Genomic DNA, 119463 nt, shown 5'->3' on the forward strand with positions numbered 1-119463 from the left:
CTGATGTGCCTTTGTCTTGGCCAAACCAAGTGCCCGATCTCATGCTTTGTGAGGCCGACTTGGCTATGAAAGCTTTACACAAGTTTAGCACAATTGTGTGGATTGCAAACACAGTTCACGAATAACTACATTATCAAGGTCAGGAGTAACGTATCTGCAAGACACAGGTTAGCAGATTTCCTTCATTAAAATTGCACGAGCAAACCTGAGGAGTTTCATGTTGCCATTATCTTATAGTTGTTGCTTATTTAATTGTCTGAATTCAATTTCCCTTATAGTTGTAATCTTTAATATCAGCCTTTGGATTAGCTATTCAGTAACTTCACTCCTACACTCCCAATCCTGAAAGCATATAAAAAGTTAAGGGCAACATAATAATTGAAGCAAATAAAAATATTAATTTGAAGGCTTTTCACCGGACCTAGTACACGTGACAATAAACAAAACTAAATTAAACTAATTTCTGAATCTGAAACAAAACATGTGAAATCTGCTGAGATAGTTGCAGAAAGGGAATGCAAAGTTGTTTATTATCATATATACAGCAAGCTGGGAATGTGTGTGGCAGTGAAGGGTGCTTGTGCTCATACCAAGATGTTCATTGAGCTCATATTGCCATTGTGAACTATGGTGGATGTGCTCCCATGTCTGTTTAGCCGTGTTGGCTTTATATTTCTCAACACATGTGGTTAGCTAATATCTATTAATCATTTTTTGTAGAATATATGTCTCTATCTCATTTTTTTGTGTGGGAGAGTGTTACACATTTCCACTATCATTGATGTGAAGCAGTATTTCCTGGTTTCACTCTGTTTTTCAGAGAATACTCCCTTGTTCCCACCAGCAGAAAAAAAAGATCTTTATCAAATACTGCGAGAAGCAAGAAGCTAACAGCAAAGACTGTGAGAGTAAACATTGAGCATCATCTCTGGTGCAGGATCTCTGATTTCCATCCTCCTCAGACACATTCATATTACAGTTCTTGTATGTTGAGGAATGACAGAGCTATGTTCTCCTGGAGTAGCTTCGTATGGGTGTCGTTAAATTATTTATTGTTAATTAGCCAGCTGTAAAGGTTAATCCTTTGATGCTGTGCAGCCGAGGTAGTGACAACAGAGAAGCTCTGAAAAACCTTGAAGCTGGGAATAGGATGGCTTTGTAGAATGATCCATATTTGAAGAAGTCCTATCTAGATTTTATCTACCTATCACTGGTAATTAAATACTAACCCTGTTCTCTATGTAATAATCTAGGTAACACCCATCCAGGGAAGCAAATTGCGACCACCCGGATATCTCTCTGGGAAGAGTTTTCATTCTGGAGATGACAGCAATTTAACGTCAACTCCTCCTTCTAGGGGAAGGTCTCATGTACCAGGTCAGTGTTTTATGGTGACTGTAATCTTGCTGCTTTCTGTACTTTCAGACCTTGAAGCTTGATCAAAGTTCGTATCAAGGAAATAGGGATTTTTTTAAAGTCTCCCAGGCTTCCTACAGCTGACTCTGCCTGCTGACAGCCATTGTAAAATATACATGGTTCAGAACACGATGGTGCCCAGCTAAAATAAAACTCAGTGTTGGAAGTAATAAAGAAGTCAGGCAACATTTGTGAGAAACAGACTTTCCAGAGTGATGACCATTCATCAGAACGGGTTGTGAGCAAATTCAGAAGCCGGGAAGAGTGCGAACACAAGGGAAGAGAGATGAGTGAGATTAAATGGGAAAGGAGATAACTGATCAAAATGAGATATGGGCCTGCCCATGGCCCAGTATTGAATCACTGGCCGACTGCTGTGCATGCATGGCAGCCCGTTACAAGCATCCTGCACCTGCGCACTAAAGTTTGGCCATTCACTTGGCCCCTGCACTCTCCATAGGGGAATCAGTAAGTGACTGAGCTGAGGATGTGGACACATTTTCTACCTGGCAGCCCCCACCACTGCAGCTTGTTCCTTTGATTCTTCATTAAAAAGGTGCTTAATTATGGCTTTTTTTTAAAATTCTCCAAATTTCTGTTTCTATCTAATTATTAAGTTGTTATTTTTATTTGATTTCAATTTAAATTGTTTGCCTTGTCATCAATTGTTTGCCAATGATCTTTTGAGCATCACAGAAATGTGAAAAAAATTTAGTGTTGGATTTGAGAATCAGAGATCATTGGGAAACAATTGAAGGCAATGCAAACAATTTTAAATGTAAGATCAAATAAAAATAATGACTTAATAATTTGCTGGAAATAGATATGTGGAGAACATATTTAGTGTTGGAATTGAGCATCATAGATCATTGGGAAGAACTGCATAGGCCTTCTGGATGCTTGGAGCCTCTGGACTGCCTGAGATCTGGTTGCCAGATGTGTACCATCAGGCTTTGCAGAACCCCTACCCGGTCAGGGCTCTGAGATCATTGGGGCCCATGTTCAGGGCAGACACAAAGTATGGGTCTGGTCCAGCTCAGTCTGGTCTAATATTGTAAAACAAAAGTGATTGGGAATTGGACAGGCTGTTATATAAATGAGCATATCTGAATCACAATGAGCAGCTGTTGTTTGAAGTAAATTAGAGTGGTAGCTATGAGCTACTCTTGATGAATTGTGAGTCTGGAAGATGTAATTGTAAACAGAGCTAATTTTCCTCGAGCTCTTGCTGAACTTTCTAAGGAGGCAAAGGACAAATAGATCATATTGGGAGTGAAAGGTGACCAGAGCTGAAGGAAGAGCAATGGGACCCCTGCAGTATTTTTGGGAAGCGTGGGTAGGGATGGGAATGATAAATGGGATTGATGTGTTCAGGGGCCCCTCTATCCCTCATAGAGGGGAATCATTGGTTCAGTGAAAATGAACATAATTTGGAAAAATGGAACAGAATCCTTAACCAGAACATGGTCAAGATGTCTGTGGGATTTAATTATCTTCTAGAGGGTTAAATGTTACTGCAAATCTCCTTAAATAGAAATAGAGAATTTGAGTTAAAAACCTGGGGCGTTAAAATATGGGCATTAGTAAGGGAGCAAAGAGTACAATGTGACACAAAGCTGCTGAAAGTTTGAAGAGCATGAGACAGTATAGGTGTAATAATTTATGTGTTGGAAAAGGGACTATGGAAGAGCACCTAAACAGGTCATGAATAAAGGTAGTCTGAAGAATGAACCTGATATGAAACATCACCCATCTTTTTTCTCCAGAGATGCTGTCTGACCCGCTGAGTTACTCCAGCAATTGGTGTCTATGTTGAATAAAGAATGTTCACCTCACAAAGTGCACATAGCCAGGATGCCCCTTCACCTGTGCAAAACCTGCAGAGAGGTGTTCAGTGTAAGGGCAAGTTTGAAGTGGATGAGGATTGATTAGACGATGATTTAATAAAAACATGGAGGGGGCTATTCTGGTGGAGAATGGAGCTGATCGGGTTTTGGATGTCCTCAGTGCAAAGTAGACTCTGAGGAACAGGAATTTGGAACTGCTGTACTAATATGTTACCCTCTCATTCTCACTCTCATCCCAAAGACAGTTCAGCATGGGAGGCTCTCTTTCTTGCTGCACATTTGAACAGTGGTCATTTGGCCAGACTAATGGAGGTCAAGTCAAGTCAAGTCAATTTTATTTGTATAGCACATTTTAAAACAACCCACGTTGACCAAAGTGCTGCACATCTGATTAGGAAAAAAAAAAAAGAAACATACAGTGGCAGGCAGCCAAACACAACGGCGCGGCCATCTTGAACAAAATGTGACTTGTGGTGTCAAAGGACTCGCCCCATAGAATTGCTTGACATGTTAAAATGCAGGAATGTGTATGGTGGGGGGGTAATGGGTGGTGGAGGTGGGGAGGGGGGTAAGGTTACACTCCTGAGCTATTGCCTGAAACTAGGTATGTTTAACTCTATATCTCTTGTGTTCCTGAATATTTAGAAACAAATTATGCAATTGTATTTATGTCGTTTGCATTAGTCATTTGATTGTACGATATGATACAATAGAACTTTATTTATCCCAGGAGGGAAATTGATCTGCCAACACTTATAAAACACAAGATGCCTGAAACATGAAATTAAAGTGATGAGTGGAGAGGATTGGGGATGTGCAAAGATTTGGGGAGGGGAGGAGGAGAGTTGGTCTACCCCACGACAGAAGGGGGAGGAGTTGTACAGTTTGATAGCCACCGAGAAGAAGGATCTCCTGTGGCGTTCTGTACTGCTTCTTGGTGGAACCAGCCTGTGGGATGTGAGATGAAAATGTAATCTGCATTTCATGTCGTCAACAATGGATTAACACATTTATTTAACCTACGATCTATGTGTATTTAATCCAGCCTTAGAGTCAAGAAAAGTCCCAAGTCGTCCCACAAGCCGCGCAGGAAGCAAGACTGGCAGTAGAGCAAGCAGTCGCCGGGGCAGCGATGCTTCCGATTTTGACATTTCAGATATCCAGTCTGTGTGCTCGGATGCTTCGGTTGCAGTGCCTGAAACTAGCAGATCAGGGTCACGAGCAGGATCTCGGCCATCTTCAGCGAAACTGTCAAAAATCCCGACACCATCAAGGAGGTCCCCAGCAACTAGCAAACTAAGTGCAGCCTCCAAAAGATAGTCTGATCTCAGCGACGACCTCCTAAGTAATACCATGATGCAGTCCTTGGGATGTAAAATATTCTGTAGAATCTGTTGTGAAATATTGCAAGAGGTGGACTTTTGATGCTGCAGAATGGCCTTATTTGTGCGTTTGTCTTGTAAGGTATATTATTTTATGTGAATAAATATTCTGTTACTTTTTTTTCCTTGATGCCATATCCTCTGGACGGAAAATTAAAAGAGCTTTTAAGAAAGATGTAAGTTAAACTAATATTTTTACATGTAATGTAGAATTGGGTAACTATTGCTGAAAGCGGTTTCTGAATGTACGACTGTAAAAACAAAATCCCAGGAACATGTCTTGTCAATTAGCAGGCAGGTTTGCCAACAACTCTGATTACCTCGTGCACAATTCCAATGAGGCAATGCTGAATATTATGAAATAACTTTATTTGCTCGGCCGGCGCTGATATTTTCTGAATTAAATACAAAGCAAATGTCTGTGTCCCAGGTGAAAAGGGATGTAAAATGCCTATCAGCATTACCATAATGTAGCAATTTAAATTTACTCTTAACCGTTCAGTTAACACATTCATGTCGGCTGTTAAGAAGACACTTTACAAACAAAGCCCTGCAGCATTTTTGTGCCATTTTATTTAGCTGAAATCAAACTGCCATTATTAAATCTCTCCTGCCCTCCCACAAGAAGTAATTTGTACTACTAATAATTAATATATTAAGTATGAAGTGTTAATGTCAATGTGAAAATTTCTTTTGCTTGAGTGGAAGATAATTGCATCATTGATCCCATTTTGTATTAAAGCAAAGTTGCTTGCAATGAGTCTAAAACTGAATCATCCATGTTTGTTCCTTTTATAGTAATAGTTTACAATGGACAGTTTTTAAAAATTAAAGCAAATGGCAATTTGCTGATGCCAGTAAAATGAGTAGGAATTCCCACTGGTACTGAAAACATTCTTTTCTAATTATGAACGCTTCGTTTGAGCTTCACGTTATAAATATCAAGATTGTAGATTTGCATCTCAGAATTAAGATGCACTAACACAATCTACATTTTACATCATCTTTCCATTAGAGAAACCCATGGGAAGCAGACTGGGCATCGAGCCTGAGGGAGATATTAAAAGAGAAATAATGTTTGACCAAACATTGAGATTTGAGGATCTTAAAGGAGATACATGAGATTCAGAATGGTTTCCCAAATGTGAGACCAAGCAACTGAAAGCACAATAGTAATACATGAGGTTAAAGAAAGATGCAGGAATCAAGAATGAAGACTTTGAGAAGAACTGGACGATGGTTATTTTATCCATTCATTGTGTGAGATTTGGACATGGCTGACTATTTTTTCCCATCCTCAAGAAGATGGGGATGAGCCTCTTCCCTGAACTGGTGAAGTACATCTGTATACATGTTTATATATTTCCAAAGATAGATACAAAAAGCTGGAGTAACTCAGCGGGTCAGACAGCATCTCTGGAGAAAACCAAAAGGTGACGTTTTGGGTCGAGACCCTTCTTCAGATTGAGAGTCAGGGGAAAGAGAAAAGAGAGATATAGATGGTGATATAGAGAGATATAAAACAAATGAATGATAGATATGCAAAAAAGTGACGATTATAAAGGAAACAGGCCATTGTTAGCTGTGGGTTTGGTGAAAACGAGTTACAGACAATGAGACTGAACAAGACAACTTTGAAATTAGTAATGACTTGGGTGGGGGAGGGACGGAGAGAGAGGGTTTGCAAGAGTTACTGGAAGTTGGAGAAATCAATCTTCATACCGCTGAGTTGTAAGCTGCCCATATTTCCTAGTTGGTATGATCAACAGATCCCAGCTCTTCAGCCCCAGTATAACTAGGTGGTAGTGGTCACCAGTTTGGAAAGTGAATAAGTTCAGTGGAATCTGTAAATTTAGAGATACAGTGCTAAAACAAGCCCTTCGGCCCCCGAATCCACGCCAACCAGCGATCCCCTTACACTAACACAATCCTACACACACTAGGGACAATTTAAAATCTATCAAGCCAATTAACCTACAAATCTGTACGTCTTTGGACTGTGGGAGGAAACCAGAGATCCCGGAGAAAACCCACGCAGGTCACGGGGAGAATGTACAAACTCCGTATAGACAGTGCCCACAGTCAGGATCAAACCCGGGTCTGTGACAAAGCCTCATGGGACTGATGTCCAAATTGGGAGAGCATTCCGATTTATTCACAAAATGCTGGAGTAACTCAGCAGGTCAGGCAGCATCTCGGGAGAGAAGGAATGGGTGACGTTTCGGGTAGAGACCCTTCTTCAGACTGATGTCAGGGGGGCGGGACAAAGGAAGGATATAGGTGGAGACAGGAAGATAGAGGGAGATCTGGGAAGGAGGAGGGGAAGGGAGGGACAGAGGAACTATCTAAAGTTGGAGAAGTCGATGTTCATACCACTAGGCTGCAAACTGCCCAGGCGAAATATGAGGTGCTGTTCCTCCAATTTCCGGTGGGCCTCACTATGGCACTGGAGGAGGCCCATGACAGAAAGGTCAGACTGGGAATGGGAGGGGGAGTTCAAGTGCTCGGCCACCGGGAGATCAGTTTGGTTAATGCGGACCGAGCGCAGGTGTTCAGCGAAGCAATCGCCGAGCCTGCGCTTGGTTTCGCCGATGTAAATAAGATGTAAATTGGGAGAGCATTCCCTCAGACTATTTAAGTAACAACCTTATTAGTATGGTTCCAAGATCATCCAACATACTTTACCACAATCCCTGATCCTATTTTGTTCTATTGGCAGAACAGAACTACCAGAGGTGACAGCATTGTGGGATACAGATGGGAGAAAGTGGGTTCAAAAAACATTGATTTAAACCCCTTGCAGTCTCATGACAAAGGATGGATGAAAAAAATGCCTTGACTACTACTTATTGTCCAACAGTTGATGAATCAGTGTTGCCTCAGACTGAAGTAAAAGTGAAAGTGAATTTAGCCTGAATGAGGAACTTCAATATTCTACATGAAGAGCACAGGTGCCAGGCTGGATTTGTAGAAGTCGTGAGTGAACTAATGAGAAACTTTTCTAATGGGTGAACTAATGAAGACTTGACCATGACTATACTGGTTGTTAGAGACCATTGCACAGTTCTTGTGGAAGCAAATATCACCTTTACACTGAGGACACCAACTTTTTAAATGAGCAGCCTCAGAGTTTCTGCAACTCAAAACCAGACATCCATGAGCTTCCATGGGCCATTAACAGCAGCAGAATTTTATTCCATCACAATTCATAACCTGTGATGGTTCCTGTACCATCCCATTATAATCAAGCCAAGAGCAGCACCAGACATACCTAAAAATGAGGGGCCAGCCTGGTGGGTAAACATTACCATATGCACGTGAAACAGCAAACACAGCATGCAATACATAGAATCAAACAATCTCACACCAAAGAACAAAAACAATCTTTCTACTCTCAATGATCAACAAAGTGAAGACTGTCACCAGATGGCACACACTGACCAATTCTCCACTTGGATCTCATCTGGACCTCGGCGGGCGCAGCAGTAGAGTTGCTGCCTTACAACGCCAGAGACCCAGGTTCGATCCCATCTGTGGGTGCTGCCTGTACGGAGTTTTTATGTTCTCCCCGTGACTGCATGGGTTTTCTCCAAGAGCTACGGTTTCCTCACACACTCCAAAGACATACAGGTTTGTAGGTTAATTGGTTTGGTATGAATGTACAAAGTTGTCCTTAGTGTGTGTAGGATAGTGTTACTGTGCGGGGATCGCTGGTCGGTGCTGACTCTGTGGGCCGAAGGACCTGTTTCCACGATGTATCTCTAGACTAAACTAAACTAAATTCTCATGATGACTGTTGTCTCAAAATACATCAAAGAATTGAATGTGTAGGAAAGAATTGCAGATGTTAGTTTGAACCATAGATAGACACAAAAAGCTGGAGTAACTCAGCGGATCAGACAGCATCTCTGGAGAAAAGGAATAGGTGACGTTTCGGGTCGAGACCCTTTTTCAGAATGCCAGGTGAGATTCACGAGCCTTCATAATATGTGGTTTAGTTTAGTATAGAGATACAGTGCAAAAACAGGCCTTTCAACCCACCTAATCATACCGTGAAATGCTTATAAGACAGTGCTTTGTCATTTAAAAATTTCAAAATTATTCTTGACAGTTAACTGATTAAAAGATCAGAGTGAAGCTCTGAGCTCATCTTGGTTTCTGTTATTGATTTGAGGAATTTCTATTTCTTGGAGGATCATTTGTTTTGTTTGGCTCCAACAGCTTGGAGATTGTTGGGAACTTTGTTTATTCATGGAGTCATTCAGCACTGAAATAGACCCTTCGATTCCATGTCAACCATCGGGCATCCATTTACACGAATCCTACACTCATTCCATTGCAATCACCCTGTAGTCCCATCAACTCCCCCCAGGTTCTACCACACCTACATTTTAAGGCAATTTATAGTGGCGAGTTGACCTATGAACTTGCTTGTTACTTTACTTTAGACTTTAGAGGTACAGCATGGAAACAGGCCCTTCGACCACTGAGCCTGTGCCAACCAGCGATCACCCTACACTAACACTATCCTACACACTAGGGACAATTTATAATTTTCACCAAAGCTAATTAACCCACAAACCTGTACATCTTTGGAGTGTGGGCGGTTAAACCCCACAGTCATGGGGCTAATGTACAAGCCCCACTGCTGCACCACTGTGGCAGCACACTTAAATTAAGTGTGAACTCTGCGCATCGAGGGGAAGCACTCCAATCATTGGAGTCATTCAATACACAAAAAGAAGATTGTGTGGTCCTTGATTGGTCATTCATCTCAGCTGCAGACAACACCATTGTGCTCATCGGGGCAGTCTTGTGTCCAACCATCATCTGCTATTTCTTCAATGACCTTTCCATCATAAGAGCAGAAGGGAGGGATTTTTGAGATTGTACAGTTTCAGTTCATTTGCAATTCCTCATCTATTTCAGCATGCAGCAAAACCTAGATAACTTAGGGATGCTGATAAATAGCTAGTACCATTCACACCACACAAAGGTCAAAAGATGAACAGCTCCAGCAGGAGAGAATTTAATTACCTAGTCTTAACATTCAATATATTATCATTTCTAGGTCCTCAATGGAGAACATTAGAGAGGTTACCATTGACTGGAAACTTAATTGGAACAGCCACATACATTCTGTGGTGCTACAAGAGGAGGGCAGAGGCTAGTTGGACATCCTGTAGCAAGTTCTAAAGCCAATGACAGAACAGAGAGAACCACATGTGTATGTGTATAAAACTTTGTGAGTGGCAACACAGTTTGTAAAAATATTTGAATAGGCCAAGATTCTGTGATCTTTCAATCAGATAGAATTATAAAAAGGAAATTACATTGAACACTTGGTTGACTGCAGCTGATGTATTATGTCCTATTCTGTTCCCCCACTCCCAAGTTTCAGCAAAGATTTAGTAAAATTTTCTGGTAGATTAGGCATTCTCTGGGCAGAATGGAGAAGCTGGGATTGTTTGAGGTAGGTTGGTAGAGATTTTCAAAGTCATGAAAGGTCTAAACAGAGTGTAAAAGGTATTCCCATTGGTGGAACAGTTGAGAAATAGAGGACATGCTATTTAACTTAACTGGGAAAGCAGAGTGATGTGAGGAAGAACTCCTTTTTCCCAGGATGGAAAAATCAAACATTAGAGGGCATTGCTTTAAGGTGAAAGGGGCAAAATTTAAAGGAGATAAGTGGGGCAAGGTTTTTTACACAGATGATGGTGAGTGCCTAAAACACATTGCCAGGGGTGGTGTTGGAGGCAGATATAACACTGGAAAGGCACATGGATGTGCAGGGAACGAGCGATATGGGTTATGTGCTGACAGATAAGAATTGATCACGGCATCATGATCAGCACAGACATTGTGGGCTGAAGTGCCTGTCCCTGTGCTACACCGTTCTACTGGAAACAGTCTGTTTCAAACATGTCCTATCTCTTCCTAATGATCAACATTCCTATCAAGTCTGTTTGTAACTTTCTCTCACTTAAAACCAATCCTAATTTTCACATTGAATGTATGGACATACAGTATGCCAAACATCCCAAGCTATTTTAATAGAGTGATTATCAGACAACACTTGACACTGAGCCACATAAAATTTTAGGACAGATGTGGTTGGAAAAGTGATAGGTTTCAAGGAACCTATTTATCGGGCAGAGGGATTATTGCATATCAACTTAAAGTGCATCACTGTGGAGCAGTGATTAAAACAGGCATGCAAAAGGTATAACAATTGGAAAAGTGTAGTGAAGTCAGGAGGCCGGTAGGATAGGAAGATGCAACAAAGATTTGTAGAGGGATGAAAAAACAAGTCACGGAAAGTTTGAAACTGCCAGAATCAAAATCAATGTAGTTCAGGAAGCCTGAGGGACCGAATACTTGACCATATCATTGTGTTTCAGGTATTTTGGCTTAATATCCTTAGTATATCGTGGGATTCAAAACCTGTGGCCTTATTGTCATTTTTTGGAAAATCAAGATTAAATCTTGATGATTCTTACAATAAAATCCAGCAAACTCTGTGGATTTTAGTGGACATCCACCTGAAATGCAGTCTTTAATGTCTTGTGAGCAAAACTCTCATTCATGCCATGCAACACATGATTCATGCAAATTTGCACTGGCCTGTGCTTACAAAGGATGTCCACACGCTTAAATTGTCTGAAGCAACTTCTTTCAACTAAAGTGCACATACAAAACTGAAATCTTTCCAATTAGAAGAAACCCATTTATTTTATAAATTGATGTAGGGCCTCAACCTGAAATGTAGACAATCCCTCCAGCAGAATTTCATTGCTCAAATTCCAGCATCTGCAGTCCCTTGTGTTTCTGTGACAACAATTTCAACAGAGTCAGCATCTTTCTACATTTGTAAAACATTGGCCAACAGCGCAATCTCACAGGATACAAGCAATGTAGTCCTGCTGTCATCAACATGTAACAAGCACGTTCTTGCATATGCTTAACAATAAATCTTGTCTTTTTTCAATAAATCAGTTGTGTAAATGAAAGACAGCAACCCATCTCACATTTCATTTGTTTCAAAACATTCATATTCAGACCATACACTGTTTAGTTTAGTTTATTGTCACGTGTAGTTTATTGTCACTTTTGTTGCGTGCTAACCAGTCAGTGGAAAGGCAATACATGATTACAATTGAGCCATCCACAGTGCACAGACATAATAAAGGCAATAACGTGTATAACATTTAGTGCAAGATAAAGCCAGTAAAGTCTGATCAGAGATCGTCTGAGGGTCTCCAATGAGGTAGATAGTAGTTCAGGACTCCTCTCTAGTTGCAGTAGGATGGTTCAGTTGCCTGATAACAGCTGGGAAGAAACTGTCCCTGAATCTGGGAGTGTATGTTTTCACACTTCTACACCTTTTACTGGATCGGAGAGGGGAGAGGAGTGGCTTGTCTTTGTGTGTACTGAGTGGTACACATAACCCTGCATCTGGAACACTCATACTTTACACATTCTCAAAAGGACAGAATGGATGTTGTGACTGGCCCCTGCTGCTCTGAGCCCTATCAGCGGCTGACCAGGAGAGGCCAGTCCCCAGCATCACTGCTGGCTCCAATTAGCTGACATTGCATTGGCCACCTGAACCTCGTCAGCCTACTCATTATAAAACCCAGGCATCCCAGCCAGAGGAAGAGAGCTGCCTCCTTGTTAGCTGTGTTCCCCTTGAATCACTGGGACAAATCTCAGACCATTAGTGTTAATGTGTGGTCAAGACTGGGCTGCTGGGAAGAAGTCCTAGATGGCCTGTGACTCTACTGAATCCATGACTGAGTGGCTGGGACAAGTCTGAGAGGTTAGTTCCTCTTCCACAGACAATGAGGGACTGCACCCACACACAGAGGCAAAGACTGAGCTGCCAGGATAAGCCAAAGACCACCAATGCTGCCTCTTCAAGCCCCAAAGCTGAGCCTCCAAGATGAGGCTGAGATTTGCCACATCTCCTTTGAGAACAGGACTGAATGGCAGGGGCAAGCCTGACAGCAGCACCACTGTATGTATGCCCTGATGTTGAGGGATAGTGCCCCCCATGTGGTCCTGGACATTCTTGTCACTGCAAATAAAACATCATGTGAGTTCACCCTACTGTGAGTATTGGTGTGGTGACTGCTGAACCTGGCTGCAACCCTGATGCCAGAGTCCACTCAAAGTTGTTCATGTTAGCCATAATCCACAGTAAACTTTGTTGCATGCTTGTCACCTTATGCCATTTTAGAATCAAGTATTCAATCTCTAATTATTGCAGATTGTTGTACTTCGTGGTCCGGTGCCTGTTGTGCCTTTGTTGAGACTCTGGACGGACCACAAGTACACGTGTGTAAAAGGTTACAATGCTGGAGCTTAACTCCAGGCTGTTTATTCCGTGGCCACCTGGAACCAGAGTGGCCACCTAATCACCTCATTACCTTATATACACATTACTACATAGGCAAACAAAGTAGTCCTTCTAATACAACAAAGTAGTACCTGCAATATCACAACATCCCCCTTGTCTTATATAAAATCTTTGTTTTGTCTCCTTTTGTTTGCTTGGGTTTTTCCTTTATCTTTCTAGGGCTAAAATATATTTATCAAACACAACTAAAACACAATTGCTTTTTTCGCCTTCATGGTGGTCACTCCTCAGCAGGAGTTCCTCATTGCCGGGTGGTCACTCATCTCCGTGTGGTCATTCATCTCCGTGTGGTCACTCATCTCCGTGTGGTCACTCACTACGTGTGGTCACTCCACAGATATATACATATATATATACCAGAGCATCAAATACAATACTTTAAGCTTTCAGTACACACAGATCACTACACAGATAATTAACACAAATTACTCATGTTTGTCCATATTTAGCCCAAATCTTCCCCTCAAGAAGACTTGCTGTGTAGATCAAACGTAGTGTAGGCTCTAGATGCACCACCACCATGATTTGGCTGGCACTGCTGGCTCCCACTGCTGGGCTGGCACTGTTGGGCTGACATTGTTGGGCCTGCACTGCTGGGCCTGCACTGTTGGGCTGGCACCGCTGGGCTGGCACCGCTGGGCTGGCACTGCTGGGCCTGCATCGCTGGGGTCCCACTATGCAGCTCCCAGCTGCTGTAACCGCGGTGCGATCGGGCCTCGCCTGCGGTGCTTGCTGGCCATGCCCACAGGTGTTCACTGTCGACAAGCGCTGCCTCGGCCCAGGGCCGTCCCGACTCTCCGGTCGTCGCGCCGGGGTGAGTACGCAATCCCTCGGCCTTACCGGTCGCCGCACCTCCGCGGATGGTCGGTCCCTCCAGTCGCCGACCCCCTCCGGTCGCCGCACACCTCCATGAGTGTCGATCTCCTCCGGGTCTCTCCCAGTCACCGCACACCTCCGTGGGTGTCGGTCTCCTCTGGGTCTCTCCCAGTCACCGCACACCTCCATGGGTGTCGGTCTCTCCCGGTCTCCTCCGGTCGCCGCACACCTCCGTCGGTGTCGGTCTCCCCCAGTCGCCGCACACCTCCGTGGGTGTCGGTCTCTCCCGGTCTCCCCCAGTCGCCGCACACCTCCGTGGGTGTCGGTCTCTTCCCCGCGAAGCAGTCGCAGGCTTCCAATCTCGGGCCTGCACAGTTGCTGGGGCGTGATGTGGGCCTACACGCACCTCCCCCAGCAGCTCGCAGCGTCCCGTCGGCAACTCGGCGCTGACTACTGAGCAAGTAATTATACCAACTTATACCGGCCCTGTCGGGTTGCACTCCTAGTGTCCCGTACCGAGCTGGAAACTTTTTTTAATTTTTGTTTCCCTTTAGGGTTCTTTTTTTTTTTTTTTTTTTTTTTTTTTTAACCTTTTCTGCTTGGGCATGTTTCTTTACCTTTTTAGGCTAAGCACCAAACCGCTGCCACCATGTTGTACTTCGTGGTCCGGTACCTGTTGTACCTTTGTTGAGACTCTGGACGGACCACAAGTACACGTGTGTAAAAGGTTACAATGCTGGAGCTTAACTCCAGGCTGTTTATTCCGTGGCCACCTGGAACCAGAGTGGCCACCTAATCACCTCATTACCTTATATACACATTACTACATAGGCAAACAAAGTAGTCCTTCTAATACAACAAAGTAGTACCTGCAATATCACAACACAGATTTTTATTGTGTGGGACATTTTATTAAGCTGATGTCAAATGCTGTGACCCATATTCTGGTCAGAATCCCATTACACCTGAAGGCATTGGTGCACCAGGTGTAAGATTGTAGAAACTAGGAACTGGTGCTGATTCAATGGTGCTTTTATTGGACACAAAGTGTTGGAGATAACTCAGTGGGTCAGCATCTCTGGAGAACATAGACAGGTGATATTTTGGGTTGGGACCCTTCTTCAGACTGCTATAAGATTGTTCTTTCCAACCAACCCAGACTTTCTAAAGTGGCAGCAAGCACTGGGCTTAGGAGCTTCTGCTAGTCAGCTCAGTATCCTTCTCGGTGAGGGTGAACTTTTAACACCCTAAGATAGCTAACTAAAGCACAACTGCTGCATTGGCAGTACAGGTTGGAAGCACTAAGACCATTGTGCTTTGTATATATAGTTGATCCAGTAGCTACGTCATATCTTTAGCTTGTCCTCCAAATAATTGAATGGAATTGGCAGTGATAGATTCATCACAAGATAGCACATGGGCTGTCAAGCAGAAGACCAGTATTTTTCTCAAGCTGAGAAGGAATTGTAGGGCTAATCAGCCCTCCCCTTATCAACCTCTCTCTAGACTGACACTACTGCAGGTTGGGAGAGGATCTCAGCTCATTCACTGTTTGCAGAGCACCTTTAGACTTTAGAGATACAGTGCGGAAACAGGCCATTCGGCCTACTGAGTCCATGCCGTCCAGCGATCACCCCGTACACTAACACTATGCTACACACTCGGGACAATTTACAATTTTACCAAAGCCAATTAACCTACAAACCTGTACTTCTTTAGATGTGGGGGTGGGGGGGGGGGGAACCGGAGCACCAAGAAAACCCATGCAGCCACAGTGGGAATGTGCAAACTCCGTGCAGACAGCACCATTAGTTGGGATCAAACCTCCTGAGTCTCTGGCACTGTGAGGCAGCAACTCTACCACTGTATTGACACACTCCACAGCATCTATTGCGTAGAGCCCCAAAAAATGGTCAGGCATTGCGAAATTCTAGCAGGGAAAAGAGTTGAAGAGTTAAGAAGGGTAAAGGAAAGACAACTATAGGTTGACAATGTATTATTGATTCCCCCTCTTCACCTATTCCCAAACTTGGGCAAGAGTGTCATGTCCCTAGCTGGCATGGGAGGGTTCTGAACATTGTGCTTTTCTTGGGAATCGAGCTGATGTACTATTGGGAATTGACATGGTGTAGAAGGTATGTATTAGTCATGATTACAGATAAGAAGTTCCTCCAACTGCTCTTGTAAAGTCTCCAAAAATCATTTGCAGTGTACCGCCAGGGAGGACTCCCAGTTTGTTTCTATAAAGAGAAGCCTCATTGGTTTGCAAAGTAAGCATCTAAAGTAAGCTGCTTCTGTACCTGCTCCTGCCAGTGGACTGCTGGGATAAGACATTTGATTTTAGTTTGTTGGAGCAATATTTACTGGTTCTAACCTCTTCAGTCAACCTAAATATAAACTTGCCAGATTGTTAGAAAAAAAAATGTATTTTACTATATAGTCTATTGGCTGTAACAAGTCTCCATCATATTAAACAGCTAGTCGTCGTCTTAGCCAGTCACTTAAAATTGAGGCTGACTTGCTCCGACTCCAGTTTTGTGTGCCCTGAGGTAACTAATGAGGCCAATGTGGGAACCACAGGCCCTTCTGCAGAGTGGTGCCTGACTTCGTGCATGAGGTCATGTACTCTTTCTGACACATGCAGGCCCTCTGCATGTGCCCGATGCATGGACTTGAGATTCTCAAAACCATCACAAATGCTCCTTTTCCACATTGTGCTGTCTTGTGCCAGGGATACCCAGCAATCAGAGGGAATGTTGCATTATTTTAAGGGGGTTTTGAGCTTTGGCTCTTTTCCTTTGTCCGTCTGGTTATCTCTTTCAGTGACAGAGAGTCTGCTGTCAGGCATGCAAATGATGCGACTGAACGTAACTAGCCTCAATACTGTGGAGGCTAGCCTGGGAGAGGATGTGTACAGCATGCCTCTGGAAGTTCAACTTTTCAGTAGTTTAACTTGGAAGTGTATCAAAATTACATTATCTTGTGCATTCATAGAGTTGAGTGGCGAAAGAAACAAACCAAACCTGAGCGTGGGATTGTTAGTGGAGATGGGGGATGTGGGAGGTATGATTTGGATGGAATGGCAGATTTACAATGATTTAATAATAGTTTAATTTCATTCATAAAGCAATTGATATTTAATTTGCTTACTGAATAAAAAGGTCCACACTTATGTTGAACCACCTGGACTGAAGAAGTCTGAAGATGATTGCAAGCAGACCATGCTGTCAAATGCAAAACATTTGAAAGTAAACCTTTATGGTTCTTTGTGGCGATAACAAAAATCAGACTTTAATAAATTCAAACATTTCTGTCTTGATGTAGTGACAAAAAATATCAGTGTAGTTAAAATGTTTCATGTCAGTAGAGACTGAAGTGAAATGGATTGTCAATCTCAATCTCCCTGAGAAAAGTGATGTACCACTACTTTAAGGATTTATCCTTCAGCACCTTTACTTCCTTGGTTAGCTCTTCTGGTCTACAACTTTGTTGTCAGGGTGATGTGATCAGCTTGGTCATATCAATTTTCATATATGGCGTATGGTTTATCAATAGGCTGTTCTGTTTGATAAAACAGTTCCATGTTCTTTGAAATTGTGATTGTTTTCTTATGTTAACCATGGCATCACTGTTGTTTAGCACTTATCTGCTTATCAACTGTATATCTGAGTTTTGTTAAGTCCATCCAGTTCCAAACCTTTTTCAGCCTTGGTCCAGTCAAATTTCAAAGGAGATTTAAGAACATTAAACTGAAATCCCCTTATTATACTTTCTGTACACAACTGTGCTGCCAAATTTCCTTTGCTGCGTTCCCTATGCACTCATAACTGTATAGCCAACTTTTGCCCTAACACTGTTTGCACATGACACCACCGTAGTGGGCTTGATCTTGGACAATAATAAATGATTTCTGTAGAAATTTGTTGGAATTTTCAATTACATACCAAATCTCTTTAAACTTCTATGAAAATATAAGTGATAGTGTGCTTTCTTCATGATTACATTTATGGACTAGGCCCAGATCATCCAAGATGTTAATTTGAAGCTGCCGATCTACTAATGAAAACTGGCAAACATTCTCCTGACTTACCTTTTCATAACTCAACAATTAGTTCCTTGGCTTTGTTGCCATTGAGCGAGAAGTCATTGTTGTGGGATGACTCGTGCAGGTGTTCTATCTCTTTCCTGCACACTCAACATCCATGATTCGGCCAAAAGCAGTGGTCAGGACATTGTTGCAAGAACTCATCAGGTCAGTGTCTTAAGGCCAGCCTGTAGCTGCGCCAACAACAAACTCTCCACATTCCCCCTCCATCAGAAAATCAGAAGTGGAGGTGCTTGCTGATGTTGACAGTGTTTGTCTTATTTATAATTTCTCAAGTAATTAAGCAGTCCCTTATATGTAACAGAACCCAGATGACATTCAGGCTTGGGCAGGTAAGTGCAAGCAACATTTGTGCCATTAATAATCTCCAACGAGAATGAGTGCAGAGAAAATCTGTGTCTCTTGTAATATCAGGGGATTCTTGTGTAGACGGTTAGTATAGGAGACTTCCATTCTCAGTGAAAACTTAATTGTGTTCTGAGATGGCAGCTGATTTTTAAATTCCCCTGCTTCTGTCTTCAATTCCCCTGCCTCTGTTGAAGTATACTGCTCTGCTGGAAGAGAATCTTGAATGTAAAGGATTTTTTCCTTTCTGGCCTGTTTGCTAGATAAGCCAGAGCTCCAGACAATTCAGTATGACAATGGCTGTTAACAGGCTTTTGGACAGCCACATGTATGTACAGGCAAATGGAGGGATATTGATCATGTGTAGGTAAAGGAAATTATTTCAACTGCCGTCATGTTTGGCACAGACATCTTGGGCCAAAGGGCTTGTTTCTGCGTTGTACTGTTCAATGTTCTATCTAATTCTTAACACATTCCTGAAAGAAATACCAGCAGAGACCTTTAGAATTACTATTAGATGTCTTGAGATATTAATTTCTGCAGAACTAAAAAATCATTGAAGATTGCTCTTTAAATTTAAAAAAATCCAAATTGGGAAATGTTCACTTTAAACAAACGTTATGATTCTTATCTTTCTACTGGTATTCTTGGCTTGGTATAATGTAGTGTAATTTTGTTCTGAAACTATGGCAGTGGCATATTTGTGAAGTGACTCCCAGTGCATTAAGAACATGAGAGGATAGTCTTGTAACACCAAAGCTTTTGGTGTTTTGGGTCCCTTGAAGACAGAAGCAGGGGAATTTATTATGGGGAACCAAGGAAATGGCAGACGAGTTGAACCGGTACTTTGGATCTGTCTTCACTAAGGAAGATACAAGCAATCCCCCAGATGATCTAGTGGCAAGAGATCCTAGGGTGACGGAGGAACTGAAGGAAATCCACATTAGGCAGGAAATGGTGTTGGGTAGACTGATGGGACTGAAGGCTGATAAATCCCCAGGGCCTGATGGTCTGCATCCCAGAGTACTTAAGGAGGTGGCGCTAGAAATTGTGGACGCATTGGTGATCATTTTCCAATATTCTATAGATTCAGGATCAGTTCCTGTGGATTGGAGGATAGCTAATGTTGTCCAACTTTTTAAGAAAGGAGGGAGAGAGAAAACGGGAAATTATAGACCAGTTAGTGTTACATCAGTGGTGGGGAAGATGCTGGAGTCAATTATAAAAGACGAAATTGCGGAGCATTTGGATAGTAGTAACAGGATCGTTCCGAGTCAGCATGGATTTACGAAGGGGAAATCATGCTTGACTAATCTTCTGGAATTCTTTGAGGATGTAACTAGGAAAATTGACAGGGGAGAGCCAGTGGGTGTGTTGGAGGTAGGGTACTGACATGGATAGAAAATTGGTTGAAAGACAGAAAGCAAAGAGTGGGGATAAATGGGTCCCTTTCAGAATGGCAACCAGTAACTAGTGGGGTACCGCAAGGCTCGGTGCTGGGACTGCAGCTATTTACAATATATATTAATGACTTGGATGAAGGGATTAAAAGTACCATTAGCAAATTTGCAGATAATACAAAGCTGGGTGGTAGTGGGAACTGTGAGGAAAATGCTATGAGGTTGCAGGGTGACTTGGACAGGTTGTGTGAGTGGGCGGATGCAAGCAGATGCAGTTTAATGTGGATAAGTGTGAGACACTTATGTGGCAAGAATAGGAAGGCAGAGTATTATCTGAATGGTGTCAAGTTAGGAAAAGGGGACGTACAACGAGATCTGGGTGTCCTAGTGCATCAAGTCACTGAAAGGAAGCATGCAGGTACAGCAGGAAGTGAAGAAAGCCAATGGAATGTTGGCCTTCATAACAAGAGGAGTTGAGTATAGGAGCAAAGAGGTCCTTCTGCAGTGTACAGGGCCCTAGTGAGACCGCACCTGGAGTACTGTGCACTTTTGATCTCCAAATTTGAGGAAGGATATTCTTGCTATTGAGGGCGTGCAGCGTAGGTTTACTAGGTTAATTCCCGGAATGGCGGGACTGTCATACGTTGAAAGACTGGAGCGACTAGGCTTGTATACACTGGAATTTAGAAGGATGAGAGGGAATCTTATCGAAACGTATAAGATTATTAAGGGGTTGGACACGTTAGAGGCAGGAAACATGTTCCCAATGTTGGGGGAGTCCAGAACCAGGGGCCACAGTTTAAGAATAAGGGGTAGGCCATTTAGAACTGAGATGAGGAAAAACTTTTTCAGTCAGAGAGTTGTGAATCTGTGGAATTCTCTGCCTCAGAAGGCAGTGGAGGCCAATTCTCTGAATGCATTGAAGAGAGAGCTAATTTAGATAGAGCTCTTAAGGATAGCGGAGTCAGGGGGTATGGGGAGAAAGCAGGAACAGGGTACTGCTTGAGAATGATCAGCCATGATCACATTGAATGGCGGTGCTGGCTCAAAGGGCCGAATGGCCTCCTCCTGCACCTATTGTCTATTGTCTATTGTCTTTGTAATAGCATAGCGACGGTTGTTGTGTTTGTAGGTTTCCTTTTGTGTTACTGCAACGCTAGCAAATATACAAAAGTAGAGTTATGAACATAAGATCATTTATTAAAGGCAGTAGTTCACAACTCATGAGCAATGTCTGGCTGCAATGATGTATCAGGATACCATGTGACTAAAGGTATCCGAGACACTCCAACAACCGAACAGAAGTCTTGATTTGGAAGTTTACAAGCGGCTCATTTTGTTGCTTGGGAATGATTTTTAAAACTTGTTCATATTGGCAGAGGTTGCACTCCCAATAACTTTCATCTAAGTTTATTTAACTGGTTCATCTGAAACTTCAGAAAGTGAGTAAATAATCTAGAATTTTGGCTAACTCAGATAAGACACTACACCAAGCCCTCATGTGTGAGTTCAAGTGGCTGGCAGTAATCATATGAACTATTTGAATTAAAGCAAGGAGCAAAAAGAGGTCAAAACCCCCTGATGAAGTAATATCACAAAATGGAGGAGCTGACTATTTCATGACTGATTTGTGCTCTGGACACAATTCCTGCTGTATTTGTTCACATGATTGCAGTGGTTTATCTTACGAAATTCCTTGTACATAGAGCACATGTCTGCAATTTAATGATGGTGTGTACTTGATGGTGAAGGCTACATTGGTCACGTTGTCCCTACCTGGGCAATTGCGGATTGAATATGTGTTCTGCGCATGTTTCTTGCAGAAATTGCAGGATGCTGTCTTGGTAAAGAACAGAGAAGTTGGTCTGTTGCCAAGTCTTCAACAGGTATTGTCCATGTGCAATGAAGAATCTGAGATCTTGTTCCTGGCTGCTTCTGGGCTAGACGACCTCCAAACAAAATGTAAGTTGGAGAGAGGAGATTACTCAAGATAGACACTACCACTTCCACGGTTGGGGTCTGTGCCCTCCCTCTCAATTACTTGTACTATTTTACCTCAAACCCATACCCCAGCCCCATTTATTCAGTGCTGGAGTAACTCAGTGGGTCAGGCAGCATTTCTGGAGAACATGGATAGGTGACCTTCTGGGTCAGGACCCTTGCATTTGTCCAGCAAGGGACAATAAATGTGCCATGCCTGAATGATGACATTGTCAAAGCCACACCAAATGCAAGCAAAATGTCTTGCCCATTAACATCAGTTGTAGGTGAAAATGCCCTGTCCAATATCATGATGAGCATCATTTCACCAGGAATAGCTGATGTAATCAACACTGAATTTAGATAATTTTTTTGTGGATAGCATGTGTAAAATACATGCTAATTGAGTCAATATCCAGGCTCAGGTTCTTTATAATCCCAGTATTAAAAAGGAATTAATGAGTAGACCTCTGCACATACTAATGTGTAAAAAAAACATCCATCCCTCTTGCCGTCAGCTGTGGTTATGCTGGTTGTACAGCCACGACCTACAGGCAACACATCTCAATCTACAGATATTGAAACAAATACTTATACCAAGAAGTCAGCATTAAGGCAGGCAAAATATAACAATCATGAATGATATCCACAAATTAGCCCTATTTTGCTTTTCTATCTGCAAAGATGATGCGGTTTCTTTGAAACCTGGCCCAGAATCTGTGCTTTTCTAAATAAAACAGGGAATAAAATATACAATTTGTGCAACGTGAAACCAATATATTTCAAATGACATAACCTCTGCTTACAAACTATAGTATTTTGCTTGGAAGAGTTAAGGCTGATTCTTTCTTAATTTATGCATTCCTTTATCAATGTCTTAATCGTATTCCCTTGGCTGTTAAAACTGCACATACAGGAAACCAGTGTATTGATCCAATCTTGGCAGGTGAACGCAGATGAGCTAAGTCTTCATTTCCTGCCAGTGCATGTTATACCAATTAATTTAATCACCACAAGCATGACAATTGCTTGATAGTGCAGTGTGCTGATATATTAGAAAATGGAAAATTGTAACCTGCCTGAGATACTTACGTCGTCTGATTCATGTTTTGGCAGCTCTGCTGGGTTAATTTTTGTGTTACAGACACTCTCTAGGTATTTATAACATTTTGAAGCAATCTTTCCTTATATGCACAATTTATAAACTTGGAGCTTGATTTGATATTGTCCAGAGAGATTCCAAAAGTGAAGGGCAGTTACTGAATCATGATTCCCAATATTTAGTTAACTGAGTTTATGACAATTACTGGAATTGTTCAGTCATGGAAATACCACTTATCGGTTAATGTTCTTGGTTTGCTGCTACTTAAATGATCCAAGGTGTATTGTAGGCCACATGTCATTTAAAGGGGTGTCAAACTGAACAGTTGGGAGCTGGGGGATTGTAACAGAAGGGATGATATTTGAAGATAGTCACAAAAAACTGGAGTAACTCAGTGGGTCAGGCAGCATCTCTGGAGAAAAGGAATCTCTTTTTCTCAGGTCAAGATCCTTCTTGAGACTATTTGAAGTTGGTTTCCCACTCATAGCTTGCAAGAACTGTGGAAGTCAGTGGGCAGAAAGTGGATTTTGAAAGGAAGCTGAAGGAATAAGTTAAAGCAAATAGTCATAAATTCATACAGCATGAAAACAGGCCCTTTGGCCTAACTCATCCAGGCCAACCAATATGTCCCATCTAAGCTAGTCCTATTTACCTGTGTTCGGTCCATTACTTGTCCAATTGTATTTTAAACGCTATTATAGTATCTGCCTCAACTACATCCTCTGGCAGCTCATTCCATACACCCAGCACCCTTAGAGTGAAAAAGCTACCCTGTTCCTATTAAATTTGCCCCTCTCACCTTAAACCTGTCTTCTGTTTTTTTAATTCCCGTGCACTGTGTAAAAGGCTCTCTGCATTCACTCTATCTATTCCCCTCATTATTTTATACACCTCTATAAGATTACTGGTTTTTATTCACAAAATGCTGGAGTAACTCAGCAGGTCAGGCAGCATCTCGGGAGAGGAATGGGTGACGTTTCGGGTCGAGACCCTTCTTCAGACTGATGTCAGGGGGGCGGGACAAAGGAAGGATATAGGTGGAGACAGGAAGATAGAGGGAGATCTGGGAAGGAGGAGGGGACGGGAGGGACAGAGGAGCTATCTAAAGTTGGAGAAGTCGATGTTCATACCACTGGGCTGCAAACTGCCCAGGCGAAATATGAGGTGCTGTTCCTCCAATTTCCGGTGGGCCTCACTATGGCACTGGAGAAGGCCCATGACAGAAAGATCAGACTGGGAATGGGAGGGGGAGTTGAAGTGCTCGGCCACCGGGAGATCAGTTTGATTAATGCGGACCGAGCGCAGGTGTTCAGCGAAGCGATCGCCGAGCCTGCACTTGGTTTCGCCGATGTAAATAAGTTGATATCTAGAGCAGCGGATGCAATAGATGAGGTTGGAGGAGGTGCAGGTGAATCTTTGTCTCACCTGGAAAGACTGTTTGGGTCCTTGGATGGAGTTGAGGGGGGAGGTGAAGGGACAGTGATCTATAAGATCACTCCTCAGCATCCTGTGCTCATAGAGTCATAGTCATGGAGTTTAAGAGTCGTACAGCGTGGGAACAAGGCCTACAGCCCAACTTGCTCATGTCAACTAACATGCCCCATCTACACTATCTTTCCTGGTACCTGTCCGTATTTTTTTTAAACATTGTCATAGTACCTTCCTCCACTACCTTCTCTGGCAGCTCGTTCCGTATACCTACTGTCCTTTGTGTAAAAAAAATAGTTGACCCTAGGGTTCCTATCAAATCCTTCCCCCCTCACCTTAAACTATGTCCTCTGGTTCTTGATTCCCCTAATCCGGGTAAAAGATTGTATGCATTTACCCTATCTATACCTTTCATGATCTTATACACCTCGATAAGATCATGTCTCATCCTCCTGCATTCCAAGTAATAAAGTCCTCTAGCCTGCCCAACCTGCTTCCCTATGCTCAGACCCTCGAGTCCAGGTTACATCCTCAAATCCTCTCTGTGCTCTTTCAGGTTATTGACATCCTTCCTATCGCAGGATGACTAAAACCTAACACAGTACTTCAAAGGTGACCTCACCAATGTATTGTACAACTGTAACATAACATCCCCATTTCTATAATCAATACCTTGACTGATGAAGGCCAATGTACCAAAATGTTTTGAGGATGTGACAAGTAAAATGGATGAAGGAGAGCCAGTGGATCAAATATCAAATAGCTTTTATTGTCATTCAAAATGAATTGAACGAAATTGTCGTTACCATGCAGTCACAAACAATAAAGATCACAAGACACACAATTACAGTTTAACACAGACAACCATCACAGTGATTCCTCCAGGCACACCCTCACTGTGATGGAAGGCAAAGAAAAGTCTTATCTCCTCAGGCAGTCAAACTGCTGCCTCGAGGCGATCGAGGCTCCCGACTCCTGAAGCCCCTGCCGGGCGATGGAAGGTCCCAGGCCAAGCCGAGCAGGCCGATGAAGATCCTAAGCCCCCACCGGGCGATGGAAAGTACAGCGGCCGAGCCACACAGGGCGATGAGGGTCCTGCGAGCGGGTCGATCGAGCCTCGCGATTCGGGGCGGTCGAAGCTGCTACGGCTGGAGCTCCCAAAAGCCGGTCGCCAGCCAGGGACCTGCGAGCTTACGGTGTTGCGGTCCACAGGGCCCGCGGCTGAAGCCTCCGAGATGGTTAGTCCAGGCCCTGCGACCGGAGCCTTCAAGGTCAATCCCAGCTGGAGGCGGCCAACTCCACGGTGTTAGGCCGTAGCGAGAACGGAGATACGACACAGAAAAAGGTCGCATCTCCGTTAAGGAGGAGATTTAAAACATAAAGTTTCCCCCACCCCCCCCCACCACCCCCCACATATACACGGCTAAAAATAGGTCATTACATTACATACATTTAAATGCTAACAATACACAAAGAAAGAAAAAGACAGACAGACAGCCGGTGAGCCGCAGCCGCAAGGCGCAGCCACTTCCGGATGTAGTGTATCTGGACTCAGAAAGCCTTTGATAAGGTCCCACACAGGAGATTAGTGGGCAAAATTAGAGCACATGGTATTGGGGGTAGGGTATTGACAGGGATAGAGAATTGGTTGGCAGACAGGAAACAATAACTAGGAATAAATGGGTCCCTATCAGAATGGCAGGCAGTGACAAGTGGAGTGCCATAAGGCACGGTGCTGGGGCCGCAACTATTTACAATATATATTAATGATTTAGATGATGGAATTAAAAGTAACAAGCAAATTTGCAGATGGCACAAAGCTGGGTGGCAGTGTGAACTGTGAGGAGGATGCTAGGAGGTTGCAGGCTGACTTGGACAGGTTGAGTGAGTGGGCAGATGCATGGCAGATGCAGTATAATGTAGATAAATGTGAGGTTATTCACTTTGGCGGCAAGAACAAGGAGGCAGATTATTATCTCAATGGTGTCAGATTAGGAAAAAGGGAAGTGAAATGAGACCTGGGTGTCCTTGTACATCAATCACTGAAAGCATGCAGTTACAGCAGGCAGGGAAGAAAGCTAATGGCATGTTGGCCTTCATTGCGAGAGGATTTGAGTTTCAGAGCAAGGAGCTCTGCTACTGCTACTGCAGTTGTACAGAACCTTGGTGAGACCACATCTCAATATCCCAATAGTCAATAGTCAATAGTCAATAGTCGTTTATTTGTCACATACACATAAATGTGTAGTGAAATGAAACATTACCCGCAGTTAAACAATAAGACCAAAAAGAATAATCAATAAAAATGCAATAACACATACAATCACAACTAACACCAAACAAAAAGAAACATCCATCACAGTGAGTCTCCTCCACTCCCTTCTCACTGTGATGGAAGGCCAAAAATGTCTTTTTCTCTTCCCTGCCGTCTTCTCCCGCGGTCAGGCTGTTGGATTTGCCACGTCGGGGCGGTCGGGGCTCCCGATATTGAAGCCCCCGCTGGGCGGTGAAAGGTCAACGGCCTATTTCAGGCCGCGCCGGACGGTGAAAGGTCCGCGACGGGCCGACCCAAGCCCCGCGATTCGGGGCGGGCGAACACGCTGCCTCTGCCGCTGCCGGAGCTCCCGATGTCGGCCCCCATCCAGGGGCCTGCGGGCTTCCGACGTCCACGCGGCCCGCGCCGGAGCCTCCGGAGACGAATCGCAGCCGCTCCCGTAGCATCCGCAGGCAGCCAGCGCCGCAGGTGGTGAGTCTGGGCCCCGGGCTCTGCGAACCAGAGCCCCAGGTGGTCCCAGGTGAATGGCTGATGGTAGGCCGCAGCGGGAACGGAGACACGACACAGAAACAAAGGTCGCGTCTCCGTTCGGGAGAGAGAATTTTACAGTTCCCGTTCCCTCCCACCCCCCCCCCCCCCCCCCCCCAAACATAACATACAAACACTACACCATATTAAAACTACAATTCATACAAAAACAACAAAAAACACAAAAGACAGACGGACTGCAGGCAAGCCGCAGCTGCGACGGCAGCGCTGGCTCCTCCTTCAGACTGGAGTATTGTGTGCAGTTTTGGTCTCCTAATTTGAGGAAGGACATCCGTGTTATTGAGCGTAGGTTCACGAGGTTAATCGCCAAGATAGCGGGACTGTCATATGAGGAAAGATTGGAAAGACTGGGCTTGTATTCACTGGAATTTAGAAGGATGAGAGAGGATCTTATAGAAACATATAAAATTATAAAAGGACTGGACAAGGTGGATGCAGGAAAAATGTTCCCTATGTTGGGGAAGTCCAGAACCAGGGGCCACAGTCTAAGAATAAAGAGGAGGCCATTTAAAACTGAGATGAGAAAAAACTTTTTCACCCAAAGAGTTGTGATTTTGAAGAATTCTCTGCCACAGAAGGCAGTGGAGGTCAATTTACTGGATGAATTTAAGAGTTAGACAGAGGTCTAGGGACTAACGGAATCAAGGGGTATGGGGAGAACGCAGGCACGGGTTACTGATTGTGGATGATCAGCCATGATCACAATGAATGGCAGTGTTGGCTCGAAGGGCCAAATGGCCTCCTCCTGCACCCATTTTCTGTTTCTATGTTGTACGAGAATTGCATCATAGCACCAATTATGCAAATGCACTGCAACTTACAATTTGGCATTGTTCTTGTTCTTGTCTGCCTCTTGAGTTGATGTACAGGAAGTGGCATTAGTTCTTTTGGCCTGATTTATTCTGTCTTTCCTGATGAGTGTAGGCATGAATATGAAACTCAATTATTCAGACCTTGTAAAAGTGACAATCAAACTTCATGCTTGCGCTGTTGTAATGTGCTGTTCATGCTTTTATGAAGATTTACAAGTAATGATTTTCCTGTGATGGAGTTCTTTATTAAGCAGAGACTGGAAAGATGGTCAGTTGACTCAGCATGCCAACCTGCCTGCATTATGGAGAAGTTAAAGATAAATCAAGTCTTTGTACATGCGGGCACACATATTTAAATACGCTGCTGGCTCGCTTCCTATTTTCTCCTATCCAGAAAACTCAAGCTCAGTGTGGCTGGTTCACTAATTATATCTGTGCTCATTGGCTTACAATGGCTCCCAACATGACAATGTATCTATTTTAAAAACTGATCCTTCTTTTCAAATTCTTCCTCTTCCAATCTGTTATTTCCTCTAGCTCCATGAACGCCATGAGGCGGCACGGTGGCAGCGGAAGAGTTGCTGCCTCACAGCGCCAAAGACCCGGGATCAATCCTGACTATGGATGCTGTCTGCATGGAGTTGGTATGTTCTCCCTGTGACTGCGTGGGTTTTCTCCAGGTGCTCCAGTTTTCTTCCACACTGCAAAGACATGCAGGTTTGCAGGTTAATTGGCTTCGGTAAAAATTGTAAATTGTTGCAAATGTGTAGGATAGTGCTAGTGTACCATGTGATCGCTAGTAGGCTCGCACACGGTGGACTGAAGAGCCTGTTTCAACACTGTATCCCTAAAGTAAACTTAACTAAAGTAAACTCCTGAGATTTCAGCATTCCTTCATTTCCAGCTTCTTGTTGCTTACTCGATATCACCCTTCCATCACAGCTTTGGAATTTTCTCACTGATGCATATCTACTTCTCTGTACCTCCTCTGCTAAATTGCTTTCACAACGTACCTCTTTGACAAAAGTTATCATCATCTGTTCTAAGGCCTTGTGGCTTGGTGTCAAAATTTGTTTGATAACGCTGAAATTTTGTTCAAAGGAATGCCTCAACAATTTTACACAGCTGCTTTTGTTGCTGTCGAGTAATTGTAAAAGTTCAACATAGAACATAAAATAGCAGAGCACAAGAGCCCACAGTGTCTATGCTGAACATGATGCCAAGTTAAATTAATCTCCTCTGCCTGCATGTGATCCATATACCTCCATTCCGTGCATATCCATGTGCCTATCTAAAAACCCATTAAAAGCCAATTTTGTCTCTATCTGTACCACACCCACATCTGGCAGCACGTTCCAGGCACCCACCACTCTCTATAGGGGAGGGGGAGGGAATACTTGTCCCATATATCTCCTTTTAACTTTGCTCCTCTCACCTTAATGCTATGTCCTCTAGCCCTTGTCATTTCTACCCTGGGGAAAAAGGTTTTAATTGCAAATTATGCCTCATAATTTTATCAGATATCCCTTCGGCCTCTATTTCAGGGAAAACAATCCAATTTTGTCCAAACCATCCTTAACACCCTTTAATCAGGCAGCATTCAAATTAACTACTTCTGCACCCTCTCCAAAGCCTCCGGATCCTTCCTGCACTGGGATGACCAAAACTGCACAGTATATTCCAAATGCGACCAAACCAAAGTCTTAAGGCTGCAACATCACTTCCCGACTCTTAATGCTCCAAACAGTAAAGCCAAGCATACCATATACCTTCTTTACGACTCTATCTATGTGTTGCTATAGACTTGGACCCCAATCGATGGTTTTAATTATCTTGCCATTACTTCCATTCAATGCCCCAAAGTGCAACACCTTGCACTTACTCGGATTAAACTCCATCTGACATTTCTTCTCCTATTTCTGTAGCTGATCTATAAACTACTATCTACTTTAACAACCTTCCTCACTATCCGCAACTCTACTTATTTTAGTCTCATCTGCAAACTTACTATCCAACTCATAAAGGCACATTCCTTGTATATGTACATACTTGGCCAATAAACTTAATTAATTCATTAATTAATTAATTAATTCATTCATCTATGTTTACATCCTAATAACCATATAGGATGTAACCATATATAACCATAAACCTCTGGGATTTTCAGAATTAACCTTGATTGTACCATCAGCCAACTAATAACAGAAAGCTACAATTAAGTTCTTATTACACTCATGTCATGGTGATAATGAAGATTCTTGAGTTTCAGAATCCTGGAAATAATTTTTTTAAAGTTACTTTCAAGAACATATAAGCAGTTGTTAAGTTAACAGGTTAAATTAAAAAGGGGCGGCACAGTAGCGCGGCAGTAGAGTTGCTGCTTTACAGCGAATGCAGAGCCGGAGACTCAGGTTCGATCCTGACTACGGGTGCTGCACTGTAAGGAGTTTGTACGTTCTCCCCGTGACCTGCGTGGGTTTTCTCCGAGATCTTCGGTTTCCTCCCACACTCCAAAGACGTACAGGTATGTAGGTAAATTGGCTGGGTAAATGTAAAAATTGTCCCTAGTGGGTGTAGGATAGTGTTAATGTGTGGGGATCACTGGGCGGCACGGACTTGGTGGGCCGAAAAGGCCTGTTTCCGGCTGTATATATATGATATGATATGATATAGAGTTGCTGCCTTACAAAGCTAGAGATCCGGGTTCAATCCTGACTACGGACAGGGCCGTTTTTACAGCATTATGGGCCCCCGGGCAAAGCAGTGTACTGGGGCCCCTACCGTTACTCTCCCCCACCCCCCTTTCCCTACCTTTCCCTCCCTGTCGTGCCGGCGAAAAGCACTTACCGAAAAGCACTTAGCGATGGACTTAGGGTGCTACATTGTTGCGAAAAGCACTTACAGATCGCTGTGAGAAGCACTTAGTGACTGAAAATGTTGCGAAAAAAGCACTTATTGAACCTACATTTTTAAAGTAGTATTTATTTATTGCAAGTCACTTAACATACACAGATCAGCATGGGGCCCCTATGCTCGTGGGCCCCCGGGCAAGTGCCCATCAGGCCCATGCGTTAAGACAGCCCTGACTACGGATGCTGTCTGTACGGAGGAGTTTGTACGTTCTCCTTGTGACTGTGTGCATGTTCCAGTTTCATCCCATGCTCTAGACGTACAGGTTTGTAGGTTAATTGGCTTCAGTAAAAATTGTCCCTAGTGTGTAGGATAGTGTACAGGGTGATCGTTGGTCGACATGGACTTGGTGGGCCAAAGGGCCTGTTTCTGTGCTGTATCTCTAGTCTGCAGTCAAAAGCTTGGTATTCATAATTTGTTATTATTCTATTTCTGACCAGAATTTGCTATGCACAAAAAAAAATGTTTAAAAAAAAAGTCAGCAGTTTGTGATGAGGATGAGAATGAGAAGTCCTTGAGTTACAAATTCTTATAACTTAGATGAATTAGGCCATGTTGCAGTTAGCCTATTATAAAAAAAAGTCTCCTGACAACATCCACCTGAGCTTTAAGTGCATTATCATATCATCATATCATATCATATACATACAGCCGGAAACAGGCCTTTTCGGCCCTCCAAGTCCGTGCCGCCCAGTGATCCCCGCACATTAACACTATCCTACACCCACTAGGGACAATTTTTTTTTACATTTACCCAGCCAATTAACCTACATACCTGTACGTCTTTGGAGTGTGGGAGGAAACCGAAGATCTCGGAGTAAACCCACGCAGGTCACGGGGAGAACGTACAAACTCCTTACAGTGCAGCACCCGTAGTCAGGATCGAACCTGAGTCTCCGGCGCTGCATTCGCTGTAAAGCAGCAACTCTACCGCTGCGCTACCGTGCCGCCCGTGTAGCCCACCAATGCACGCTACCGTGCATTCATTTTCATAAATTCACACCAGAAAATCAGGGTTTGTAAGAACATGAGATATATATTCTTCCAACAGTGGTCAAGCTTTCCAGTGCAGGATGGGAAAAAGCAACGTGATATCAGTCTTTAAATTACCAATTTTTCAGTGATACATTTATTATAAGTATGTTCCAAAGTAACCGCCAATGCACGTTTGTGGTGTGAATCACGCTCAAGTCAAGTCAAGTCAACTTTATTTGTCACATAATACATATACAAGATGTGCAGTGAAATGAAAGTGGCAACGCCTGCGGATTGTGCTAAAACTACAAAACAGAATAGAAAAAAAAACTTTTACACAAAAAATAAATTAATACAGTAAATTAAATTAGTCCCTGGTGATATGAGAGTTAACAGTCCTGATGGCCTGTGGGAAGAAACTCCGTCTCATCCTCTGTTTTGCACAGCGTGACGGAGGCGTTTGCCTGACTGTAGCAGCTGGAACAGTCTGTTGCTGGGGTGGTAGGGGTCCCCCATAATGTTGCTGGCTCTGGATCTGCACCTCCTGATGTAAAGATCCTGCAGGGGGGCAAGAGTAGTTCCCATAGTGCGTTCAGCCTATGCTTTCTACAGCCCCAGAGTAGAAGCACTGAAGGATCCTCAGAGAGACTCTGAATTTCCTCAACTGTCTGAGGTGGTAAAGGCGTTGCCTTGCCTTACTCACCAGTGCGGCAATGTGTGTTGTCCATGGCAGATCCTCTGTGATGTGGACTCCCAGGTATTTAAAGATGCCCACCCTATCTGCAGTAATCCCATTTATCTCCAGTGGCGTGTACGTCCTCGGATGTTGAGCCCTTCTAAAGTTTACAATCAGCTACTTAGTTTTTGTGACATTCAAGAGGAGGCTGTTGTCCTGACACCAGAGTGCCAGATCAGCCACCTCCTCCCGGTAGGCCTTCTCATCGTTATCGGAGATCAGGCCCACCACCACAGTGTGTCAGCAAACTTGATGATGGAGTTGGAGCTGAACCTGGCCACACAGTCATGTGTGTACAGGGAGTACAGTAGGGGGCCAAGGATGCAACCCTGGGCAGATCCTATGTTCAGGGTGAGGGGGTTAGATGTATGTCTCCCCATCTTGACCACTTGGGGCCTGGCGGTGAGAAAGTCCAGGACCCAGGCACACAGGGGAGTGTTAAGCCCCAGTTTCAGCCCCTGCACTCAATATTGATCATAGCATGTGTACAATTAACGACCCCACTTCTTCAACCACCCCTTCTCCACAGAAACATATAGAGAAGGCACTATGCAATACTGAATTAATGTTAAGGCTGTGATTTTTGGAACTCTTTCACGTTAGCTGCTGATTTATTTATTTATTGTAATCTATATGTCCCTGTGGGTTCCTTGTCTTTCCTGGAATAACGTAGAGTAATACACAGGAAATATGGAGAACTGTAAATGGTGCATCTGGTTTATTTGCATTTCTTTGCATTTTACTCATTTTTGCAGGCCAACACACACACAATCAAATACATGATGCAGTGATGTCACACTTATTTATATATACTCTAGTACTTTGCAGCTTTAAAAGAAAAGAATGAAACTAGTTTGATGACATGTACAAACAAATAGATTTAACTGAGTTTTGAACTAGTTGCTTGTGTTGATCCAAGATGGGCAAGAAATTGCATCTCTGGACTCAATAAAGTCAAATTGTTTTGACTCTTCATGGTCATGCCCAGTGTGTATTCTTTGTGAATAATTGTAGAGCCCAGTTCAAGAATAATCTCAAATTTGTAATCTTCCTAATTTTCCTGAATATCTTGCCCTGCCAAGTGGTCTATGCAAGTCTTCCTGAATCTTTTACTTATTCATGCTAGCCTGCCCAACCTTCCCCTGTAGCTCAGGCCCTCAAGTCCAGGTAACATCCTCAAATCTTCTCTGCACTCTTTCCAAATCCTTCCCATCCATAAACGTCTTTTAAAATGTCTACATCAAAATGTCTTTTAAAAGTCATAATTGTATCCGCTTGTCTGGCAACTCATTCCAGATTGTCAGGTTTCGGTTGACTTTTGCAATAGTAGCATCATTGCAGCTTCAACTATTAAAGAATGATGTATCATGGGAATGAGGAAAAGGACAACAGAAGATGTAAAAGTTCTGTGAGCGATTTGAGAGTAATGAGGCCTTTTTGATACACCAAGGCACAACTCACATAATTTTGTAGGTTGCTTGTTAAACAACAGGTAAATGTAGTTCCCTGTTTGTGAAACATGAATGAAAGCTGTTAGTAGGAGAACAAGAAATATAACCAGGAGTAGGCCATTTGCCCCCCTCGAGCTTGCTCTGCTCTTCAAAAGATCATGGTTGTTCTGATCATGGCCACTACTAAATTTTCTTGCACCTTTTCCATAATCCTGGATTCCGCTGTGAACCAAACATCTGTCAATTGCAAAGTTCAACATAAAATTACTTAACTGCTCTCTGGGGTACAGAACTCCAAATGTTCATGAGCCCCTGAGAGAAAAAAATTCAACCTCATTTCTCAGGGCTTGCATGGGAAAGCCCTGGCTGTGAGCTAATGCCTCAGAGATCTGGAATTTCCCCACCAAGGGAAATATCCTTGAAAGATCTTGTATATTACTTGCAAAAATCTCTAAGGCACTGAATTTGGACCTCATCCCTAGCAAGATAATCATTGGGCCAGCAAAGTTTGATACTTGATTGAGGTTGAATAATTGGGATCAACAAAACCCGCATCATAATGAACATAGGCACAGTTGCAGCAAATGTGTGCCTATGATGTGCAGTTATCAGAGTTATCGATAGTGCTGATGATATTAGCACTAGCTAACTTTATGGGAACTTCAGCAAGTTATTTAAATAAAATTAGATATTTGACACTCATCAATATCATCAAAGAAGAAAGCATTTAATTTGAAATATTGTGCCTTTCTGCTGGCTGCTGATGGCATTTTCATTTTGTGCCGTCATGCCCTCTAGTGGCGAGTTATTTAATAACGAATAAGTGGACTCGCAAATTAATGCAAGCTTAATACAAATACACAACTTTGAGAATATTCTGATAAACAGCAAAGGAAGAATTCAAATTTTGGGGAAAAACACTTAATTTAAAGTTTTCTACATATGTTGTTCCCTATTGACTTGAAATTTAAAAAATGGTTCCCTTTTCTTGCTAAACTATTTCCAGGTATGCTCAAGCAACCATTGTTTGATTTTGTTTTCAATTCCTGTGAAGAAGTTCCTTCAATAAGGAAATAGTAGACACAGAACTCTACATTACTATTCAATGTCACTATTCCCAGTTATTGTTTGAGATTTGTTATGTTGACTTCATCTGCCACCTCGAGGCCATCTTTCAGTGCAGAAGTTGTTTTATTTCCTCACACAATTTCTCCTTTCCAACAGTTTTGTTTTCCATTTCACTCCGAGATGCATTTCCAAGTTGAATTGCATTAGCCGAATGGTGTAAGTCAGATCAATATCCTGCCCATTGAATTTGTATGAAAGTACAATAGCACAGAAGATTAATGCTCTCCCCCCTCCCCCATTTACTGTTTTTTAGCTGACATTGTACCAACACTTTCCCCTCCCCTTACTTCACCCCCCACTCCTTTCCCTTGAACCTTGCTGACCTTGCACCAGTTTCTTCCCCAGAGGGTGGTGAATCTATGGAATTCTTTGCCACAGAAGGCTGTAGAGGCCAAGTCAGTGGATATTTTTAAGGCAGAGATAGATAGATTCTTGATTAGTACAGGTGTCAGAGGTTATGGGGAGAAGGCAGGAGAATGGGATTAGGAGGGAGAGATAGATCAGCCATGATTTAATGGCGGAGTAGACTTGATGGGCCGAGTGGCCTAATTCTACTCCTATTCCTTATGACCTTATGACCCACCAAAAGTCCTTTTACTTGCTTCACAGTTCACAACTATGTATCCCTCCCAGACTCGCAACTGTTTCTATCTCTAGACTTTGTCTAACAATCTGCCTATCAGGGACCCACCTCGCCTCATGTCAGTCTGTAGTCGGACATGATTTTTCCGGACCCTTCTTGATTCCCGTTTTCACGTTTCCCCCACAATCAGTCTGAAGAAGGGCCCCGAACCAAAACATCACCTATCTATTTTCTCCAGAGATGCTGCCTGACCCACTGACTCTAGCATTTTGTGTCTATATTTGACCATAATTGATACTCCAGATTCTATGGGAGTCCAGTTGAGTCATAGATTGAATATATTAAAAGCAGGGAGCATCTTTTTGTTAAAAGGGATATGCAGAAGGGAAGATGTCCATTTTGTTCTCGGCTTTAAGCGTCAAGTCATACAATTTGATAAAAACCTTTCCGGTGCCAAACCAGGACACAAGATATTTGATGCATTGGTTAGACTTGTTAAACACCATGAGTGCACTACCACCATATCTATGGTTTCATGGTAAATGTTTGACAGCTAGAATTAGCATTTGGATGAAACATTTGCAGACTGTCATAAATTTAAGGGCATTTGCTGAAAACCGTGAATACAATACATGTGTGGAGGAGATATTGTGAGATTGCTCACTTTGTGAACCATTATCGTAGGTCCTTCAATTATTGATGGACAGATGTATTAGAATATGCTTGTATTTAGTGCAGCCAAAGCTGAGTATTGTTGCACATCGCAAATGAGCAATGCAAAATGGACAACCTGATGCCAAAGATTGTGCTCGCCATTCAATGTAGATAATTTGTATTTTGTACAAATACAATTTTGTGTATGATGATGCATAAGGAATCCTTGATTATGCTGGAACATCTTCATTAATTGTACCTCTACATGACGAAGTGTCATTCAGTGGTGCAGCTAGTAAAGCTGCTGCCTCGCAGCTCCAATGATCCAGGTGTTGCATGTGCAGAATTTGCATGTTCCTTGTGTGGCATCCAGTGAATTAATCAGGCTGATAAGTGGCAAACAGAACTGATGATAATCTTCCAAAACCCATCATATATTTGATGGGCTGAATGCCTTTTATGTCATATGATACTATTTAAATGCATAATACTCAATTCATATATGTATCGATATACATCACTCGACAAGATAATTATGTGCGGTACTCTCCATCTTCTGCTAAAACTGATTTTATTCCAGTGCAAAAAGGTTCTAAGCCTCTCATAATTTTATATACTTTTTTCAAGTATTCCTTCAACTGCTGATATTCCAGAGAAAGGAATCCAAGTGTATTCAACTCATAGCTAAAATCCTGTAATACAGATAGCATTCTGATAAACCTGCCTTTCTTCTCAATGAATGAGCAATAATAAGTAAAATGTTGTTATAACATTGAACTATTATATATTTTCATTCACACTAAGGAAAATGTGTAATAAAGAGACAGTAATATGAGATGTCAGTTCACTTTGGGTATGTTGTGATCAAGATGTTCTCAACGCCCTCTTGTGGACAATTGCAGAGCACAAATTAAAAATGTGCCAAACCGAGCCACAATGAGGATGCTAGAAAGAGCAAATAAGTCAGTGAACAAATAGCCTTCTGATGGTTATTAACCATCCGGGTTTGATGGTTATTGATTACGGTTGGGTGGACAACATCTTAAATGTCATTGAGATGAGAATACTCAGCAAGTATAGGCTGTATTAGCATGCCTAAACATTACAATAAATAAATTTGATTTGAATTCTTAAGGAATGTTGTCCTATGTACTAACATTATTATTTTGATTCCACTAAGAATATGTATTAATGTAATTAATTCTATTTTTATGAAATGAAAAATCTGAAATGAAGATTTACTTTTACATTAACAAATATTTTTAGAATATACCTGGCATTCAACATTAAAATATTTATCAGTATCTTCTAATCCACCATTCTGTAAGTCTTTACATGACCATAACAAAACCAGAGACACCGTCACTTGTGACAGAGTGTGTACTCTTTGGATAATTAGAAAGGTCCATGTCAATCATTAAAGCATTATTTGCTTAAGTTATCTAAGAAGACCAAATAAGGGCCGTGCTTACGTTGGGACTAAGAGTCTTCATAACCAAGATTGAACGTTCCACTCAAACCCTCTCAGTCTCTGCTTCACCAAAAACAATTACACGCTGCAGATCCAAGAATCCCAGTTTATTCAGAAAACTGTAGTTGGAGTCAAGAAATATGTAAGTTTTATTTTTATTTACAACAGCTATTTTGAATATGAGCAAAACATTTTTTTCCATAAAATATAGTTCATGTCAATACTTTAGAACTTTGTGAATACATTTACTTTAATTCAAATATTGCATAGTCATTTTCTGACCTGTGCTTGGCTGGTGCAAAATAGTGTGCCTTAAAAGACATTACATTAAGTAAATCTTAGAAGGGTAATGGATATACAATACATTTAATATATTAAATATTTTTGTCTAACTTCCTGCAATATATGGAAAATGTATAATTTGTATAAAATATATATTGTATTAAAATTCCAATGTAACAAGCTAAAATAGAGTTTGAGGCAAATCAAGCAGACAAATGGGGTAAGATTGTTCTTGTGGAAGAAATATGGAATAAGTTGTCTTTCAGAGTTAAAAGTGATAGTAGTAACAGATATCATTTTAATTATGAAATCCTTTCAATTGAGATTGGTGCTAATATAATTGCATTAGCCATTTCCATTTTAGAACAGAAGTTTTGCTGAATCAAATAGAATTTTGAGTAAAAATATGTAGATTTTGTAAATGTTGATTAAGCTGCAAAACTACATGGGAGTGATAGGCAAATGCCTTCTGCATGTGGAATGTGTCTAAGAGATGGGAATTTTGAAGTGTGAAATTTTACTCTGCAATGGTAGCAGGATATTTTTTAAAGTGAAATGTTGAACTGGAAGAATTGTGACATGTAAGATTTTAATTTGCCTTTTGGCAGGGATCTTTAAATGTAGCAATTATTTGTGAGCTATCTTCTGAAAAGACGTGTTTATAGCTCATTGTCTTGTCTTCAGCAACATAATCAAACAGTGTGTGCATAGTGGCCTTATTTCTGTGTTACTAGTCACCAGAGGAGATATAACTTGTAACATAGTGCTGAGTATGCATGGGGAAAGTGCAGCACACATCTATCACGGTCATCTATCTGCTATTCAACATCTTACCAGTTGATTAAGATTTTGAAACCTTTTGCACCCTTAAGTGTTTTGAGTAGGCAGCCAACTTCAGCCAGGCCTGAGTCTTGGTCAGTCTCATGAGATTGGAATATATTGTGGCATTTAAAAAAATCTTAGCACAGCATCTTGGACCAAATAGATGCCAAATACATTTTGGATACAGGGTTCTGTTTTGTTCAGAGCTTTGTTATTAACAGCATCTAGTCCCAGGAATTGTTTTGTGCAAATTTGACAGTACCTATAGCACTGTGTTGTTTTAGCAAGATTACTGAATGGTCTAACCTGATTTTGATTCTGGGCTGGAATGGCACATTTAGCTGTGCTACCTAGACTGTGAAACTTTGGAGGTTTACACTTCCAACCTTGACACTGACATATACAGGACAATTGACTTGATCTCCATACCTCCAAATCTGAATGTTCAGGTACTACTTTTTAGAATTGTGATCTCTAATTTATATTGGTTCCTCACATTCTTCCTACTGCCTTTCTGCCCATTTCATTGTGTCTTAACCTCCTTGAAATGTATTATTATCTTGCTCAGTTCATTACGTTCAAGTCTTGTGTCAGCTGCATTTTGAAATTGACCCATACACCCAAGTCCAAATTGTTAGTATAAATTACAAAAATTCCCCCCTGCAAACCTCCAGTGCACACTTCCCTCTCGCCTGATAACCAACTTTTCACTGCTGCTGTCTGCTTATTGTCGCTCAGCCAATTTTCTGTCCACACTGTCAGAGCCATTTTACTCCTTGGATTTCAGTCTTGCTGACAAGCTTACTTACTATGGAACACATTAAATGCCTTTTGTAAGTGTGTATGTTCCACATCATCCACATTTCTCTTCGCTACTTCATCAAAAATCAGGTGGACACGATTTGTGTTGAACAAATCCACGTTTGGCTTCCCTAATCAATCCACACTAGACTTCTAATTTTGTCTCTGAATATTGGTTCTACAGAGGTCCTACTGACTAGATTATCCCTAAACAATTTTTTTAAACAATCTTCTAGCTCTCATGCACCACCTGAGAATCTTTGGACATGTGTAGGAAGGAACTGCAGTTGCCGGTGCATAAAATGATGAAAGGAATAGATGGGGTGGATGCACAGTCTCTTGCCATGAGAAACGAGAGCCAGAGGGCATAGGTTTAAGGTGAAGGGGGATAGGTTTTATAGGAATCTGAGGGGTAACTTTTTCATGCAAAGGGTGGCGGGTGTATGGAGTGAGCTGCCGGAGGAGGTAGTTGAAGAAGGGACTATCGCAACCTCTAAACTTGTACCTGTCTAATTATTTAAGACCACTTTTAAAGTTGGTTTGCATGATGGATAATTCTCTGCAATTTTTTGCAGTCTTGGGCAAAGCAGTTGCCATGTCTAGCTTTGATGCATCCAGATAGAATGCTTTCTATGATGTATCTGTACAAATTGATAAGAGTCATTGGAAACATGTGGAATTTCCATCATCAGTGTGGTCAGACCAGGATAAATAGTTGGTGATATTTACACCTAGGAGCTTGAAACTCTCGACCATCTCCACTTCCGTACCTTTGCTGAAGACGGGACTGTGTATTCCACCACACTTCCTGAAGTCGATGACATTGAGGGAGAGGTTGCTGTCTTGACACCATAGCTGAGATTCCATTCCTTGGTGAAGACTGAAATAAAATATTTGTTCTAACCTCAGCATGTCCTTTGACTTTAATGAGTAAAATTCCTTTTTAGTCTCTGATCGGCCCCACCTTTCCTCTTGCTACCTGGTTCATGCTTATTGCCCATTAAATATTTTTGGATTCCCTTTTATGTTTGATTCCGTTTTTCGCAAGCCTTCTCTTTCTTTTTCTTATTTCATGTCACAATTTTCCACTGAACCTTTCTATAATTAATTCATTTATCACTTGTATTCATGGGCTGACAAATTCTGGTTTATACTAGTCTATTTTTTCACGCATCCAGGCAAGTTCTACCTTTATTTTCCCATCCTTAATCCCTCATGTGAATGTACTTAAACGGCAGCTTAAATAGTTTCATTTTCAATGCCTCCCATTGACCCACTAAATCACATAGCTCTAGATAAAAAGATTAGAGCATTTCGAATCTCTACAAAAAGAGCATTCTGAAAAGAAAATCTCCTATCAAAACTGTCAAACTGCGGGATTAAATAGCATGGACATTAGAATTAATTTTCTTCCTGTGTATCAAATGTATCTGTATTTGAAGAGAAAATATCCTCAAAATCTAATCCAATCTAGGGAAAAGAAAGATTGAAGTGTTTTTATATGGCAATCGCATCTTAACTGTTTTTCATCTTTTCATCTTCTCTGATGGTATTCTTTTTACACACGATTTTTCAGCTGTGATTATTTTGTTACTAAAGGAAGATTTGAGACTATTGCTCTGATAGAATTTTTTAGTGATTAAGCTGTGAAGATATATAGGAACAAAAAGTTGTGAGATTAATAATTCATGGCCTTGTTTGGGAAAGTTTGTTAATTTACTTTAGGACTCTCAATTATTCAGCACACTATTTTCTACCTTTTAGCTGGTTTTGTAATCATGCCATTTGTTTGTATCCATGATTGATGGCAGATATTGCTATCATTCTACTGACAGCTGCTAATGGCTGTAAAGACCAATGTTAGACTTACAGGTCCAGTCATAGTGACCACAGGTGTATTTGACATCAGAACAACAGTACTGACTGTTTCCTTTGCTTGTGGTTCTATTCTAATTCAGGTCATCAATTTATTCTTATGATCCACGATTCCACAATTGAGCATAACCTAGTTCATCTCCAGTTAACTAAGGACTAGGTTGATTCTCTTAAAAGATACCCTTGCAATGCAGTCAGGCAATCTACTCACCTCAAGCAAATATTCAAAGAAGAACTTTGAGAGTCAAAGTGGAGAAGGGTTCTATGTATTTCTTGTCTCAGCATCATGAAGAAACCAACAATTCTGATGGCATAAAGCCTTTTTCTATGCTACAAACAGCGGCTTATTTCGTTTTCTGTATTTTTCTTGTAGTTGATACAACTAGACATCACCACTGTTGACTTCCTGGCTGTGAATTCGCACTGATTCTGGGTAGATGTAGTTAATAAGTTGTCACATGTGTGGCAGAATGAGTATGGAAAATGCTTCAGCTGTGAGGCAGAGGAAGTAGCTGTGCCTACATTTGTTGCAGTCATCTTTGCCTTCTAAATCTTCAACGGAGTGCTGCATGTGGCACAGTGGCACAGTGGTAGAATTGCTGGCTTACCACGCCACAGACCCAGGTTCGGTCCTGACGACGGGCGCTGTAGGTATAGTCCCACACACCAAATATGTGAGGCAGACCAGGTCACCATCTAATTGGTCCCAATGAAGGTAGCTTGTGATGCTCCATACTTGCCCAATTGAGCTAAGTTTATGATCAGCAACTGTCCCACTTTCACGGTGTATCCTTGCACATAGCAAAGATGGAGTATCTTCTTCATTAAGGTGGCAACAATGGGCTGGACATTGATGGGCCATTCTTAGTCACGTGTGTGACCAAAAATGTGAAAAATTGTGGAATACATCTAATTCTGAAAGCATTATAGGTATATTGTTTTGTACTGTATATATGACTTATATATGTCGAAGTTTATCAAGTGAAATTTTTATATGTTTTGCTGACAATGTTTGTTTAGGGTCAGAGGTCAAATATGACTGGTCACGCGTGTGACCATGTGAGGTCACGCGTGTGACAGTCATATTTGACCTCTGACTCTAAACAAACATTGTCAGCGTAACATATAAAAATTTCACTTGATAAACTTCGACATATATAGGTCATAAATACAAAACAATATACCTGTAATGCTTTCAGAATTAGAAGAAATGTATCCCACAATTTTTCACATTTTTGGTCACACACGTGACTAAGAATGGCCGTGATGTGGAAATACCAATGAGCTTGTTTAAATGTTCTTCTCTTGACCCTCTTGCTAACTTTGCTACTGCCCTTTTATCTTATCACCTAACAAACCTACTCTGTCATATTTTATCAAACACCTTTTGCAAGATGAGAGTCAGCATCAACTAAATTGAGTTCATTTACCCCCTTTGTTCTCTCATCAGGTTTCATTTCAAGGTCAGTTTATTGTCACATGTACCAATTAAGGTACAATGAAATTCGAAAATTACCATACAGACACACAAAAAAAAAGCAACAAGACACACAACTACAAAAAAGCTAACATAAACATCCACAACAGCGGATTCCCCACATTCCTCACTGTGATGGAAGGCAATAAAGTCTAACCTTCTTCCTCTTTATTCTCCCGTGGTTGGGGCAGTCAAACCATCTGTCAGGGCGATCGTAGCTCCCGCAGCCGGTGGTCGAAGCTCTGGCGTCAGGGTTATCGAAGCTCCCGCGACGGAGTGATCGAAGCTCCTGCGTCGGGGTGGTCGAAGTTCCTGGAGATTAGAGCACCCAAAGTCAGTCTCTAACCACAGACCGCGAGCTCCACGATGTTAACGTCCGCAGGCTCCCGCGGCTGCTCCTGAAGTTGGTTTCCAACAAAGGCCACCAACTCCTCGTTGTTAGGCCGCAGTGCAGACGGGGATACGATATGTAAAAAAATCGCATCTCCGTAGAGGCAAGAGATTTTTTTAAAAATCCTCCAACCCCCCCACTCCCACCACCACCACCACATAAAACAAGCTACAGAACACTAAAAAATATATTAAACACATACTATCAAACAACAAAGAAGGAAGGGACAGTCTGTTGGTGAGGTCGCCATCAAATAAATCATATCAGATTATTCAAATATAATTTGCACAACAGATCTGTGCATATGGGCCAACATTCCCCACCCTTCTCCTCCTTCCAGTTGCTATATAAACATTCCAGACTTTATATTAAATCATCACAATGCAAACCTGTTTTAGGGTAAAGATAGTGAGACTGTAATGTTATTAGGAAAGGTACAGGTCTGAGAATTGAAATGAACAAGAGAATATTTTGAAAAATAAAAATAGTGATTAGAAGGGACAGATAGAAAAAAACATTAAAAACACTTTTTGGAAATAGCATAGGCAATATCTTAGCAAGGGCACACTTTGGAAATCATCAGCATCTTGGGCCTTTATATCCTTGGACTGGATAGCTGCTTATTTAATGGTAGCCATTCAGCTAGTGAGCTTTCAAAATGGGAATTGAAAACTTCTTGCAATTAATGGTGTACTACATAGAATTAGAATATGCAATTATGAGTTATTTTTGTTGACATCTGACTTGGGTCACATGAAAATTATTCCTGACTTTAGAATTATGCCCAGTCATTAAAACTCTATTGTAGAGTTGTACATGTGTGATAAATTGGTAAGTAACCACATAATTCCCAAGCTAAACATTGAGCAAAGGAGAAGCAGTATGGAGAGAATGGAGTATGTAAAAGTAAACATGAAAAGTATGTGGATAATACAAATGGTTTCTGCTATTAACTTGCCATGCATCTTACTGAAACACATATCATGCAGATCCACCCATCCATCCATCCATCTTATCCCATCCATCCATCCATCTTATCCCATCCATCCATCCATCTTATCCCATCCATCCATCCATCCATCCAATTTTTGCACCACGTTACTCACCATTATCCTGGGCATAATGTGTAACAACTCTCATTCAAATTGAAGCTACATTTTTAAAGCTAGAGAGATTTTAAAGTTTAAAAATCCCCTTTGTAACCCATTTCCTGAAAGTGCTCAGCGTATGACGTCACAATGGGCCACGTTCGACTTCATTTGCTCCTCACTCGCCAAAACAAGATGGCCACCCCTCTCCCCACGCCCCTCTCCCCTCGAACCTCTCACCCCGCACCTCTCACCCGGCCCCGGCCCCGGGGGAGACTCACATGTTGGCAGTCAGCGTTGAACGCACGGGCACTGGTAAGTGCCTTTCGCCTCCAACGGCTCCACGGATGTGAGTGGGCGTGGTGGCAGAGTGGGTGGGGGGAAGAGAGAGTGGGGGTGGGGGGGGAGGGGGGAGGGGAGAGTAGGAGAGGGGGTGGGATGAATGGGGACAGTGGGGGTGGGGGAAGAGAGAGTGGGGGGGAGAGTGGCGGTTGGGATGGAGCGGAGAGTGGGGGGGAGAGTGGGGGTGGTGAGGAGCGGAGAGTAGGGGTGGGGGGAAGGGGGTGGGGAGGAGGGGAGAGTGGGGGTGGGGGGTGGGGAGGGAGGTGGAGCCGAGTGGGGGTGAGGGGGGAATAGGGGTGGGGAGGGGGAATGGGGTGGAGGCAGGGCAGTGGGGGCAGGAGAGGGGCAAGTGGGGGTGGGGAAGGGGGATGGAGTGGGTCAGTGGGGGGAGGAGGGGGGATAAGGGGTATTGAGTGGGGGGGGGGAATTGGGGGTGCTACACCAATACAGTTGAGGCTTTGGGTCCAGGGCTCACACAGTCACACCCTCTCCCCTTCCCTGTTCCCCCTGTACGAGGAATGGACCCAACGGGTCCACTTGGTCTAGTATTTCCTAAAATCTTCATTCAGTCTGTTTGGATAAATTTGTTACTTCAAGTAACTGACAGACTAAATAGTTAATGATTCCATTTGTTAAATGTCTATGCACAATAAAGACTATTTAAAATATTAGTTTGTTATTTACCTGCAGATGCACGAGTCCAATAAAACCAACAATGAAAGTCTTATATTCAAGTATTCTGCTCCTCATTTTCCTTATCTCAAGATGTAAAGGTATGACTTCAATTGAAGGTTAGTATATATTAACTATTACTATTGGTATTGGTTTACTATTGTCACATATACCAAGATACAGAGAAAATCTTTGTTTGTGGGCTATCCAGTCATATCATACGGTACATGAGTACAATCAAGCCATTCACAACTACAACAGGTAGTGCAAGGAGAAAAATAACACTGTGCAGAATATTGTGTTACAGCGTTATAGCATTATAGCTACAGAGAAAGTGCAGATAACAAAAAAATGCAAGGGCTGCAATGAGCTATATTGGGAGTTCAGGCCCACACCCTTATCTTATGAGAGGACCATTTAGTAGACTGATAACAGTAGGGAAGTAGCTGTTTCGGGAAGCATGCTCCCGAAAGCATGGAAGTACATGCTTTCAAGCTTTTGTATCTTTTGCCTGATGGGAGAGGAGAGAAAGGGATGGTCCCTGATTATTTTCATTGTTTCCCCTAGGCAGCATGAGGTGTAGGTAGAATTGATAGGGGGCTAGCTGGTTTGTGTAATGGACTGGGCGACAATGACAATTGTCTGCAGTTTCTTGTGGTCTTGGGTAGAGCTGTTGCCAAACCAAGCTGTGATGCAACCCAATAAAATACTTTTTACGGTGCGTCTGTACAAGATGATAACAGTCTTTGGAGACATGATGCACTTCATTATTCTTCTGAGGAAGCAGGGTGTGCTTGGGTGTGCTTTCTTGGCCGTAGGTTCTGTGTGGTTAGTCCAGGCCAAATGTTTGGTACTACGAGCATTAGTTTACATGAGTATTAGTGTGTTGTAAAAATTAAATCAATTATTCTGTTGTTCAAAATGTGGAAGTAACAGTGAATATTAATAAATAGTATTTTAATTTGACCTTTTAAACTGGTTCCAGGCCAAATGTAACATCATTTGATTTAACCCTCAATGAAATATAGCTTGATTGCATTGCCCAGAAGTGATGAACAGAGGAAATGATCTGCTGAGAATACTTCAATGCATGCTTGTTTTATAAATTGTGTCATCTTTTTCAGCCAAGTGCTTCCTTTCTGAATTACTTCAAAGCCTGATTGATTTTAATATGTTGAATGCATGCATAAAATTAATAAATTATGAACGATGTCCACCATGGATATCATGCAGCAGAGGCTTGAGCTAGATCTGATTTCATAAGCTGCCAGCAGCAACATTAGTATGGAACGAAGAATATATAGGGGCTTTTATAATTTCAGAGATGCCTCAGCCATTCAACAGCTTTGAAGTAAGGTTAATGTTGTATTGTAGAAAACATGACGAACAATTTGCATAGAGTGTTTTCCAACAAACTGCAATACAATAATAACCAGATGATAATCTGTTTCACTTCTGAAAATAGCCCATTGACCCAAATCAACAACTTTATTTCAATCAAGAATGGCTTCTGCTTTATTCCGATGTTCAGAGCGTGTAAATAATGGCAACTCCAAGCTGGAAAAGCAACTGTTGCTCTTCAGCTAGCACAGATCAGCTGGTATAGCTTGGCAAAATTAAATTGGCTTTACCTTCAGTCCTGGCTCCTCTAATAACACCACCTTAGCAGCACAGAGCCAAAAACGCAAGCTGCCTTGCATCAGCTCAATGTGCCTTTTCATCTTTCCGCAGAATGATTTTAAAAGAAATAGTATGTGGAATAAAGTATTCATCATTTACCACTCATGTTACATCATATCTTGTGAATGCTACTGTACGGACAATGTCTAGATTTGGAGTTTAGAGTTTAGTTTATTGTCATAGTTTATAGATTGTCATTTAGTTTATAGATGGAGACAAAGTTGGTGAATGGAAGAGAACCCAGTGCAATCAGAAAATGATTGTTGAACCATTTGCATTGTCAGATTCAGCAGGAATTACACCCAACAAAAATACAATTGAGGAAGTACTCTTCTCTTCTGCAGACTTATCCATTTATTTTATGATGCAATGTCAAGGTTGGTTAATGTTGCAATGGCAATGCAGTAGGACCATTACAACAATATATATCCAATCAGGATCACTCTTGAGAATAATTTGCAAGTTGTAAGATTCCCATGCATTTACTGCTCACCCATATGAAGATTGCAATTTTGGGAAGCTGTCAGAAAAGCCTTGGTGCCGAACCAGTGTATTTTCAGAAGCCATACTCTGCAGGCATGGTGTGCTGGTAGTGGAAAAAGCAAATGATAAGGTTGATAAATGGAATAAGTGAACTGCTTTGACACAAAATGTGCCAATGCTCAAGTCATTGGGAGGCTGTACTCATCCAGCCTACTAGAGTATTCTCTTGACCTCTGCTTTATATATGATGGGAAGGTTTTAGGGAAATCAGGTTATTAACATGTCACAGCCCTTTAGTCACCAAAATATTTTGTGGCTGGCCCAGTTAATGTTCTGATCAATGCTGATCCCTGGAATTTTAAAACTGGGTCTCTGGAATGGTCATGCCAAGTCAGGGGGGAGCTGGTTAGACACCTTCTTGTTCGCAATGGTCTAACCTTGTTTGAGCTGTACTCGCTCATTAAAAAGTTTGGTTATTTAACTATTGCAATGAGGGCATGTTCCTCAAAATTGGCCACTGTTTTACATGGCACCCTAGCAAGGTAGATTCCTGAGCTTCGCCATCCCTCCCATTACTTTGATCTTCACTATTCCCCATCAACCCTTCTAAACTCCTCCATGTTTTACCATCCACCCCCACCCCCCCCCCCCCACATCCCTACCCCCTTTCTAGTGCCCCCCAATCTTATTCGCAGTTGAAGAGCTGCAAACCTTTCTAGCTTCCCTCCTCCTCACTGTCCACTTCCCCTTCCTCTTTCCCTTCCCGTTCTCAACAAAATCTCCCACCTTTACAACTAACTCTTCCTTTCCTCCCTCTGGAAGCTCCCTTTTTTTCTCCACTCCCCCGCTGTGATCTGGCCTCTCAATCAAGCCGGCTGTGGCCAGGAAACTGACACAAAAAAAATGTTGATCAGGAACTGCTGTTAAGATTGGCAGAGCCGGAGGAAAACACATCTCTGAATTTTCCAACAGCAGCCCTACCCAACAAAGCCAAAACTGGGCCCACTATTTCAAAGATAAAAATAGCTTGTCCATTACATAAAATAATCTTACATTTCCTCGTCAAATTAAATAAATCTTGAACCACCAGGAATTGATAAGATGGATAATGAAACGGCAGTAGTAAATTACAGCAATTATCTCTTCTCGTAAGCACTGCTTGTAACCAAATTAAACTATTCCTTAGCCAAGCCTTTCCCAAATTATGATTAAACATTTCCCATTTCGTACTCATAGACACCACTATGGTGCAACAGTGATTTAAGAACTTACTTGGCTTTAATGCTACAGATCTGTTTCAGATCTATATAAACTTTAAATTATCTATACATGTGCTTCCATAGACAGGCAAGAAATCTTTCTCACTCTATTCTGAATAAAATGTATACTGACAGGTATACTCTATTGATGATTAATCAATTAATGATTTACTTTTTTAGCAGGTTCTATGGGCACATTTGCAGTGCTGTGAATGATCCAAAAGTATTTTAGGATCCAGCCACATTTCACTGCTTGGCTCCTGCATGTGTGGACATGTCTGCTCTGCATATGGATGTTCTACATGCATACACACAGGCCCACAGAGCAGTTGTAAATGTAGGTGCTAAGAAAAACTCTGAAACAAACATTTAAACTATGTTTTCACATTGCAGAATAAAATGGCAAGGATTCTTCAAATTACTTGGGGTGTCATTGCTAAAAAAAAGTTTTTTTAAATGTAACAGATCTTGGAATAGTAGGCTGCTTGTCTTGTGCCTTTTTAATTCTAAAACTAACTAGAACAGGGAGGACCTGTTGGGCCCAAACGTTGGTGTATTGGTGTAGCACCCCTCCCCCACCCCCCCCCCCCCCCTCGCCCACTCCATCCAAAGACTGGAGCGACTAGGCTTGTACACACTGGAATTTAGAAGAATGAGAGGAGATCTTATCGAAACGTGTAAGATTATTAAGGGGTTGGACACGTTAGAGGCAGGAAACATGTTCCCAATGTTGGGGGAGTCCAGAACAAGGGGCCACAGTTTAAGAATAAGAGGTAGGCCATTTAGAACTGAGATGAGGAAAAACTTTTTCAGTCAGAGAGTTGTGAATCTGTGGAATTCTCTGCCTCAGAAGGCAGTGGAGGCCAATTCTCTGAATGCATTCAAGAGAGAGCTGGATAGAGCTCTTAAGGATAGCGGAGTCAGGGGGTATGGGGAGAAGGCAGGAATGGGGTACTGATTGAGAATGATCAGCCATGATCACATTGAATGGCGGTGCTGGCTCGAAGGGCCGAATGGCCTCCTCCTGCACCTATTGTCTATCCCCCCTTTTCCCCCCCTCCCCCACTCCATCCCCCTCAACCCCCCCTTATCCCCACTCCTCCCCACATCCCCCTCCACTCTTAGGGGCTCTCCGGCACTCCCCCCTCCCCCTCCTGTCTCCCCAACTCGACGGCTCAACTAGAGCGTCAGCTCGACGGATCAGCAGCAGCGGCAGCTCGACGGCTCAGCAGCTGGTGTGCATTCGGGGCCGCTGCCATCAAGGAGGTACGCGGATCCCAATGGTGGGCGTCAGCCGGGCCATCCTGCTGGGGATGCCCGGCTTCTACCGGGACTTGCTGAGAGTCTGGAACCTGGTTGCTGTCGACCGGGCCCTCACTCCGGCTGGTGGAGGCAGCCGGCCCTTGTCCCGCCTCACCGGGTGTTGGGGGGGCTCAAACGTGTGGAGTACTTGCGGCTGAGCAAACCCCCACTCAGCCGGAGGTACTCGTCGGACCCAGGTGCCGTAATCCTTCCCGGGAGCCGGTCCCACACAACATGAGCTGCATTTCCTCAACACCCTTCATCTCCCTCTGAGATGCAGGGAGCCGTGTCCTGTACGGGCTCCTCCTCCACACCCTGCACTTCCTCGCCCTGGTCCACCGTCCGGACACTAAGTGGCGGTCGGTGTTGCTTTCTGGTCGCGAGGGGGCCCCCCTGGTGGGGGTCCCTCTACGCAGGGATTCTGCCCCTATCCATCGGGGGCCTGGGGTGGAGGGTATTGCACCGAGTAGTCCCCTGCAACCTGTTCCTCTCGTGGTTCACAGTCTCGCCAGCCGCCTGCCACTTTTGCGGGCTGGAAGAGTCTGTACCACGTGTACATGGAGTGTGTGAGGTTGCAGACCCTGTTTCAATATCTAAAGGGGCTGCTCCTTGCCTTTTGGCTGCATTTTTCACCCACCATCCTCGTCTTTGGACACCCTGTGCATAGGGGAGAGGGTAGGGCCAAAGATGTCCTGGTTGGGTTGCTCCTGGGCCTGGCCAAGCTGGCCATCGGCGACTCACAGTGCCAGGCAGAAGAGGGCTCTGCCCGAGCCAGCTGCCTACTCCTTTTCCGGGGTTACGTCCGTGCCCGGGTGGTGTTGGAGAGGGACTATGCGCTGTCCACGGGCACCCTGGAGGATTTCCAGGACCGCTGTGCACCGCGGGGGATTGGATGCATCCTGGATGGGGATTGTAATATAATTGTATAATAGTTTCTTTTGGTATATTTATTTGTATTGTATTCTGGTGGTGGGTTATGTTTTGTTTTATTGTATAGTAAATATTGTTTTTAAATAATTGAGTACAATTTTTGATAATAAAAAAAAGTTCAATCTTCTCCCTCTTTACTAATCACTTTCATAAAGAGTAAGTGAAGAGTAAGTGAAGGCTGTAAAATAGTTTGGAGGTGGCTACAGTTTCAGTGAGAAAGCAGTGCCAGCTTCTAATTTGAAACCATAACATATAAACCCTAGAACAGCACCGCAAGCATACACAAATTGTGAATTTTGTTTCTTTTTACAACTTTTGTTTTAAATGTATAACCATATATACACACAAGTTCAATACATATACGAGTTCACTATGAAAATTGAATCATTTCCAGTATTGAATTATTGCCATTGCAATCAAGAACTGTTGTGAAACAACTACAATGTTTTAAGATAATAATGTACAAGAAGAGTATTATTTCCAGTATCAGTTATTTTCAGCAAACATTATCTTCCCAATCAACTGCCCTGTTCTGGTCCTACTGCCTTGCCACTGCAACATAACTGACCTTGACATTGCATCATAAAATAAATGGACAAGTCTCCAGATTAGAAGAGTACTTCCTCATCTGTACTCAACCAGAACTTGTAAATTCTCCTCGAGTGATCCTGATTTGGATATATATTATAATCTTTTCTCATGAACCTCCCAAAAACTGAGTAAAGAATAGAGAGAGAGACTGCAGTAGTCCAAAGAGGCAACTCACCTTCACCTTCTCAAGGGCACTAAATGAGGTCTTGTCAATGACACTCAAATCCTGTAAATCAAGAAATATTGAAAAATAACTACTCCACCAAGTATGTTTGCGGCTCCATTCGCCATGGCCCATTAAAACAAATGTTTATGGAATGGAGACCAATTGGGGCCAAATTTTAGGTGTCCAAACACACATCGTCTTCCAGTTTCCTTGCTTTATTTACGATCTCATTTTTATACGTTTATCTAATGTAAGAACGAAGAAGTTAATTACATGAGATTAAGAACCAGAGGGTTAAAAATGGGTGATATGAACATCTTTCCCAATTTGTGTTTCTGATAAAGTCAAAAGAAATGGACATAAGAGCAGATACCCAAGGGGTGACTAATCTGATGCTACCGACTACACATGTCAAAATTATCTCCTTGGGTTTTTAAATCTCACTCCTCTACTGGATTTAAGCTGCTAACTATCCAGTCAGATGGATTGAATTTTGTGACCCTCCACTTATACATTTCTATATAATGGAGACAATATTAGTCTCCATTATACGGCTGTGCATGTATTAGTCATGTTGTAAAGGCCAGGAATGCTTTTTAAATGGAGGAAGAGATATAATTATGGCATTTCCATTTGAACTTCGAGCTAGCAAAACTTCTCTGGGTTATTAGGTACAACAATGAGTTGAAACATGGTGGTTATCTAACAAGTATGCTAGGAATTTGGCAGGGACCTACAACCCTGTTTTATGCCTTGGTGTTTTCAGCTTACCATTGCCAGATATTTTTGCTCACAATTCTATGCTTGTAGTTTGAGCTCAAGAAGCAGTTTAAAAGACTTATAATGAGGATAGCAATTCCTAAAGTCATGAACTACTTGCGAAATTCATCACATACACTATACAGGCCATATTAAGGTGAACAAATTACTTTCAGGCCTCAAGGCTCAAGGGACTATTTGAAGTTAAATAGATATGAAATAGCAAAACAGTAAAGGTTCTAACTTCTCAATTGGGGCTGTTTGAGTAATTGTGCGTGTGAAAAGATACTTTTATAAATCCAATGTTCTAGATTGAAAACCATAAATCTCCTTTGTAATGTATTAACAAAATCAAATAACAGTACAGATGATGTGCTGTAAATAATGGTTTTGCCACTTATTGTTACCAAAAGGGGAGTATTACTGAATAGCAGTAGAATTTCCCATTAGTGAGGAAGAGCTTTGGGCTCCTCTACAGCTACTTCATTTAAATTAGTTAAATAATTTGATTAGGTTAGACAAGATTGTCAAAGATTGAATTCACTGAACACCCTTTTCAACAAAAGGGTAACTTGGGTAAAATGTAATTTTTGTGTAGATACAAAAAGGACTGGCATCAGGTCACTTGTCCATTATACAGCTGGTTTACACAAAATGCTGGAGTAACTCAGCAGGACAGGCAGCATCTCTCGATAGAAGGAATGGGTGACGTTTTGGGTTGAGACCCTCAAACAGCTGGTTTAGTTTAACTTTTCATTGTATTTATCCACATTAAATGAAGTAAACAATGATCACAGTGAATTCATATGGTCATAGTATTGTTTCACTGTATATCTTGTGCCAATTATTTGAGGTGTTTGAAGCAGCTGAATATAAATCTATCTTGGGCTAAAAAAGAATTCAGCAATAATAAATCATCAGCCTTTTAAAAAAAAAATTTTTCACTTCAAAAGAACATTGGATAGAATACAGAACTCGCTACCAACTTTCTATCGTCTCTTTTACACTACCACCCAAGATCAATGTCAGTTGGTACAAAGATACAGAGTAGAGTTTATGTTTCTAGTGCTAATCTTAGTGAGATATCAGTAGAAATATTAGCATTTGATGTCACAGGACAATTTCAAAAAAAGTCGATCAATGAAAAAAATTTAATATAGTGCATTGAAGATTTGACTGCAAATGTTATTTGCAGTAATCAGCTGACTATAATCCAAGTAATTAATCCAATGTCATGAGAGGATTATTAACTCCTCAGTTTCACTTATGAATATCATATTAGTGACTATATCATTATACTCTGTCTCAAGCAATCTTTTCTTGTTTTAAATATTAATGTAACCTAAAAATGTACAGCATTATTTTTTGATTACCCTCAATAGAGAAATATCTTACATATTATTTACCTACATACTTTAATTTATAGTTTCAAAGTATATATTGAAGATGCCCTTCTAAGCTGATTTATATCTTTTTGCTGGCATTGCTTGAACTGAGTCCTTGAACGTGCCCCAAAACAGGGTTTATCCTCCAGGGTCTCTTTTTAGCAAAATACAAACTATTGGAGGAACTCAGCAGGCCAGGCAGCATCTGTGGAACGAAATGGGCAGATGACATTTTGGGTCAGGACCATTCTTAGACTGACCTGCTGATTCCTCCAATTGCTCAAAATTCTAGCGTTGCATCTCTTGAATCTCCAGGATACTTTAGTTTATTTGAAATATGTGTCTTTTTTATTTTTTTACTTTATTTGAAAAATGGCCCAAAACAATGTCTCATTTAAATAATGGTAGAATATTTTCACTACTTTGAATTATGCTTAAGTTTAAGAACTTGCTTTATTCATAGGACATGGTGAATCATTACCTGATGAAGATTCTGCAGACCATTCTGAGGTATTGTTTTCTACCTCTGGGAATCTGTCTTCGTTGTTGGGGGATAGTGAAATTGTATTACAATCTGTTTCCAGAGCTCCAGGTATTACCGTTACTGCAAGTGAAATTGTAACAATCCCCACACCACAGCCATCTCTTAGTTCAACTGAAAGCCAAATATCATTGCAACCTGCTTCTACGGATTCTTTTGATACTCGGTTTGATGATGACATTTTGTCACTCGCTACTCCAACAGCATCACCCACCACACTTCTCACTGGTGAAAACCTGCAGGCTACCTTGACAGTTTCATCTCCTACTATCAAGAGTGACATGCCAATGTGGCACAGTTCAACAGTCAAATCTTCTACTCGAGCAGATGGCGGTATATTCTCCAAATCTACCTCAACCAATCCATCCATGGTCACACAGAGTGGAGTGTTATCTGCATCTACCCCAACTGAGCCACCAACATTCACACATAGAGAAGTGTTATCCCAGTCTACCTCAGCAGAAAGTGGTACCTCCACTAACACTCCAAATAGTATTGGCACAGCAGTAGGACCATTGCCAAATGTTTCTCTGCCCACTAAGATCCCATCTGCTTATTTTGAATTTGTCATCACACATGGCTCTTCGGACGTGATTTCACACAACAATGTATCTGAAAGATATCTTTTCACTCACGATCAGAGAGCAGCTTCTGTGCAGGAAACCACCAGCGTATCACAGAAAAGCAATGCATTGAAACCTCGAGAGAATAAGATAAGATCAGCAGAGGCCACTCCAGAAAATGCAGTGAATACACCTCCATCGGTTTTAATGACTGCAGCTACCTGGTCTCTAACCACTGCCACCTCATGGCAAAATGAAGGAAGATTAAGTAAACCTCTCGAAGAACCACCAATTCAAGAAATCGTAAAATCTGCAGGTATGACAGAGCACTAAAGTCGATTGAAACCTGATAAATATTCAGCATTAAATATATTGTTATATTTCATAATTAACTATGGCAAAGATTTTCAAATAAAATGTGGATGGCTGAGCAAAAATACAGCAAAATTGTTTGTGTTAGAGAAGATATGGGATTCCATTGGGCAATGTCAGTCTGGTAGAGGGTAGAGAGTCATAATCTTGCAGCATACTTTTGGCCCGACTTGTCCATGCCGTCCAAGTTGCCCATTTACGCTAGTACTATTTGCCTGCATTTGACACATATTCTTCTAAACCTTTCCTATCCCCATATAACTGTCCAAATGTCCCTTAAATTAAATTATTGTACTTGGCTCAAACACTTCCTCTGGCAGCTCATACCATATACACCACTCTCTGTGTGAAATAGTTGCCCATTGGGCTCAAATTAAAATTTCCCCTCACACTTTAAACCTATTCCCTCAAGTTCTTGTTTCCCCAAGCATTGGGAAAAGTGTACATTCATCCTATCTATACCACCCTTGCGATTTTGTCTCATACTCTCCAAGGAATGAGTTTGGAAATGATTTGCTTGTTCCTTGATTCTCCTTATTTCTGTTTAACTTTTTGGAAATATTAAGTCCATGCTACTTTCTTCTGTCTGGAGTCTTTTTCTAGTTGCAGTTCCCAGTGAATTGGAATCCAAGTTCCTCTCCCATTTGTTGCCTCCTCAGTGGAAGCAAGGAACTGCAGATGCTGGTTTACAAAAAAAGACAAAGTGCAAGAGTAACTCAGCGGGTCAGACAGCAAATCTGGAGAACATGAATAGGTAACGTTTTGGATTGGGATGTCACCAATTCATGTTCTTCAGAGAAGCTGCCTGAGCCGCTGAGTTTCTCCAGTACTTTGCCTTTTTTTCTGCTCCGTGGCCTTGACTTTCACTCCGAATTTTCTACTAAGTTAGTTCACTGCAATTTATGCCATCTTCAGCATGTTCAAGATGCAACCAAACATTGGCATCTTAAGTGCCGCACACCTCAAACCATTGTGACACAACATATCTGTCACATATATTGAGCTGAGAGTTATTAGCATGCCAGTAAACTAAATTCTATACCTACAAATTATCAATGTTGTTATTAAAAATTTCTTGACTAAAATATTTACAATTATTATTATTCTAAAATACCAAAAATACTAAAAATATTGTTGAGAAACACAATATTTTGATCTTGCCGATCACAAACTTTTTTTTGGTCAAGAATGGTGTTGTTTATTTACTATCCAGGAATTGATCTTCTCAAGGAATTCCAAGTACCATCATCAGGAGATGTTACAAAGGTGGAAGGATCACATTCCCTCAGCTCAGCTTTCCGTCTTACCCCGTTAGTGCATCTGAGAAAGGAAACAGGGTATGTAATTAATGTCTCTATGTCCTTTGTTCAAATCACATCCAGTGACATTTAATGGATAACGTGTGTTGAGAGTCTGAATCTTCTCACAGGAGAGCAAAGCAAAGTAACTTTCTAAGTTCACAATGTGTGTAGTGTGTTGATGAGTAGGTTCAAATCGTTTTCTAGGATTATAATGCCATATTGAATCAATATTGAAATATGGCTCACGGCAAGACTGGGTACTTAATATTCCTGGATGCAAGGTGTTTAGAAGCAATACGGAAGGTAAAAAAAAGAACTGGTGTAGTCGTTTTCTTGAGAAATAAATTATCATGCTGGATATCCTTAAGAAGTCAGATGCATTTGATTAGAGTTAAAAAGTGGAAAAAAAAGTTATCATGCTACTGTGGGTATTCTACATGCCACCAGATTAGGAAAAAAAGTGAGAGAGAGGGTAAAGGAAGAATAAAGTTTTGATTAATAATGTTAGGGAAAAATCTAAAGTAGAACTTTATTTGGAGGAAATTAACTTAAATGGGACAAGCAGAGATCAGCTAGGATAAAGTGGAAACAAAAAATAGGTTGGAGAGAAAGGTATAAGAATCAAAGCCAGAGGTATCAAGTTGATAAAAGAGCGAGGTATTACAATAAAATACAAAAAGTTGATGTATGAGGCACATTAATTGAATAACTCATGAGAATTAGGTTAAAATATGCTAAAGGTAGACACAAAATGCAGGAGTATTATGCTAGATAGACACAAAATGCTGGAGTAACTCAACTGTAGCATCTCTGGAGAATAGGAATAGGTGACGTTTCAGGTCAAGACCCTTCATCAGACTGAGATGCTAAACCTAATATTAAACTGAGAGGTGTGAAAAAGAAAACAGCCAAAATGGAGCAAGAGAAGTGAATGTCAAATAATGTAGAATCGTCTTCTAAAGGCATGTAAGCACTATAGTAAGCAGGTATCAAAAGGAGAGATGGGGGCCAGTTGGATGGATCTAAAGAAGGTTATTAATGTATAAAAGCAGCAGGCATTTCTCAGATACTATATGAGTAGTTTGCATTGGACATTACCAAGAAAGAGGATGTGGGCAAAATGTTAGTACAAAGGAATGTTAGAGGGTTAATAGTTGGGATGCAAATTAATGCGAATGAGGAAAAGCTGGCTCTGCCTAAATGTACTCACTGGTCCTAATAGGATTCATCCAAAGTTGACAGGTGAGTTGGCAGTGCAGATTGCAAGAGGGTTGCTATCATCCGTTGGTCCTCCAGTGCAGGGGAAGTGCCAGGGAACTGGGAAAATGGCATGACTAATAGTTTTGTTCAAAACAGGGTGTTATGACTGTTCTTGGCAACAGCCAACCTGACAAGTCCCAGTAGATTAAAAAACAAACTACAAATATATCCCCACTCCTCAAAAAAGGAGATAGACAGAAAGCTAAAGTTAACTTGACATTTGCCATTGGGAAGACGATCTTATTTATTATTAAGGAAGTAGTCGTGGGATGTTTAAATAAAACTCTGCATGGTTTAAGAAAATTTAAAAAATGTGTTTGACAAATTTAGTAGACTTTGAGGATGTAACAAATGGGTAGATAAAGAGGAACTAGTGTTTGTAATGTGTTGTAATTAAAATTGATGAAGTGCCACATGAAAGCTTAGTGCACGAGCCTTGGCAGTAATATGTTCACAGCAATTAACAGATAAGAGTTAGGATGAATGAGTCATTTTCATGCTGGGAGGCTGTAATTGGTGTAGTACCACACAGACCAACGCCCGAGGATCAGTTGTTTACAACTTCAATGTTAATGACCAAAGTAAAAGGATAATGTTTACTGTAGTACTATTTTCTGATGATACATGGATAAGTAAGAAAGCAAGTTGTGGGGAAGACACTAATAGTCTGTGAGAGTTATAAATGGGCAGAAATTCAGCAGATGAAGCATGATAGGAGATAACGTGAGGAATGAACAGGATGGAATATGAAATGAAGGAAGTCTTGCCACAGTTTTCAAGGCACTGGTGAGATCACACCTGAAGAATGTGCACATTTTGGGATTTACTGTAATGTGGGATACACTTGCTTTGAAGGCATTTGCAAACAAGACCCACTTCATAGATTCCTGGATGAAGGGGTTGTCATGTAAGGCAAGGTTAAGTAAACTGGGCTGAAACTCGTTGGTGTTTAGAATAACAAGAAATAATGTTATTGAAATGTAAAGGTAGCTTGATAAGATAGATTTTAAATGAATGCCGCAGCACGGAAGCGTTTGGATGTCCTTGCATGAAAATGTTGAAAGTTAGCATGCAACCGCAGCAAGGTGATTATAAAGGCAATGCCTTTCCTTTGGGGGGAGGTGGAGGTGGGTGCTTTTACAACACAATACAATATATCTTTATTGTCATTGTACAGGGGCACAACGAGATTGGGAATGCGCCTTCCATACGATGCAATAAATTAATTAGCTAATCAGTATAAATTTATACAACCCAGTGAAACAAAATTAGAAACAGTTTTAAAACAGTATAAAGTTCAAGTAGGTCTGTGCCGGTTCACTGTGCGATGTGACCATCCGGCTCAGCAGGACCGGTTCATAGCAGCTACGGCCCTGGGGATGAAGCTGTTCCTGAGTCTGGAGGTGCGGGCGTAGAAAGCCTTGTAGAGTCTGCCCGATGGTAGAATTTCGAACAGACTATTGCAGGGGTGTGAGGAGTCTTTGTGAATGCTGGTGGCTTTTCTGAGGCATCGTGTGTTGTAGATGTCCTCCAAGGCTGGTAGCTGTGTTCCGATAGTCTTCTGAGCTCTATGGATTACCTGCTGAAGAGCTCTCCTCTCTGCCTCCATGCAGCTGAGGTACCACACAGAGATGCCATGCGTTAGGATGCTCTCTATGGTGCAGCGGTAGAAGGTCGTCAGCAGCTGTTGGGGCAGACCAGACTTTTTCAGTGTTCTCAGGTAGAACAGTCGTTGCTGCGCCTTCTTGACCAGCGCAGCGGTGTTAGTGGACCACGTGAGATCCTCCGAAATGTGAGTGCCCAGAAACTCGAAGCTATTCTACAGGGCATGAATGAATTATAAATTGGTTCATCTGTTCAAATTGCACTGTGAGTGAGATGGAATGTGAAGTTACAACCAGCTGAAAAACTGTAGTTACAATAATGTCTGCTTGATGTTCAACAATATCAGTTTATAGATGTCTTGCAATGCCTTAACTCTCAAATGACTGGTCCTTGCTAGATACTTATTTCTAGGTTATTTCTAGGTTATAATATATTTAATAAATCTTGGAGGTATCATACGATGTATTATATAATTATGTTTGCATGAATGTCCATTGAATATGTCCACTTTGTTACAATGTTATTGTTTTGATACTCTTAAATATCAGCAATGTTTACTTTAGAGCTGTGCATCCAGGTGGAATTCCTCCTGAATATTCAATCATTGTTACATTCAAGATGTTGGGAGAGACTGCACAAAATGTATGGAATTTATGGGAGGTCAGTGACATTGATGGAAGAGAGCAAATTGGCATTCGTCTTTCTGGTATCTCAAGATCTTTGGACCTTTTCTACAGAACTGCACCTAACACCGTCAAGTTTCAAACATTTGCTGATGTGGATATGCTTTTTGATGGTTCATGGCATAAGTTAGCACTTAGTGTAAGTGGAAAAGAGGTCAACTTGCTGATTGACTGCAAGCAAGTCAACACTGTTCTGATCAGCAAGCAAGAAACAATTGATGGAAATGGTTACACATCGATAGCAAGATGTCTGCTGAACGACACAATGGTTTCTGTAAGTTGAACAATACTCAACGGATAAATAATTTTTAATGTAGGTTAACTTTTCAAAAAAACAAAAAACACTGCAGATGTCACATGTAGGAAATAGAAAGAGAGAATGCTTGAAACATTCAGCAAGTTGGGCAGAATCTGTGGAAAAAAGAGTTAACATTTTAGGTCAATGTCCTTTCTTCAGAATATCTCTTCCAGGAATTGAGTTCAATACCATTTTTCAATACCCGGAAGGGTCTCGGTCTGAAAAGTTACCCATTCCTTCTCTCCAGAGATGTTGCCTGTCCAGCTGAGTTACTCCAGCACTTTGTGTCTATCTCCACTTTTCTGCTTCCAGAAACAAAACCCTTGCCCCGTTGTCATCAATTTGTGTAATCTATTTTGTGTCTTCACCCTATCACAGATGTTCACTTTGCCTTCTCCGTCTGTTTCCTAAGTTTAAACATGTGCATTTTCTCATTTTCCCAGTTTGATTAAAAGAATCATTGACCCAACAAAGCTCTGTTTCAATGTCCACAGATACCACCAGATCTGCTGAGTACCACAATCACGGTCTGTTTACATTAACTGTTGGTTTAATACAAACATCATAATATTACAAAGTATGACTTTTTTCTTTTAATTAATCTTATTGAACACATGCTTGCATGCTTGAATTTTAAAATCATAATTAAATTCAATTCCTGCTTGGCCTTGTGTTTTAGTTATATCATATCACATTGTTAAGCGAGAACAGAATTTCCTCTGCAAATCCTCATTGTACTGATCTAACCTTTATATAGTACATATACAACCTTTATATAGAACCTTTCAAGCCCCTTTCAGGTTATCACAAAGCATTTCGAAATTGTGCTTTTGAAGGAGAGTCAATGTTGTAGTATAAGAAATGGGTCAGCTAATTTGCAGTTGGCAAGATGCAGTGTAATGATAATAATGTAAAATATCTGCTTTCGAAATATTGATTGGGGAATTTTAATCAGGACCTCGTGTAGCACCCTGTTCATCTTTTACATCTAATGGAGTGAATGATTGGGCCTTGGTTTAATATCACAAAGAAATATCGAATTTTTTAACTACACATCCCTGCCAAACATTCTAAATCTTCATAAAGTATGAACTGCAGGAGTGAAAATCATCTTCATTTTAACTTATTGTGTCCTTAAACTACTCCAATATATTTGCTCTCATCATATAGAAAGCTAGAGCAAATCATGACGGAAAACAGTCTTGTATTTATCTTGGTCCTTTTGTCTATCAGCTTGACCTGCAACAACTGGAACTGCACAGTGATCCAAGCAGAGTCCATTTTGAAGGATGCTGTGAATTGTCACATGTGGTAAGTGTGCGCTGCATTTTATACCACCTTGAATGTTTCATATTCAAAATTAAATTCAAACAAAATAACTTTTTTTTTTAAAAGCTTCAATAATAAAATAATTTCACATTTAAGATTATTTTGTTATTGTATTTATAGAAATAAGCGTTTAAAATGCAAGGTTCAGTTTTGAATGAGTATATCTGGCAGTGATATTTAGGTCAACTTTGGAAGTGTAGCATCAAAGTCCTGGGAAAACATGCTGATTTCATAGTGTACTATATCTTACACTTAGTATTGAAAGTAATTATAAAGCTATGAAGAAACCTTTTTATGATGTGAGAGGGTTGCTGGAAATGCTCAGACTTGGTACTGAGTCCAGAAGCCTACACTTACCTAATTGCAAGATGGGGAGAGCACATGTGAACAGATAGTAAATAAAATATGGATTACCATATTGCTCCTAAAATATGTCATGGTTATCAGAATTATCTGTGAATATTTGAAATATTCTTATTTTACTCTTCTCTTTATTGTTTGGCATAGTACTTTTGCTTATTCTTAACTTTAGTACATAAATAACCAATTAAAATGTTTCAGTGTGGCCGGAGAGCAGAGAACAGTTTTACGGAGAATCTACCATTTTGCAAATGTTCTTATGGACAACTAGAATACTTGGGTAACACAGGTACACAGGTAAATGTTCTTAATCATCATTACAGATTTTTGCTTCAAAATTGTATTGTGTATCATTGTGCTTTGTAATTTGTGTGAATGGATCTTGACATTTTGAAGGCAAATTGCAAAAATACATTCATCCTATGTGAAATTCATGGTTTGCAAAATATCTGTACCCTATTTTCCAGTAGGGTGCATTAGTGAAATCATTGTTCTGTTCTGAAGAAGAGGTAACTTGATATCCTCTACCATAATCAAAAACCAAAAGGTGAAAAAGCACACAATTTGCAGGGACTGAGAGGTTTCCTCCTGGATAGAACACAGACAGGTGACTCCTCGTATTGTCCCTGGATCACAATACAATTCCAAAGGCTATCTCTCCTTGAAAATACAACTCCTGGTGATTTGTCAGAAAAGATTCCTCACGATCAATGCCCTGTTTTTACAGAGATCATATGAATTCTGCATTCTTAGGTAGTCCATGTTGCCTGTTAAACCAGCCAGATCCCAAAGATTTGCAAAGAAACTGGAGCATTCAGGAAAACACATGTCATGACAGGGAAACCATGCAACATCCACTCAGACAACACCAGAGGTCAGCACCAGAAACCGGGTTTCTGAAGCTGTGAGATAGTCGCACCACTGAGCCACTTTAAATCGCAAGAGCTTTTACCTGCTCTTTCCACCGTTTCTTCATATGTGTGTTCCTGGCAATACTGATATGGAAGACATGCCATTTCTGCTCTGCCTCGTACGCCAAGATGTCATAGAGTCATACAGCATGGAAATAGGCCCTTCGGCTCAACTTCCATATGCCGATCAGGAAGCCCCATCTACGCGTCCTGTTTTGTGATGGCCCATATCCTTCTAATTCTTTCCTTTCCATGTACCTATCCAAACATCTTTTAAATATTGTTACAGTACCTGCCTCAACCACCTCCTCTGGCAGCTCATTCCATATACCCACCACCCTCTGTACGAAAGGTTGCCCCTCAGGTTCCCATTAAATCTTTCCACTCTCACCTTGAATCCATGTCATCTGGTTCTTGATTCCCAAATTTTGGGTAAAAGACTCTGTGCATTCATGTGCAGATTATAACAAGTAAAGTAGCAAGCATGTTCCCTCCCTTTTAACTATCTCAGCAAAGAACAGCAGCATATACACCTCCAACAGTGATGTGGCTTAGTGATATTTTAAAGGCTGTGCTACTGCTGTCAGTTTGCTCAGGAGTAGATCAGCAGGTACCCAGTAGTGAATCAATAATGATTGCAAATCACTCATTAACTGGATTAACCCAGAACACACCCCAGTCATGTTCACCATTATTATCCAATAATATCATGTTCTAACTACACCGGCATGAAGGCTGTGCAACAAAAGTTTGATCCTGTTTAGAAGCCATCTAACATCAAGGTCTTTGCATTATTACAAGTATGTTTTGTATTTTCTGAACTCCACATTAGGGAGAGAAAGGGGAAAAGGGCACAGCTGGAGAGTCTGGAAGACCAGGGACTCAGGTAAAATTAAAATATAGATAACTTTATTGCTTCCTTGCATTAAAAGGATAACACCCTCCCAAAGTCCAGATATCAAAACACTCTTGACTCGACTCTTGTTTTTGATGCAATATCTACAAATGAACACCTGTGAGCTGTTGAATTCAACAATTTGTCAATAAGACCATAAGCATTATCTTGTGCAGGTCCAGGAACAAAATATTGCACTGCAGCTGCACAACTCCATGTTTATTACTGTTGTCTCTTTTCCTCTTCCAGGGAACAGGTGGTAAGTTGAGGAGGTGACAAAGATAAGAGATCGTAGGGCAGTGTACATGAACTTTAGTAAAGCATTCAACAAGGTTCCTCATGGTAGGCTGATCCAAAAGATTAATGTACATGGGATCCTTGGTGACTACTTAGACTGGACTCAAAACTGGATTTGGCACAGAAGGCAGAAGGTAGTGTGGAGTGCTGATATTCTGACTGGAATTCTGTGACCAGTGGTGTTCCACAGACAGCAATGGTGGGCCTTCTGTGTTTGTGATATGTATAAATATATAAGTGATTGGCAGATAGTGAGGCAGAATGTCAAAGAATACAACAGAATGTAGACCAGTTGGAAATATGGGCGGAGAAGTGGATGGAGTTTAATCCCAACAAGTGTGAGATGTTGCACTTTGGGGGGTTAAATGTAAGGAAGTTATGTTGTAGCTGTATAAAACTTTGAGGAAGCCAAACTGGAATATTTGAGATGGATTCTTAGAGCAGCATGTGGTCAAGCCTACTAGGGAAAAGGCAATTTAGGGTTTGTCGTGTAATGGTGGATTTGACTAGGAAGTTTAATGTAAAGAATAATATGATAAAATCCAACCTGCATTTTGAGAAGGAGAAGATGAAATGAGATGTGTCAGAATTACTGTTGAGTAAAGGTAACTACAGAGGCATGAGGGAGGTGCTGGCTAAAGTTGATTGGAAAGGGACCCTGGCAGGCATGACAGTGCAGCAGCAATGGCAGGAGTTTTTGGGAGTTATTTGGAAGACACAGGATCTTTTTATCTCAAAGACGAAGATTCTGAGAATTAGATGACCGTGGCTGACAAAGAAAGTCAAATTCAGCATAAAAGTAAAAGAGAAGGTGTGTATTATTGCAAAAATTAGCAGGAAGCTAGTGGATTGGGAAGCTTTTAAAAACCAACAGAAGGCAACTAAAAAGGCAATGGAGGGAGAAGTTAAAATATGAAGATAAGCTAGCCAATAATATAAAAGAGAATACCAAAGGTTTCTTGAGATATATAAAAAGTAACAGAGAGGCAAGAGTGGACATTGGCCCGCTGGAAAATGATGCTGGAGAAGTAGTAACGCGGAACAAAGAAATGGTGGACAAATTGAATGAGGTTTTGTGCCAGTCTTCACAGCGGAAGACACCAGCAACATGCCAGAATGTCAAGACAGTCAGGGGCCGGAAATCAGTAGAGTTGCTATTACTAAGGAGAAGGTGCTTGGGAAGTTGAAAGGTCTGAAGGTGGATAAGTCACCTGGACCAGATGGACTATACCCCAGGATTCTGAAAGAGGTAGCTTTAGAGATTTTGGAGGCATTAGTAGTTTCAAGAATTACTAGAGTCAGGAATGGTCCCAGAGGACTGGAAAATTGCAAATGTTACTCTGCTGTTCAAGAAGGGAGTGATGCAAAGGAGGGAAACTTCAGACAAATTAGCCTGACATCAGTGGTTGGTAAGAATTTAGAGTCCATTATTATGGCTTAGGTTTCCAACTATTTAGAAGCAAGCACATGATAAAATAAACTGAAGTCAGCATGGTTTTATGAAGGGGAGATCTTCCCTGACAAATCTGTTGGAATTCTTTGAGGAAGTAAATAGCAGAATAGACAAAGAGTCAGCGAATGTTGTTTACTTGGATTTGCAGAAGGCCTTCAAGGTGCCACACATGAGGATGTTAAAGAAGACACAAGCCCATGGTATTAGAGGGAAGATACTAGCATGGATAAAAAGTTGGCTGAAGGGCAAAGGCAAAGAGTGGGAATAAAGTGGGGGTTTTCTCGTTGACTGCCAGTGACTAGCCAGCTACTCCTCACGTTGTACATCAATGATTGGAATGAGGGAATTGATGACTTTGAGGCCATGTTTGCAGATGATACAAAGACAGATGGACGGGCAGGTAGTGTATAGGAACCAGGGAATCTGCAGAAGGACTTGGACAGGTTGGGAGAGTGGGCAAAGAAGTGGCAGATGGAATACAGATTTGCAAAGTGTGCAGTCATGTACTTTGGGGGTAGGAATAAAGGCATAGACTATTTTCAAATGGTGATAGTTTTCAGAAATCAAAGGTACAAAGGGATGGAGAATGTTGGTACAGGATTCCCAAAAGATTAATTTGTAGGTTGAATTGGTAGTAAGAAAGGCAAATGCATTGTTAGCATTCATTTCAAGAAGACAAGAGTGTATTGCTGAGGCTTTATAAGGTGCTGGTCATACTGCATTTGGAGTATTCTGAGTAATTTAGGGTTCCATATCTGTGGAATGTGCTGGCGTGGGAGAGGGTTCAGAGGAAGTTTACGAGAAGGACCCTGGGACATATTGGGTATGATAAGCGTCTGATAGCTGTAAGACTGCACTCGCTGGAGTTTAGAAGGATGAGGGGGATCTCAATGAAACTTACTGAACAGTGAAAGGTCTGGATAGAGTGGAGAGCATGTTTCCACTAGTGGGAGAGTCTAGGGCCAGAGGGCACAGCCCCAGAATAAAAGGATGTACCTATAGAAAGGAGATGAGGAGGAACTTCTTTAGCTAGAGGATGGTGAATCTGAAATTCATTGCCATAGATGACTGTGGAGGCCAAGACTTTGGGTTTTTTGACAGTTACTTGATTAGTAAGGGTGTCAAATGTTACAGGGAGAAGGCAGGAAAATGGGGTTGAGAGGGAAAGATATATCAGCCATGATTGAATGATGGAGTAGATGGGCCAAATGGCCAAATTTTACTATGACTTTTGAACATTATGCAAAGTTTTGTTCATCACATTACAAGAAGAATCTTGAGGCTCTGGAAGGAAAAGAAGAGTTGAGGTTACCATCAGTTTGGCCCTTATTGAATGGCAGGGCATGCTCGAGGGGCCAAATGTCCTTTTCCTTGCCCTAATTCATTTATTCATGTGTAAAACAGTAAAGAAGGTTGTTGCTGGTCACTCAGTCTGATAGTCGTGCCCAATAATTCAAATCCCATCACTTTGCGTAATGTAGAGGGTTGCTCAATGGTGGGATATGCACATAATGTATCATTGGGCACAATTGGGTTGCAGCCCATGAACCAGGTAAGAGTGGTGCTGGTGCTAGTTCCCCAGATGAAGCCCTATCGTGAGCTCTGTATCAGAGGAGTTAGGTGAGAAAGGGCAGCCTCAGACAAAGAATGAAGTGTATGCCTGAGATTTTCAATATGATGGGAGGCCAGCATGAAATATTAAGGGAAGTTTGGAATGCAGTCTAAAACAAAGTTTAAAGTGGACCTTGAGGCTTTCTTTGCTGATGGCCAGGTCCATCTCAAGGGTTTCAGACCCTGTCAGCCAGTGGTATCTGACAACCAATATTTCAGCACTCGCTGCAGGATAGACAAGACCCATCAGGACCAAGTGCTCAGTGGAAAGTGATTGTTGGAAAATACTTTCAGTTTGCTGACTTGACGCCCAGACCATAGGTGTCATGACTGAATACGAGTGTTCAAAGTGGCTTTGAAGCTGTCCGGACACATCCATCCACCCTTGATAGGATTTTTCAGATGCTGCCCGGGGTAACAGCAGGAAATCCATGGAGCGCGAGTTGCCTGTCTTCTTTCGGAATAACAGCAGTGGAGTTCCCAATGCTGTCACTCAGCCGTTGTTCGTTGTTAAGCTGCAAACCCAGAAAACTGCCAGACAAGCTGTCAGATCCTTGGGGCCTAATAATCTGCATCCCAGAGTACCAAAGGAAGAGGCTGTGGAAATAGTGGTTGCATTGGTGGTAATCTTCCAAAATTCTTAAGCTGCTGGAACATTTCTAACAAATCAGAAGGAAGCAAATGTAACCACACTATTTAAAAAGAGGAAGAGAAAGAATAGGGAATTACAGACCAATAAGTATAACATTAGTTCTGGGGAAATGCTAGAATCTATTATGAAAGATATAATAACAGAACACTTAAAAAGCATTAATAGGATTGGACAGTCTGTATGGGTTTATGAATGGCAAATCATGCTTAATATATATCAACATGTTTTGGAGGGAGAACAAGTAGAATAGATGAGGGAGATGAAGTTGGTATAGTGTATTGGATCTTCAGAAGACTTTTGATCTTACATTGTGCAAAATTAAAGCATTTAGTATTGGGAATAATATACTGGCCTGATTGATAGGAGATAAGATTAAGAATAATCATAGATATACACAAAAACTGTAGTAACTCAATGGGCCAGATAGCATCTCTGGAGAAAAGGAATGGGTGTCGTTTTGGGACGAGACCCTATCTTTGTCTGGGTGCAGACAGTCGGAGTAGAGTGCCACAAGGTGTCAGTATTCGCAATATATATCAATGATTTGGATGAAGGAGCTAAATGTAACATCTCCAAGTTTACAGATGTGACAGTGCTGGAGAGGGAGGGAATGGGTGAGTTGTAAGGAGGATGTGAAGAGACTGCAATGTGACTTTACCAAGTTGGATGAATGGGCAAATGTAGGCACAATTTAACTTGTGGTGACCAGTGTTCAAAAGGCATTTTTAGGTGTAACGTGTGTGCATATACAAATGGGGCAAAATGACTCTATTTTGTAAAAGTGTATTAGCAACCGAGTAGAAAACAACCAACATATTTATTTATCTGCATGAACTGTGGTTGTTTTGATACAGGCTGCTAGAGGTAACAATGGTTCTTATGGAAGAGTTGGAGTCACTGGACCCAGGGTATGTCTTTCGTCACTTTAAATGTTGTATTTACAGCAGTTTAAAATCATCCATTTATCTAGTTTTTCCTTGTATCAGGGTATGGCTGGAATTAAAGGGAACAAGGGAGTACAAGGAAGACAAGGCCAAAGAGTATGTCATTTTAAACAGTGTTGCATTGTGCATTTTTTTTAGTTTCCAAAATAATTGCCAAAGTTGGAATTACTTCATATTCACTGAAATATATTTTCCTTCCTCCGAGGGGTTAGATGGCCCTAAAGGCTACAAAGGATTACAAGGAGCCATGGGATTTAAGGTAAATTCACAACAGGTGTTTAAGGTTCTTGCACAAAAAAGTATGTGAAGTATAATTAGAAAAATTCTATTTTTGTTTCAGGGGATTTCAGGATCACCTGGACCAAGAGGGAAAATAGATCTAAAAGGTGAAAAGGTATGATCTAACATGGAATTAAATGTTCTAAAATTAGCATGGCATGTAATTGGATGGCCTATTCTGGAACATCAAAGTCAACGTGGAGCCATAATTTTTCCCATTCTGACTTCTCTGATCTCCGTTAGGTCATTGGGGAAGGTCAGTGTCATTGTTTACAGTCCTCTGGATTGTATCTAATTTACTTCCACCAGTTCTGATGTAACTGAGGCCGAAGTGGAACCTACAAAATATATCATTGGTGGGCCAGAAAGTGGTTACCAAGGAGGGTGAGTGGGTAGTTTGGAAGATGATGCATTCCTGTGTTTTATGTTCAAGAACTAATCTGTTTTGTACTTCAGTGAACAAGTCAATAATATCTTGGTCTCCAAACAAAGCACATATGCAAGCATCATCTTCATACTGCAGCTCATTGACTGAAGTTTGGGTAACCTTGGTTCTGAAGTGAGGTGACGTAAGTTGAGCAATTTCCTATAACATAGCTCCACTCTAGCAGTAAGTTGGTTTGAAGGTGAGGCAGCTTGCTGAAGAAAGTTGAGAAATGTATCAAGTGGATGGTGTAGCCTCCTGATCACAGTCGGACCTGAGTTTTTTTTTACTCATTTGTTACAATCACAGCATATATGGTATCATGGAGCAATCATAAAATGAAGATGAATTAATGTTGAAAGCCAATTAGACAAGGACATTCCACATTCATTTGACAAAGTTGAAGATTTTTGTGAAGTTGATAAAAGGGTTGTGCCTCTGAGTCCTTTATGCGACATCTCTTTGATCAGGTGTAGAGAAGACTGGAACCAATAGTTTGTTTACAAATTGAGTCAAATTAGCTCATTTCAAGCACAAAATCATGTTGAGGAACTCTTCAAAGCTTTCTTTCCATAAGGAGTTGACTACTCTTTGTCCTTGATCAATTGACCTTCAGCTTTTGACTGTTAGATGTTGGACACAGCTGTTTGAGTCGTAAATGGCCTTTACTGCATGTGCCTGTCTAAAAGTCTTTTAAGTGTTGTCACTGCCTCTGGCAGTTTGTTCCAACTCTGCACTACCCTCTGTGTGAAAGTTGCCCCTTAGGTATCCTTTAAATCGTTTCCCATTCATCTTAAGCTTTGCCTCTAGTCTTCTTCTTTTTGCGTTTGAGGCAGCAGAAATTACGTAACGCCCTCCAGGCGCTGTAGCCACTGCAATGTGCTGTTGTCGAGGGCCGTGAGGTCTACTCCTCCACCAGGGGGACGGAGGACAGTGCAGTCGAAAATGACGTGCTGCGCTGTTTGCTGGTCTGCTCCACACATGCAGGCTGTTGATGAACGCAACCCCCAACGATGCATGTTGGCGTTGAACCGGCCGGCCTCTAGTTTTAGACTCCCCTACCTGAGACCATCCACTTTATATATGCTCCTCATTATTTGATAATCCTCTAAGTTCACCCCTTAGTTCCCTCATCTCCTGCGAGAAGTCCCAGAATCTTCCCCAAAGTAATTGCTACAATGTTTACTGCCCTGCCTTTTTCAAGCCTCTTTGTCACCTCTTCAAAATTGTCAACTAAATTCATGAGACAATATTTGCCACATATAAAGCTCTGTTGGCTATCCCTAATCTGTACTTCCCTTTCCAATGCAAATAGATTTTGTCTTTCTGTATCTCTTCCAGTAACCTACCCACTGATGTTATACTCAGCAGACTACATATCCCTGGCTTGTTCTTGCAACCCTTCTTAAATAAACGCACAGCATTAGGCGCTCTCCAGTTTTCTGGTAGCTCCCCCATGGCTAACAAAAATACAAGATTCTCTGAACAGGTCCAGCAATTTTTCCTTTGCTTGTCACAATGTCATGATTCATTTGGATAGGTGCAAGGAATTTATCCACCTTCATGTGTTTTAAGAACACCCAACACCTTCTGTTTTGTAATATCAATACATTTCAGGACATTGCTATTCTCTGAACTCACAAGCTTCCATGACCTTCCCCACAGCAAAAGCAGAGGTGACGTACTCATTTAACGTACTTGCCCACTCCCATGGCTCCACACTGATATACTGATCCTTAAGAGGACCTATTCGCTACATAGTTGTCTTTTTGCTCGTAATACACTACATAATCTCACTGTTAAAAGCCTCCCACCAGCCAGATGTCCTTTGGCTACCAACAGCCTCTCCCAATCAACCATTGTAAGTTTGTGTTAAATGTTATCAAAAGTAGCCTTGCCCCAATTTAGGACTTTAACTTGTGGACCAATCCTATCATTTCATCTTGAAGCAAAGTCATGATAAATATGATCTTCTCTAAATTACAGGGGAACATAGGTACACCAGGTCAAGAAGGTATATGGGGATTACAGGGAGTGAAGGTAAGGACAACTTGTGTTTCAAATACTCTAATTACCACTTGTACAAACTGATACCAAGTCCGATAAATTATTATTTTTACATCTAATTACCGAACGTCATTACTTTAACGTATATTTTTTAATATAAATTAATGATTCAGTATTGCCTGCAGATATTTATTAATTGACTGATATACTTAGATTACAAGTAAGATAATTTCAAGAGGGAGTTAGATTTAGCTCTTAGGGCTAAAGGGATATGGGGGAAAAGCAGAGCAGGAACAGGGTACTGATTTTAGATGATCAGTCATAATCATTTTAAATGGCGGTGCTGGCTTGAAGGGCCGAATGGCCTCCTCCTGCACATATTTTTCTATGTTTCTATGAGGCAGAATGGTTCCAAACTCATTGATCCAAAGATAATTGCACAAAATATTTTGTTGTCCAGGTCAATCCATCTATATCTAAAACGGACTTTATTACTCGGAACGGAGTATGAGACATGATCTTATAGAGGTGTATATGATCATGACGTACAGTTCGGATAAATGCATAGTCTTTTACTCAGCGTAGGGGAATCAAGAAACAGAGGGCATAGTTTAAGGCGAGGGGAGAAGGATTTAATAAGAACCTGAGGGCAACTTTTTTACACAAAGGGTGGTAGGAATATGGAATGAGCTGTCAGAGGAAGTAGTTGAGGCACGTACTATGACAACGTTAAAAAAAATCATTTGAACCGGTACATGGATAAGATAGTGTAGATAGGGCATGTTAGTCCCTCGGGCAAGTTGGTCCCTCGGGCCTGTTCCACACTGTATTTTCAATATAACAATGACTCTATTTCACATCTACCTCTTTAGCTACAGTTTAGGTCCCAGAAGACTGGGGAATGTTGTTCCTTTTTTTAAGGGCAATGGAAAACTGGTAGAAGCAGATAAGATAGCAACATTTAAGAGGCATTTAGACAGACGTGTAAAACAGAGCATGCACAGGCAGATGGTATTAATTAGATTGGCATAATAGTCAGTTTAGACATAATGAGCCAAAGGGCCTGTTCCCGTGCTGCATTGTTCTATATTCTCTAAATTAAAACAAAAAAATGAGGTAAAATCTGCTATACAAATCATTTGTATTTTCTGCTCCAGTTTTGAATGTGCTAATGGATAAGCAAATATCAAACCGGCATTCTTTTCAGGCCCATTTAAGTCAGTTTGAAATTGAGAGATTACTGTTTACTTTGAGATCGGTGGACCAGGACTGCTCTTGCAGACTTGCAAAACTGTTCGGACCAAATAAAGGCCATTTACCTTCTCTGTCCTAGGTTTTCTCCAACAGGCTTGCCTGTCGTCTGGACAATTTACTGCTGTAAGATTTGGAGCTACAAAAGAATGCTTGTTTATCCCTTGCAATTCTCAGTGAAAAATAGTTTTAGAAGCCCAAACCTGAAAATGGTTTGGGTCTCTGGTGTTTTGTGCTTCAAACCAATTGGAGGCCAGATAAGAAATCTCTACCAAAATTTATTTTTTGTTGGCTGGAATCAAGTTTCAAGTGTCTGTTTTCCAGTAAATAGAATGATTACTTCTAAAACATGAGATGCTCATCTAATAAATGTAATTAGATAAAGTATTGTTGTGAACTCATCAAAGGCAGGCAGTTGTCAGTGAGTCTGTGACTTTTACAATCACTCCCAGAGGTGTGTGGCTAACTGGCACTCAGAGTGCATGGTTGCCAGGTTTGAAACTGCAGTTTACCTGTTTATTCCTGTCATGGGTTTGCAAACATTAGTTGAAATCCAGTAAACTGCAGAAAATAATGTGCTTTTGATTCTATAGATTGATTCATCTTGGCAGGAATTCATTGGAAGTTTTCAAACCACTACTTCTTGTCTGTTTGAGAAATCAGACCTGCTGAAAATGTATTGTGTTTGAAGATGGACTGTTAGCCAGATGTGTGTTAATAAACACCATCAATAATCTCTAGGATATGCCAAGAGTTCAATCATGAATGTACAGACAAATAATAGCTAGCATGTTTGCTCAAGTCAAGTCAAGTCAAATTTATTTGTCACATACACATACACGATGTGCAGTGAAATGAAAGTGGCAATGCCTGCGGGTTGTGCACAAAAAGAATTACAGTTACAGCATATAATAATAATAATGTATTTTATTTATATAGCGCTTTTCATATACTCAAAGACGCTTTACAGAGATTTAGAGAACATAGGGAAATTAATAAATAGATAAATAAGTAAATAAATAAACGAACAGAGAAAGGAGACAGAAGGTGAGGTGACCTTCAGTGGTTGAAGGCAGTACTGAACAGGTGAGACTTCAGCGATGTTTTGAATGTGGTGAGTGTGGAGGAGTCTCTAACGTTTTGGGGTAGTGAGTTCCATAGGGTGGGAGCAGCGATGGAGAAAGCCCTGTCCCCCCAGGATCTGAGTTTGGTCCGGATGTGGGGGGATAGGAGATTGGCAGCAGCAGAGCAGAGGGTGCAGGTGGGAGTGTGCCTGTGGAGGAGGTCGGTCAGGTAGGATGGGGCCAGGTTATGGAGGGCTTTGTAGGTTATGAGGAGGATTTTGTACTGGATTCTCTGGGGGATGGGGAGCCAGTGGAGTTTATAAAGGACGGGGGTGATATGGTCACGGATCGGGGTGTGGGTGAGTAGACGGGCAGCGGAGTTTTGAATGTATTGAAGTTTACTGATGATTTTTGAGGGTGCGCCATAGAGGAGGCTGTTGCAGTAGTCCAGACGGGAGGTGATGAAAGCGTGGATGAGGGTTTCTGCAGCTGTGGAGGAGAGGGATGGACGGAGACGGGCAATGTTTTTGAGGTGGAAGAAGGCTGTCTTTGTGATGTGTTTGATGTGTTTGTCGAAGGAGAGGGCTTGATCAAAGATGATTCCAAGATTCCGGATGTGAGGTGAGGTGGATACTGGGAGACCATCAATGTTGAGGATGAAGTTTTGGTTGGATTTGGTGAGCGTTTTTGGACCAATGATGATGATTTCAGATTTGTTGCAATTGAGTTTGAGGAAATTTGATTGAAGCCAAGATTTTATTTCAGTGATGCAGTTTGTCAGTGTAGAGTGTGTGGTGGGGGAGATTGACTTGGTGGGGATGAGGAGCTGGATATCATCGGCGAAGCAGTGGAAGTTGAGACCATGATGGCGGGTTAATTGACCAAGGGGGAACAGGTAGAGGATGAAGAGGAGGGGGCCAAGGACTAAGCCTTGGGGGACACCTTGGGGGAGGGGAGCGGTGGGGGATTTACAGTTGTTAATAGAGATGAACTGGTGTCTGTCAGAGAGGTAAGATTTGAACCAGGATAGGGCTGTGCCGGTGATGTTAAGGGAGGTTTCAAGTCGGGTGAGGAGAATGGAGTGATTTATGGTGTCAAAGGCGGCGCTGAGGTCAAGTAGGATGAGGATGTTGAGGTTGCCAGCGTCGGAGGAGAGGAGAATGTCGTTTGTGATTTTGAGGAGCGCAGTTTCAGTACAGTGGTTTGAGCGGAATCCAGATTGGAAAGTTTCATACAGGTTATTGGTAGAGAGGTGGTATTTGAGTTGGGAAGCTACAGCACGTTCCAAAACTTTGGACAGAAAGGGTAGGTTGGAGATTGGTCTGAAGTTGTTTGGGGTGTCAGGGTTTAGACCAGGTTTTTTCAGAATGGGGATGACAGCAGCGATTTTGAGGGATGGCGGGACGATGCCAGTGGACAGGGAGGAGTTTATTGTTGCAGTGATAAGTGGAGAGAGAGCAGGAAGGCAGGCCTTGACAAAGCTGGAGGGGATGGGGTCCAGAGAGCAGGTGGCAGTTTTTATTCCTGTGAAGAGGTCAGAGAGGTCGGTGGTGGAGATTGGGGAGAATTGAGGCAGGGGCTGACAGGATAAGGGAGGGCAGGTGGTTTGAGGGGGAGCAGGTGCGTTGGTGGTTAAGGTGCTGTAGATGTTGTCTATTTTGCTTTGGAAGAATGAAAGGAAAGTGGTGCATTTGTCAACTGTGAATGATTGGGAGATGGTGTCCAGGGGGCTGATGAGTTTGTTTATTGTAGAGAAGAGTGTTTATAAATAAAGTTAATAAGTTACTATTAGTGTCGACAAAAATTTAGTCTCTGGGGTTATAAAAGTTGACAGTCCTGATGGCCTGTGGGAAGAAGCTCCGTCTCATCCTCTCCGTTTTCACAGCGTGACAGCGGAGGCGTTTGCCTGATCGTAGCATCTGGAACAGTCCGTTACTGGGGTGGCAGGGGTCCCTCATGATCTTGCTTGCTCTGGATCTGCACCTCCTGATGTATAGGTCCTGCAGGGGGATGAGTGTAGTTCCCATGGTGCGTTCTGCCGAACGCACTACTCTCTGCAGGGCCATCCTGTCCTGGGCAGAGCTGTTCCCAAACCAGACTGTAATGTTGCCGGACAGGATGCTCTCTACAGCCCCAGAGTAGAAGCAATGAAGGATCCTCAGAGACACTCTGAATTTCCTCAGTTGTCTAAGGTGGTAAAGGTGCTGCTTAGCCTTACCCACCAGTGCGGCAATGTGCGTTGCCCACGTCAGATCCTCTGAGATGCGGACTCCCAAGTATTTAAAACTGCTCACCCTATCCACAATAGACCCATTTATCTCCAGTGGCGTGTACGTCCTTGGATGTTTAGCCCTTCTGAAGTCCACAATCAGCTCCTTTGTTTTAGTGACGTTCAAGAGGAGGCTATTGTCCTGACACCAGAGTGCCAGATCAGCCACCTCCTCCCGGTAGGCCTTCTCATCGTTGTTGGAGATCCGGCCCACCACCACAGTGTCATCAGCAAACTTGATGATGGAGTTTGAGCTGAACCTGGCCCCACAGTCATGTGTGTACATGCAATGTATGATGCCATTTTGTTATGTGCATGTATTATAAATGCATATTACATACAACTATACGATAGGCAGCTTCGGCAACATATGTTGTATGATGGAAGTATTTAAAAAGTCTACCAATAAATGTAAAACCACTTTAATATTGAGAAATTTTAAAATATGCCTCAAATGCTACAGTATGTCACACACTCATCGGCGAGAGGTCTATTCTCTCTGTAGCTTCATCTCTTGCTTCTGAGCCATGTTAGAATCTATTATTAACAATGTTATAGCTGAACACTTTGGGGGAAATAATCAAAGTTATCAGACAAAGACAACTTGGCTTTGTGAAAGGGAAATTATGTTTGACCAATTTGTTGAGTGCTTTAAAGTGACAATAAAGAGGAACTGGGAGATTTACTAATATTTCAAGAAATAATTTGATAAGATGCCACATCTAAGAATAAAACCTGGTGGTGTAGAAAGTACCATATTAAAGGGTAGAAAATTAGCTGGCTAACAGGATACAGGTTTTGCACAAAACGAGTCATTTTCCAGTTGACAAGTGGCGCACCACTAAGTTTTATATTGCGTCTCAGTTGTTTACAATTTCGAGTAAATGCTGATGAAGGCACGAGAGATGTTGGTGCTAACTTTTCTAATAGTACAAGAAAAGGTGGGAAAGTAAGTCGTGATCTTCTTAAACAGCAGAACAGACTTGGGGGGGTCGAGGTCCTACTCTTGAGCCCAATTCATGTTTGTTATTGATTTTGTGACTTCTTTTGGACTCATTCTTGAATCAGTTTTAGACTATATTCTTATAGGTATTTATTCAAATCTATTCTGCCTTTAAATTATTCATTTTGAAATTGCTTTCTGAGAGTTGTGTAGATATTGATGGTTTGCACTGAACACATACACTTATTATTATGCTTTATTTTATGATTTTAAAATAAATTACATATATTTGCCAGGATTCTTCTTGTCACCAGGGAAACGCTCATTTTCCAAACATTGGTCAAAGGAAATGGATGCAGAATCTTGTTGAAAGGGACTATACTGGATCTAGCTCACCAACCATCCATCGAATGCACTTATCCTGACCTCATTGACCCTTCACATCTTTGATGCGTGGAGAGGGCATTTTTTGGTGTCTGTAGGCTACTTTATGTTATTGCTGGCACAATCAAATAAGCAGATTAGATGTAAAAACAGAGCAGCTCATATTGAAATAGGAACCATTGAATGAACTGCGGTGTTTGGCACAGCAATGTATCAAAGTTAGACCATATGATGCAGTCAGTTATTAAAATACACCTATCTTTAAATCCATTACAGATGTTGTAAAGGCAGCCTCAATTTTTAAAGCTGGAACTTTCAGAGGCATTTAAAAACAATGAAAATTGAAGTAATTAATGAAAACATTTAAGTAATTTAAAAAAAATTAATTCAAAAGAATAACAATTTAAATTGTCAATATTACTTTGCAATCTCTTCTAATCATCAGGCCTTTTACCTCCTTTGAAATCAATGAATTCACCAATGCTATGCCAAGTCTGACCTAATGTATGATTGAGGAAGTAATTTCCAGGATGAAATTATTGGATTTTCATGTTTTGCTTTCATAGAAATACAAGACTTACTGAAAGGTTCATGGACAAAAGCCAGCAATACTGATTGTAATCACCGACTCTAGTGCAGCAAAGCTCACTAAATTGTATCATGTCTCTCACTATTGTAAAGCCGCAGATTTTCCTCAAATGATCATCGTAAGGGATGCAAGATTGAGCTGGTATCTTTTGACCCAAGTTTACGTTTAGATTTAGATTTATTATTGTCACATGTACCAAGGTACAGGGAAAAGTTCTGTATACTATCCAATCAAATCAGATAATTCTATACATAAATACAATCAAACCAAACTAAAGTGTAATAGTTAGAGCAAATGGAATGATACAGAGCATAGAATAGTTCCAGAGGCAAGGTCCAATGTTTGCAATCAGGTAGAGATGAAATGGATGGTGTCCTAGCTTATGGAAGGACTGTTCAGAAGCCTGATAACAAAAGAAGAAGCTGTGCCTGAGTCTGGTGGTGTATGCTTTCAAGCTTATGTATCTTGAAATAGAGCAGGGAGAAGAAAGAATGACCGATGTGGAACGTCTTTGATTATGTTGGCTGCTTTTCCGAGGCAGTGTGAAGTACAGATGGAGTTGATGGTGGGGAGTCTGGTCTGTGTGATGGGCAGGGTGTAGTGTGAGCTCCCAGTGATTGCAGATAATTTTCCTTAAAGACCCACAATTTAGTGGCCGAGTGCAGGAGGTAAAGAGAGGGAGCAAGCAGTGGGCAGTTACTCATGAAGAGTGTGGGACATACCAGAAATGTCTCTAGAGCAGCAATCCAAAGTAGATGTGGGAACTCTAAAGTGAGGGAAGAAACATTTAATAGGAACCCGCGGGGCAACTTTTGTTTTACATAAAGTGTGGTAAGTACATGGAGGTAGTTGAGGAGGCACTAACTATCACAACGTAGGTACATGGATAGGTTAGGTTTAGAGGGATATGAGCCAAAAAGAGGCAGGTGGGACTACTGTTGATGTGGCATGTTGGTCGGCATCGGGAAGTTGGGCTGAACAGTCTGTTTCCACACTGTATAACTCTATGACTCACTATCTGACAGACTCTTAACCTCTAAGAGTGACATCCCAGTTATCCCTGACTCTGCCATTACAATAAATAAAGGATCATCTCTGGTTCAATAAGGAGTGAGGGATTTCATTAAATATCAACTCAAATAGGCCAGCCTGAGAAACGCAATGGCCACAAGAGCGCAAAGGATGGATAATGTTGTAGGACATGATATAAATGCTTAACAAACCTCTCAATGACACTGCCTCTGCTGAATCACTCACATACTCCCACCTCCACGCATATTTGCAAAAGCACTCCACACCTCTTCCGCCACCGTTAGTTATCCACGCTCACAAATTAATGTGCAGTCACACATTTTAGATTGTCATTCAGTTACAGGTTCAGAATGGGTTCTTGCAATGTTTTCAGGCAAAAATAACACTTGTTTGGAAGGTCAACATGACCCTCCTATGTACACCTCCTTAGAAGGCCAGTGTGAAGGGTCCATGTCTACATGGGTGTAAGAGCTATGTGGAGCAAAATAATGCCTAGTTGAGGAAGCAATAAATCTCTGTGGTTAGCATATCTTTTATTCCTTCTCTTCTGGATGGTGTTTATGTGGACATCTTCAACCTCTTATTACTAATGTACAAGGTCCCCAACTACTTTAAAATGGCATCCACAATACTGGTTCCCAAGAAGTGTTAGATGACATGCCTCAATTAGTACCGACCAGTGGCATGCATGGCTGTTGCGATGATGTACATTGAGAGGCTAGTTATGACACATATAAACTCCTGCCTTAGTAAGGGCCTGAACCCACTATAATTCATCTACCGCTTCCACAGATCAATTGCAAATGCAATTATGTTTGCTCTCCAGTCTGCACTGGACCACTTGGACAATAACAGCACATACTTTGTGTTTATTGGCTGTTGTTCATTGATTATAAATCAACCTTCCACACCATTATCCCCTCTAGACATCATCAAACTCAGGGAACTGGGTTTCTGCTCATCCCTATGCAATTTGATCCTCGACTTCCTCATCAGCAAACTTAAATCAGTAAGCATTGGCAATAGCACTCCCTCCTCAATGACCATCAGCACACGCTGTATGCTCAGTCCCATGTTCTCCTCTCGCTATACCCATGACTTGTAGCCAGACACAATTCCAGAGTCATCTTCGATGACGCCACCATTTTTTGGAAGAATACTGGGTAATGATGAGTCAGAGTATAGGAGGGAGATTGATCATCTGATTTAATGGTGCCAGAATACCAATCTTGTTCGCAGTATTAGCAAATCAAAGGACCTGATTATTGACTTCCATGAACTTGTATTCATCAACGGCACGGTGGTGGAGGGATCATCAGTTTCCAGTTCATGGTGTGCTTATCTCTAAACATCTGTCCGTGCCCAACATATTGATGTAATCACAAAAAAATTAATTAATTCCTCGATATGGTATATTCATGTTCCTAATGATTTATCATTGTAAAATATCCTGAGAAATCACGGCGACCTTCTTTCCACTCATTGCTTTATCACAGGAAGGGAAGGTTGAAGAAGTGGCAGAGTAAAAACCTGTTGCCTCTTCATGGCCAAACCATTCACGTTTTCCATCGAAAATGCATTGCAGGAGAAATAAGGTTGTAATAATAGCTTGTTAGGAGACTGCACAGTCCTCACTTGAAGTCAGGCAGAAGCCTTGGACATCTGATAGCTTTCAGGAGGAGTCCATCCATCAATGCTGCCTCAGAAGATGAATGAAAAGCACAATACTGTGGCATTCATGAGACACTGGTATGGATGCACATTAAAGTGGAATTACAAGCCATGTGATGTGGACACAAATCACATCAGTTGATGTCAGCCATTAGGGCAGGCTTAAACTTTCCCTTAGACAAAGACTTGCATTCTCAGTGAGGTGTGAAGATAGAGTAAGCAATGAGGAAATAAATGTTAAAAAATCATGCTATACAATCTATTCATTTATTGAAGTAAAATGCATAATATTTTTATGACTAGTAAATATTATCACAGTCTTTAAAATATTAACCCCTCCATGTGTTTCCACTTAATTCTAACTGTTCACATCCTTAGGGTGATAAAGGACTTCCTGGTACTGAAGGAAGACCTGGTGTGGAAGGACCAATGGTAAGTTGTACTTCTATTCTCTTTTGAATGAATAAACTTGGTAAGTTTGAAAGTGACTTAAACTTCCATGGTTTCAATAAAATTAACAGAAATGTGTTTTGCAGGGTCTCAGAGGTGATCCAGGGTTTCCTGGTCTGAAAGGTATTAAAGGAGAACTTGTGAGTAATGGCATGGATAATAGTTCATTTTAACTGTTTTGGTAAATGTCTACATTTTTGAGGTGAAAATTATGCACAATTGTAGTAGAACTTATTCCTATTTCTCAGAGGCAGCGCTAATACAAAGTAACCCTGAAGATATTGCACAATCAAGTTTCATGTACTATGTCTCCCTAATAAGGCATAAATGAGAACTTCACTAAATTTCTAATATGGCATTTTAAACTAGCAATACTTGTATTTTGTCCTGAATCAAATGGAAGTTATAAAATTCAAAATTATTTTTCTATCACAATTACGGACTGGTCAGGGCATAGACTATTAAATGGATTTTTAATGTTACCATCAAGGCTGGGTTTGTTCCCAGACATAGAAAGTGTGTTCCATGCCATGTTCCCTAATCAGCTTTATGTATTAAGGCTGGTTTCTATTACTGGTGAGAATAGCCTTCACAACAATACTGGTCACAAAGCCATGTGTGCAGTCTCTTTATTCGATCAATTAACCTAAAAGAAAAATGAACATTGAAGGCCAAAAAAACTTCCTAAACATTTGTAACTATTGCTTTTTGCCAAGGGCTCCTGAACATGGAAGTTTCCCCTTTATCTCAGAGATCCAGTCACCCTCTTTGAAATTGATGCACCTTTAAGATTTATCATTTGCAGTTTGTTTAACCTCACTCTAAGAGATTTCTTTGTGATGACAATAATCCACTTTGGACTAGTTATATTATTTATAAGCTTAACTGATGTATTAAACAAATTGCATCCTGTACAACGTTGTAATCAACAAAAAGTCACAATCCTGTGTGCTCAATTACTCACAGACTACAGCCTCTTATCTTCTGCAGTGTCCTGTTGACCACAGGTTCTCTTCCTTTTGGTTGTGTTTGTTCACACTCTCACTAACTCCATATTCTATTTGTTATTTTTCACGATAGTTCAAAAGTCCTTTATTTGTCACATTTGCAAATGCAGTGAAATTCTTTTTGCATATATTATACAGGCAGATGCCACCATTATTGACGCCATTATTGAAAGGCCAATGTCCAGTTGGCCCGCGCGCTTGGTATATTGGAGCAGTTCCTACGAACCGACATTCCTCTCCTCGCACAGCCATCTTTGTGCCTCCTGCAGCATACCTTGAAGGCACTGGAGGCATTACCCCGCTTCACATTCCTACCAGCCCACTGCTAGCCCCCAACATCTCTAGCTCCCTCCCGGTTACGGCGTCTGAGTCTTTGGGAGGGTTCCTGCTCCGACGAGCCTTCGGGTGGGTTCCCAGTCCTGCAGACCGATGAATCTTCAGGCGGGTTCCTGATCCTGCTGAGCCTTCGGGCAGGCTCCGATGAGCTTTCAGGCGGGTTCCCGGTCCCACAGACCGACAAATCTTCAGGCGGGCACAATCCCACCGAGCCTTTGGGCAGGCTGCGACGAGCCTTCGGATGGGTTACCTGTTCCATTGACTGATGAGCCTTCGGGGGAGTTGCACTATCTGATGAGCCTCCAAGCGGGACCCGCTAACCGACAGGCTAGGTCTTCAGGCTACACTGGCTAGCCTTCAGGCTAGACTGACGAAACATCCAACTACCAGTTTCAAAAGTAAATTTTCTGTTTCATTTATTGTTACATCAATTGTTTCACAGATGGAGCCATTCCTTATTTTTGTTTACCCTCTTGCAGACTGAGTAACTCCATGATACTCTTAAGCTATATCACAAATGGGGCTTGCTTCAGCAACATAGCCCTTTGAATATTGTAACTTGAACAGAAGCATTCCAGCCAGGACTCGAGGGCCTGAGCTACAGGGAGAGGTTGGGTAGGCTGGGACTTTAATCCTTGGAGCATAGGGGGATGAGATGTGATCTTACAGAGGTGCATAAGATCTTGAGGGGAATAGATGGGCGAATGGACAGAATCTTTTACCAAGAGTAGGGGAATCAAGAACCAGAAGACTTAGGTTTAAGGTGAAAGGGGAAATATTTAATGGGTTTGAGAGGCAACTTTTTCACAGTGATGGGTGTATGGAATGAGGTAGTTGAGGCAGAAATTAGAACAACAGTTTAAAGACATTTGGACAGATACAGTTCTAAGAGGACAGCAAAATGTCATCTCTAGCTGTGCCTTCTGTAAAAGCTGTGATTTTAATAATTTTGTATATCTTTGGCATTTGGTAATATTTAAACACTTTTAAAATTGAAGTAAATAAACTACAATAAAAAGCTGAACCCATTTATAATTAATAGCATTAATACTATTGGGTCCTGATCTACAGCTCTATATTTCCCAATGCCAACATGAGCTTATATGCAATACCATTGAGAGAAAACAATAATAATACAATTATAATCTATATGCAGGGCGTTCCAGGAGTTTATGGGCCAAAGGGAGATTCTGGGCTGAAGGTATGTTGGTGTGTTCTTATGACTATTTGTACAGACTTCAACAAAAATAAACGTTTGTTTTCATTTATGACAAGAATACCAACATTTTCTCACAGGGGATACTTGGAGATCCTGGGCAACCAGGAAGAGATGGAGACCCAGGCATTGAGGTACAACTTATTCAATTCTCACGAAAAACACATTCAATATATATCTGAATTTTGTTTGCAAGAATAAACTATATTAATTCTTCTAATTACTATTTTAGGCATATCAAGGTCAACAGGGACCAAAAGGACAAAAAGGCATTACTGGACCCAAGGTTAATGGAATGTTTACTTGTTTTTGGATAATTTGTTCAATGATACAAACAAAAAGTCTGCAATTATTTTCTTTATTTTAAAGGGAGAGAAAGGACTTCCAGGACCTCGAGGTCATGAAGGTCCAATAGGAAAACATGTAAGTAATTAAAATATAGTGTAGCGGGCTGAGCCACTTTGGTCTCGAACCGTCGTTCGTCGAGTTCGAGCACTCGCGTGGACCTGGCGTGATCTGGGCCGACCAAGCAACGCCGACCTGGGTGGTCTGCTAGTGCTGTGCAGCAGGCACGGAGCTACTCTTCACCTCACAGTCAACATGTTAACACACACCTTGCCCTCTTGTACTAAACGTTGAGCTGTATCGTTTAAATATTAAACTGAGTGTTTATACAACACGTGAACCTCTACTGTGGTGACCCGCCGATCCAAAACAGCTTCTTTTGGATTTCATCAAGCCTGGAGAAGACAACCCAGATCAGCAGAACGTAGTTTCACTCATACTGCCCACCTTCTGGACATCACAGCCCCAAGTGTGGTTTGAACAAGCCGAAGCCCAATTCCACATCCGCCAGATAACTGCCAACATCACCAAGTACTACTATGTGGTCAGTGCGTCGGACCAGGACACCGCTGGGCGCCTGACCGATTACCTTCGCCAGCCACCAGCCGACAAGTACGAAGAGATCAGAAAGCTCCTCAAGGACACTTTCTGTCTCAGCTGCGGCTACAGGGCAGCAAAACCCCTGCACATGGATGGCCTAGGCGGCCGCAAACCGTCCATGCTCATGAACAAAATGCTCGCCCTGATGGATGGACACAAGACCTGCCTCCTTTTCAAACAGGTCTTCCTCGAGTAGACGCCTGAGGACATCCGCCGGCTCTTCGCGGATGACAATTTTACCGGCCCCCGACGGTTGGCAGCCCATGCGGACATGCTGTGGCAGGCCAAACAGCAGGGTGGAACTACCATCAGTCGAGTGGTGGCGGAGCCTCTGCAGGTCAAAAGGGTGGTCCCAACCTCCACGGAAAGAGTGGCAGTGATGTAAGCCACGAACGGCAGCAGGAAGGACAAGTGGTGCCACTATCACCAAAGGTGGGGCTCCGAGCCCTGCCGATGCTGACCAACCTGCACGCATCCAGGAAACGCCTCGGCCGGCCGTCGCAGTGGCAACTGCGGCCGACCAAAAACATTTTGTCCTCTACACTTGGGATTGTTATTTGAGGCAGCGTTTTCTTGTTGACACAGGAGCGGAGGTCAGTATTTTGCCCCCCTCAGGCACCGGCACTCGTTCCGGAAAGGAGCCTCCCCTGACCTCCCCTGATCAGAACATATGGGGTCCGCACGATCCCGCTCAACTTCAACTTCTGTTGCATCAAGTGGACCTTTTCCATCGCCTACGTCTCACAACTGTTGCTGGGCGCCAACTTCTACCGGGCGCAGTACTTGGCTGGTCGACGTGAAAGGACAACGTCTCGTTAATTTTGAAACGTTCGGGTCGATCACCTTGCGCCACGCTGAATTGACTGCGCCCCAACTCGGCTTGGTGACCTTCTCCGACAACGAGTACGCCAGGATCTTGGCCAATATCCCTGACATCACAACTCCCCAGTTCACCACAGCCAGCACCAAGCATGGGGTGAAGCACCATATCCCCACCACCGGACCGCCACTCCATGCACGCGCACGCAGGCTGCCCCCCGACAAGCTCCAACTGGACAAAGACGAGTTCTGCAAGATGGAGGAAATGGGCATAGTGCGCCGTTCAAACAGCCCATGGGCATCCCCGCCTCACCTGGACCCCAAAGCGTCTGGGGGCTGGAGACCCTGTGGGGACTACCGCCGTCTCAACGAGGTCACAACAGCAGACCGGTATCCTGTCCCTCACATCAAGGACTTCACGGCAAGCCTGGACGATGCCAAGGTTTTTTCCAAGATAGACCTGGTACGCAGCTACCATCAGATTCCGGTCCACCCAGACGATATCCACAAGACGGCCCTCATCACCCCATTCGGGCTTTTTGAGTTTATGCGCATGCCTTTCGGCATCAAGAACGCCGCCCAAGCTTTCCACCAGCTCATGGACAAGATGTGCCGTGGGCTGGACTTTGTGTTCATCTACCTCGAAGACATCCTCGTCGCCAGCTGCTATCGCCAGGAACACCGCTCACACCTCCGGCAGCTCTGCCAGAGGCTCAACGAGCATGGCCTGGCCATCAACCTTTCCAAGTGTCAGTTTGGCCTCACTTCCATCAACTTCCTCGGCCACCACATCAACCAGCACGGAGGGGTCCTGCTCCCGACCAAGGTCGAGGCCATTTGCAAGTTTGCCAAACCCTCTACTGTGAAGGGACTCCAAGAGTTTGTCGGCATGGTCAACTTCTACCACCGTTTCGTGCCAGCAGCTGCCAGGATCATGCAACCGCTTTTCAAGGCCCTGGCCAACAAGCCGAAAGAGCTCGTTTGGGACGACGCGGCCACGACCGAGTTCGACAACGCCAAGGAGGCGCTGGCAAAAGCAATGATGCTGGTACATCCACGGGCCAATGCACCAACAGCTCTCACAGTCGTCGCATCTGGCACAGCTCTGTGCGGAGTGCTGGAACAACTGAACAATGGTAGCTAGCAGCCCCTCGCCTTTTTCAGTCATCACCTGAGACCCCCCCGAGCAGAAATACAGCGCTTTCGACCAGGAGCTCCTCGCTCTCTACCTGGCCATCCGGCTTTTCCGCTACTTCCTCGAGGGCAGGGATTTCACAACTTTCACTGACCACAAGCCACTCACATTTGCCTTTGCCAAAGTGTCTGATCCTTGGTCAGCCCGACAGCAGCGCCATCTGACCTACATCTCAGAATACACGACTTGCGTCCAGCACATCGCAGGCAAGAGCAACCAGGTCGCAGATGCGTAGTCCCGCACCGCCTTCAATGCCATCCATGCTGTGGTGGCAACTTGGATTCTTCTCATCGAGCCGTCTCGGCTTGCCTTTCACGGAGGAGTGGAATGATAGTCCTTGACGCAAACAACAACAGAGAGATCTTCACCACGTTTCAGTTTAATTAGTCATTTATTGAAGTAGTGATACAGATTAGTAGTTCTCCCGTCATAGATTTGATAAGAATTAGTATCCCGCCGCAGCGTCTCCACGTCGGACGCATTAAGTCTTTGCTGGCTCAATTATACTCATAATTCTGGCTCCTCCTAGTCCATATATGCACACATGCCCATAAATGTATTCATCTCACGACAACCTCAAGGTGTCGACTACACGGCCGTGGCGGCCACCCAGCCAGACGATGAAGAGATGCTCGCCATCTCAGGCCTGCTGTTGGAGGATGTGCGATTCAGCCCCGCTGACACCACACTCCTCTGCGGCGTGTCTGCCGAACAGCCAAAACTCACCATCACTGCTGCCTGGCACCGCCGGATTTTCGACATGATTCATGGCCTAGCTCACCCTTCCATCCGGACAACAAAGGCACTGAGAGCAGCCAAGTTCATCTGGCACGGGTTACGCAAACAGGTTGGCAACTGGGCCAGAGCGTGCATCCCCTGTCAAACCTCCAAGATTCAGCGACACATCAAGGTGCCGCTGCAGAACCTTGCCATGACACACCGGCGTTTCGACCACATCAACATCGTTGGACCGCTGCCCCCATCCAGAGGTGTCACCCACCTCTTCACCTTCGTGGACAGATTCATGAGATGGCCAGAAGCCGTCCCGCTCTCGGATACCTTCACTGTGACCTGTGCACGTGCCCTCATCGCCCACTGGATCACCCGCTTTGGCTCGCCGGTGGATATCTCCTCTGACAGAGATGCGCAGTTCACCGAGCGATGGTCAGCAATGGCCCGGCTTCTTGGCACTAAGCTGAACCACACAACGGCCTACCACCTGCAAACAACTGGCCTAGTGGAACATTTTCACCGGCACATGAAGGCATCCCTCAAGGCACGGCTCACGAGCCCGGACTGAATGGATGAATTGCCATGGGTCATGCTAGGCATTCACACTGCCCCGGAGGACCTGGCAACTTCCTCAACCGAGTTGGTGTACGGCGCCCCGTTTACGGTCCCAGGGGACTTCATCCCGGCGGCGCATGAACATCAAGAACCGCCCACGACCATGCTGACGCGCCTCCGTGAGAAGGTGGGCACACTCTTTCCAGTTCCAACGTCCCGAATTGGTCTTACATCCATGTACATCCCACCCGACCTCCAGGACTGCCAGTACATCTTCCTTCGCCGAGATTCCTACCGTACACCATTGCAAATGCCTTACGAGGGACCCTTCAGAGTACTGCAAAATGATGCCACAACTTTCATCATCCACATGGGCGGCAGACCCGAGACTGTCTCCATGAACTGTCTTAAGCCGGCACACTTGGACATTGACCAACTAGTGCAGGTGGCACAACCCCGCTGCAGAGGGCGTCCACCATCACGACCAAACCTGCCCTCAACACAACCAGCTGCAACCCTGAACACAGGAGACACGTACACAAGATCAGGCCGCCTCACTCGACAGCCTAACCGCCTCCAATACTCCAGTTCTAGGGGGGGTCGTGTGGCAGGCCAAGCCATTTTGGTCTTGAACTGTCGTTCGTCGAGCTCGAGCACTCAAGTGGACCTGGCGTGATCTGGGCCAACTAATCAACACCGACCTGGGTGGTCTATTGGCGGTGTGCAGCGGACGACGGAGCTAGTCTTCACCTCACAGGCAACACACACTTTGTCCTCTTGTACTATTTGCTGAGCTGCATCGTTTAAATATTAAAATGTGTTTATACAACATGTGAACCTCTACAATAGAACATTTTTCGATATTCTGATTCTAATATTTAATTTGGAACTAGTTCATATTTAATAGCAGGACTGTCCACGTTGTCCTACAGTGCATATCACTGGCTGCTACATTAAGAATATATTGTTGCTAAAGAATTTTTGCAGGGCTTTCCCATTCAAGGCATTTAAAAAAAACATTTCTTGACTCAATAAACCTTGTCGTCAAGTCTCTGTTCTCATGCAATAAATGTCAATTTTACATGATATTTTAATCTTATACAATAGGGACCAAAAGGCCATAAAGGTAATGCAGGAATACCTGGATGGCCAGGGATTGTTGGATATCCTGGAAACCAAGTAAGTTTTATAATCTCAAAAAGTTGTTCTTTCTACAGATTTTAATAATTGACATGTTCTATTCCATGACAACCTGTGTTAATATTTCTTTTTTCCTGTAGGGTCACGTAGGATACCCAGGACCAAATGGATTAAAGGTATGGTAGATCTTGTTTGACATCCAATTGCCTCTGAGCATAAGAAAATTGTTTGATCTGCCACCATTGACAGAAAAGTCTTAAGCTTTCTTTATTCTTAAACCCAATCTACTCTAATGAAACGGATGCCTGTCATAAAATCTGTCAAACTGAAATTGATTTCCTGCACAGGTGAATCTTTAACAGATTCCCATATATCATAACTGCCTAATTTCTTCAACCTGCACCTAATAACAAATTATCTTGCTATTTATGATTTTTTTGTGGGATCCCGTCGCCTAGAAGTTTTTCAATGCAACAATAGTGAAAATATTCTATTAGTAATCCACTGAAACTGGAAGGAGTTGAACAATGCAGAAGATGTAATAATGTACTAAATAAATAGAATTAATTTCTTCTACCTTATTACATTTTGCTCAGTATTATAATAACTTCCAATACTTCAAGTTAAGAATTCTGGTGGCAATGCTTGCAGAGTAACGTATTGATAGTATCAGTCTGATCAGTGACTTCTAGTCTGCCAGATCTTCTCTTGCATAAAACTGATGGGTTGAGAAGCATATAGGGCAATTGGTCCATTACCATCAGTTTCATCTTCCTGATGAAGTTGAATTTCAAACCATGTTAATTTCTTAAAGGACACTAAACACACGGTGAATATTTATGTAAAAGATCTGAATAATTGCAATTTGCCATTTATTTTTCACAGATTTTTTTTTAAACTAACTACTGAAAATTAATTATTATATCTCAGGGGGATAAAGGTGCTGATGGAATACAGGGTTCTGAAGGTCGACAGGTATTGTAAAAATGTTACTTATAAAATTACAATTTAGAGGTACTAAAACGTAATTATAATAGTACTGACATCTTCCAATATCTTTGGTTTAAGGGTGGAAAAGGAGAAAAAGGACCAAAAGGAGAAGTAAGTAAAGCTATTCATATGATTACCTAGCAAAGGCAAATGATTAAGAAATTTGGAGACACAAGGAACCACAGATGCTGGTTTACAAAAAAAGACACAAACTGCTGGAATAATTTAGCTGGTCAAGCAGTATCTCTGGAGAACAGATAGGTAACGTTTCCATAGGTTAAAACCAGCCATGCTTGTTTCTGGAGTTCAATACTCAAAGCTTCCATTGTAATATTAAAAGAGCATTAAAAGATGACATTTTCACAGATGGTTTCACTGGTATTGCCATACAATCAAAAACAGACTGTGAAAAACACTGACTTTGCATGATTGACTTTCATTTTTGTGTTCAAAGGGCAGTGACCTCTTCTAAAATCAGACCTTGTATCCTACACAATTCAGTAGCATAGAGAATGCAGAATTTTCATTCCATTTTAGCAGGCTCTGATCATCAGTCCTTGCTAATCAGCCAGCCAGTGATTCCCAGTCAAAACTATTTTATGTTTCACAATAGATGTTGCAAATACGTTAGTTTGTGATTCATATGTATTTGGTAATGAGTAACACTCATATTCATATTACACAAAATATGATCCCTTTCGGTTTGTAGAAGTTATATTGTGATTACATAGACATGCTTTTCTATTAGGTGCTGTGTTTCCAATGTATGTTATATATTTGTGCATATTTGCCAATATGCATGTTGATGTAATATGTAATGCAAATCATAGAATGCATGATTGATTTGCTACATAATTGGTTTTCTTAGTAGAAAGATACTTTCTCGAGCAAGTGTTACAGGTATTCATTGATTTTGGAGAGAATGTAAAATACTTCAGGTGCTGACAGATTATCGCTATTGTTGAACATCCCTTTTTAAATAACTATGAAGAATCTTTTTCTTACACTTCGCATTTTTGAAAGTTTATAGTGCTATAACTGTTATTATTTTAAAATATTGGATAAAAAAAAATCTGCATGAAGGGTAGCTGTGGGTTTCAGTAACATTTTCATTTGATTTGTTATTTTGTGAAGAAGTTCTGTTCTCTTCACCCCATAATTAGCTATTTTTCGTACTTCACCCATGTGCCTTGCTCTGGAATTCTGTTGCTGCATTTCCTTCCATAAAACCCATCGACTTTCCCAAGGATTAGATATTTTCTTCAATTGTGTTTGTTCCTCTTATGCCTTAGGATGCTTTCCAATTTAAGATGACTACGAAGTACAAGTCATCAATTTTTAGAATATATATTTCTTTTGAAGCTTTTTACTTCATTTTCTAGCTGGGTGATGGAGGTGATTCTGGACTTGGGGGTCTCAAGGGTAAAAGAGGGCCTCCTGGAGAACCAGGCTACAGGGGTTCACTTGGAGAACGTGGTATTGCTGGTGAAACAGGCTTCCCTGGATTTTCCGGACCTGCTGGACCTCCAGTAAGTAAAATTTGACATCTTAAACTATGTGCATTAACGTCACACCTCCAATCAACTTTTGTGGATATTTTTGAGAATAGAAATATTAGACATCACAATATGTGCAAGCATAAATCAAAATGGTAGAGAAATATCCAGTGAATTTGAGGTACAACAATGGTTATGTTGGTTAAAAAAGGTATTTGCCTAGAAATTAAATCACACAGAACTTTGTTTTTAAATACAATGTGTTTGAAGTTTGAAGTCTTCTGAGTAAATTATGAAAACATTATTTTGCAAGAAATTCAACCTTCTGGACATGATGGATGCAAGCGCACATTTGTTGTTTAGCACATGGTATGTGCACCAAGCAACGCCATCCATTGTGCATTGTCGTTTTGAGCATTGCCACTTGGAACTGGGTCATGTTTTTCTCCACCAGGAAAGTTGTTGGCCATCCACAGAATACACCTTCATTAAAAAAGCCCATCAACACCTTTACTTCCTTAGAAGATTGAGGAGAGTCAGTATGCCGATGAATGCTCTTGAACCTCTACAGATGCGTGGTAGAGAGCATATTGACTGGTTGCATCATGGCCTGGTTCGGCAACTCAAACATCCAAGAACAAAGGAGATTACAAAAAGTGGTAGACACTGCCTGGTTCAAAATGTGCACTGCCCTCCTCACCGTCGAATTACCTATAGGAGGTGCCGCCTCAAAAAAAGTCAGCATTATCAAAGACCCACACACACTGTCCACACACTCATTTCACGCCTACCATTGGGAAGAACGTATAGGAGTTGAAAATTGTGACCTCCAGGTTCATGAGCAGCATACAGCAGTGTGTTATCCATGGAGTGCTGTGTTTATAAACCTGTTGTGCAGCTGCAATTAAAAACTTCATAGTGTGGCGCGCCGAGACACTTTGGTCTCGAACCGTCGTTCGTCAAGCTCTAACACTCGCGTGGACCTGCCGTGATCTGGGCCAACCAATCAACGCTGACCTGGGTGGTCTGCTGGCGATGTGCAGCGGACGAAGGAGCTAGTCTTCACCTCACAGTCAACATGTTAACACACACCTTGCCCACTTGTACTAATTGTTGAGCTGTATCGTTTAAATATTAAACTGAGTGTTTATACATCACGTGAACCTCTACTGTGCTGACCCCGACGATCCAAAACGGCCTCTTTTGGATTTCATCAAGCCTGGAGGAGACAACCCAGATCGACCACCCTCCAGGCAGCTGGGAAATGCCTCGGCCGGCCATTGGTAGTGGCAATTGCGGCTGGCCAAAAACATCGCCTCCTCTACACCTGGGATCGTCATTCGGGGCGGCATTTTCACGTTGACACAGGAACGGAGGTCAGTGTTTTGCCCCCCTCGAGCACCGACACTCGTTCCACAAAGAAGGGACCTCCCCTGACCACTGCCAACAGCAGGAATATCAGAACACAAGGGGTCCACACGATCCCGCTCAACTTCAACTCCTGTCGCTTCAAGTGGACCTTTACCATCTCACAACCGCTGCTGGGCGCCGGCTTCCTCCGGGCGCACTCCCTGCTGGTCGACGTGAAAGGACTATGTCTTGTTAATTCTGAGACGTTTGAGTCAATCGCCTTGCTCCGAATTGACTGTGCCCCACCTCGGCTCGGTGACCTTCCCCGACAACGAGTATGCCAGGATCTTGGCTGATTTCCCTGACATAACTCCCCAGTTCACAACGACCAGCCCCAAGCATGGGGTGAAGCGCCACATCCCCAACACTGACCGCCACTCCATGCACGCACGCGCAGGCTGCTCCCGACAAGCTCCAACTGGCCAAAGACGAGTTCCGCAAGATGGAGGAAATGGGCAGAGTGCGCCGCTCAGACAGCCCATGGGCATCCCCGCTTCACATGGTCCCCAAACCGACTGGGGGCTGGAGCCCTGTGAGGACTACCGCTGTCTCAACGAGGTCACAACAGCCGACCGGTACCCTGGCCCTCACATCTGGGACTTCACGGCAAACCTGGACTGTACCAAGGTTTTTCCCCAAGATCGACCTGGTACCTGGTCAGACTCCGGTCCACCCAGACGACATCCCCAAGATGGCCCACATCATGCCGTTTGGGCTCTTTGATTTCCTGCATATGCCTTTCAGTCTCAAGAACGCCGCACAAGTTTTCCAATGGCTCATGGACACAGTGGACCGCAGGCTGGACTTCGTGTTCATCTACCTCGACGACATCCTCATTGCCAGTTTGGCCACACTTCCATCAACTTTCTCGGCCACCACATTAACCAACACAGAGGGGTCCCGCTCCCGACCAAGGTCGAGGCCATTCGCAGGTTTGCCTAACCTACTGGGAAGGGACTCCAAGAGTTTGTCGGCATGGTCAACTTCTACCACCATTTCGTGCCAGCAGCCACCAGGATCATGCAACCGCTGTTCAAGGCCCTGGCAAACAAGCCCGAAGAGCGCATTTGGGAGGGTACGCGGACATGACCGCTTTCGACAGTGCCAAGGAAGCGCTGGCAAAGGCAATGATGCTGGTACATCCACGGGCCAACACACCAACAGCTCTCACAGTCGACGCATCTGGCACAGCTGTGGGCGGAGTGCTGGAACAATTGTAGCTGGCATACCCTCGCCTTTTTCAGTCGTCACCCGACCCCCCCCCCCCTCCCCCGGAGCTCCTCGCTCTCTACCTGGCCGTCCGACACTTCCGCTACTTCCTCGAGGGTAGGGATTTCACAACTTTCACCGACCACAAGCCACTCACATTTGCCTTTGCCAAAGTCTCTGATCCTTGGTCAGCCCGACCTACATCTCACAATCCAGCACATCGCAGGCAAGAGTAACCAGGTCGCAAATGCGTTGTCCCGCACCGCCATCAATGCCATCCATGCTTTGGCCCCAGGTGTCGACTACACGGCCGTGGCTGCCGCCCAGCCTGAGGATGAAGAGACGCTCGCCTACCGCAGCGCCATCTCAGGCCTGCTGTTGGAGGATGTGCGATTCGGACCCGCTGACACCACACTCCTCTGCGGCGTATCTACCGGACAGGCAAGACCCATCATTTCCGCTGCCTGGTGTCGCCGGATTTTATACATGGTTCATGGCCTAGCTCACCCTTCCATCCGGACAACAAAGACACTAATGGTAGTCAAGTTCATTTGGCACGGGTTGCGCAAACAGGTCAGCAACTGGGCTAGAGCGTGCATCACCTGTCAAACCTCCAAGATTCAGCGACACATCAAGGCACCGCTGCAGAACTTTGCCCTGACATACCGGCGTTTGGACCTCATCCACGTCGACATCATTGGACCACTGCCCCCATCCAGAGGTGTCACCCAACTCTTCACCTTCATGGACAGATTCACAAGATGGCCGGAAGCCGTCCCATTCTCGGTTACCTCCACTGCGACCTGTGCACGTGCCCTCACCGCCCAATGGATCGCCCGCTTTGGCGTTCCGGCGGACATCTCTTCCGACAGAGGTGCGCAGTTCACCTCCAAGCTGTGGTCAGCAATGGCCCGGCTGCTTGACACTAACCTGAACCACACAACGGCCCACCACCCGCAAGCAAACAACCTAGTGGAACGTTTTCACCGGCACATGAAGGCATCCCTCAAGGCACGGCCCACGGGCCCGGATTGGATGGACAGATTGCTGTGGGTCATGCTGCCCCTGTGCAACGTCCTAGGTCGAGGTGGTGTTCGGCGCCCCACTTACGGTACCAGGAAACTTCATCCCGGCGGCGCGTGGACATCAAGAACCGCCCATGGCCATACTGACATGAGAAGGTGGGCATGCTCTCTCCAGTCCCAACATCCCGACACGGTCTCACAACCACGTACGTCCCACCCTATCTCCAGGACTGCCAGTACGTCTTCCTTCGCCAAGATTCCCACCATACACCACTGCAAAAGCCTTACGACGGACCCTTCAGAGTACTGCAAAACGCCACAACTTTCATCATCGACATGGGCAGCAGACATGAGACTGTCTCCGTGGACCGTCTTAAGCCGACACACTTGGACATTGACCAACCAGTGCAGGTGGCACAACCCAGCCGCAGAGGGCGTCCACCATCACGACCAAACCCACTCTCAACTCAACCAGCTGAAACCCCGAACACAGGAGACACGTTCACAAGATCAGGCCGCCTCACTCGACAGCCTAACCGCCTCCAATACTCCGGTTCTGCGGGGTGGGTCATGTGGCGGGCCGAGCCATTTTGGTCTCGAACCGTCGTTCGTCGAGCTCGAGCACTCGTATGTACCTGCCGTGATCTGGGCCGACCAATCAACGCGGACTTGGGTGGTCTGCTGGCGGTGTGCAGCGGACGACGGGGCTAGTCTTCACCTCACAGTCAACACACACCTTGCCTTCTTGTACTAATTATTGAGCTGCATCGTTTAAATATTAAACTGAGTGTTTATACAACACGTGAACCTCGAAAATAGTTATTTTTCATTACGTATGACAATTAAACACTCTTGACTCTTGAACACTTACCTTTACTTATTGTTTCAGAGATTGCAGGTTGCTTCAGAGATTGCCTGGTGTCGTGTGCGGTTGCAGGAAGGTCATACAGTAATTTTGAGTGAAGCCCAATGTTGTTTCTCCTCTTCACTCTGACTCTTTCCTCTTAGTGTGCCACGTGAGCTGCAACAATAGGACAGGTGTTGGAGCCAGAGCAAAAATACATTGAGGCCCTGACAAAGCAGGGCAGGAAAGGTACATGGCTGCTGCCCTTAGCCTCTAGGTTTGTTCAAAGAGTAATTTTTCTATCTCCAATGTATGCAAGACTAAGATTTTCCAAGTCAGAAGTGGTCTCCTGGATTGTGTCCTGCTGAAGATGGAGCTGCAGTATGTGTACCAAGACTACAAGGAAAGTTTTTTTTCACACAGAGAGTGGTGAATCTGTGGAATTCTCTGCCACAGAAGGTAGTTGAAGCCAGTTCATTGGCTATATTTAAGAGGGAGGGATCAGGGGGTATGGAGAGAAGGCAGGTACGGGATACTGAGTTGGATGATCAGCCATGATCATATTGAATGGTGATGCAGGCTCGAAGGGCCGAATGGCCTACTCCTGCACCTATTTTCTATGTTGCTATGTTACTCTGCCAATAAAGATCAAGATTATGGTCACTCTGAACTTTATACCTTCCACCTCATTCCATATAGCTGAATTAGGTCATAATTCCCATGAACTAACAACGATTACCCATACACTAGTTCTACCTTACAACATTGGGGACAATTTACAGAAGCCAATTAACCTACATATCTGCACGTCTTTAGAAGGTTGGAGCACCTGGAGAAACTCACACAGTCACAGAGAGAACGTACAAACTCCGTACAGGCAGCACTCGAGGTTAGGATTGAACCCAGATCTCTGACACTGTGAGGCAGCAACTCTATCGATGTGTCACTGTGCCGCTATTTTACTTTAAAATAAATTGATATTTTGAACTCATGCCACTCAGCATGATACCAGCATTATGATTTATATGCTGATACAGTTATAAATCTTTGTAACACACAGCAAATTTTGATTTGAGTGCCACTTTAATCTATTTTAGGGTCCTGTTCTACCCGCCAGTCATGTGATTGAGGTCTGCAAAAGACTTGTTCTTGAACAGATGTCGCTATATACAAGTATGGTGAGAAGGAAATGCAGCAACGCATGCCCTCTTTATGGAGATGTTTCCACAGGACCTCCTGGACCAGTTGGTGAAAAAGGACAACCTGGGAAATCTGTGAGTTATCAGATAGTTACTGAATGGGTTTAATTGTAAACCTCCCTTGCCTTTCAGTATGCTTCTGCTTTAGAAAGCTGGAAATACACAGCAGATCAAGCCGCACATGTGAAGAAATTGAGCTAATGTTTCATGTCAATTTCGTTTCTTTGGAATTGAGAATTGTGAAACAGTCCTTAAATTCAAGAAAAGGGTGGACGAAGTGGAGGATGAACGATATCCTTTAAAGGCTGAGGAGATTAAATAACAAAAATAATGATTGTGCAGAGTAAAATATTTTGTTCATGCAAACAATGAAATAAGGAAAAATTAGTATGGAATTCAAACTAGTATAATTACAGAAGGATTTAACTAATACCTGGAGTATCAATTAGTTTAGTTCCATTGAGACACTACTACTACACAGAATGGATCTTTGGACTTTAGCGTTTGAGGGAATGTTATTTATTTCAAGAATTCTGGGGGGTTTTTCAGTTCGTATCTAACGTTGACTTTGTAATTTATTTCATGGTGTTTTGAGATAACAATGTGATCCTTATCTGATAGTAGCTGCACCCCCCCCCCCCCCCCCCCACTGCATTGGCTTGACTCCTGAAAAGTGCTCCCTACAATATGTTCATCTTCGTGGATAGAACAGAGTGATGTTGAATTTTGCTGCACAAAATAAAGACATTTCCTGCACCAAAGTTTTGCAGCACCAAGTAAGAATTAAAAGTTCCTACATGATATACAGAACTGAAGAACAAAAAGAGCAATCACACTGTCCGAAGTACATTACAAACCTATAAGCAATCAAAGAGAGCTGCAAGAACAAGAAAGAGCCTACATTCTGAAAAGTACTGAAACATTGGGGCTCCACAAGTAGGTGATTTCAATCACTCTAAATATTAACATGATCACTGACAAACTTAAGGGCACAGATGGCACAGGATTCATGAATTTCATTCAGGAGAACTATTTTATCCCTCATATTGAGAGTCCATGTGAGTGGGTGCGATTCTGGGTTTAGTTTTAGTGAATGACTCATAGAATTAACATAATTACAGAAAGGAAGGGATGCTGGACAAATGAGAAATAATGTATTTGGGAGCAGCAAGAAGGCAAGAAAACGTGCAATAAGTGAGTTGTTGTTGAGCGAGACCAAGGAAGAGATCATGAACTGTATATCCCAGATTCTTAAATGTAGTATAATCCATGAGGAGATTAAAAAATCATATGGGATAGTTTATTTCAACTAAAATTAAGGAGATGGCAGATCCCATTAGAACTATAAAAGTTGGTGCATTCATGGAGAAGTCAGTAAAATTTCTCAAATTTATCATTAAAAAGGAGACAATATTACATGTCTAAAATACTTAACAAATCCCCAGGACCAGATGAAATATATCCAGGATGCTCAGACAGATCTGGAACAGTGAGAAAATAAGTGTGTTTTACGTTTCAGAGAGACAGAGTGGAGAGAACAGACTGAAAAAAGCTCCCAACCTGAAACATCGCCTGTTCATTTCCCCTCACAGATGCTGCCTGACCCGTCCAGTAGTTTGCACAAATTTCTAGCCAGCTTCTTAAATTAAAAAATCTTAACCGGACAGGAATGATCACTAATAATACATGAGAAATTGGCAAAAAAAGCAAACTTAATTAAAATTATTAGTGAAGAGCCTGGATACTCACTCAAACATCAAATTTTTAAAAATATCTTCTTTTGAATATACAGATTTGTGTTTCTTAAATGTATATTCAATCACTAGACCACTGGAGATATTGACTCATTAATCTTTGTTGGCACCAAATTTACATAGAAATCACAAGCTTCTGCGGTTACGATAATGGAAATAAGATAGCTCATGACCTGCAAGGTAATGTGTCCAGGTCAAATATTTGATCTTTGAGGATCAACCCATGCCAATTTGAAATTCATTTGATAACATCTTCCTGCACACTTTGATCCTGTTTTTAGCTCTCAGTTACAACTTATCTTCCTTCATCAAATGATTTTATTTATTAGCTTTTCTCCTGAAAACTGCATAATTTTTACTTTTAGCAATATTGCTAATTTAATTTGAACATGAGATTTTTACTCTGACTAAACTATCAAAATCTGTTTTTAAGGGTAGGCCAGGAATCAATGGAAGGGATGGAGAACAAGGACCAGAAGGATTCACTGGAGAACTGGGTGATCCAGGATTGCAAGGGTTGAAGGGTCTGTTGGGTTATAATTATTATAAACAATGTTTCTTTGTGTATTTTGTCACTTTGATGCTATATAGCACTTCATGCTATAATAGTGTTCTTATATCAGTTTGCACCGATCTCATTAGTTAGATCACTTTTGATGTGTGATCATTTGCTACTCTGTTACCTATCTTTACTCATGCAAGTCTTTACCCTCTACTTCTAAACCATCCATAAACCCTGTTTAAAATTTCTACCCAACAACTTTTAGCCACTCGCTTGATAGCAATAAAAACATCCAATCATATTCAAAGATAAATATTTCTGATGCTATCAAGATATTGTAATCACTGGATTTTAATTGAGCTGGTGGAGGCAGTGACAATAATAAACCTGAACCTAGATTGGAAGCCTGAGCTTCAATGCCATTTCTTGGCCATATATCAATATTGTGTGCTTTTAACTGTTTCTAATCTTCAGCTTCCTGCCCATCACATTAGATTGCAAGACCATGAAGTCTATTCCAAGTGCTCTTCTATTACTTTAGTGATGCACTGAATTACTGCTCCAGACCTTCAGATTGGACAACAAGTCCTCTTTCTAAATCTAGCCTAACTGTAAGAGGCTTTGCACTGTACCTCGGAACTCGTGGTGATAATACATTAAACTAAACTGGAAGGCGTACTGAAAACCTGAGGAATGCATGATGCCATTGCCAATTGTGGGGAATAGTTCTTAGCACTGCATTAATCTGTAGTTGTATATAATCCCAACTTTCATTGAAGCTTAATTAGATAAAGAGGAAATTGGAGACTTTTCCTCGCCTCTATACATGGAGGCTTCTATGTACCTATGAGCCGCGAAAGTACCACTCCTCGCTGAAATGCTACAACTCTCTCACATTCGTTCCCCCAATGCTTGCACCAGCTCAGGGCGTGTCCATGGTAGTTTTATTAGGAGTGTCCACTGCATCATCCTTGTGCAGACAAATTCCCAATTTCATTTCAGGGCATCGACCTCATGATGTTGTAAGGGTAGGAAAGATTTGTGCTGTCTGTTAATCGCAAAGTAATACATGTTTATGGAGAAGGGTTTCTTAATTAGCGTTTCACATTTTTCTGCTTTTCCCATTTCAGGGGAACCTGGAGTCCTTGGTGACAAAGGCTCTCAAGGTATTTGGCTCCCTGGATTTATAGGAGCACAGGGCTCAAGAGGTAATTTTTCATACATTTGTTATTGTGCATTAAAATAACCTGTGGCCGACCTTGTACCACATTTTGTGCACAGCATAATTTAGTTATATAATAAAAATAAAACAATCATGAAGGAAAATTGTAAGCTTACTGCAAATCCCCTCAATGCTACTGGATATAGCTACTGTCATTCAATTTTTAATCAAATATTAGTTTTACAAGTAAGTATTCTGAGAATGTGAGACATAGAAAACATAGAAACATAGAAAATAGGTGCAGGAGGAGGCCATTTGGCCCTTTGAGCCAACACCGCCATTCAATGTGATCATGGCTGATCATCCACAATCAGTAACCTGTGCCTGCCTTCTCTCCATAATCCTTGATTCCACTAGCCCCTAGAGTTCTATCTAACTCTCTTTTAAATTCATCCAGTGAATTGGCCTCCACTGCCTTCTGCGGCAGAGAATTCCACAAATTCACAACTCTGTGTGAAAAAGTTTCTTCTCACCTCAGTTTTAAATGGCCTCCCCTTTATTCGGACTGTGGCCCCTGGTTCTGGACTCCCCCAACATTGGGAACATTTTTCCTGCATCTAGCTTGTCCAGTCCTTTTATAATTTTATACATCTCTATAAGATCCCCTCTCATCCTTCTAAACTCCAGTAAATACAAGCCCAGTCTTTCCAATCTTTCCTCATATGACAGTCCTGCCATCCCGGGGATTAACCTCGTGAACCTACGCTACACTGCCTCAATAGCAAGGATGTCCTTCAAATTTCGGAGACCAAAACAGCGCACAATACTCCAGATGTGGTCTCACCATGGCCCCTATACAACTGCAGAAGGACCTCTTTACTCTAATACACAAATCCTCTTGTTTTGAAGGCCAACATGGCATTAGCTCTGTTCACTGCCTGCTGTACCTGCACGCTTACTTTCAGTGACTGATGTACAAGGACACCCAGGTCTCGTTGCACTTTCCCTTTACCTAAACTGACACCGTTACGATAATAATCTGCCTCCTTGTTTTTGCCGCCAAAGTGGATAACCTCACATTTATCTACAATATACTGCATCTGCCATGCATCTGCCCACTCACTCAACCTGTCCAAGTCACCCTGCAACTTCCTAACATCCTCTTCGCAGTTCACACTGCCACCCAGCTTTGTGTCATCTGCAAACTTACTACTGTTACTTCTAATACCATCATCCAAATCATTAATAAATATTGTAAATAGTTACAGCCCCAGCACCGAGCCTTGCGGCACTCCACTCGCCACTGCCTGCCATTCTGAAAAGGACCCGTTTATTCCTACTCTTTGCTTCCTGTCTGCCAACCAATTCTCTATGCGCCGTTATTACCTCTTTAATAATTGACTCCAGCATCTTCCCCACCACCGATGTCAGGCTAACTGCTCTATAATTCCCTGTTTTCTCTCTCGCTCCTTTCTTGAAAAGTGGCATAACAATAGCTGCTTTAAAGTTAGCTAAAATAGAACCTACCTGAGCAGGTCCCAGGTCGTGGACTCCAATTCCCTCAGCTAGGTCTCCTATAAATAAAATACCTTTTGCCAGTTCTCCCTTGTTGTCCTAAAACCCTTCATCTTCAATTTGCAATCTCTAATTCCCACCCCAATTACCATCCTGGCCTTTCACCATTCAAATCTCATGTCCAATCATTACCAGATACCTCTATTAATTCCTCATCTGACCTTCATTCCAGCCAAACTCTTTCTGATACAATTCCTGTCAATCCCTACCCATCCCCGATCCAAAGTCATCCCAATGATCTGCGGCTTGACCCCTTATCAGCTCGTCACACTCATATTCTACCCCTAAGGTCCATTCCAATTCCCACACTTGGATGCCTGACCCCTAATCACAATTGATAATTTGCAATTTACCAATCTTATCTTTACGTGCACAAACATTTGCAGTGTCGGACCATCACACTAAATATGTTAGTTGAATATGTTCTGCTCACTAACTAAGCCTTTGCAGATATCTTATTATTTCTAGCCTTGTGTCTTTCCTGGTATTATTGTTGCTGCTATTCACATAGGTGACCATGGAAAGCCTGGATCAAGCATACCTGGACAATCAGGGCAACAAGGTCAACGAGGTCACACAGGGCAACAAGGTTTACGAGGATATCCAGGACATATGGGAACTCCAGGTGTCTGTAGGCCAACAGGATGCAACTAAAATGCTGACAATCCTCAGCAACAACACATTTCACTTCTAAAAAATTACACTGTTATTGAAGAGTATGTGTAAATAAATGACTTTTAAAGTACCTATATGAATAAATATATTTAAACAGTTTGCATAAATCCTCTGAGTATGTGCTAAAATACTTGAATTCAAAAGAATCTCATTAGAATATTAAAATTCCAACAAGAAGGTGGTGTATGGTAAGACCAACTTTCATTTTTATCACCTGTTCTTTACTGGTAATCTATTCTCTTGATTTTTTTTTCTTTCTTAAAAAAATAGAAATAGAACGTGCGTAAGTTTCCAAAATGATTGAGAAGTTATACATTAATGTAAAACCAATGGCAATTTAAAAATAACTTGCATCAATATTCTACTGTTCGGAGTAATGCAAAATAAACATTCTGTACATGTTTTTGTACAGAATATCATAAAAACCTGGAATTCTCTTCACAAAAATCTATGGAAGCAGGGTCAATTGAATTTTTCAATACAATGATTAATGGATTTTTATTTCGCAAGGTATAAAGAAATATATTGATGAATAGCAGTTAAATGAATTTATGCTGCAGATCAACAGGTCAAGCTGAAACATTGACTTCTGTTACATTTCCTCGTTGATCAGAAAGAATTAACTTAATATTTCTTCCAATTATGTCTGTTGCATAGCTAATTAAGTTGTCAATCAAAACCCCTTTCCTATGTGTGTCAATCCCATGTCGAACTCACTTAAATACAAATCCAATTTGCGATCTGTGGATACTTGCTAGAAATGCTGTAACAACCAATTGTATTTTTGGTAACAATCACTGATGCAATAACAACCGATTGTTACATTATAATGTGTGTGTCACATTATAATAGGGAGAATAGTTTTGAAAGGCTTCTACGCTACTGTTAAGAAACCGCATTGAGGCATTCTTTTGTGTCCCTTTGTTCCAGCATCTACAATATTTAGACAGCTACACTCTTGGTATTAAAGCTTTAATTTATACAAACACAAATTATTTTGGTGATGGGGAAAGTTCTGGAAATAATAATCAGGGAGAACATTTGAAGTCACTTGAACAGTTGTGGATTTTAAAAAAAAGTCATTTTCAGAACCTGAGCAGGGCCAGCATTTATTACCCAACTACAATTAATTGCCTTTGGAAAGGTGATAGTGAGCGTCCTTTTTATCTGCTGTAGTCCTTGTGGCGAAGCTTCCCTCAGAGGTGTTAGAGAGGCAGTTCAAGAATTTAGACTTCGCAACAATGAAGGAATAGTAATATATTTTCGATTTAGAATTGTGGGACTTTATGGAGGGGAAATCGGCAAATGTGGTGATCCCTTGCAAATGCTGCCTTTGTCTTTCTTCACGGTAAAGCTTGTGGGTTTGGGGAGATATGGTTGGAATAGCCTTGAGGAGTAACAACATTTGCAGACAGTGCACACTGCAGCATTTTCATCTATGGTTGATGGTACAATTGTTTAGAATGGTGAAAATGGTACCAATCAATTATGGTATCCTCCACTTGCCTAGAATAGTTCAGCTCCAAAAAAACTCCAGAAGACTGACACCATCCATAAACTCCACTCAGCTTCTAATGGTAATTATTTGCTGCAAAGAGTAAGGTTTACTGGTAAGAGGTTTAGCAGAGGGAGTGCTGTGAGTACATTTTTGCATGAAAATTAAATTGGTATGAACTAAATGAAGCAAATGCAGAGCTCTGAAATGTAGACAGATTTGAATATTCAGCTTTTACAAAAGGCATACAAGAAAAATGGCAAGTAATTAGGAAAGCTAATAAAAAGCAGTTTTTTTATTGCGAGAGGAATTAATTTCAAAAGTTAGGAAATTATGCTTCAATTATATGGTGGATTGGTGAGACTACGTCTGGAGTATTACATACAGTTTTGGCCTTTTTAAATAAAGCAGTTCAGAGCAGGTCATATCTGGAGTGGGTAAATTGTCGATGAGGTAAGCTTTGACAGACAAGGCTTGTAGGAGTTTAGAAGATTGAAGGAGACCGCTTTTGAAATATATACGATTGTGAGAGAACAGTGTGAATGTGAACAGGATGTTTCTTACAGACCCATTTCCAAACTGCCATTCCTGTCAAAAGTCCTTGAAAAGGCAATTCTAAACCAATTAGTGCCCTACCTACACCAAAACACCATCCTGGAAAGTTTCCAGTCAGGTTTCAGAGCCCACCACAGCACAGAGTCTGCCTTGTTGAAGGTACACAACGACCATCGACACCGGCGACTGTGCAATCCTGCTCCTTCTCGACCTCAGCGCAGCGTTCGATACAGTGGACCACACCATCCTTATTGACCGTCTCCGGTACGCGGTTGGCATTGATGGCACTGCCCTGAGCTGGTTCGTTTCCTACCTCAAAGATAGGAGTTTCGCCATCAACATAGGCAGTTATTCCTCTGCTCCAGCTAGCCTCTCCTGCGGAGTTCCACAAGGCTCCATCCTAGGCCCCATTCTCTTCTCTCTATACATGCTCCCCCTTGGCCAAATCATTCAAAGGCACGGCATTTCTTTCCACTGCTATGCCGATGACACTCAGCTTTACCTCCCCTGAAACCCAACAACCAGTCATATTTAAACAGCCTCTTACACTGCCTTGAGGACATAAAATGTTGAATGGCACAGAACTTCCTCCAATTCGTACCATAGCTAAAATCAAACCTTTCCTCCAATTCGACGACACAGAAAAAATCATTCACGCTTTCATTTCCTCCCGCCTAGACTACTGCAACTCCCTATACACTCGGATCAGCCAATCTTCCCTGTCCCACCTGCAACTGGTCCAAAACACCGCAGCGAGACTCCTGATGGGTACCCGTAAAAGGGACCACATCACGCCGATTCTGGCCTCTCTCCACTGGCTCCCTGTAACGTACAGAATCAACTTCAAGCTCCTCCTATTCACATATAAAGCCCTAAATGGACATTCCCCCCCCCCCCCCCCCCCACATCAAAAATCTTCTAACCCACCTCTCTAACTCCAGGTCCCTCAGGTCGGCCGACTTGGGGCTACTCACTATCCCGCGGTCTAGGCTTAAGCTCAGGGGTGACCGCGCTTTTGCGGTTGCAGCTCCTAGACTGTGGAACAGCATCCCTCTCCCCATCAGAACTGCCCCCTCCATCGACTCCTTTAAGTCCAGGCTCAAAACCTATTTCTACTCCCTAGCGTTTGAGGCTCATTGAGGAGGCGCTGTGAACTGTTTTGTATGTGCTGTTATGTTTGCGTGCTACTGTATGTTTCATTTTTTTTCCTAATCAGATGTATAACACTTTGGTCACCGTGGGTTGTTTTTAAATGTGCTATACAAATAAAATTGACTTGACTTTGTGAGAGAATCTGGCACTAGGTGGTCACCGTTTAAAAATAAAGGGCCATTTATTTAAGACAGAGACAAGACAAATAGTTTCCCATGAGATGATTGTGAGCTTTTCGAGGACTCCCTCAAAGTACGATGGAAGCACTGTTATTGAATATTTTAAGGCTGAGGTAAATAACAACTTGATAAGCAAGGGAGGTGAAAGATTACTGCAAGTAGGTCGGTATGTGGAGTTGGGTTACAGTCAGATTAGACATGATCTTATTAAATACTGAGTGCTTCTAATTTGTAAGTACTGAACTTGCTCTTATTAAACATTGCCATCGTCCTGCCTATAGTTACAAAGCACCTTCATTCATGTCCCAGTCAAGTTGAACCTTCATGACATGGAACCTTCATCATGTCCCAGTCAAGTTGAAAATGCCATTCATGGCCTTGCCTTGTGTACTGAGTCCCAAGGCATTTAATAGTGCAAAGGAATTGTCATTCTCCCTTTGTGTCCCAATTGCACATCCATTGATTAATTTCCCCGTACTCATGAAGAGTAAACTGCTGCAGGGCGTGACATGCACAATGAGACTGGAGCACGTTACCTGCAGCATTAATTTCAAGTGACTGCGAAACTTTGTATTCCGATTTTGAAAGTCTGCAAAGGAGGAGTTGAGTGACCTGCCCCACCGCCGCCTCTCCCCCTCGGCTCGCGCGGGAGACACGGGCCCAGCCGCCGCTCGCGCGAGAGACACGAGCCCAACAACCGCCGCCGCCCTCGCGCGGGAGACACGAGCCCAACCGCCGCCGCCCTCGCGCGGGAGACACGAGCCCAACCGCCGCCGCCCTCGCGCGAGAGACACGAGCCCAACAACCGCCGCCGCCCTCGCGCGGGAGACACGAGCCCAACCGTCGCCGCCCTCGCGCGGGAGACACGGGCTCAACCAGGAGACCGGGACCACGCGAGACTCCGGGCCAACCGCGTTCATTCGTGGCCGCCTTGGAAGTCGGAAATGGCGGGGTAAATAAACAGGGGGAAAAAAAGCCGAACGTGCGCAGGATTATAAAACGAAAGCCCCAATGAGTAACTCTGCTCCACAGCCAACGGCTGTGGTGGATGACGCGGACGACGCGGATGCCTCCACTCAGCCCGAGGTGTATGCGAGTGTCCTGTGGCACAGCGGGCAGCTGGGGCTCGTTTACTACAACGCAAATGACTGTATCGTTTACATCATGCCTGATACCCCCGACTCACAGGATCTCAAGTTGCTGAAGAAAGTGTTGGAAGAAATCCAGCCCCGGTGCATCTTAACAAGTGCGAAGCAAGACCACGTTATGGCGGACTTCCTTCAAGCAATGGGGACGGCCAACAACGGAGAGGATGGGAAGCCACAAATAGCTCTCTTCCCCAACGTGGACTTTGGGCTCAATATCAGTAAGCAGCGGGTGCTATCTGCCAACCTGCCCTTTGTCCCCTCGCATCTGACCGAAGCAGAGAAGATCATGTACCTGGCGTCAATCATTCCATTCGAGTGCACCACCATGTTGCGAGCACTCGGGGGGCTTCTGAAGTTTATAGAGAGGAGGAGGATTGGAGTGGAATTAGAAGATCCCAGCGAGGGCGTCCCCATCCTGGCAATCAAGAAATTTGTGCTTAATGATATCGTTCACATTGACCAAGACGCATACTGCGTGTTGCAGATTTTTAAGTCAGAAGTGCACCCATCAGTGTACAAACTGGCCTCAGGGCTGAAAGAAGGACTCAGCCTGTTCGGAGTTATGAATCGCTGCAGATCCCAATGGGGGACAAAGCTGATGAGGCTGTGGTTCATGCGTCCTACAAAAAACCTAGAGGAGCTGAACAAGAGGTTGGATGCCATCCAATTTTTCATGCTGGCAAGAAACACTGAGATAGTGCAGACGCTTCAGGACTGCTTGAAACACATCAGAAATGTCCCATCAATTCTGAAAAGGATGACACTATCGTACACCAAAGTGAGTGACTGGCATGCCCTTTATAAGACAGTGTACAATGCTGTGTGCATTGGAGACACTTGCACAACCCTGCCCAGATCTGTAGAGCTCTTTGCAAAGATCTCTCACACTTTCACAGATGATCTTCACTATATTGCCAGTCTCATAACAAAAGTGGTGGATTTTGAAGGTAGTAATACGGAGAACAGATTCACTGTTCGGCCAAACGTGGACCCAGCTATAGATGAGAAAAAACGTAAACTAATGGGTCTATCAGATTTCTTAACTGAGGTAGCAAGGAATGAACTAACGCTACTGGACAGCAGGATTCCTTCATGCTGTGTTATCTACATCCCTCTGATAGGATTTCTTCTCACTATTCCACGCCTTCCAAGCATGGTAGACAAGGATGATTTTGAAATAGAGGGACTGGATTTCATGTTTCTATCCGAGGGTAGGCTTCATTATAGAAGTGCCAGAACCAAAGAGCTTGATACAATGTTGGGAGACTTGCATTGTGAAATCCGGGACCTTGAGACAGCTGTCATGTACCAGCTGCAGACAAAGGTTTTGGAGAAGTCTGCAGTTCTTTACGATGTGATGGAATATACAGCTCATTTGGATTGCTTAATTGCCATGGCTGTTGTTGCCCGAGAAAGTACCTACATAAGACCAAGGTTAACCAGCAACAATACAATCAACATTAAAGATGGAAAACATCCTCTCATGGAAATGTGCACAAGGACATTTGTTTCAAACCCCATCAGTACTGGTGGAGAACATGGAAAGATAAGTATCCTCACTGGTCCAAATTCCAGTGGCAAAAGTGTATATCTCAAGCAGGTTGGCCTCATAGTATTCATGGCACTAATAGGTAGTTATGTACCTGCCACAGAGGCAGAAATTGGATTAATAGATGGTATTTATACGAGGATCCATAGCCGTGAATCAGTGTCTGTGGGGCTCTCCACATTTATCATAGACTTAAATCAGGTGGCAGCTGCAGTTAACAGTGCTACAGAGAGATCTCTAGTACTAATTGATGAGTTTGGAAAAGGAACCAACAGTGTTGATGGCTTATCACTTCTTGCAGCTGTTTTAAGGCATTGGGTTCAGCAAGATGTGAAATGCCCGCATATCTTTGTATCTACCAATTTTCATAGTTTAGTTCAGTTACAACTACTCCCTACAATTCACCTAATACGTTACCTAACGCTGGAGACCATACAGGATGGGGAGGAGCTGGTGTTTTTCTACCAGCTGAAGGAAGGTGTTTCTACTGACAGCTTCGCTGCCAATATAGCTACACTGGCTGGGATGCCACCAGAGGTGGTGAAGCGAGGGACACAGATATCTGAGCTGTACCGCAGTGGACAATCCATTTGTCGTCTTGACTGTCCTACAAAAGCAAACCAGTTTGAAACATACAAAGCATTGGCAGATACGTTTCTTCAATTGGACCTCAGTGATCCTAATGTAGATCTGCAGGAATTTTTGAACAAGAAGGTTCTGGTATATACAGCGTCAGAGGTTTGATATGGATTTTTGCTGATCTGCTTCAGGCCATAACCTAAAACATATTGAACACATTGTTACTACTCAAGAATTTTATCTCGGTTCCCAACAATTTTTAATGGATAAATAAAAATCTAGGATTTGCAATTGATCGAGCTTTGAGGTTAGTGTATTATAATTGCACGAGAGCTTAATTACGTTTGGTTTGACCAATCTGGTAAATTTGTCGATCGTAACATTAAAACATTTGGCAATGCTGCAGTTATCTCCATGTGAATTAGGATGGAAAAAGTTGGCAAATTTTAATTATAGATACGTCTTAATTAATGATTTGGATTTGATAAGGCAATGGTTTAAAAATGCCTGGTTTAGGTGAATTTTTAAACATGTGAATTTATTGTGGTAATGTTTTAAAACTAAGTGGAACTCTTTCCTAAATTCTCCCTTTAAGAAGAATGCTCAAAAATGAAGTAAGTGGAGTGCAACAAAATTAGTTTAAGTGCACCAGAGAAAAGAGAATTGTGATTATTATAAAGAAATCCAGAAAATAGCTCTGATGAATTCTAAAGATGTGTAGGTGATGAAACGGATTTGCAGGAACCAGAATCCAATAAGTTTAAATAAACCTTTTTAAGCAAGGAGTTACTGGTGTTTCCTCTGCTTTGAATCACAACAGCTACAGGAAATGTAATTGACCGGAAGAACTCAAGTTGTGAGTTTTAGAGTTTGAACAACAGTTAGCATTTCACATTTATCATGACGTAGGAGGTCATTTGGCCCATCAAACTAATGCTGACTATTTGGGGGTCTGTAGATAACGCCAATGATCAATCCCATTCCATCATCTTACTTCCCTGTATAACTATTATCTCTCGCATACCCATTAACAAAAAAATAGAGGCACTGTGGAGCTCACTGCACTGGAGACCTGGTTCAATCTTGGCCCCGGATACTTCTGTACATTCTCTCTGTCACCACGTGGGTTCCTCTGGGTGCTCTGGTTTATTCCCCCATTCCAAATTCATGTGGGTTTGTAGGTTAATTATGCTCTGTAATTTGCTTCTTGTGTGTATAGTGTCTAGTCCATGAGAAAGTGGGATAATATGGGATAGGAGAGTATGGCCAAGTGTAATAGGAATCGATGTGAAAGGTGAGATGAGTAAGGAATTAAAAGTATTGTATATGAATGTGTGAAGTATATGAAGTAAAGTAGATGACCTTGAGGCTCAGTTAGAGATTGCTAGATATGATATTGTGGGTATTACAGAGACGTGGCTGCGGGAGGATCGGGCCTGGGAACTTAATATTCAGGGTTATACATCCTATAGAAAGGACAGGCAGGTAGGCAGAGGCGGTGGGGTAGCTCGGTTGGTGAGGGACAAAATTTAGTCCCTTGCGAGGGGTAACATCGGGACTGACAAGATAGAGTCACTGTGGATAGAGTTGAGGAATTGTAAAGGTAAGAAGACACTAATTGGAGTTATCTACAGACCCCCAAATAGTAGCCCGGATGTAGGGTGTAATTTGCAGTAGGCGTTAAAACTGTAACAAAGGTAATGCCACTATGGTGATGGGGAATTTCAATATGCAGATAGACTCGGAAAATCAGGTTGGTCTGGATCCCAAGAAAGAGGGTTTGTAGAGTGCCTCCGAGACGGATTCTTAGAGCAGCTTGTACTGGAGCCTACCAGAGAAAAGGCAATTCTGGATTTAGTGGTGTCCAATGAACCAGATTTGATAAGCGAACACAAGGTAAAGGAATCGCTTGGAGGTAGTGATCAGAATATGATTAGTTTTAATCTGTAATTTGAGAGGGAGAAGGTCAAATCGGAAGTGTCAGTGTTGCAGTTGAACAAAGGGGACTATGAAGGCATGAGAGAGGAGCTGGCCAAGGTCGACTGGAATGGGATCCTAGCAGGAATGACGGTGGAACAGCAATGGGAGGAATTTCTGGGCATAATCCGGAAGATGCAGGATCATTTCATTCCAAAGCGAAAGAAAGATTCTCAGGGGGGTAGGAGGCAACCATGGCTGACAAGGGAAGTTAGGGATGGAATAAAACTGAAAGAAAAGATGTATAGCACAGCAAAGAATAGCGGGAAGCCAGAGGATTGGGAAACTTTCAAAGGACAACAGAAGGTAACAAAACAGGCAATACAGGTTGAAAAGATAAAGTACGAGGGGAAGCTGGCCAAGAATATAAAGAAGGACAGTAAAAGCTTCTTTAGATATGTTAAGAGAAAAAGGGTAGCAAAGTCAAATGTGGTACCCTTGAAGGCAGACACGGGTGAAATTATTATGGGTAACAAGGAAATGGCAAAAGAGTTGAACAGGTACTTTGGATCTGTCTTCACTAAGGAAGACACAAACAATCTCCCAGATGTACTAGAGGATGGAGGATCTAGGGGGATAGTGGAACTGAAAGAAATTTGCATTAGGCGAGAAATAGTATTGGATAGACTGATGGGACTGAAGGTTGATAAATCCCCAGGGCCTGATGGTCTGCATCCCAGGGTACTTGGGGAGGTAGCTCTAGAAATAGTGGACGCATTGGTGATCATTTTCTAGTGTTCAATAGATTCAGGATCAGTTCCAGTGGATTGGAGGATAGCTATGTTATCCCACTTTTCAAGAAAAGAGCGAGAGAAAAAATGGGGAATTACAGACCAGTTAGCCTGAAATCGGTGGTGGGGAAGATGCTGGAGTCAATTATTAAAGAGGTAATAACGGTGCATTTGGATAGCAGTAAAAGGATAAGTCCAAGTCAGCATGGATTTATGAAAGGGAAATCATGCTTGACTAATCTTCTGGAATTTTTTGAGGATGTGACAAGTAAAATGGATGAAGCGGAGCCAGTGGATGTAGTGTATCTAGACTTTCAGAAAGCCTTTGATAAGGTCCTACACGGGAGATTGGTGAGCAAAATTAGAGCACATGGTATTGGGAGTAGGGTGTTGACATGGATAGAGAATTGGTTGGCAAACAGGAAGCAAAGAGTAGGAGTAAACGTGTCCTTTTTAGAATGGCAGGCAGTGGCGAGTGGAGTGCCGCAAGGCTCGGTGCTGGGGCCGCAACTGTTTACCATATATATTCATGATTTGGACGAAGGAATTAGAAGTAACACTAGCAAGTTTGCAGATGACATAAAGCTGGGTGGCAGTGTGAACTGCGAAGAGGATGTTAGGAGGTTGCAGGGTGGCCTGGACAGGTTGAGTGAGTAGGCAGATGCATGGAAGATGCAGCATATTGTAGATAAATGTGAGGTTATCCACTTTGGCGGCAAAAACAAGGAGGCAGATTATTATCTCAATGGTGTCAGGTTAGGTAAGGGGGAAGTGTAGCGAGATCATGTCATCTGCAAATTTGTAAATTGAGTTGGATCATTGATATAAGCCACAAACAGTGATAGCCCAAGCACCGATCCCCAAGGAATACCAGTGGCCACAGCCCTCCAATCCGAGAAACAACTTTCCACCATCACTCTGCTTCCTTCCATGAAGCCATTTCTCCATCCAGTCGCTAGCTCTCCCTGAATCCTTTGCAATCTAACCTTCCTAAGCAGCCTTTGATGGGAAACCTTATCAAATGCTTTGCTGATGTCCACATAAACAATGACTTCTGCTCTGCCCTCATCAACCTTTTTAGTTATTTCAAAAAATTCATTCAGATTCATAAGACACAGTTTCCCACATACAAAACTGTGGTAAAGGGAGGTGAGGGGAACAGTAGAATGAAAACTGGTAAGTGATGGGTAGATTCAGGTGAGGAGGACTGAATGGCATTTGGGTGCAAACAGTAATAGGCCATAGATGAAATGGAGACAAAAGGGTACAAGATAAGGAAGGGAATAGGGAAATGTAAGACTGGAGGGAGGTGTATAGTGGGTAAAGGGGTAGGGGAGGGGGTAGGAATTAAAGAAAATGGGTTGAACGGAAGGAGGAGGAAATGAACTGGGTGACGGGTATAATCGCACAACAGTAGATGTGGGGAAACAAAATGGTGGGTGAGAAGGGGGAATAGTTTAGGTGAAATTCTAGAGTTCAGTGTTCATCTTGTTTGTTTTTAGGTTGTCCAAGTAGAATATGAGGTGCTGGTTTTTACAATTTGCATTTGCACTCTGGCAGTGGAGGAGGCCGAGGACAGAATGGTCTTTATGAAAAAGCAATTTAGAATAGCGAGCAACCGGGAGCTCTAGATGGTCATGGCAGACAAGTAATGAGGATGTTTGGGTACAGATTGAGAAAACAGCAACATGAGAACAAAGTAAATCTATATGTTACTGCTGTACAAGATGTGGTGAGGTAGTGTGAATTGTGAGGAAGATGCAATAAGGCTGCAGGGTGACTTGGACAGGTTGTGTGAGTGGGCGGATACATGGCAGATGCAGTTTAATGTAGATAAGTGTGAGGTTATTCACTTTGGAAGTAAGAATAGAAAGGCAGATTATTATCTGAATGGTGTCAAGTTAGGAGGAGGGGGAGTTCAACGAGATCTGGGTGTCCTAGTGCGTCAGTCAATGAAAGGAAGCATGCAGGTACAGCAGGCAGTGAAGAAAGCCAATGGAATGTTGGCCTTCGTAACAAGAGGAGTTGAGTATAGGAGCAAAGAGGTCCTTCTACAGTTGTACCGGGCCCTGGTGAGACCGCACCTGGAGTACTATGTGCAGTTTTGGTCTCCAAATTTGAGGAAGGATATTCTTGCTATGGAGGGCGTGCAGCGTAGGTTAACTAGGTTAATTCCCGGAATGGCGGGACTGTCGTATGTTGAAAGGCTGGAGCGATTGGGCTTGTATACACTGGAATTTAGAAGGATGAGGGGGGACTTTATTGAAACATATAAGATAATTAGGGGATTGGACACATTAGAGGCAGGAAACATGTTCCCAATGTTGGGGGAGTCCAGAACAAGGGGCCACAGTTTAAGAATAAGGGGTAGGCCATTTAGAACGGAGATGAGGAAGAACTTTTTCAGTCAGGGAGTGGTGAAGGTGTGGAATTCTCTGCCTCAGAAGGCAGTGGAGGCCAGTTCGTTGGATGCTTTCAAGAGAGAGCTGGATAGAGCTCTTAAGGATAGCGGAGTGAGGGGTTATGGGGAGAAGGCAGGAACGGGGTACTGATTGAGAGTGATCAGCCATGATCGCATTGAATGGCGGTGCTGGCTCGAAGGGCTGAATGGCCTACTCCTGCACCTATTGTCTATTGTCTATTGAGGCCGCACTTGGAGTATTGTGCTCAATTTTGGTCACCGTGTTATAGGAAAGATGAGATTCTGCAGGTACAATAACAATGCTTAAATGACAGTTGGGCAAGTACATGGATATTAATGGTTTAGAGAGGTATGTACTAAACGCTGACGAATGGAACTAGTTTGGTCGGCATGGAGGTGAGTAGAAGGGCCTGTTTCCGTATTGTGTGGCTCTGTGACTAACTGTTCAACAAAACTAGCTTATGTTTCACCTCGCCATTGCAGAAGAATAGCACCGAATACACCAGATGAGGTTGGAAGAAAGTCAAGTAAATCTCACCTAGAAGTGTAGACTTTTTTGTTGCAATTAACCAGTTGAGATAACAATTTCCTGCAAAAGCACTGAGTGGCTTTTAAAAGATTAGGAATACATCTGGATACATTGTGTTTGGGTAAACAGGAAAGAGAATAAAGGAAGGAGACTGGTAACATTAATGAAGGAGAATGTTTCAAAGCTGGGAGAAGAATTCATCCTTGAACAAACGATATAATCTCTCTCTTTAGAATTTAGAAACAATAGGCTGTGATTGCATTAATGGGTGTAATCTACTGGCTGCTAATAAGTGCATCTTCAGGGATATTGCAAGTATGTTCAAAGGAGTAACAGCAATGGTTACTTTAGTATTCAAATATAAATCGGGATTGCAATGACATGATTGGGTCAAGTCAAGTCAAGTCAATTTATTTGTATAGCACATTTAAAAACAACCCACGTTGACCAAAGTGCTGTACATCTGACCAGGAAAAGTGCTTCGTATCATATCATATCATATCATATACATACAGCCGGAAACAGGCCTTTTCGGCCCTCCAAGTCCGTGCCGCCCAGTGATCCCGCCCAGTGATCCCCGTACATTAACATTATCCTACACCCATGTTCTTTAGAAAACCTGCGCTGGTCACGGGGAAAACATACAACCTCCGTACAGACAGCACCCGTGGTCGGGATCAAACATGGGTCTCCGGCGCTGCATTCGCTGTAAGGCAGCGTTGTTGTAAAACACTATGAGAAAAATAAGTCCACGGTATTTTATTTACCGTGAATTTTAAAGCCAGGCTGAAGCATTTATGTTCAACCAGAAGTGTGGATGATCTGTTTTGGTTTCCTCCTGGCATCTCAACCATCACAAAAGGCAGTATTTAGCCAATTTACTGCTCATGGCATCAAGGAATGGCTGAGAGCACTGGAAAAGGCAAAGGGACCAGACACCATTCCAGCTGTAGTACTGAAGATATTTGCTCCAGAATATGCCTAAACAAAAGGATCTACTAGATAGTGGGGAGAATTGTTCAGGTATCTCCAGTTCAGGAAAAGCATAACGTCCAAACCATCTAATGATCAGACAATCCACCCATTCTGAATCAAAGATAAAGTGATAGGAGCTAGTGCTGCCACACCAACCATTGAAATGTTATCCCCTTGATACCTATTGATATCATTTTTAGAGTGCTCCTTAATGCTGTCTTGAAGAAGCCCTTGTAAAACTCAAATCAAAGGCATCAGGAGGATAACATGGTTGGAGTACAAACTCTAATGTTTGTGTTGGTTGTTAATCATCCCAACAGAGGACATCACTGTAAGAGTTCTGCAGGATAGTGTCAAAGGTTTAAGCATTTTCACCTAATTTGTAAGTTAATTTCCCTTTATCATAAAGTCAAAAGAGGTGGTGTTCATTGATGATTGCACAATATTCAATCCATTTCCTCAATAAATAAAGAAGTCCACAGCTTAATGCATCAAAGCGTAAGCCACATTCGGGCATGGACTGCTCTGTGATAAGTAACATATGATAGAGAAATTTCAGCCAGTGAACTTCTCCAAGAAAAGTGTCTAATCACATATCTATGACATTCAATGGCATCACCATCACTTAGTCCTCCAATATCAATGTATTGGGGGGGGGGGGGTCATCATTTAACCAGAAACTGGATTGGACCAGCCGCATATATACCAGGAGTGCAAGAGCATGTTGAAGGCTGTTTTATGTGTTAGCAAATTATTTCCTTGTAACATCTCAAAGCTTTTCTGTTAGACACAAATTACAATTGGGTGGAATACCCTGCACTTGCTGGGATGAATGAAACAGGACTGGAACAAATATTGTGCTTATGCTTTTGAAAAGAATTTAAACTAGCTTGGCAGAGGAATTTAGAACCTTAGTGTAAATTTACAAGAATGTTTAGAGATAGATGGCAGGGAATTATTGTATGTTTATAATAGAGGAACTAAAGATTAGAAAAAACATGATAACGTTTTTTTGTACTTATTGGTAAGGTGTACGGTGGAGAGCATACTGGCTGAGTGCATCACAGATTGGTTTGGTAACTCGAACCACCCAAGAACAAAGGAGGTTGCTGAAAATGGTGGAAATTATCTGGGCCATTATGGATAATTTAACTATTCTCCATCAAACAGATCTACAGCAAGTGCCTCCTGAAGAAGGCAGCTAAAACTATCAAAGACTCACACCACTTGGCCAAGCTGTCATATTGGAGCTACAGAAGCCTGGCAACCATTACCTTCAAGTTCAAGAACAGCATTTTCCCATCAACCATCAGGCTCCTGAATCATACTGCACAACCCTAACCACAACCCTATCTCAACACCAAACTACTATGGACTTTATATAAGGGTGCTCTACATGATTTGACTTGTACTTTATGGTCTGGTTACCTAATATGCCCAATAATTTATTGTTTTTATTGTATATTTATTTGTAGTGTCAATATGCTGTAATGTTTCAACAAGTAAGAATTTCATTGTTCAACACAGGTGCATATGACAATTAAATACTCTTGACTTGAGAAACTGGGAATACAATTGGCAATCTGACTTTTGATATAATCTTTACTGAAACATTGCTTGACAAATGTTATAAACTGCATCCTTAATTACAATGTTTTCAGATGAGATGTCAGATGATTTTGAGGGATAAGTTTTGACAGTTTCAGTTTTGCAGAGCTACAGTAACATTAAGATAGATTTATATAGAAGATGGATACAAAATACTGGAGTAATTCAGCGGGACAGGCAGCATATCTGGAGAGAAGGAAAGAGTGACGTTTCAGATCGAGACCCTTCTTCAAACTTCTCTCCAGAGATGCTGCCTGCTGCCCTGTTGAGTTATTCCAGCATTTTGTGTCTATAACAAAAATTAATGTCTTAAATTGGGGAAAGGCCAATTTTGTTACAATAGGACAGGATCTGGCTAGGTTTGACTGGGAGCCAGGGTTCAGGGTCTCTGGCGCTGTACGGCAGCAACTTTACTGCTGCACCACTGTGGCGCCTCCCAAAGCTTTCAAAGAAGAAATAGCAAGAGTTCAGGGCCAATATATTCCTGTAAGGGTAAAATGCCAAGGGTAACAAGTTCATTGGACTCTGGATGTCAAAGGTCATTGAGATTTAGACAATGAGAAAATAGGAAATATATGGAATGGGATTGTAAAACAATGCCTTGCCAGTAACTCAGTGAGCTTGTGTTGGACTAATTCCCTGACAGCAAGGAATGGAATAAGCAGTAAAGATGCACAGGACATGGAAGTTGCACTTCTGTTAATATAGTCAGATGGAAATCATTACACTTTCAATGAAGAAAGGATTGAGGTGAATCTTTACCATTCATGAAGAATGTCACACAAATGCCAGACAATGACTACCTTGCACAGAGTATAATCTGTTCCCCTTGTCTGTTTTAATTCAAAACACAGTCAATATCCTATGGTCTCCAATATTCCGAAATTTAACTGGAACAGCATGTAAATAATGTGGCTGCTTGTTCAGATCAGAGGATGGAGCAATCATTGATGAGATACTCAATTCCCCAAAGCTCTTCCACTATTTACAAGGCATTAGGCGGGAGTATTTTGGAATTCCCAATTCCAGTCGGAATGAATGCAGCACCAGCAGTATTCAGGAATTTTGCTTATCAACATGATAAAACAAACTGTTTAATCAGCACCCATCCACCAACTTGAGATTCCAATCCATTGCCACTGATACACCACATATTGCATTTTGTGCATTTCACAAAAGGAACTGCAGCAACTTGCCAGAATTTCTTCAATTACATTTTGAAAGCCATTACCTCTACTACTCAGAAACATG

General features: G+C 42.4%; 3 protein-coding genes across 14 annotated transcripts in view; all 3 read left to right on the forward strand.

Moving 5' to 3' along the window:
- The window catches only part of dst (dystonin), a 471716-nt gene extending 466221 nt beyond the window's left edge, over window positions 1-5495 (forward strand). For 7 of the 12 annotated variants that reach the window (XM_078399038.1, XM_078399030.1, XM_078399031.1 and 4 more), the window contains 2 exons: window positions 1254-1377; window positions 4309-5495. In XM_078399038.1, the coding sequence (XP_078255164.1) occupies window positions 1254-1377; window positions 4309-4583 (399 nt within the window). In that variant the 3' untranslated portion in view covers window positions 4584-5495. The remainder of the gene's footprint in view (window positions 1-1253; window positions 1378-4308) is intronic. The other 5 variants (XM_078399037.1, XM_078399039.1, XM_078399040.1 and 2 more) reach the window with 1 other exon arrangement.
- Window positions 5496-45577: 40082 nt separating this feature from the next.
- LOC144593890 (uncharacterized) lies at window positions 45578-103292 on the forward strand. The gene is made up of 27 exons (XM_078400016.1): window positions 45578-45653; window positions 54553-55509; window positions 56779-56902; window positions 60295-60688; window positions 61946-62023; window positions 62603-62698; window positions 64145-64198; window positions 69075-69128; window positions 69207-69260; window positions 69370-69423; window positions 69505-69558; window positions 71854-71907; window positions 81456-81509; window positions 81614-81667; window positions 84027-84071; window positions 84167-84220; window positions 84319-84372; window positions 84456-84509; window positions 89440-89511; window positions 89613-89648; window positions 90403-90447; window positions 90541-90573; window positions 91845-91991; window positions 97544-97720; window positions 99833-99923; window positions 101032-101109; window positions 103150-103292. The coding sequence occupies exons 1-27, from the start codon at window positions 45578-45580 to the stop codon at window positions 103290-103292; spliced, it is 3186 nt and encodes a 1061-aa protein (XP_078256142.1).
- Window positions 103293-107705: 4413 nt separating this feature from the next.
- msh5 (mutS homolog 5) lies at window positions 107706-110135 on the forward strand. Its single transcript, XM_078400017.1, has one exon. The coding sequence runs from the start codon at window positions 107706-107708 to the stop codon at window positions 110133-110135; it is 2430 nt and encodes an 809-aa protein (XP_078256143.1).
- Window positions 110136-119463: the final 9328 nt, after the last annotated feature.

Source organism: Rhinoraja longicauda, chromosome 5 (genome assembly GCF_053455715.1).
Source record: "Rhinoraja longicauda isolate Sanriku21f chromosome 5, sRhiLon1.1, whole genome shotgun sequence".
Classification (NCBI taxonomy): Eukaryota; Metazoa; Chordata; class Chondrichthyes; order Rajiformes; family Arhynchobatidae; genus Rhinoraja; species Rhinoraja longicauda.

Coding starts and splice junctions, on each gene's coding strand:
- LOC144593890 (XM_078400016.1), top strand. CDS start 45,578: ATGAAAGTCTTATATTCAAGTATTCTGCTCCTCATTTTCCTTATCTCA. Junction 62,024..62,602: donor GCTGTGAATTGTCACATGTG/GTAAGTGTGCGC, acceptor AAAATGTTTCAG/TGTGGCCGGAGAGCAGAGAA. Junction 69,261..69,369: donor AAGGAAGACAAGGCCAAAGA/GTATGTCATTTT, acceptor CCTTCCTCCGAG/GGGTTAGATGGCCCTAAAGG.
- msh5 (XM_078400017.1), top strand. CDS start 107,706: ATGAGTAACTCTGCTCCACAGCCAACGGCTGTGGTGGATGACGCGGAC.